The 144,179-nt window shown below is 39.6% G+C and overlaps 1 protein-coding gene across 1 annotated transcript; it reads left to right on the forward strand.

Moving 5' to 3' along the window:
* The first annotated feature begins 107,525 nt into the window (after positions 1-107,525).
* Positions 107,526-108,461, forward strand: LOC149144579 (uncharacterized). Its single transcript, XM_089452194.1, has 2 exons — positions 107,526-107,857; positions 108,128-108,461. The coding sequence occupies exons 1-2, from the start codon at positions 107,526-107,528 to the stop codon at positions 108,459-108,461; spliced, it is 666 nt and encodes a 221-aa protein (XP_089308320.1).
* The last annotated feature ends 35,718 nt before the right edge of the window (positions 108,462-144,179 follow it).

Here is a 144,179-nt window from a genome sequence, read left to right on the forward strand (position 1 = left end):
AACCTTTAAATATGTCAACTAGGTTAACTGATCCTATGCTTCAGGATTTGACATCTGATCAGTATATTAATATGATTTCCAACAACATAGGTAATCCTCCAACAAACCCAATAGACGATTTTTACCCGCTTGGGGGGAAACCTTCATATCCTCCTCTAGGAGGACAACTTTTAGTTGGAACTTATCCTATAGGTGGAGCGCAACCTCCTTCTGGAAATTATCCTAATTATGGTTAGATGCCTCAAACTGGTTTCAGTGAACTTGTTATGCATCAACCCACCATGAAAATGTCGTACCGCGGGGTCAATACAATCTGGAATCCTTCGTTTAATCAACAACAATTCCAGTTTCTCCTCAAGTACATATTGTTACACAACATTTTGTCACTATCCCTGTTTTCCTCGTCTACGATCTTGAAGGACCTCTATAGTGTACCCGACATAGTTTCACATCATGAAGAAACTCCCAGTATGTCCCTCTTCATGAGCAGAATAATTCCCCTTTGCATAATTTCCCAAGAATCTTCCTTCTATCCTAGTTTACAAGACCGACGCTATTGACCAGTTTTCTCCTTGCACCGATTTACAGATGTTAAAATTAGCACTTGCACCGATCGGATCGACTGAGCCCTTTTCTAGTCATGCCAATCCTCTTTTGAAAGGTTTTTTAAGTAAGGAGTCCAAGCTTCCATGTCTAGAAGCTTCATAACAGAAGTCTGGTAGATGGTTGGGCCGGATAGAGTCGAGGAAATCAGTTTGGACTCCTTTCCCCTATTCGGATGGAACAACCTAAAGAGATAATACCTTCTCCCATGATAAGAGGAACCATCTCCCATCCATCCAAGCTATATACGCCTCTCTTTTTCCCAAGCAAAAGCTAGTTGGAGTTTTGGAGCGAGTGTGAATAACTAGCAAGTCATTTATAGCTTGTAGCTTTCTAGTGTGTGTTTGAGGAATAATAGTGTGATTTTGGTTTGGATTGAGACTAGAGGGAAAGAGGCCTTAAACTTCCATTTTTTGGGGCTATCCATGAAGTGATAGCAGAAGTGTGGGAACCCAGATGCGTCGGAAGAGACCAGCAACATCAGAGCATCAGTTGTAATCTCTTTCTAATTTATATTAATGCAACTATCGATTGATTTCCTACATGAAGTGTCATTTTACATCTTTATGGCTTAATGTTCCTTAACCTATTAAGTAGGTTGAATACAATATTGTATGTTATCATGTTTTTTGTTGTTGTTGTCTGCTTGTTTCAGGTATTCGAAGGATGGAAAAAGAAGATCGCTGGAGTGAGGAAGCAGGATCATCACCAAGTGGAATAACGTTCTAAGAGGTAGGCCTTATTAATTGATTCTAGCTTAAGGAGATTTTTCATAGATTGTTTGTTTGTGGCTAGACCCGCTCTCTCAGGCTAGAGGAATTGTTTGTGTCCGCACTAAGAATTTACCTGCATCACAAATTGGTGACTCCACTGGGGATCCAATCCTTCTGTTTGATTGATTGTCATTTTATGGTTTTGTGTGAACTTTTATAGTATCACCATTTCCCTTTAGTGTTCTCTTGTTTACTGCTTTGAGCCTGAAATTTATAGTGGCAAGTCTAGACTTAGCCTTTGAATTATTTTTATTTTTTTCCTTGAATCTTCGGTCAACGCGTTTATTTTTCTGACATTTGCGCCAACCCCCTTTTTCCGTGTGTTTTCAGTTAGGAAGTCGCGTCGATTCCTGTAGGTGAAGATCAAGGTTTACCCTAGATCATAGCCAGTGTGTCTTGCCCTTCTGATTTCTGTCTCTCAGCTTGTTTTGACTATGTTCTCCTTGGCTGGAAAGCTCTTTTAGCTTGGTTTGTATGATTGGCTGATTTGCGTTACCTCAACTTGGTTTCTTGAGTTCTTGGATAGTGTATAACCCTATGGCGTCTAGGTCATCACCCATTCACTTGTTTGCCGGCTCAAAAAGTCAAGTCCATAGTCAATTTTTCTCCTTGCATTTCATTTGATTAGTTCTTTTGTTGCTTTGATTTCCATTTGACAAGTTTGAAAAGTTTCGTTTAGTGTTCGAGCGTCTCTTTTCGGGCATAGATCACATTGTCCATCTTGTTTTTGGTTCAATCTTTGCTTCATTAGTTTTGAAAGGAATTCTCTTTTGTGCTCACTTATGATTGATTGTATTGCAAATGTTTCAATGAAGTGTGAAGTGTTTGTGAAAGATTCATTCCGTCATTTCATTGAAAAATACATAATTCTAGTTTGTTGCATCAATATGTTACGTTAGTTAGCATCATTGAAGGATAGAGTTGCATCGTCACTTGCATTGGAAAAGAAATGAATTCTCTTTACTAGTGAAAGAGCTACTTGAAGTGCATTTGATAGGAAAGTTAGGAATTGGAAAAAGTTTTTCATCATTTTGTTTTCAAAAGGCGAAATAGTGAAAAATCATTTTGCTTTCAATTTCTTGTTTTGTTGCATTTGAGTGTGATTTCTACTCTCATTAGCGTAGAAAATTTGTCGAATTGAAAGGGTTCTGTGTCATTTAGTTGCATATATGTGTTTTTGAGTCACATCGATAAGGCCTGAAAGCCGAGACATAATTTCAAGATAAACTCTAAAATGTACTCAATTAAGCTAAGGTGCATTTGAAATCTAACGTTCACATCTTATAAGGTCTAGGCTAGAGATGTGTTTCAGCATCTTAAAACCTAGCAGTTGTCGTTCGCTTCGGCACTAGACAACACTAGTACGGACTTGTGCTCCCCATACCATCAAGTATATAAAGGGATACCCCACTAGGTTGCAATCCTTTATCCATAGGAAGCTGAGTCTTACGCCTTATAAAAGTGATACACTGAACACAGCATTCGGGGAGATTGCCTACTCATACTTCTTGGTTCATCGGGAGGTATTCTACAATTCATGGTTACCTGGTAATCCTTTCTACCTAGATCATCCTGAGTATTCATTTTGATCTTTTTAACTCCCTAAATATAAAAGATCACCCAACGCTTGTTTCAAGCTCATTTCAAACTGAAAGTGATAGATTCACCTTTGCTTTTTTCTCGACTCTTAAAACATGAAAGAGCACTAGTTTGTTTTTGTGTCTTAAAAAATTGTTGCCCACGATCTTATAACATCCCTGTTAGTCTTTTTTAGACCACATCGGGAGCATACTTTTAAATACATTTTAAATCCCTTGAAATCAATCTCTCTTTTGGTTATTTGAGACAATATCATCGTGGTTGAACCAACCGGTTCGCCTAGTTCCTCTTCCTCTCCTCTCTCTGAAGGATTGTCTGAGACTTTTCCTGAATTGCCACAGTCGCTTGAGTACCAAGATGTTGAGCTTGGAATTATTCTGAGTATTCTGTTAGGCCCCTATAGTACTAGTGTAACCCCTTATTGTTATTAGCACAACCCACTTATTATATTGATGTACCCATGTAGTTCCCATATTGTTACTAATGTGCCCCATAGAAGCCCACTATTGTTATTATTGTGCCCTTACATTATTATTGTTATGTCGGCTCTGATTATGTTATGACCCCTTAGACTCCTATATATAGAAAGAAGGTCTTTTCATTTGTATCATCCAAGAATTGTTCATTTATGTAATGTAAAGGAGGTTGCCCCCTTGAAGAGGCTGAATTCTAAGGCGTTGATCTATCTTTTCTATCTTTTCTTGAGCTGGTTTCATAACATTTGGTATCAGAGCTTTGGATTCTAGGGTTTCGCTGCTCCAAACAGGTCATCGTGGAATTTTCGCTATAACTTTTTTTCTGTGACGTTTCAGAAGTCGCAAAACAAACCCATTTGAGAAGAATTGACGCTGAACCTTGGGTCCGAATTTCAGAGCTTTTCGCACGATATTTTCGGAGATATGATCTGAGGAAGTTGGTCTTTTTGCAGACTCCTGAATTACACTCAAAACAGGTGACCTGGGGAAAATCGTCATAACTTTCTTTCTGAGCATCGGATTGAAATTTCGTAAGAAGTTACAGAAAGAGGACGGACTATAGTTTTCTTTTATATACTTTTCAGAGTCAAAGGTTGAAACAATGACACGTGGTACTTCATACAAGTTCGCTCTTCTGGAAAGGTCTATAATTAGGTCATCTTGGGAGATTGTGCATAACTCTTTTTTGGAGAATCCAATTTGGATCAGACTAGTGGCATTGGAAAGAGGACACAGAGGGCTACTACAGGTAGCAATTTCAGAACTTAAATATCCACAAGTACAGAGTTACAGTCGTTTCAAGTTTGAGGTCCTAAAATCAAGAAAAAGCAAGATGAGGAAGTTTGATGGCAAGGATCCAGTAAATTGGATACTTCAGATGGAACAATATTTTGATCTACATGGTGTACAACTGTTACAAAAGGTATGTATTGCATCTTCATATTTAGAACCAGATCAATTTTTATGGTATGAAGGGCTTTGTTCTCGTAAAAAACTTGTTACATGGTCAATTTTCACGGAGGAAATGATAGCACATTATGAGGATACAAAGAGCAACAACTTCTTTAGAGCAACACCACAACAATTGGAAAGAGTAAAAGGGCTTTGTGACATATTTGAAAGTAAAATTATGGCAACAAGGAAGTCTACCCCTCACAACTATAAATATGGATGTGTTGTTCCTCCTAGCCTTCCACAACCTACAAGGGTTACACCACAACAATTGGAAGAAAAAAGAGAAAAAGGGCTTTGTTACAATTGTGATAGCAAATGCACTAAAGGTCATAAGTGTGCTGAGAAGAAAATATTTTACATAGAGTATGAAGAGGAGGAAGAAAAGGATCAAGAAACATCAAAAGAAGAGGATATATGCCAGGCCCTGACCCCAGATAAAGAAGAAATGAATCCGAACATATCTTGTAAACTATTGGCAAGATTGACCACTCCTCAAACTCTCAGGATAGAAGGAAATATCAAGAAGAAAAAGGTGCAAGAAGTGAAAGATCACATCAATAAAGAAGAAATGAATCCAACCATTTCTTGTAATTCACTGGTCGGAATTACCACTCCTCAAACTAGCAAGACAGAAGGACATATCAAGAAGAAAAATGTTCAAGAAGTGAAAGATCACATCAAGCGTCAAGAAATGAATCCGACCATATCTTGTAAAGGATTGGAAGAAATTACCACTCCTCAAACTCTAAAGATAGTAGGACAAATCAAGAAGAAAAAGGTTCAAGCAGTGAAAGATCACATCGAGCGTCAACAACAAGTTCTCCAACTTTTAAAGGATAGCGCCACTTCAGTGCAAAATCAAATGAAACAACAGGTAGATCAACATCATAGTGAAAAATGTTTTGATGTAGGCGATTGGGTATTTTTACTGCTACATCTAAAGCAAGCTATTTATGAGAAGGAAATTTTGGCAATACTACATGCACTTAAAAAATGGCGACCTTACCGAATGGGAAGACTCTTCAAGGATGAGGATGTGGAACCATTGTTTTGTGCTATTTCTATTATCCAACCAGATTGGATAAATGAAGCAAGGGATGAATGGAAGGACAAAGAAGCATGGCCACTTATTCAAAAGTTGCAAAAGATCGCAATTCAAACAATATTGCCAGATATTGAAAAGGAAGGAAAAATCATATTGGAACCTGGAGCAGTCACAGAAACAAGAACCCGACAACTACGAAATCGATCAATTTCAGAGTATCTCATCAAGTGGAAGAACTTACCCGCTGAAGATTCCACATGGGAGGACAAGAATTTTATACAGAAGCATCAAGAACTACTCAAGCGTTGAGGACAACACTTTTTGAAGGAGAGGGGCATGTTAGGCCCCTATAGTACTAGTGTAACCCCTTATTGTTATTAGCACAACCCACTTATTATATTGATGTACCCATGTAGTGCCCATATTGTTACTAATGTGCCCCATAGAAGCCCACTATTGTTATTATTGTGCCCTTACATTATTATTGTTATGTCGGCTCTGATTATGTTATGACCCCTTAGACTCCTATATATAGAAAGGAGGTCTTTTCATTTGTATCATCCAAGAATTGTTCATTTATGTAATGTAAAGGAGGTTTCCCCATCGAAGAGGCTAAATTCTAAGGCGTTGATCTATCTTTTCTATCTTTTCTTGAGCTGGTTTCATAACATATTCAACCTTTGTCATCTCGTCCTCTCCCTTCAAATACTGGGTCACTTTCTAACATTGACCCAGAATCTTCGAATAATCCTATCTAGACTCCCGAGAGTCTACCGACTTCTGAAGGTCAGCTTGGATTAGTTGTTTATCCTCTGAATCCTTTGTTCGATCCCATTGTGATATCACCGCAACATCCATACAGTTTGTATGATCATTCGGGTATTCCTTTGGAATTATCCCCTTGAACATCTTCGGTAGTCAGTCGTTGTTTGTTTTCACCCATGGAATCAGAAGGCGAAATCCTAGTCTCCTCTCCGGGTCACTCAAAGGTTTGCACTCCGCGTACAGTCGAGAAGCAGGAATATCCTTTCCCTCCTGAAGGTTTCCCTTACACTGGAAACATTCTGACTAGTGTTCATCCCGAGTTACTGTGTAATTACGTGACTTTAGCTCAATTGGTTTTAGGCATACCTACTCCCTCATTATTGTATCACAACCCTATTTGGACATCTGGTGCTATGCCTACCACAGGTTCGTTCATTCAGAACCTGACCACCCAACAAATGGTGATTTCTGCAATTACTTCAGTCCCGGTGCAACCCGCCATTCCCAATCCTCTTTTTTCGTCTGTCCAAGTGACCCATCTGGTTCAACTGGCGATCTCGAGTCATGTCGTTGTCAGTTTTTCGATCCCTCCAGTGAGTGGATAGACTGTTCCATTGCTTTGGGGGCAGAGTCAGAACGTTTCTATGATGTCTGGCACAACCAATGTGAGTGGATCACAACCTCACATGGTTGGGATGAACCAACCCTCTTCGGGTGCCATTTCAAATCCTGCTGGATCAAGTAATGTCCAGTACCAATAGCCCAATGTTGGTCCATCTAGGTCAAGTCACGTCCAGTACCAACAGCCCAATATGGCTCAAGGTCAGTACCAACCTCCTTATGTTCCATATGGTTCACAAGCAATGGCTAATCCATCATACATCCCTCAGCCTGGACCCTATGTCCAGCCTGGTCCATCCGTCGTGCCCAGTGGGTATGGCCAGATACAGTTCATGAACTTTCAAGCTATCATTCCAGGAACTATTCAAGTACCTTTGCTGTAGCAAGGACAGCTCCTGCAGCAGCAAGGGAAACCTTCGTTACAGTAAGGGCCAGCCATGCAATAGCAAGGGCAACCTTTGTTGCAGCACGGGCCATCCATTTAGTAGCAAGGCTAGATCATGCTACAACAAGGACAACTACAACAACCATAGGAGCAACCCTCACAACCGTTGCAACAAACCATGCAGCCGCAGATGCCATATGCACCACAATCCTTCCAGCCTATGCCTTCGCAAGGTCAACCTCTGCAGCTGCAGGGACAACCTTTATAGCCGCAAGGTCAACCCTTGTAGCCCCAAGGTCAACCCGGGTAGCAATAACCCTTATAATCATATCAATAGGGTCAACCCTTGCAAGGGAAGGGCCAGGGTCACATCCTGCAGCAACAGGCACAAAATCCTTCTGTCCAAGGGCAACATGATCAACCTCCTTTTGTCCAAGGACAACAAGTCCAAAATCCTTATGTCCAAGGATAGCAAGTGCAAAATCCTTATGTCTAAGGGCAGCAGGTCCAAAACCCATTCGTTCAGGGGCAGCAGGTCCAAAACCCTTATGCTCAGGGACATCAGGTGCAAAATCCATATGTCCAAGGTCAGTAGGCTCAACAACCTTTTAACCATTATGTTTCTTATCAACAACCTCTGGCCAGATAGTTTCAAGGCTTTCAAGGTTAGAATCCTCCCTACGGGCAAGGTAACCTATAGTGGGGGAAAAATCAAATGCCTTATGGACAAAACTCTCCACTTTGGGGACAAAATCCTTACCAGTAGGGATGGGCCCCGCCAGTTGGACCCCCTTATCGACCTCAAATGCCTTTGAATACTCAATTTCCACTCTTGTCTACGCTGGAATTGCCATTCAAGCCCACGTGACGACATATCACCTCTGGTGCTCCTCAAATTCATGCGTTGATGATTCCATTCGTCTTCATATTTTCCAACAAACTCTTACAGGCGCTACAGCCAAGTGGTATATCGATCTCTGTCGGAATACTTATCATGACTTTAACACTCTCGCCATAGCCTTCCTCACACACTTCCAGCTGTCAGTTCGCTATGAAACTGGCGCCCATCTATTAACGTCACTCAAGCAGGACATAATGACTCACATCTCCGATCACATCCATGAATGGAGACGTAGGTGTTGTCTGATTAAGTTTGAAATTGCTGATCAGTTGTTGACAGAGTGGTTCACCAAATCATTTGTCAACAAAATTGCTGAGGACATTGCTATGGGCGGATGTGTCACTAAGGAACAAGTCATTGCGCGTGCCGAGTATCTAGACCTTGTCTATCACAGTCCGACACGTTATATGATGTGTTACCCTATGCGCCCAAACCATCATCTGATATGACGACATCTAAGTCTCCCAATAACCCTCCTATTGATGGAGTAATTGGTTCAGTGACTCATACCCTTGCAAAATCTTCTTCCAAACAGAAGTTGGTCTCCAACACTGCTCCCAATGATTCCTCTCGCAATGCATCTGACCCTGGCAAAACCTCAAAGGTTCATGTTGTCCAGTCTACCGCAGCGGATAAATCCTCTAAAGGTAAGAAGAAAGGCAAATGCAAGGGTAAAGCCGATGCCCCAAAATAGGGTCCTCCTAAACCATCTGCTGGTGATGCTTCCCAACGGAAACCTAAGCATCCATGCCTCATCTGTGAGGAGGATCACTATACTAAGGACTGTCCCCAACGATCCGAAGTTAGTCATTTTCTCAAAGGGACCCCCGCAGTCGTAAAAGTGTTGGAAATACTGAGAGGGGGGGTGAATCAGTATTTCTTTTCAATTGTTATTTTTTCCAGTCAAAACATTTATATTCAGAACACAAGATGAGGAACAAGAATAAATGCTTTTATTAATATAATCTTTGCAATAAAATAGATACAATATATATATATATATATATATATATATATATATATATATATATATCTATATATCTATATATATATATATATATATATATATATATATATATATATATATATATATCTATATATATTTATATATATATATATGGTTCCAATCTGTTGCTAAGCACCAACTTGGACTTTTGTGAGGCTCCAACCTCCAGAGCACCAACTCTGTTTTGTCAAGGAACCAACCTTGGACTTAGGAGCACCAACTCCCAGGACACCAATCCTTCCAGTTCTAAGGCACCAACCTCAAGGACACCAATCCTTCCAATTCTGAGGCTCCAACCCCAAGGGCTCCGACCCAATCTTGTCAAGGCATGTTTGATAGTGATTCTCTACTCCCAAAACTCTTCTTTACTGAATTCTATCTGTTTATAGCTTCACTGTAGTCTACATGATACAACATCAATGGCTACCAGTCTTCATATGAAGAAGTCTTTACAACTCTTCATACTGTCCACACATGGTCTGCAAAATTTATCTCATGATGACATCAAATAGCCATCATGATCTCCAATAATGTCTCCACACAGCTTCACTGTGTCTACAATTAACTGCACTAAGCTCTGATTAACCCGACATTGGTCTGAGCTTTTCAAAGGTGAATCCAATCAACAGAGTTTCTCATCCTTCGGCTTCCTCCTGTCCTGCTGGACCTACTGCTTCTTCCTTTCTTCCAATTTTCCAACTTTTTCCACTTTTTTTTTCTCTGTTATATAAGCTTGATATGCTAACCTTTGGCTTCCTCCTTGCTTCTTGAGCTTCGGCTTCCTCAACGCTTGCTTGACCTTCGGCTTCCTCAACTCTCGCTCGTCCATCTACACTCTGTTGATTCTTCGGCTTCCCGGTCCATGGCTTCCTCTATCTATTCAAGTGTTCCAATACTCACAGGACACGTAAATTCAGAAAAGAGGCCGAATTACAAAGAAATGTTGCATATTAAACAATATTAGAGAGGCCCTTTTTTCTTTAATATTTATACAATAGACTCAATCATTATTTATGGGGGATTTCATTGGAGAGGCTGTACCAACAGAGAGGTCCCACATGCCACGTCACTATCCAATCGTAATCGCAACTTTCTGGAGCTATTTTATAATTCGGGCCTATACCATTGCCGATGGTCGATTGCTCCTACTGGATGCAATACTATATACAACTTTATCGCAATCGGAGGTTTGCACATAACATGGCCAATTCCCCTTCTGCCGATGGAGCGGATGCGATTATGTTATTAACCAGTTGATAATAACTCTGTTGGGTCCATTGCCTTATCGCAATCAACAGTTTATATCATTACACTCCTTTAAGACTTGCGATTGAATCGGATCTGATATTACATTAAACAGAAGTTAATACACCCATCGGGTTTGTGTATATATATATAGCAATCGCAATTGGTGGTTCAGGGGTGACAACCCTTTATAACTTGCGCTATGAGAGTTTCGATAGGCGGATGCGATATAACAATAAGGCAGTTTATAATGGTGCAACGGGTTCACATATATATATAACCTTCCCACTCTATAACATTGGTTATATAGAATTTAACCACATGAAATCCTTATATCCGCGCTATTTCTATTATAATGTATATATAATAGAAATACACAATAATCATGCGTAACTTACCTTTTCTGCCTTTTTACAGCCTTTGCACATTTTCCGATGTTTGCCTTTTTCGGATCAATCCTCCACCGTAGATCTTACCATCCCATCCGACGGTTGATATTACACCCAACCAACAAAGCTGCTCGGTGATCCTGCACTGTAGATCACAACCGCATTTGATCCAATGCTTGACAACTATATCGGGTGAGCTACATGCACGAGGATTACCCGCCCCATAAAGCAGTTTCCTCTCTCCTCCGACGTGCGACATGTCAATCGATAAGTGGAATCAGGTGCTCACCCTTCAATACCACTTACCACTTCTACCTCGCCTAAAATACCACTCCTTGTTGCAAAACTGCTTTCCTCACGAGTTAATGCCCTCACATCTATGCCATACGATGACCGTTAGATCTGTCGATCTATCGATTGGACGGTTCTCGCTTAATTCGGGTTTAGCTCAAGTTTTATCGGGTTTCCCTCTATTCCTTAGCGGCTTGATCTGGACCATTGATCTCTGAGATCCAATGGCCCTTGTGCATTCAATCTTCATCTGTCTCCTTACTTTGATTCATTTCTTGAGTGTTTTTCCTATGGTACTTAATAGAACCCGCCGATGTGATTTATCCGATATATATATATATATACTGCTCCGCTCTTATCTGCTCTTGGCTTGTTGCTCCTATGGCTTCCGATACACTACTCCAATAGCTCTTCTCTGATATTCCTCTGATATCTCATGATATGGTTCCTCTGTTAACTGCTCTTCTGTTGGCTTCTCCTCCTGATGCGTGTTCCTCTTTGTTCCTTCTCTTTTGATGACTTCTTCCTCTTTGCGGGACTTCTTGGGCATATAATACATGCAATACTCCCGATATGGCTCCTCTTACTCCAATAGGTCTTCCTTTGGCTTTGCAATGTCTTTAAATGAACTTCTTTGATACCTTCATACCTTGATGGCTTCTGATATCTTTTCTGATATGCCTCTCTTGCTTTGATATCTGTAATACTCCTTTGATGTGTTAAATCCTCTGATACTCTGCAATACTCTTAAGCATAACCGATAGCATTGATATGCTTCCTTTGTTAACTCCTCCGTTAACAAACTCTTACTCATGGCTTAGATTTCCTGATGGCCTTGCTCCTTGGCTTCCTACTCCCATTTCTTCATAGATCTACTCTGCTTCTCCTTGGCTTATATCATCATTTAGTATCCTAGAATATTGCCATATTGACATCAATGACAATCTAGGTCAACAATCTCCCCCTTTGTTATTGATGGCAATATTCTTCTTCTCTCCCCCTTTAACATCAATGGCAAAGGAGTGCTCTGGGACTTCCCCTATCAAACTGCTCTTGTTCTTTAAGAATAGTAGATCTTCATAGGTATGTTACTCCCCCTGTAATAGTGCTCTTCTTTTTACTCAAGATAGAAGGATTGCTGCAACTAGCACATTATCCCCTCTTCATGTCTCAGAACTACTTTATCATGGCTTCAACAATGCTTCGGTCTTGTTAGATGCTGCCAACTGCTCTTGCTTCATGCTTCATTCCCAGATGCATCTGTTTGTTTGAAGGTTGCCTTTATTTGTGTCCATAATTTACCTGTTCTCACATTCAATTCCCGAGTTGAGACATAAACTTATGTAATAACAGGAACATGGTTATTTGCCCTATTTCTCTAGTATTAGATGACATTCTCTGTTGTTCAAATTTCTACTTAGTGATCAAGTGGAAAACATCTTCAACACCAATCCAAAGAATAGTTAAAAGATCAAGTTCTTCAATGGAGTGCTCCTGAGAAATGATCTTTATCAATGAATGATTGTTAATATAGCTCAACAAGGACCCTTTCACTAATAGCTTCTGCAATAATGATCAAGAATCACAGGCTCCCCCTAACTGTATGCATCATCTCTTTTGGAAAAATCTTCCTATCAAATGCTTAGATTGTCGAAGATCAGGTCAACAACATGTGTTGTTGGTTGGAGAGTTCGAGGGACTTTCAGATTGTATTTTCCTCCTTCTCCATAGTTGTGTAACTTTCTTCTTTTGAATGGTTCTAGCTTGTGTAAGAGACCAAGTTAAGTTACAATCACGTGCCATATGACCAATGTTATGACACTTGAAGCATTCTACATTGTTCATGAATAAGAATTCATGATTTCTTCCTGCAAAATTGTTCCTTGGAGATTGTTGGGGACCATAATATCTATCTTTATGATATGGTTGGGGACCATAACATCTATCTTTATGATATGCTTTACAATATTTTGCCATGTGACCAAAGTTTGTACAAGAATAACAATAACCAAGAAATAAACTTTGGTACCTGGGAGATGGAGATTTCCTTGATGTACTTCTGAAGTCTTTCTGTCTTGAGATCCTTTGATGATAACCATTGCTTCTAGCATCCTTGGCATTATCTACATTTCTTCTTGGAGCAGTATTTCTTCCATTGTTGCCTTGATTTTTCTCCTTGCCTTTGCTGGAACTTGGAGCATCACCATTTCTTTCTAGCTTCTTCATATCCCTTTTGTTTGAAGCATTATCATTCTTGTTTGAGGATTCACCTGCATACCCAAGACCTGATTTATCAAATGGACATATTTGATGGCTGAGCATGTCATCCAAGGATTGAGAGATCTTCAAGGTTTTGTTCATCCCTTCAATCTTTTTCCCGAGGAAGACAATCTCTTCTTCTAATCTTTCACACTCATTATTCTTCTTAACAAGTTGTTTCTTAGTTTCTTCCTTGATATGAGCAACTTCATTTGCTTCTATTTTAAGGGAGATGATATCTGACTTCATTTTCCTTTGCTAGACTACTCTCCATTTCTTCCTTGATCCTTGTAGCTTTACATGTTTTGGCCTTGATATGTTTGATGTTAGATTTTAATTTGAAAATTTCTTCATCCTTTGCTTTCAGTTGACATATCATGGTATTTCTCTCCTTTTCTGCGTTATCAAACTGTTCTTCTATGATTTCTAATGCTTCCATTGTCTTCTCAACTCCTTGTGCTAACTTTCTTGCTTCTTGTAGTTGAGATTTGAGAGAGGAGACCTCTACCTTGTACTGACCAATCTCTTCTTCAAGTTTGTTCAAGCTATTGTGCCTTTGTTCAAGTTGACTTGACAAGGTATCTTCCCGTTTCTTTGCTTTATCCAATTGATTTTTCATGGATATGACTTCTTCATGATGCTTTCTTTTGCTTTGATGAAATTCCTTCTTAAGCTTGACAAGCTCTTCATCCCTTTCCTGTATTTGAAGCTGGACAAGGTCAACTTTCTTCCTTGTTTGGTCTTGGTCACCAGCTAGTGCTTTCTTCTTAAGTTCCTTGTTTTCCTTTTTCAAATTGATAATCTCTTCCATGGCAGCTGTAAGTTGAGCGAGGAGATCTTCTACAAAATATTTTTCATTCTCTTCATCTTCTAGGTCTTCTTTAGCCTTGATGTCATCATTCTCATTTTCAGCTTCTATGATGGGTTCTGGATTTTCTTCTTGATTTCCATCATCTTCTTGATTGATGGTCATGGTCAATGCTCCTTTTGAGTGAAGGTCATGAAGTTTGTCCCATATACCTTTTGCTGACAAACATTTTCCTAAATTGTTCTTTATAGAACTAGGTAGCCCATTCAAGATTGCCTTCATTGCTTTTGCATTGTACTCCTTGGATTCTCCATCCATCATGCTATCAACAATCATTGGTTTCTAGATTTCAATGCCTTGGGTCTTTAAGAATTCTTCATTCTTGCTTTCCATATATTAAAGTTCCCATTGAACCATGGAGCCTTCTCAAATTGATTGTCTTCTATTTCAGTGGTAGAGGGAGACACATCTTTAGGAGGATTGGAGACTTTCTTCCTTGGCTTCACCATTTGTGTTCTAAAGATCAACCTTCAAGTTGTTAGGCTTTGAGTGAACATACTGGCTTCGATACCAATTTTTGGAAATACTGGGGGGGTGAATCAATATTTCTTTTCAATTGTTATTTTTTCCAATCAAAACATTTATATTCAGAACACAAGATGAACAACAAGAATAAATGCTTTTATTAATATAATCTTTGCAATAAAATAGATACAATATATATATGGTTCCAATCTGTTACCAAGCACCAACTTGGACTTTTGTGAGGCTCCAACCTCCAGAGCACCGACTCTGTTTTGTCAAGGCACCAACCTTGGACTTAGGAGCACCAACTCCCAGGACACCAATCCTTCCAGTTCTAAGGCACCAACCTCAAGGACACCAATCCTTCCAATTCTAAGGCTCCAACCATAAGGGCTCTAACCCAATCTTGTTAAGGCATGTTTGATAGTGATTCTCTGCTCCCAAAACTCTTATTTACTGAATTCTATCTATTTACAGTGTCACTGTAGTCTCCATGCTATAGCATCAATGGAAACCAGTCTTCATATGAAGAAGTCTTTACAACTCTTCATACTGTCCACACAGGGTCTGCAAAATTTATCTCATGATGATATCAAATAGCCATCATGATCTCCAATAATGTCTCCACACAGCTTCAGTGTGTCTACAATTAATTGTACTAAGCTCTGATTAACCCAGCACTAGTCTGAGCTTTTCAAAGGTGAATCCAATCAACAGAGTTTCTCGTCCTTCAGATTCCTCCTATCCTACTGGACCTTCGGCTTCCTCCTATCCTATTGGACCTTCGACTTCCTCTTGTCCTGCTAGAACTACCGCTTCTTCCTTTCTTCTAGTTCTCCAACTTTTTCCACTTTTTTTTCTCTGTTATATAAGCTTGATATGCTAACCTTTGGCTTCCTCGTTGCTCGCTTGAGCTTCAGCTTCCTCAACCCTCGCTTGACCTTCGGCTTCCTCAACACTCGCTCGACCTTTTGGCTTCCCTCCTCCAGTTGCTTTAGCTTCCTCTGTGCTTGCTCGTCCATCTATGCTCGCTTGATTCTTCAGCTTCCCGGTTCATGGCTTCCTCTATCTATTCGAGTGTTCCAATACTCACAGGACACGTAAATTCAGAAGAGAGGCTGAATTACAAAGAAATGTTGCATATTAAACAATATCAGAGAGGCCCTTTTTTCTTTAATATTTATACGATAGTATCAATCATTATTTACGTAGGATTTCATTGGAGAGGTTGTACCAACAGAGAGGTCCCACATGCCACGTCACTCTCCAATCGCAATCGCAACTTTATGGAAGTATTTTATAAGTCGTGCCTATACCATCGCCGATGGCCGATTGCTCCTACTGGATGTAATACTATATACAACTCTATCGCAATCAGAGATTTGCACATAACATGGCCAATTCCCCTTCTGCCGACGGAGCGGATGCGATTATGTTATTAATTAGTTGTTAATAATTCGTCGGGTCCATCGCCTTATTGCAATCAGTAGTATATATCGTTACAGTCCTTCAAGACTTGTGATTGAATTGGATGCGATATTACATTAAACAAAAGTTAATACACTCGTCGGGTCCGTATATATATAAAAATCACAATTGACGGTTTGACATCCCTTAGAGACCAGCGATACAATGGATGCGATATTACATTTAGTCATGTTAAATGGTGCATTCGAGTCTGTAATATATATTGCAATCGGTGGTTCAGGGGTGATAGCCCTTTATAACTTTCACTATGAGAGTTCTGATAGGCGGATGCGATATAACAATAGGGCAGTTTATAATGGTGCAGCGGGTTCGCATATATATATAACCTTCCCACTCTATAACATTGGTTATATAGAATTTAACCACATGAAATCCTTATATCCGCGCTATTTCTATTATAATGTATATATAATAGAAATATACAATAATCATGTGTAACTTACCTTTTCCGCCTTTTTATAGCCTTTGCACATTTTCCGATGTTTTCCTTTTTTGGATCAATCCTCCATCGTAGATCTTACCATCCCATCCAATGGTTGATATTACACCCAACCAACAAAGCTACTTGGTGATCCTGCCCCGTGGATCACAACCACATTTGATCCAATGCTCGACAACTATATCAAGTGAGCTACATGCACAAGGATTACTCGCCCGATAAAGCGGTTTCCTCTCTCCTCCGACATGCGATGTGTCAATCGATAAGTGGAATCAGGTGCTCACCCTTCAATACCACTTACCACTTCTACCTCGCCCGAAATACCACTCCCTGTTGCAAAACTTCTTTCCTCGTGAGTTAAGGCCCTCACATCTATGCCATGCGATGACTGTTAGATCTATTGATCTATCGATCAGACGGTTCTCGCTTACTTTCGGTTTAGCTCAAGTTTTATCATGTTTCCCTCTGTTCCTCAGCGGCTTGATCTAGACCATTGATCTTTAAGATCCAACAGCCCTTGTGCATTCAATCTTCATCTATCTCCTTACTTTGATTCATTTCTTGAGTGTTTTTCCTGTGGTACTTAATAGAACCCACCGATGTGATTTCATACTGCTCCGCTCTTATCTAATCTTGGCTTGTCGCTCCTATGGCTTCCAATACACTGCTCCAATAGCTCTTCTTTGATATTCCTCCGATATCTCATGATATGGTTCCTCTGTTAATTACTCTTCCGCTGGCTTCTCCTCCTGATGCGTGTTCCTCTTTGTTCCTTCTCTTTTGATGACTTCTTCCTCTTTGCAAGACTTCTTGGGTATATAATACATGCAATACTCCTGATATGGCTCCTCTTGCTCCAATAGGTCTTCTTTGGCTTTGAAATGTCTTTCAATGAACTTCTCTGATACCTTCATACCTTGATGGCTTCTGATATCTTTTCCGATATGCCTCTCTTGCTATGATATTTTGCAATACTCCTCTTATGTGTTAACTCCTCTGATACTCTGAAATACTCTTAAGCATAAGCGATAACTTTGATATGCCTCCTTTGTTAACTCATCCGTTAATAGACTCTTACTCATGGCTTAGCTTTCCTGATGGCCTTGCTCCTTGGATTCTTGCTCTTGTTTCTTCATAGATCTACTCTGCGTCTCGTTGGCTTCATATCATCATTTAGTATCCTAGAATATTGCCATATTGACATCAATGACAATACAGGTCAACAAAAAGAGCCCTTTTCGTCACAACAGACTCAAATGGTAGACCAGCCTCAGTCATCTGCTTCCTCGGGTTCACAAGTGTTCATGATCAGTACGCTGATCAACGTGGCTACCAGGTCAATAGATTATCAAACTCTTATCCCGTCTGTAGGGAAAGAGAAATAAGGTACCCCTTCTTCTTCTGCCCCATCTATTTATGGTCCTATCCATATCGAGTGACCTAATCCTGATTCCGCCCTTTGACCACCTTCTCGGGGTGTGCTTTGAAAGTTCTCGTACAATCCCAACGCTCGAGGCGCTCAACATTATAACATTGTTGAAGATTTGGCTTAAGCGTCGTCAGCTATGTCTACTCTTGAGGTCCTTCAAAGATGTCCTTCTCAGCGGAAATCATTACTGTCGGCTATTGGGGTATTGATCCAGCTGACTCTAATCTCATATGTTTTGACCTGGAAAACCACGTTCCACATTTACCTCACCAAAGTGCCTTTCTCATTCAGGTAATCATAAATGAGAAAACCATTCATAGGACCGTCATTGATGAAGGTGCTTCTACCTACATCATGTCTGTCGATTGCTGGAAGGCAATTGGTTCTCCTACTCTGAACTAGTCCCTTAACACTCTGGAAGCTTTTGACAGGCACGATTCGTGACCATTCGATGTCCTTCCATACCTTGCCATTACCTTGGAGGGCAAGACGCTACATGTCGAGGTAGAGATAGTTGATGCTAATCTTCACTACTATCTTCTACTTAGACGGAGCTGGACCCATGCTATGCATTCTGTAGCCTCCTCCCTCGTCTGCTAGATTCGTTTTCCCCATCAAGGGAAGATAGTCACAGTAGACCAACTTTCCTTCTTTGCCTCTTCCTTCTCGGATGGCAATGTTCTATATGTCAAGCACAATGGTGCTCCTTATGAGGGTGTGGGTGCAGGACATTTCAAAGATCCTACCTTGATGGGCATATTTCTACTCCCACCTCCTCATTTTGCCTCTGTCAACATGATTTTGGTAAATTCTGATCCTTGGGTCATTCCTTCACCGAATCTTGTTGATACATGGGACGAGGTTATGCCCTTAAGTCCAGCCGAAACTAATTATGTGGAAATTGTTTTGGCTTCACCTTCGGTATCCTCTGATCATCCTATTTCGAGAACATCTATCGATGCCTATTCTCAATCCTCGTGGCTTGGCTCTTCGAAATCCCCCGATCCCTTAGCCAAGAATCTTGTCTTTTTTTTTGACAATAGTATCATGGAAGTAATGTCTCTAGAGGAAGTACCTTGGAACCACAATCATCATCGTTCCTTGTTCTTACCTAGCCCGACGGTCATGTCTATGTGTCTTGAGAAGTTCTCTTCTTTGCTGCCTATTGACATGTCAGTTTCTCCTACCATTGTCAAGATCTTTCAACTGAGGGCACCTTTATCTCTTCATGGATTTAGGTTTTTTCTCCCTCCCCAAGTTTTTACCGATTTCCCATTATTGCAATGGGGTTGTCATCTGACTCGTAACCCTCCCTCGCCCAGGGGGCATGGGGGCACAACCTTATATGAGTTCTACTCTATTATTTGGCCGAGTCGATGCTTACTCATCTTGTCAATGGTAAAACTCTGGTTTTCATCTGTGTTGATTGATTACTAGAGTCCGAGCATGGACTCTCTCAAAAAGTACTATGCTTAGGTCATCTGGCATGGTTACTTTTGTACAATAGTGTGTCATTCATTTTTGTACAATGTGGTTTGGTGTGTTTTTTTTCAAGTAACTTTCCTGCTTATTATGTTTTTGCCTACTTTGCAGATGTTGGTGTCTCCTCACATCATTTTCGCTGATGGTGTTTGCCGTAGTACCCAGAATCTATCATCTGCAACATGGGCCATTTATGACCCCCGTGATGAGTTGATTGATCTTCAAGGTATATATATAGGTCAAACAACTAATAACATCACTGATTATAGCACAATTATCGAATTATTATCAAAAGTTATTGCTCTTGGCATCCGGGAAGTGGTTGGCAACCTTGATTCGCAGCTTGTTGTTCTTCAACTTTACGGGCAATATTCTATCAGAAACCCTTAGATATTGAGAATGTATCTGTGTATTTGTGTGCTAGAGAGAAATTTTGATTACATTACATATCATCATATTCCTAGACACATGAATACATTAACAGATGCATTAGCTAATTATGTGCTGGATAGACATTTACGAAACATGTAAAAACTCAAAACAAAACATTTGTACCATAGTAAACAAGGAAGTACAACATATATATATGTGTGTGTGTGTGTGTGTGACGGTAATGTTTGTCATACATCAAAACCTCAAAAAATAATATGTGTGTTCGATATACATCCGTGGCTCGCAAGCCTAAAAAATATGGAATGCTAGACCTATGCACTAAACAACATGATACTCATGATAGCATGTAACTACTCGGACTACGCGAGTCAGCATTCGGCGGATCCGATCTGACACCCCCATCGTATGCCTCTGGTACTGGTGTGGGACATCACCCATTTGAGCATACTCCAAGATCCCATGGGTCAAACCCTCGAGATTTCACGCAATTTCCTCCTCGTTGTCGCTTCCCTCCTAATAAGGAGCGAAATCAAACTACTGAGCGACGCGCCTGGCGATCGGGGACATCTGGTAGGGCGTTCTGGTACATCATCTGCATTCATAAAATTGAAGTGTCATGAACACATATATATTGAAAGCAATAAAAAACATCAAAAAATTAAAAATTGTTTGTTTTTACCTCCATCATCAAAATCCTCCCCTTTTGGGAGCGGCATATCCGGATCTCCGTGGAAGTCGGTACTGCTGTAGGGCCAATCCTCCACTATGATCAGTTGTTGTCGTAGCCACGAGAAAATGGTGGGCTTATAGGACATATGTTGGCCCCCCATAACCCTGGGCATCAACTCGCTCCAACGGACCATCCGTGGGTCTCGTGGCATCGGCAGATCTACCTCAGTCAGCTGGTATTGAAACAATGGAACCTGTTCTAGGAAGAAGGTCACTAGCACAGAGCCAAAGCAAAACTGCTTTAGGTTTCTGGCCTTAACTTTTGATAGTTGGCGCTTCATGTTGGTTTTCATAGCTTCCGCCCAGTTAAAGATGGTGCGCGATGTGCAATCGATAGCATAATAAAACTTCGACTTGTTGGTCTCATGCAGCGCTTGGGACCCAGCCACTCTGTTGATGGTCAATAGTAGCACTCTCAACATAAGATCCCAAACAGTCATAATCTCGATCTTGCCACTTTTGGATTTGAGAGCTTCTGGGCAATGCTCGATAAGTAGCATGGTCACGCTTGCCCCAATCAGCCTCGACCCATATAGGTTGATTGGTTCCCCTCTCCAGGGAAGTCCTGTGATGAAATAAATGTCTGAAGTTTCCAACTCCAGCTCTTGGTCACCGATGATGAAAATTTTTTGATTCACATCCCAGAGATTGATAAGGTACCATAGCAACTCGGGTTGGACCTGTAGACCTGGTGTAAGAAAGAATTTGAGGATCCCATAGTTCCTCAAAGCCTCCAAGAAATTTGGCTAAGCTATTTCTTGAGTATCAATATCCTCATGCTCGCATTCTTTCCAATCCACCATTTTTCATGATTTCTTCTGGAAAAAACCATGTAATCAAGTCAATGATCATCCTTGGCCGGAAAAATTTCGGTTCAAATAGTCAAATTGAGCAAAAAACATGCAAATTATTTTCTCACAACGCCAGCGTGACTGTTTTAAAAAAAATGGCACTGACGACACGGTTGGTAGTTTTAGCAACCCTTGACTAGCATGATTCTGTGCCCGGAAATCTCGCTGATCGAGGGAAAGTTTTTTTTGCCGAAAGCTCCACATGAAACCCAAAAAATGGATAAAATAGAAAAAATTAGTATGAAAATGGAGTCTTGGATCTTACTTGCAATTGGTGGGTCGACAAATGACCTCCGAGATCTCCCACAATATACTTCGAAAAAATTAAGGCACAAATGGGTAAAAAGCTCTTCACACAAAGGTAAAATGGTAAATGGTAAAAAATAATTACTTTTGCCCCTTTTATTCATTTTTCATGAAATATTAGTGTTTTGAGTATTTTTTGACCTGTTTTTCCTCGGAACTGGATAATGCATTTACCTTTCTTATGTAGCGACAGGTGACGGATTGTCGATGATGGTACTAGAGTCGTGTTTCAACTCTTTTCTCGACTCATAAAACTCAAATGAAAAGATCGCTGAGTATTTTTCCCTTCCTGACTTGTAAAAGAGAATAAAATGGGGGGTCTTCTTTCAAGCTCTTTTCTGACACTTTAAACATGAAAAGATTGCCGAGCTCTATCGTTTTTAACTCGTAAAAGGCTGCGAAATGTCGTGCACCCAGTATACATTTACCCCTTTTTCGAGCTGGGATGCATTATTTATGAAAAAGTTACTCCTTGACTGAAATGGTCAAGCGGTTCTCTTGGGTATCATTTTCTACCAGTTTGGGCTCGAGAGACACAAATGTACGAAAAATGACCATGTGGAGTTTTCTTTTTTGTGTCTTTTTCAAACTCTCTAAACATGAAAAAATATACCGAGTTACACCTTTGTCGGACTCGTTAAAACATTAAACGACATTGGATTCATCGCCATTACGAACTTGAGCTTCTCCTACCTAGGGCTCATTAAACTTACTAGGTCAGATTTGTTCGGAGGATGAACTTACAGTGCAAGCATATGCTATCCCCTTCAAGCTTGCGAAAAAAAACAATTGGGGTACCTGCCAAAAATGGTGGGGGAAATTTTGGAAATTCGATTAGTCGTGTCAGTAGCTCACTCTTGAACATGAAACTTTTTGCTTCGTGTCAGGTTGGGATATCCTCATTTTCATTTGACCTTCCTGGGTTGGGCCACTCATTTTTGCCTTCCATTTGATCTCTGCCACATCCTAATGATCACCGATCCTATGGATCCAATAACTGCCAAACTCCGGAATCATGTCGCTGAAATGTACAAGAGTCAGTCCTTCTGCAGTTACTTACTCATGATTCTCTGAATCATCTAAAATCATTTTCATCCCTTTGTCTCATGTCGATGATGTGGGATACATCATGGCCCTCCTTTGACATAGCCACTTCCTATCAACTTCAGCTCATCATCCAGGAAGCTGGCCGAGAGACTCCCTTCCAGTACCTTAGAGCTTGCATGCACTAATGGCAAGTTCTTCGCACTCAACAACAAGTTCACATCATTAGCTTTCGATTAGGTGATTTCACAGGTGTTCGACATTAGTTCCTTTATTCACATTCCGTGAATTGTGCTGCCTGTACCTTGAGAGCCATTGTCATTATTGGTGGTTTCTCTCGCGCTTGTTAATGGTTCACATCATTGATCGGTAATCAAGCGACTTCCTAGCATGTTCAACTTCAACACATTTAATCACATGTTAGGATTTGTACTTTGATCGGGTTGTTTGGAGCGCAAGACCTTGGGCTAAGATTACACAAGTCCAGGTTGCGAGGCGATGTGACATGGTCATGTTGATATACATGTATCTTTCAGATGGATGGCTATGACCATACCATGAGTTGATATATGTGATCCTTCCCATTATTGGATGGATGCAAGCATACCTTAGTTTCATTACGATCCTTTCTGTTGGATGGTTGCACCCATACCTTGGATCCATTTACATGATCATTCTCTGGATGGTTGCGTCCATACCATGATTCATGTATCATTATTCAGATTTTTCAGTGATGTATATGTATCTATGCTTGCTTGCAGGTTTTCTGATGACGGACTCTGGTTCCCCGCTTCCACTTATAAAGCATTCACCGCTCACTCTAGTTCTTCGGCCTTCACGCTTTAGGGGGCATCTGTTACACAACATTTTGTCACTGTTCCTGTACTCCTCGTCTACGATCTTGGAGGACCTCTACAGTGTACCTGCCATACTTTCCTATCATGAAGAAACCCCCAGTATGTCCGTCTTCATGAACAAAATAATCCCCCTTTCATCATTTCCCAAGAATCTTCCTTCTATCCAAGTTTACAAGACTAACACTACTGACCAGTTTTCTCCTCCTGTCGATTTACAGATGTTAAAACCAGCCCTCGCACCGATCGGATCGACTGAGCCCTTTTCCAATCACATCAATCCTCTTTTGGAAGGTTTTTTAAATAAGGAGCCGAAGCTTCCATGTCTAGAAGGTTCGTAATAGAATTCTGGTAGATGGTTGGGCCGGATAGAGCCGAGGAAATCAGTTTGGGCTCCTTTCCCCTATTAGGATGGAAAAACGTCAAGAGATAAGACCTTATCCCATGATGAGAGGAACCATCTCCCATCCATCCAAGCTATATAAGCCTCTCTTTTTCCCAAGTAAAAGCTAGTTGGAGTTTTGGAGCAAGTGTGAATAACCAACAAGTCATTTATAGCTTGTAGCTTTCTAGTGTGTGTTTGATGGAGAATAGTGTGATTTTGGTTTGGTTTGAGACTAAAGGGAAAGAGGCCTTAAAAATCCATTTTTTGGGGCTATCCATGAAGTGCTAGTAGAAGTATGGGAACTCGGATACGTCGAAAGAGACTAGCAACGTCAAGGCACTGGTTGTAATCTATTTCTGATTTATATTAATGCAACTATCAATCGATTTCCCACATGAAGTGTCATTTTACATCTTTATGGCTTAATTTTCCTTGACCTATTAAGTAGGTTGAATACAATATTGTATGCTATCATGTTTGTTTTTGTTGTTGTTGTTTGCTTGTTTCAGGTATTCGAAGGAAGGAAATGAAAGATAGAAGGAGTGAGGAAGCAGGATGATCACCAAGCGGAATAGCGTTGTAAGGGGTAGGCCATCTTAATTGATTCTAGCTTAAGGATATTTTCCATAGATTGTTTATTTATTGCTAGACCCGCTCTCTCGTGCCAGAGGAATTGTTTGTGTCCGCACTGAGAATTTACCTGCACCACACCTATGTATCAACCTATTGAGCCTGTTGGACAACCTATCCATAAAATTCTTGTTCAAGGCATTCCTATTCAATTCCAACAACCTTTTTAGGCTAGCCCATCGACACCTGTTCAACAACCATTGCAACAACCTATTTCGAGTACTCCTCAAAACCTGGTTCAGTCTGATGTGCCTATGTCTGTACAAACTCCAGTCACGAGTTCACCATGAACTCCCATCCCAGGAGTATCACAGGTAACTGTTCCTTTTACTTCTCAAGTAACAATGCAATCAACTACTCAGGCTATGCCTTAGGTATCTGCTTATCAAACTGCTTCTACCATTCAGTCTATTCCCTAAATACATGTCATACATTCATACATTCAAACATTGTTTCAAGGGAAAAATTTGCAAGGCCAACCCCAGAGTTAATTTGTTCAAGTCCAACCTTTTCAAACCTAGTTTCTCCAAGGTCAACCTTTGCAGAGTCAACCCTTTCGGGGATAGTTCCTCAAAGGTCAAATGGGTCAAGGTCCTCTTTTCCAGAATCAACCATACCCGATCATACTTTTCAAGTGCCTATTCAACCACAATTTGGTATGGCTCATCTTGGATATCCAGTAGGTATGCAAATTCCAACTGCTCAGGCTATTCCAGGATATCCTCCTCCAGGTACAGGACTTGTCCCTCAGGGTTATCAGTACACACAATAGGTTCCTAACCGTTAGTTACCGTTTATTGCAACTTTGGATTTACCAGACCTATCATGGTTAACCAATGATCCTATTTACTACCTACCATATTGGCCCGCTATTCCTACAAAGTTGCCCAGTGACATTCCTAAGTTTGAAGGTAAATCAGGAGAAGACCCGTCAAATCATGTTATGACTTATCATCTTTGGTGTGCATCAAATTCATTAATTGATGATTCTATTAGATTACGACTTTTTCAATGAACCTTAATCGGTTCGGCAACCAAATGGTATGTATAATTTCCATGAGCTTCCTTCAATACATTCAACGCCCTTGCTACTGCCTTTTTGACACACTTTCAGTTACCCATTCGATACGATAATCGAACTGAACTTTTAACCTCTTTAAAACAGTCAACGTCGACCCATATCTCAAATCACATTCACAAATGGAGATGAAGACGTCATTTGGTTAAATTTTATATCCCGGACCAAATTCTGGCCAAATGGTTCATAAAATTTCTTTTGCTGGTGATTACTAAAGATGTTGCCAAAGGTGGCGTAGTAACTAAGGAGCAAGTTATTTCTCTTTCTCAATACCCAAATCTTGTTTATACTTAGTCTGGTACTTTGTATGAAAAGATCCTAGATTTACCCCGTCTTGGTCAAACTAATCCATCCCTTACAAGATCACATGCCGCAAATGGTATGATTGGTTCTATTAGCCAAAAATCTAAGAATAAAAAGAAAGAATCTAAATAAACTCAGATTTTGGCTTTACCTGATTCACTCAAAGAAGATCCTTCTCCTGAAATTAATTCTGAAATAAATGCTGTGGAATCATTTACTGACAAAAGTAAGCAATCTGGAGGTAAGAAAAAGGGAAAATGAAAAGCTAAACAAGACACTCCTTCTAAGGATAAATAAAGAAAGAACGAACCGTCTGATGAAAAGAAGAAACCTCAATATCCTTGTTTAATTTGTGATGAAGATAATTACACTAAGGAGTGCCCTCATCACACCGAAGTTTCTAAATTTATCAAAAGTTCACCCACTCCGTTGTTTTGAAGGATCCTTTCCCTCCTCAAGACAAAAAAATGGTTTCTCATAACCAATCTTCCTCTTCCACATCAACAGATATCATGATGATGTGTTCGAAAGTTATGGTAGCAACGAGATCTTAAGACTATGGATCAAAGAGTCCTATTGAAGATGGAGATGATTCCAATTCACCTGGTAAAACTTCCACATCTACCCTTGCGTCTTTTGAATCATTACACATTGAAAAACCAAACCCTGATATGATAATTTGACCGCATCCTAAGGGTGTTCTTTGAAAGTCAGCCTTTAACCCTCATGATAGGGCTGCTCAGAATTACAACATTGTCGAATATTTGGCTATGTTACCTACGACAATGTTGGCTCTTGAAGTGTTGCAGACTTGTCCAACACAAAGGAAATTACTATTATCATCTATTGGAACACTAGATCCTTAGGACTCCAATTTAATTGTTTTTTATCTCAAGAATCATGTCCCACGTCTCTCATATCAACTGGATTTTCAGATACCAATCCATGTCAAAACTCGATGAGTTTTTCGAATAATGATTGACGAAGGAGCATCGACATGTATTATGTGCATTTCCTATTGGAAAGATTTAGGATCTCCAACAATCAATCAATCTCCCACAACTTTGAAAGCCTTTGATGGAAGAGGTTTTCGTCCTTATGGTTTTTAAATGATTTACTAATAAAATTAGAGGGTAAAATAGTTATAGTTGAAGTTGAGGTTGTTGATGCTCAACTTGACTACAACCTTTTACTTGGTCGGAGCTGGACTTATGCCATGGCGATAGTAGTCTCGTCATATTTTCAGATGATCATGTTTCTGCACAAAGCAATAATTATGAAGGTAGACCAATTTTGCTATTATACCTCAGACCCTAATTCCACTGGTAGTGTGCCTTTTGTTGGAAAATCAACTACTCCATATGAAGAAGTTGGTGTTGGCCTTCTCAAAGACTCATCTTTGATGGGAACTTTCACATTCCCTCCACCCAATTTCCCTCATAATGTTGCCTAGATTAATATGATTACATCAAGTACTTTTGAATCAGAAGATCCGTGGAAAGTACCTTTAGAGTCAGAATTAGTCTTATATGGCAGTGAGATGCCTCTTAGTCCTTTTGAGTTGGCTTATGAGGAAATTCAGTCTTTTTCCAACCTATCAACATCTAAAAACAATCGAATGAATACGATTATCAATGAATATTCTCATTTGTCACGCTTGGAACCAATTTCTATGCCTGATCCTTTTGACAAAGAATTTTTAACTGATGAAGGGATTATGGAAGTTATGACTTTGGACGAAATTCCATGGGATGATTCTCATCATCGTTCATCTTTCTTACCATCTTTTGACAAAATTGAGAATAATTTCTCATCTATGTTTTCATCTGAGATTATTAGTGATCCTCAATGTCCAATATCTATCCTTTCTTCTGATTCTGAAAATAATTTGGGAAACATATCGACAACGATACCCATAAACATCTCGGTGAAACCAGGGATAACTAAAAATATTCATATAGGAGCTTCTTGTTCTTTAGAATAAATTCAGACTTATAAAGCCCTATTTTAGGAATTTCACGACATTTTTGCCTGGTCTTATGAAGAAATGCCAGGAATCGACCCTAGTATAGTTGTACATGAGATAAAAAATTATTGGGATGTTAAGCATGTCAGACAATGATTACGTCCCATACATCCATGAAAAGTTGCCGCTATCAAAACTGAGGTTGAAAAACTATTGAAATCAGGATTCATTTACCCGGTCCCTTTAACTGATTAGGTATCAAATATTCTATCGGTTAATAAGAAACAAAGAACGATTCGAGTATGTGTCGATTACAGAGATATTAATAAAGCTTGTCCCAAAGACAATTATCCAACTCTGTATATCGACCAGATTGTTGATGACTGTGCTGGGAATGGAATTTTCTCTTTTATGGATGGATTTTCCAGCTACAATCAGATAAACATACTCCCTATCGATCAGCGTAAAATTGCGTTTATTTTCTCGTGGGGAATTTTTGCTTATCGCAAACTCCCATTTGGCCTAAAAAAAGTTGGCACAAATTTTCAGCGAGAAATGTCTCATGCATTCCATGATATCAAGCATATTGTTGAACCCTATTTAGATGACTTGCCATCTCATTTAATTAAAAGGCAAGATCACCCATTGCACTTGAAATAAATTTTCATTACGTTCATGCATTACAATATTCGTTTGAATTCGTACAAATGTGTTTTTTGTGTGCAATCAGGTTGGTTTCTAGGATTCATCATTTCAAAATAAGGCATTCGTGTTGACCCCCTTAAGGTAGAGGCAATTTTGCATTTTCCTACTTCTAGTCTTCGACAACTCCAGAGTTTGCAAGGGAAAGAAAACTTTTTGTGTAGATTCATCCATAATTATGCTGAACTAACCTAGGGTTTTACTCTATTGTTGAAAAAGGGCATTCCATTTTTCTGGGACGAGCTTGTTGAATTTTTTTGATGCATTTACTAATGCGTCGTTACTACATCCACCTTATTATCATCGAGATTACCTTCTATACCTAGTTGCATCTGATGCCACTATTGACATGGTATTAGTCCAAGAATATGACTCTATCAGTGAACATGTGATTTATTATTTAAGTAGAAATCTCACTAAAATTGAGATTAAATACACACATGTGGAGAAGCTAGCTTTAGTGGCTATTCACGATGTTCAACAATTCTGTCACTACATACTTTTGCGAAAAACAACTGTGATTTCGGATTGCAACCCTATGATGTACATTCTTACCAAGAAATTGCTAAGGGGAAATACTCCAAATGGATAGTTATATTGCAAGAATTTGATTTAGAATTCGAAAGATCTAAATCAAAGAAATCTTTTTTTCACCGAATTATTGTGTGACTTTCCCCATACTAATACAAAAACTGTAGTAGAAGATTCCTTTGCTGATGAATCTCTCTTTCTTATTAGTACGTCAGATCCATGGTATGGAGATATCATTATATATCTTCAAACCCAAACTTTTAGGCCTGAGTTATCTAGAACTGATCGTCGTCGAATCCAATACCAATCCCAACAATATAATATTGTTGGTGATACTCTTTAGTGTCGTGGTACCAATTCTATCTTTCGGTGTTGTCCGATTCTTCAAGAGGCTGAAAAAGCATTAAATGATTGCCATTATAGAGCATGTGGTGGTCATATGTCTGGGTATGCTACTTCCCAAAATATATTTTGTTCCGATTATTTTTTTCCTTCAATTTTTAAAGATTGCATTATTGCAGTCTGAAAATGCCATAATTCCTAAGTCTACGATCGCAAAATGCGATCACCTCCAACTCCTCTTCACCCTATTATAGTTGTCGATCCTTTTGCAAAATGGGGCATAGATTTCGTCACCTGTAACAGTCACTCGGCTAGGGGGCATGGGTATATTACCCTTGCAGTCAATTACTTTAAAAAATGGGTTGAGGTGATGCCTACATATAGAGACGACAATGAAATTGCAACAATTTTCATTTTTAATCATGTTATTTCTCAGTTTAGTGTCCCACAATCTATTGTTACAGACCATGGTAGCCATTTTCATAACTTTATGATCACTGAACTATCAGAACAACTTGTCTTATGCCATGATAGTTCTACTTCTTATTATCCACAAGCTAATGGTAAAGTCGAAGTTGTGAATAAGGTTTTAACAAATATGATTAAACAAATAATTCGTATTCATAAAGGAAAATTGCATACTATGATTTTCTCAGCACTATGGGCTTACCGTACTACTGCAAAAACATCGGCAGGTTTTACTCCTTTTCAACTTGTTTATGGTTTGGAAGCATTATTGCCCATTGAATGTGAAATCCCATCTCTAAAACTAGCCATTAAATTACTACTTGCTACCTTAGTAGACGAAGAATGTTTTGTATACTTAACACATTTAGATGAAACTCTCTGTGATGCCACACTGGCCAGAAAGGGTCATAAAAAATGAGTCAAAGCTCAATTTGATCAAAACATGAATCCTCGTTCATATACAGAAGGTGACCTAGTCTTGGTTTATGATCAAGCTCATGACAAGTTAGTTGTAGGAAAATTTGAGCCCATGTGGCATGGCCTTTACATCATAAAATGCGTATTAGCTAAATGAGCATATGAGCTGGTTGATTTCAATGGTATTCCTTTAAGAAAACCCATAAATGTTCTTTTCCTAAAGAAATATTATGCATAAAATTTTCATGGAGATTTGTACATTATTACCGTTTTTAGGTGTGTGCGATAGTTAATATTTTTTACATTTATTACTACTTCTGCTTATCTTGTTTTGTACTTGATTTGCAGATGGCGACGCTCCCTCAAACTTACAATGGCTTTGCTGATGGCACTAGTCGTAGTACTCAGACTTTATCTTCCACAGCATGGGTTATATATTCACCCAATGATGAGCTAGTCTCTATTCATGGAATATGCCTCGGTCAAACAACAAACAATATAGCAGAATATAACACAGTCATTGAGCTATTATCTGATGCCATCACATTTGGTACTCAACATTTGATCGTTAGGTTAGATTCACAACTCGTAGTATTACATTTAAACAATGTCTATACAGTAAGAAGTCCTTCAATGCTAAGAATGTTTTTACTAGTTCGTCTATTGGAAAGGCAATTTGATTATATTGAATATCAACACATTCCAAGAAATTTAAACACATTAACATATGCATTAGCTAACCATGTGTTAAATAGAAATTTGCGACATTTGTAAATTAAAACAATATTCATCCACATATTGATCAATATAAACTGAAAGTAAAAGTAGTATTTTTCATATATAGAGTTTGTATAAAAGTGTGCCTACAAAAATATGTCATTTGAGGACATAAGGCCTTGTGGCTGTTATTTTCTGTATATGCCAGCACCAAAAATCAAAATGTGATCCTAGAAACTAGAACAACTAAGCATGAAGATGCTCATGACAACAAACTATAGCACGGGCAACTCGATGCAGTAATCACCTAAGTGGTTATGGAACCCCAACCACATGTCTCTGATATAGGAGAGGGATATCATCCATCCCAGTCTCTGGGATATCTAAAGTCAACCTCTCTTGGTTGTGTTCCAGCTCTGTCAAAGTCTTTACTGCATCTCGGTTAGCTGCCACAGCTGCTATAGGCTACTTGCCTCGTCTTTCAAAATGCCTCCGTACTGTTGCCCAGTTTAGGCCCACATCTGCACATGCATTTTAGATAGTTAGCCTTTGAAGACAAAAAGTAAATAAAAAATTAAAACATGTCGAAATTAGAAATTCTCACCGAGGTCACCCCACTGAGCTCCGGATGGAAGTGGGATATCAGGGTCACCTCTGTAATCCATCTCTGCTTATGGGAAGTCCTCGATCTAAATGATATGTTGGCATAACCAGTAAAAAAACTCAGGAGTATATCTCACCACCAGTCCATCGCCTCCATGATGTGCCATAAGTGCAACCCATATCAGCATACATGGATCCTTGGGACCTCCCTCATCTACTAAGATCTGTTGTGGCTGGAGAAGTGGAATCCTTTCTAAGGCGAAAGCAATAAGAATGGCGCCATAACCAAAGTTCTTTAGTTTCCCATTCTTGCATCTATTCAGTTGTCCCTTCATGTTTATAACCACTGCCTCGCACCAATTTAACACCGTGGATTCCCAGCATTCCACGACAGTCTACATCTGTGCCTGTGCGGTGAAATGAAGGGCAGCGCTGCCACATAGCTTGCTAACAGTGAAATCAATGGTCATCAGGGGCGAGAGTCTAGTGGTCAATATATCAATCCTGCCATCTTTAGCTGGTGCACCCCCACAAAAACATTTTATACCCATCTGTAGTATCTCCTCCTGTCCTATGACCAAATAATAAAATATTAGCTCTCTGAAGAGAAAGCCCAATCAGGAAATAGAGGTCATCAATGTTAATGATAACACGATGATCTCCAATCACGAAAGACTGTTCTTGGACATTCCAGGTCCTTACCAACCATGTCATCAAATCTACCTGAGCTTTCATCCCAGGTATGAGACAATATTTCAAGAGGCCACAAGTTCTCAGAGCGTGCATGGTAGATGAATCTACCAAATCTTCCAAATAATTGGCCTCGTGTTCTCTTTCACTCCATTCCATTTTGAGTAATCAATAAACCTAAAATGACCATTTAAAAGAGTTTAGAGTATTTTTTAAAGTCAATCTCATAATTTTTGGGGTTTAAATATTTTATTTTTAAAACTCTCGGCACCTGCGCTACCACTGTTTTACAAACAGGGCACAGTTGCACGGATTTTCTGGAGGATATCCACGCAGGCTGCGATTTTCTGCATGTAAAAATTTACTGGCTTGTTTGGGCCCAATAAAAGAACATCCACATAGGGTCGAGGGAAAAATTTTCAACAAAAACTTACCCCAAAAAAATGATTGAAAGCTTAAAACTAAAATTTAAACAGATGAAAAGGTTAATTAGGAAGAGATCTTCTACCTAGAGGAAGCGGTTTGCGATTTCGTCCACCGGTTAGCTCGTAATTAGTCCCAGAAGTCTGGTGGTAAAAAGCTCATTTTTCTGCTCTAAAATGGTAAAAATGCAAATGGTGAGAAATAATTTACTTTTTCCACTTTTATAGGGTTTTTGAGCTAATAATAATATCATTTTCATGATTAAGACCTTTTAGGAGGGATTTTTTTTATTTTATATTTTTGAGCAGTTATAATAATTTATTGAGTTTAAATGGGCAGAACTGGTTATAGAGCGAGAATAAGTCATTTTGAATATTAGCAGACTTTGATCACTTTTCATGCTCTTGAAAAATTACGAAAAGCGAAAATCACAGAGTCCTGTTTTAAGCCCTTTTAAAACTCTTAAAAAGTGAAAATGTTGTCGAGTACTTGTTTGTTTGAACTCATAAAAGTAAATGAACAACCGTCCACTCAGTATAAGTTTACCCCTTTTACGGACCGAGTCAGGATTATTTACGAAAAAAGTATACGTTGATCAAACATGGTCAATAGAGTTCTCTTTTGTATTATTTTATCCTTTTTTCGGACCTGAGGGACTAAACTTACGAAAAAAAACTCGATGGAGTTTACTTATGTTTTTCTTCTAACTCCCTAAAATTTTATGGTAAAAGAACTTAATGAGTTTCCTTTTTGTGTCTTTTTCAAACTCTTCAAAGAAAATGACATCGAGTTACTCCTTTACTGGACTCATAAAAACTAAACAGTATAGGACTCGTTAAGCATAACGGGACCGAACCATTCCTTCTTAGGGCTCGTTAAAAATACTTCGATGGGCTCATCCGAAGGATGAGCTTACAATACAACCATATGTTATCCTCCTCAAGCTTATAAAAAAATAAGAGGTAATTTCCAGTAATGGTGGGGGGGAATTAGGGAAAGGTGTCCATTTTACATTTTATTATAAAGGTGACATGTCGCTCTTGAACACAACACTCCGTCACATTTCTTGTTTGGTTTGGGAATTCCATTTGTCTTATAGTTAATCAAGCCTCATTGAATGTCTTCATCGTTTTGGGTATTATCGTTAAGTCAAATGCTTCCAAGTCAATTGTTGTGTCGTTATGTGTTCAAGAGAAGTTCAACCTCAGTTCATGTTCCTTGGCAAATTTTAGCCTTCAACTACGTCGGCCATCCCTGAGTCAGTCCTTGCAAACTATTTTCAAAAACTTGACATTGTGTTTCGTGTCATAGGCTTTCTTGTGACGGGTCACTTCCTATTGACTTCAACTGATTATCTAGGAATTTGATCTAGAAACATTTAGTACCTTGAGGCCTGCATGCCTTAATGACAGGTTTCTTGCCTTTGATGATAGGTTCTCATTATTGGCCTTCGATCGAACGATTCTATGAGTGTTTGACTCCAGATCACTTATTTGCACTTCATAGATTGTACTAGAAGTTCCTTGAGGACCATTGTCATTATTGGTGGTTTCTCTCGTGCTTGTTAACGATTCACATCATTGACTGATAATCAAGTGGTTTCTGCCATGTTCAACTTCAAAACATTCACTCGCATGGTTAGATTCGTACTATGGATCCGGAGATGAAGATCAAGACCCTGGATCTAGTTTCATCAATCCAAGTTGCAAGGAGATTTATATTCATGATTATATAGAAAAATCATGACAGATGGCTACGCCCATACTGTGTCTACTGTCTATATGATTTTGTTTTTTCTGTACTTATTCATTGAGTGAGCTTTACTTTGAGTATGGGAATTCCTACCTCAACGATGATTATTTAAATAAATTTTCATTGTAATCCTTGAATGTTCCCTACAAGTTTCCAACCATTGTCTCTAATCCATTCCTTGGTATGATAAAGTGCTTATATCTTTTAAAATTCAATTCACAGTCTTCGCATTTTAGGGGGAAATCTGTCACACATCAATTTGTCACCATGACACTTGATCAGTTTATGGTTCTTTTTACCATCCGTGAACATGTTTGATTGAACTCCCTTAGAAGTAAAACAACCAAAAATATCTTGAAGAAGATGGGAAATTTGGGAAAAATAGTTGTCACACCTTGTCAAGTATCACATGCGCTGATTATCCTAGATATTCCCAGACATTCATTGGAATTAACTTTGAGAACAATGAAAAATTGCGCTCTGTCTGCCACAATGGACCGTGCAGGTGAATCAAAGAAAATAAAAAAAAAAGTACATTCTAGAAACATAGTTGGTCGAATATTTCCCAACTGAAAGCTTCCAGTTGATGACTATTCAAGTTATAATCCTCAAATGATGCATCTTAATCCCTTTCCTCATGGAAACCTAATCCCTCATTTAGAGGATCTCACCCTCCTCTTTTGGATCTGAAACTTGTTCCTCTTGGCCTATAAAATGACTAGAGGGTAGAGGGATTGAGGAGGTCAGACCTGAAAGAATATAAACTTATGTTGGTAGTTTGATATTAGAAAGCTTATCATCTAAGGAGGATATTGAAGGCATTTGGGGAGAACCTCACGGCATCAAGGCGAAGGTTGTAAGGCTCTTCTTTATCTTTAATTAATACAAATGAACGCTTTCCCCATTGAATTATCTTATTGGAATGATGAATTATCTTAAGGCAAATTCAATTCCTAATCTCCTTGATCATTAGGTTAAGTTTGCTTGAACTATTATATCGCATATGCTTTTGATCCTTTTCTTATTTATGGTTGCAGATCTTATCAAGCATTGAGGAACTGCATCAAGTCACAACAAGGGATCTTAATCGAGCATTTCGTGAAATAGGCAAGAGGCTCATTTATTAGCTTCAATACTTATAATTCAAACAAGTCCAACTTAGGGAAACAATTAGTTCAATTGTTTGTTTGTTTCTAGTTTCCATCAAGGATCTAGGGATATCGCTCTTGTTCGCAAGAGGGATTTGTCCATTGTAATAGAAGGCTAGCACCTTGACTCTAGTAGATGATACTATTGATACTTGTCATGCATAAGACATGATGGATTTCACATAGAAGGTTCGCTCATTAATTCTTATACTTGATATTATTGATAATGCTTGTGATAAGTGTAGGTTCTAACCCCGTACAAAAATTACTTGCATACGAATTCTAAAAACAGAAAATAAAGAATGGCGAGAGCATAAAACATAAAACAAATATACACAGAGATTTCCCCCTGGATCCCAAAAATGGGACTACCAGATTGATTTGCATTATTTTCCTTTCAATGTTACACTACATATATATACATGTCGAAGCATCCATAAACCCCAATCCATTAACCCTGGATTAGAGCATAACTACAGTTCCCTTGACCAGATCTACAAAATACCATAGGCAGAAAACCATGATGCCAAAAATCATGTGAGGAAACCAGACACAAAAGCATAGGTAGGTCTGCCCACCTACTATAGGGTCAAAAAAAAAAATTCCCCCGGGGCGTTGCCCTGGACCCCATAGAGGGGGGATATTACCCCCATCAAACCCCCCGATGGGGGGGCTGTCACCCCCCTATGACCCCCTGCTCCACCTAGCACAACGAACAAGGGGGACTATCACCCCCAATGTGACCCCCCCCCGGCGCTTGGGGCTAGTCGTGGAAAGAATATAACACACACTCAACATTCTCCCACTTGTTGTTTTCTTTCCACAGGAGAGCTTAGTCATTGGTCCAACCCTGCAACGCCCATTATTTCTCTGCACCAAGAGAACTTCTCAGTGCTCACAGACTTTGTCAATGCATTTGTAGTATTCTTCAAAGTGTCCACCTTTTCCAGTGACACCTTTTTTAGTAACACCTTTTTGTCCTCAACCATATCCCTTACAAAGTGATACTATACATCAACGTGCTCTATCTTTGAATTATAAGCAAGGTTATTTGCTGATAAAATTTGTACTTTTCCTGTCATAGTCTATCTTTATAGCTCATTGTAATAATCCCATACTTGAACATAGTCTTTGCAACCAAACTGCTTCCTTGCTTGCATGAGTGGCTACCATGTATTATGCCTCTGTAGTTGAAAGTGCCACTGTAGACTTTCTCTTGCTCATCCAAATGGCTACACCTACAAACAGTTTAAACACATACCCACTTGTAGATCTTCTCTGATCCAGATCTTCAGCGCAATTTGCATCAACAAAGCCATGGATGTCTAAAAATCTGTCCAATCCTAGTCTTCCTTGGTAGCACAGACCATAATCACTAGTGCCACACAAATACCTGAAACCCTATTTCATTGTTGTCCAATGCCCCTTCCCTAGTTTTGACATAAACCTGCTCAATACTCCCACTGCTTGTGAAATGTCTGGTCTAGTACAGACCATTTAATACATCAGGCTACCGATTGCACTTACGTATGGAACATAGGACATGTTCTCTTCCTCTTCTTGTGTCTTGGGACATTGTTCAACAGATAGCTTTACATCAACATGAATAAGAACCTTCACCGGTTTACTATCCTGCATATTAAACCTCTGCAATATTGTCTCGACATACTTCCTCTGGTTTAACCAGAGCTTCCTTTTTGCCAGATCTCGTTTAATTTCCATGCCCAAAATATAGTTTTCAGCACCAAGATCTTTCATGTTGAATTTGGAGGACAATTGGGTCTTTAATCCCTGAATAATTTATTTGTTATTTCTAATCACCAACATATCATCCACATACAAGATTGATGAGCCTAGGTATTGCAACAATAATTCTGCAACTCCCAGGGTTACCAACTTTACTTATCAACTCGGTGTTCGTACAAACTTGGAGGTGACAATGATATATGCCCAAGTAGAAGTGAAGGTCCTGCCTGTTGTCACTATTTATTTGGCAAGAGACCCCAGGGGTTCGAAGCCAAACTTCTATAGGGCCAGAAGAAGCTTAATTCTTTGATGGAAGGAGTGCAAACCTTATTCTAAGAGAGAGCTACTTCTACTACAATAATGAAGAAAATAGCATGAAATGCTAAACTGACACCATAACCTAACTAATCAATTAAACAATTATGCTAAGTAGAATTGCTAAATTAACATTAACCTAATGCTAATTATCTAAGTTGTAGAAGTAAAAATATTAAAACTAGACTAAGGTGTAGCAAATAAACTTAGGCTAAATCGGGTTTCAGGTGGAAAAAGCAATCAAAGGTCGAAATCAGTGAGAGGAGGATGTGAGGGAGCAACAGTGCATAAGAACCGTTGGATCAATTGGGTGACAGGCGAATGAACGACATAGATTTGATCGTAGGAGGTTACGTAGGTAGACGGGTGAACAGGGTTAACTAATGGGATGAATGGTTAAGATCTTATCGTGAAGGTTTAAGTGAATGGATGGATGAACAAGGGAACAAAGGAGATGAATGGCCAAGATTTCATCGTGCGGGTGAGGTCAAGAGATGGATAGGCAAGGCTAATAGGAGTGATGAACGGCTAAGATCTTATCACGCGGGTGAAGGCAAGAGATGGACGGCAGAGATCATATCACGGGGAAAACAATGTGCAAAAATGAGGGAGCAGGTTTCTAAGGCGGTAAGTAGTTTCTCACGCGCCCTTTAGGCTGTAAGTAGTATTTAGAATTTTCACGCGATTATCCTTACTACATGACACGTAGCACTAGAAAACCACTTTTCTCGCATGCTCTTGGACGGATAACGTTCGTGCACTAATCAGCGCGAGATTGCGTGATAGTTGTTGGATCAGGCAGGGCTGATCAACAGTGGAGATCAACCAAGCTAGTTGGAGATCGGGTGAAGCGACAACTGTCAGATCAGGTAAGGTAGATCGACGGTGGGGTCTTAAAGCGCCTAAAGTGATCGGGTGAAGCGACAATCGTCGGATCAGGCAAGGCAGATCAATGGTGGGGACTTAAAGTTCATAAAGTAAATGGTGGACTCCATGCAAGGTAGTGGTTGGAGAAAAAAGTGAATCAGATGGTGATTGTGAAGGTTTGTTGGTGATCGGACAATGTGGAAGCGATGTAGGGGGGACGTGCAGGAGGCGGTTTCAAAGGAAAGTCATAGAGAAAACCAGTGCAGGTAAACATATAATTGCATTCAAACAACGAACTCCATAGCCCATGTGAGAACGAGAGACTGTTTTTTGGGGTTGCTGGAGGGTCTCTGCCTCAAGTCATGGTCCCTGAGGGAGGAGATGAGGCCGAGACACCAGTGCAGAACCTGATAGTAATCTTTTCCTCTAACTAACCCGTGAATTAAAAACACAAATGAAAGTAAACTACAACAAATATAGCTACTGTAACAGATGAACAGAAACATGAAACTATTCAAATAAATGAACATAACCAGAAAGCTGCTTAATCAAATGAATCAGAACCAGAAAACTTCTTAAGAAAATGCACAGAAAACCATGAAACTACTTAAGCAAATAAACAGAACAAAACCCTATATTAGCATAATAGTACAATAAAGAGGAGCTGTGGCTGCTTGGGTTGAGCCCTAACCCAAGAGCTTCAACCCTCGGAGTTTAACTCAAAACTAGCTTAAACATAACTCATCTTTATTATAGAAACCATGGATTACAGAGAAAATTCACAAGTCTTTGTAGCTCAGAAATAAAACAGAGTTTTAAAAATGAAGTTCCCTGCCCCTAGTGAGGTCCTAAGCCTCTCTATTTATACATCCGAAGTCTCTAACGACTTCCTTCCCATTAGGGATGCTTGGCTCCCAACTTAAGATAAACTGTTTTCTGTCCTTTTCACATGCTTGGCTGTCTTTTAGTCTTCAAAGTGATGGCTATGTGCACTCGAGTTGATGGTGGAATATTCAAATGGAGGGGTAGTAAATGAGGAGGATCTACCTCCTATAGTTACTCTCCCTTGTCCCATTCAAGTCTTTTTCAAGGCCTTTGCCATAGTTCTTTGCTTTTATCCTTTATGCCTGCATTTTCCCTTGCTTTTACCCCTTTATTCCTGCATTACATGCACATTAGACCACAAAGCCAAATATCCAACTCTAATTCATTTAATAAAATATAATCAAAAGTATGCAATAAGTTGTGAGAATAGTTGGTTTGACTAAGCTAGGAGGCGAATTAAGGCCAATTAAGGTCCATATAATTGTAGAGATTTGAAATTACAGCTCTCCTACACATTTTCCCAGACTTTTCTCCCTTACCAGCACTCCATAAGCTATCAGAGATCATTGCATATTTATTTTAAAAGAGCATTTAAGTGGTTTTTTGACTATGTTTTTGTGTTTGCTGTTTGAACTAGATTTTGCTCATTAGCTGCGGAATCCAGTCACTTTCTGCAGCTGATTCAACTTTCCGTAGCTGTTTTTGTTAAACTCTATGTTGCAGGTGTCATCAGGCAAAACAAGCCACATGAGCAAGTTAGAAATGACCTGGACATGGATCAGGTCCTATTGGTTCAACCAGATTCATCAAGGGAAGCTGTGGTCAATGGTGGTCAAACGGTGGTCCAACGTAAGAGTCCTACGGCAACCAGACTCTGTTTTCCAACACGTGAAGGATTCTGAAGGATGCATGGCCATTCCTAAATCTCTGGGGTCTGTTGCCACCTGTAGACTGACCCATGATGAGAATCTAACAACCACAGTTGATAGATTTAATATTCTCGGCAACCATTATGCTAAATCCATGGACGCTGTCTTTTACGTGTCCCCTGTTCATGCAGTTTTACAAGAAAACAGTTATGTCACCTTTGTTATAAATAACGCGTTTCTATAACGCATAGAGTTAGTCTTTGGTTAATGTAATTTTGTTGTTCAAAGTCCACTGTGCCGTAACACTAGTTTTATTGCTGTAACTGTGTTTTGAAATATATGAGAAGACTCTGTTTCTACATGATTGCATGAACATAATCTTGGATTGATAGCCTGTTGACCGAGGTTGTGCAGAGGGCCCCTATACGCTAAGGTTTCGTTTCCCTTGTTGCTGTAAAGTTTTATGCATCGTTTTCTTATTTCCATTGCATATATTCCATAGTTATCCACCTGTATGTATTTCAATTGTTATGGTATTTCACTTCTGTTCATGATTTTACAAGTTTGTATGACAATGATCAGTGCATGTATGTTTCAGGATAAAGTAGGTAGCCCAGGCATCTGCATATAATTTTCGCAATGACTAATGACATGGGATTAATTCTCTGCTGACTTTGCTTTTCTTAGTATTTTTCTAGTTTTGTTTTGTTGATTTCTGTCTTGATCATTTGCTTTGTTAGTTAGTTTAGAAATCAACTTGCTCATGTCATTGACGATTACCTCCGAAATCCATAGCTAGACTAACTGGCGAGGGATCAGATTATGAATGTTGTGAATTGATTTTAGTTTTACTTTTCTGCAAGTAGATATCAGATTTCTCATGTCATTGATGATTATTTCGAAAGCCATAGCTAGACTAACTGGCGAGGAATCAGATTATGAATGTTGTGATTTGATTTTAGTTTTACTTTCTGCAATTAGATATTAAATTGCTCATATCATTGACGATTACCTCTGAAAGCCATAGCTAGACTAACTGGCGAGGAATCAGATTATGAATGTTGTGATTTGATTTTAGTTTTACTTTTTTGCAACTAGATATTAAATTGCTCATATCATTGACGATTACCTTCGAAAGCCATAGCTAGACTAACTGGCGAGGGATCGAATTATGAATGTGTGATTTGATTTTAGTTTTACTTTTCTGTAATTAGATATCAGATTGCTTATGTTATTGACGATTATCTCCGAAAGCCATAGCTAGACTAATTAGCGAGAGATCGAACTATGAATGATGTAATTTGATTTTAGTTTTACTTTCTTTGCAATTTTTGATTTCTTTGAGTGCAGTAGCTTGAATCATTTTTCTGTATTTAGACAGCATCAGAGACGATAGTTTTATGATCAGTAGTTCATTACTTACTTGTTTTAGATAGCAGCACATCTTTCATTCTTGTTCAAGTATTAATGTCATCACTAGTATATTCTAAGATCTTCTAAAGTTTTAAGTACTGGAAACCATTATAGAGGACATAATTGCCTAAAATCTATATCCATACTTTCATTCTAAAGACTTAGGAATAGGATTTCCATTCATATTAGAAGATAAACGAAGATAAAAACCCCCAAAACAAAATAAAAATTGAAAAACGACAAAAATATAAGAAAGAGGCTGTCTTGCACATATAGTGCGCCACATTTCATCAGTTTACGACTCTAGGATTGATAATTAATGTACCAATTTAGGACACACTAAATTGACCAAACATTTTGGCGCCGTTGCCGGGGAAGTGTAACTAGGTAGCCAATCTCTTAAAAAAAAAAAGGAAGGGACAATTGATAACTTCTTGAAGTATGCTCTCCTCTTGCACTTAGTGTGATCTGGAGGATCAGAAAAGAGAGTTGTTAGTTTAATAATTTCTTGATTATGCTCTCTTCTTGCACCTAGAGTGACCTGGAAGATCAGAAAGAGAATTATTAGCCCGACTTGAAAAATAAAAAAAATAAAAAAATGACATGCATAAAGCAAGAGATTCTAGGGGAAGGTTTATAGCTAGGGACAAAAGTTCGATTTTTACAACTCCAGCTACTTCAAGGCATAGACAAGATACACCTCCATCATCTCCAACTCACACTCCCAGCCTTAGGATTCCTCAAATTCAAGGGGCATCAGCTGAATTGGGAGACTCTCTCACACTATCCATCAAATCTGACCTAGGAGAAGAACCTTTCTTCACTTCTACAGGAGAACATATTGTAATCAAAGAAGTAGAATCACCTGAAGAAGAGGAGGGAGAAATTTTTCCTCGCTTGCCATTAATAGAAGAACCAGAGGACTCTGAGAACTCAACGACAATCATGACAGAGGAAGTAGTGAATGGATTTGGAGGAGGGGGTAGAGGTAGAGGTAAAGGAGGAGGAAACAATGGAGGAGGTAGAGGTAACAATGGGGGAAATAGGGATGGAGATAACTCATTTGGATTCCCTATAGCCAATGAGGAGACCCATACAACAATGAAAAAATTTCGCCATCTGTCCTCCAAAACTTTTATGGGTTGCGAAGTGATGATCCTGAAACATTTCTATTTGAATTTGAAGTCTTGTGCCGAACCTATGACTATATGGAAGACTCTCAAAAACCCAAACTGTTTCCTTCAACATTGAAAGGAGCTGCTTTGAAATGGTTCATGGGATTAGTCACCCAATCTATTAGGACTTGGATGATATGAAACAAACATTTTTGGATAGATACTTGGATTATTGTACGCCCACCAATCATAAGGATGAGGTATTCAAGATGATGCAAAAAGAAGATGAAAACCTGGAGGATTTACTTGAAAGATTTCAATACAATTTAAAGAGAGAAAAAATGAGTAATTTAGATGAGGAAACCTTGAAAGCCCTTCTATTAAAAGCCGTTAGAGATGAATGGATAGATATTTTAAACATGATGGGGAAGGGAGATATTTCTCAACTTCCACTCCATGACATAGCAGAACTATGTGTCCATCTCTCAAGGGGAAAATATAAAACTGGAAAAGGGCCTAGAGATCCTTCTCTTATTAGAGCAAAAAAATCTGCAACTGGATCAGTAAGTAGAGCAGAGATTGGCAATATGCTTGATGAGTTCAAAACTGATATTCTAGGGAGCCTTAGTCAACAACTAGACACCCTTAAAATACAAAACAAGCAAAAAGCAGAAGTCGAAGCCTTAGCCATCTTTTGTCCAAAATGTAGAAAGAAACATGCTTTAAGGGAATGTCCCTTGGATGCAAAAGTTGTAGAGACATGTTTGATTTGCTCAGAAAGCCATGAGACTAAGGATTGCCCTTCAATTCCTGGGCTCAAAGTTGTCTTTCAAGAAGATCCAAATTTAGTAGAATCCCTTTGTTTTGTTTCAAGAAGACCATGGCAGGGGCCAAAAAATCAAGGATTAACAATCCTATGAACTTTCAGCTCCCACCAAATTGGAATTCTTGGCAAAAACCTTGGCCCCAATCTCAAAATCCATACCAATCATGGGCACAAGGGATGCAAAATCCTTATGGGAGATTTTCTCAATTTTATCAATATCCTCCATCTTTTCAAAATCAACAAAATCCACAACTTCAAAATCAAAACCCACAACTTTCATTACCATTTCCACAACAACAACCTTCTCAACAAAATCCAAATTCTCAACTCTTGCTTCCATTTCAACAAAAGACGAATCAACTACCAGCCCAGCCATTGCCAAATCCCAACAACAAAAATCCTCAGAATGCTTACATGGTAGAAGGACAACAATTTCCTACCAATATGATTGTTCCTCTAAATGATGTACAACTCAGGTCTGGTAGAGTTTTAGAAAAACCTTCTATAGATGTTCAAGAGCAGGATACCTTTGAGGAGGATTCTCTTAAAGCCAATAAAGGTTCTAAAGAAGCATCTCTTCAAAACCGAACCATTCAAAAAGAAAAAGAAAAAGAGTCAACCCCCACAACTCCTGTAGTTGAGCAACCTGCATCTTCATCCACACCTCCTTTCCCTGAAAGATTACAAATTGACAAAGGGGTGGAAAAACAAATCTTGTTGCCTGACTATGATTTCCTAGATGAATTAAAGAATGTCTGTATCAAGATTCCCTTGCTACAAGCCATTAGAGAGATTCCTATTCTAGCAAAAACAATAAAGGAGTTGAGTCTTAAAAGACCAGGAAGGAAACCAAGAGATACAAGAAGAATCCACTTGGTAGGAAAAATTGCAGATATTATGATGGAAAAAATTACCATGCAGAAATATCTAGGTCCAGGTAGTCTAATTGTCAAGACATATATAAATGGGATAGAAATTCCAAATACTTTAATTGACTTAGGGGCTGCTATCAACATTATGAGTAGACAGACTATGGAACAACTTAAACTTCCTAATCTTCTCTTTACACCCACCTTACCGCAACTTGCAGATAGATCAATAATCAAACCAGATGGTGTATTAGAAGATATTTCAGTCTCCTTAGATTCTTGGGAATATCTAATAGATTTCATGATTTAGACTCCCAAGAGTAATTTAGGAGGGCACCCACTCATCTTAGGAAGACCTTGGCTAGCCACAGCTGATCCTTTCATTAGTTGTAGATATGGGGATATGTACATTTTTTATGGTAGTTCGACAAAGAAATTCAATCTGTATCCTCCAGCAAAAGCAATTACAGAAGTAAGAGACAATGAATGGGTCGATGATGAGGACATTATACAACCTGTCCTTACCATTTATGAAATCAGTGAAGATAGTCAAATTATGAACACATTAGAAAATTTTGAAACATCTTCAGAATATAACCACACACAATTTCAGTTAGATTCTGACATTGAGTATTTATCATCAAGACAAATGTCTCTTTACTCTATGGAAGAGTTTGGTAGTTCTACCATTGAGATTTTTCCAAGTAAAACACTGAATATCAACAAAAATTTGGAAAAATCACAACAGGGAGAGCTAACCAAAATCTTGCAAAAACATTCTACTACATTTGCATGGGAGTATACTGATATGAAAGGTATTGACCCTAAGACTTGCATCCATCATATCTATATTGAGGAAAACAGTAGACCAATCAGACAACCTCAGAGAAGGATGAATCCAAATTTTAGGGAGATAGTGAAAGAAGAGCTCCAAAAACTACTCAATGTAAACTTCATTTATCCAATTTCAGATAGCCGATGGGTTTCTCCTTTGGTTATAGTACCCAAAAAGAATGGTAAATGGAGGGTATGCATTGATTACAAGGAATTGAACAAAGCAACTTTGAAGGATCACTTTCCTTTACCCTTTATCGATCAAGTATTAGATACATTAGCAGGTAAAAAGTACTTTTCATTTATGGATGGTTTTAGTGGTTATAATCAAATTCAGGTAGCACCTGAGGATCATGACAAGACCACATTTACCTGTCCATGGGGAACTTTTGATTATCGAGTGCTTCCTTTTGGATTATGTAATGCACCCGCAACATTCCAAAAAGCAGTACTAGGAATCTTTTCTGATCTAATCCATGATTGTGTAGAGGTTTATATGGATGATTTTACAGTTTATGGTAATTCGTTTGAAGAGGCATTAGAAAATTTGGAAAAAGTCCTTATAAGATGTAAAGAGACAAATCTTTCATTAAGCCATGAAAAATGCTTTATGATGTTTACTGAAGGTATTGTTTTAGGACATCATATTTCAAGGGATGGGATTAAAGTTGATAGATCAAAAGTTGAAGTCATCTCCAAATTGCCTATTCCAAATTGTCAAAATGATGTTAGAAGTTTTCTAGGATTTACTGGATATTATAGAAGATTTATAGAAAACTTCACTAAAATAGCATCTCCACTCTTCAAACTACTTACAAAAGACTATGAATTCAAATGGGATCCTGATTGTCACTCAGCATTTGAAACTTTGAAAACAAGAATATCTGAAGCACCTATCTTGAGAGGACCAAATTGGAAACTCCCTTTCCATATTTCTACAGATGCTTTAGATACAGCTCTAGGAGCTGTGTTGGGTCAAAAAGATTTAGTTCCTTATGCCATTTACTATACCAGTAAAAATTTGACTCCCACTGAGTTGAACTATACTGTAACTGAAAAATTGTTCTTAGCTGTTGTTCATGCAATCAATAAGTTTAGACACTATATAACAGGCTATGAAACTTTTATTCATATTGATCATTCTGCAATTAGATATCTAATGAACAAACCTGTTACTAATGGCAGAGTTACAAGGTGGCTCCTACTTTTACAGGAATTCAATATTACTGTGTTGGATAGATTAGAGAAACAAAATACAGTAGCTGATTTCTTGTCTAGGATTCAGAATACTAAAGAAGATTCTCCTGTAGAGGATAAGTTTCCTGATGAATATTTATTTGCAGTAACTACTAAGACTCCTTGGTATGCAGATATAACTAACTATTTGGTTACAGGGAAACTACCTCCACATTTATTTCCTAGTGAAAGAAGAAAGATTATTCAGGAGAGTTCAAAATATTCATGTATTTCTAACGAATTGTTTAAAACAGGGCCAGATCTTGTGATCAGAAGATGTGTTAGGGAAGATGAAATGTCTGATATCCTCAAAGCATGTCATGATGAACCATGCGGCAGACACTTTGCTGACAAAAGGACAACCTATAAAATCCTCTCTTTAGGATATCATTGGCCATCCCTTTTCAAGGATGCAAAACAATATGTCAAAAGGTGTGACAGCTGCCAAAGAGTAGGGAAACCTACCCTTTCAAATGAAATGTCGTTGCAGCCACAGGTACTCATCGAATTCTTTGAAAAATGGGCTTTAGATTTCATTGGACCTATTAACCCACCATCTAAACAAAGAAAGTATATATTGGTATGTACTGATTATGTTACTAAATGGGTAGAAGCCAAAGTATTATTTTATGCTACTGAGAATTCAGTTGTTAGTTTTCTTTATGAGGATATTTTTACCGGCTTTGGTGTTCCAAGAGAAATTGTGACAGATCAGGGAAGTCAATTCACATCCAATCTGGTGGAGAAGCTGATGGAAGAATACAAAATCAAGCACAGAAAATCTACTCCTTACCATCCGCAAGCAAATGGTCAAGTGGAGTCTACAAACAAAGTTATTGAAGCCATCATCACCAAAACTGTTCATCTACACAAAAGAGATTGGGCAGAAAGGCTTCCTAAATCCTTGTGGGCCTACAGAACTACATGGAGAAATACAACAGGACATTCTCCCTATGAACTTGTTTATGGGAAAGAAGTCCTGCTCCCCATTGAGTTCCAAGTCAAAACTTTCAAGATGGAAGTTCAGTTGGGAATGGATATATCAGAAGCCCAAAATCATAGAATGGAGCAGTTGAATGAGCTAGATGATATTAGACAAGAGCCAATTCTAATAACTGATCTAGTTCAATATCAAAGAGCTAAGTGGCATGACAAATACATCAAGGAGAAAAAGTTTCAAGAAGGAGATTGGGCATTGTTATTTGATTCCAAGTTTAAAGATTTTAAAGGAAAATTTCAGACTCATTGGCTTGGGCCATATGAGATTGACAAAATCTTCAGCAATGGAGCAGTGAGAATCAAAACCATTGATGAACATCAAACTCCTCTTATTGTGAATGGCCACAGATTAAAGATCTATCATAAGCCACCCTCAAAAGAGGAATTTGTCAAAATATTTCAAGATAGTTCTGCAATAAGGCTGGTGAAGAAGAATCCTTCTTCTCCACCAGCCTAGCCTTTGTTCTTTTCTGTTTCTAAAAAAAAAAAATGTATAAGCCTGAAAACCAATCACTGATTGGCAGTCTTATACAGAAAATACAGGGCGAAAATTAGGAACTCATGATGCCCTATATTTTCCAAAAAAAATCTCTCTCTCATTTCACAGTTTTGTGACACTCCACTTCATTTCATTCCACTTCATTTCATTCCAGTTCATTTCATTCCACTTCATTCCACTCCACTTCATTTCATTCCACTCCATTTCATCCATTTCATTTCATTCTGCCAACAAAAGTTTTTTCTATGACCATTTTCATTCATTCAGTCATCATTTATCCATCTCCATTCAGTCACATGATTGCTGTGTCAGTTTCTACAGATGAACCTAGTTTCTGCAGCCAGAAGCAGTTTCCACAGCCATCACTCTGTTTTTCAAAACTGACAGTCATATGTTAGTTAAATGATCATGAAAATCAAATGCAGGTATGACCAAGGACCTATTTTGAAGATATGAGGCACCTAAGAGCATCAATAAGGAGTAGCTGATCAAAGTTTAATGGACGAAAAGTGGCAAAAATTCCAAGGTATGGGTAAGATTTATTTCAAATAGAATTTAGAGCACATTTTATATAGTTTTAAAACCACGGCTCCATTATATGCAATGATTGGCGTTGATAGCTCCATAACCGTTCCACGACCTTTATATGATTCCTCCACAAACCTTGCATTTATTTTCAAACGACCTCATGATCAAGCCTCCGGATTTAACTTGTGTTCGGCTGTACTTTGACACTCCACCTGTAATTATGGGACGTGGTTGATTTGATCACGACTTTTCTCCACCGCACAAATTATGCAGCCATTTCTTGAGCATGTTTACATCTACTTCGTATACATTCAGTTTAAAACTCTGTCGGGCTCACTTTACTCCCCTACCATTCTATTGAAGTCGCGTTTGCATTCCTACCCTGTTCACATAAGCCTCCGCCCCGCTCCATAAACTCACTCCCGCTACCTGTTCTCTGTTTTCCATTTACAGTCACTGGTTTTTTTTTCCATAAATCCTGTCCATTTTCTGCTAACCCAGCCGTCTCACCTCCGTTCATCCAATACCCACGCAGACGTGTTTAAGACACGAGGAAAGAATGGGTCCTCTGTTGAGAGTAGAACCGGAAGGGCCCAAATTTATGGAAGGGTATCTGCAAGTGAAAAGCATGCTAAGAAAGGCTCGGTGGTTACAATTTATTCAGAAATTCAGAGGCTACAAAAAGGAAGTTATGAAGACTTTTGCGAGGTCCTTTGAAGGTGTAGAAGCAGAGATTGGAGACCTTAAATTCACAGTCATGGAGGCATCCATAACAGCTGCAACCGAACTTCCACAGGAGGGAGAACGGTGGTTCAAAAATAAGAGCTTTGACAAGAGAGCATGGAGGGTTATCCTACGAAATCCAAGTATGGATGTAACCATCTTTAATAAAGGAATCCCTGTCTCTGCTTTACAAGAAAAATGGGCTAGTTTACTATTAATAATCCAGAAATTCATTACCTGTGAGGGACGATTCGGGTCAATGTACATGTATCACACCCGGTTGCTGATGAATTTTCTAGAGAACCAAACTCTTAATTTTCCCTATTTCTTGTTAAATAGCCTGAAGAAAATGTCCACCACAGTCCAAAAGAATCTAGGGGATGTAGAACCCCACTTGTATCACCACGACCTTGTGAAAATCTTGATAGAAAAACAATTAAAAGAAAAGAAGGACACATGGGAGCAGTTTTTGGTAAGAAATTTCTTTAAAGATCCATAAGAAACCCCTGAAAGTAGCACATCAAGGAGAAGCAGACGAAAGAGAACAAGTGATAAAATTCAAGATACTCATACTAACATAGTTGAAGAAACTAGTAGGGAAGAAAAACTGTCTGAAAGTAGGAAGGAAAACACTAAGGGTAAGAAGCCAAGAAAGTCAAAAGGGAAAAGAAATATTGAGGTTGTCCATCAAACCCCAGAACCTTCCTCAGAAGAGGACCATCAAGTATTGTCTGAAAGACTATTTTACCTTCAGGAACAATCAGCTGCAGCAAAGAAGAAAGGGAAAGAAAAACAGAGTGGGGAGAAAGAGGATACTAGCCCAGGAGAAGTTCTAGACTTAAAGGGAAGTTGAGAAAAATACAAACTAAAGGGCCCCATTTTATTGATTTAGGAGGGGAAACACCGGAACAACCTTCAGTAATTCCTCATGGCCGTGGTCCCCACCATGCTCCTATTTCTCAACCAGATTTTTACATGAGTCCTTCTCGGCCAGATTTTGAAATCAGTCATTCTCAACAGGATTTTTGGGTCAGCCCAAGAAAGACCACACCTGAGATAGACTCGAACCAGCAAGAAATGTATGATTATATAGAATCCTTGGAGAAAACAGCCACAAATCTAGGCAATTCATCTTCCCAGCCTAATACAGCTCAAGAAGCTCAAATCCAATCACTAAAACAGGAAGTTTTTGAGCTGAAGGTCTTAAATAGACACATCAAAAGAGAAAATGAAACATTGAAGGAACAGGGCAGATTAGATAATATTATTCATGACAACACCATGTTGCATCTTGGGCTATGGCAAAAGAAAAATAGAAAATTAAAGAAAAATAACAGAAGGTTGAACAGGGCTCTCATCAACCTCAAGTTTAGGTGTCTAATGAGGAAGCCGAGGATGGTAGTGGTCCCAAGAAAGAAGAAAAGAAGGCTGGATGTATTGGCAGAGGTCTCAGAACACATGAGCTAAAAGGAGGGTGATCAAAGTTTTGGTTGCATGGGGACATGCAACACCTTCACAGTGGGGGTATGTAGAGCTTTGAAATTACACCTCTCCTACACATTTTCCCAGACTTTTCTCCCTTACCAGCACTCCATAAGCTATCAGAGATCATTGCATATTGATTTTAAAAGAGCATTTAAGTGGTTTTCTAAATATGTTTTTGTGTTTGCTGTTTGAACTAGATTTTGCTCATTAGCTGCGGAATCCAGTCACTTTCCGCAGCTGTTTTTGTTACACTCTATGTTGCAGGTGTCATCAGGCAAAACAAGCCACATGGGAAAGCTAGAAATGACCTGGACATGGATCAGGTCCTATTGGTTCAGCTGAATTCATCAAGGGAAGCTGTGGTCAACGGTGGTCAAACGGTGGTCCAACTTAAGAGTCCTACTGCAGCCAGACTCTGTTTTCCAACACGTGAAGAATTATGAAGGATGCATGGCCATTCCTAAATCTCTGGGGTCTGTTTCCACCTGTAGACTGACCCATGACGAGAATCTAACAACCACAGTTGATAGATTTAATATTCTCGGCAACCATTATGCTAAATCCATGGACGTTGTCTTTTATGTGTCCCCTGTTCACGTAGTTTTACAGGAAAACAGTTATGTCACCTTTGTTATAAATAACGCATTTCTATAACGCATAGAGTTAGTCTTTGGTTAATGTAATTTTGCTGTTCAAAGTCCACTGTGCCGTAACACTAGTTTTATTGCTGTAACTGTGTTTTGAAATATATGAGAAGACTCTGTTTCTACATAATTGCGTGAACACAATCTTGGATTGATAGCCTGTTGACCGAGGCTGTGCAGAGGGCCCCTGTACGCTGAGGTTTCGTTTCCCTTGTTGCTGTAAAGTTTTATGCATCGTTTTCTTATTTCCATTACATATATTCCATAGTTATCCACCTGTATGTATTTCAATTGTTATGGTATTTCACTTTTGTTCATGATTTTACAAGTTTGTATGACACTGATCAGTGCATGTATGTTTCAGGATAGAGTAGGCAGCCCGGGAATCTACATATAATTTTCGCAATGACTAATGACATGGGATTAATTCTTTGCTAACTTTGCTTTTCTTAGTATTTTTCCAGTTCTGTTTTGTTGATTTCAGTCTTGATCATTTGCTTTGTTAGTTAGTTTAGAAATCAACTTGCTCATGTCATTGACGATTACCTCCGAAAGCCATAACTAGACTAATTGGCGAGGGATCAGATTATGAATGTTGTGAATTGATTTTATTTTTACTTTTCTGCAAGTAGATATCAGATTTCTCATGTCATTGATGATTATCTCCGAAAGCCATAGCTAGACTAACTGGTGAGGAATCAGATTATGAATGTTGTGATTTGATTTTAGTTTTACTTTTCTGCAATTAGATATTAAATTGTTCATATAATTGATGGTTACCTATGAAAGCCATAGCTAGACTAACTGGCGAGGAATCAAATTATGAATGTTGTGATTTGATTTTAGTTTTACTTTTCTGCAATTAGATATTAAATTGCTCATATCATTGACGGTTACCTCCGAAAGCCATAGCTAGACTAACTGGCAAGGGATCAAATTATGAATGTGTGATTTGATTTTAGTTTTACTTTTCTGCAATTAGATATCAGATTGCTCATGTTATTGATGATTATCTCCGAAAGCCATAGCTAGACTAACTGGCGAGAGATCGAACTATGAATGATGTAATTTGATTTTAGTTTTACTTTCTTTGCAATTTTTTATTTCTTTGAGTGCAGTAGCTTGAATCATTTTTCTGTATTTAGACAGCAGCAGAGATGATAGTTTCATGATCAGTAGTTCATTACTTACTTGTTTTAGATAGCAGCACATCTTTCATTCTTGTTCAAGTATTACTGTCATCACTAGTATATTCTAAGATCTTCTGAAGTTTTAAGTGCTGGAAACCATTATAGAGGACATAATTGCCTAAAATCTATATCCATACTTGCCTTCTAAAGACTTAGGAATAGGATTTCCATTCATATTAGGAGATAAATGCAGATAAAAACCCCCAAAACAAAATAAAAATTGGAAAACGACAAAAATATAAGAAAGAGGCTGTCTTGCACATATAGTGCGCCACACTTCATCAGTTTACGACTCCTGAATTGATAATTAATGTAGAAATTTAGGACACACTAAATTGACCAAACAATAATTACTCAATAATGAGGCTCATCATCACCCCCTACTGAAAGTGTTGCTCATCCTCTGAGCAATTTAGCCAATGTCCATTTCCTTCATGGCTCTGGTAGCCTCTCTGACATCCCATTCTTCTGCTGTGGTCTCTTCTTCTTGTTTATAGAAGCTTGCTTTCCTTTCTACTTCTTCCCATTGCCTCTTTTGTTCTTCTTCTATTATCCCTTCTAGCATCCTTAGGAGTAGTGATGGATTGAGTTTCAGGCCTATCCAATTGACCTTCAACCTTTGCATTGATTGCTCATAAATAGGTGCCCTATTGAGTGCTTTTCTCAACCTTTGAGGGGAGTGATATTATCAGATCTTCAATCTGTGTGGAGTGTGTTCCAACTCCTTTAGTAGGCATGTATATTATCATCTTAGTAGCCTAAACATATCCTCAAAATGTAAAATTGCTTGCTCTTGGAAAACAAGCTATCTAAGTGCTAGCTGAGGATTATTTGCAATTAGATTATGGGTGTTGATTAGGGCAATGGGATTGGATTGTTCAACTCTGATGAAAAGAGGTTCATTTTGCTCTCTAGCCAATATTATTTTCATCTCTGCAGCCCTTGAATCCTCATGGTTCATCCATGAAGCCAAAGCCATTAATTGTATATCTCCTAGCTCTACATTAGGATCCCAAATATTCATGTCTGTGAGGGCCATGTTGTGCAAGTAAAACTCAGCCATTTTGGCCCTATCTTCTAGTGCACTTTGATCATGAAGATCAATAAACTGTCTATAGTTTTGAAATGACATGGTGCTCCTTTGTGCTAGTTTTTTAATCTGAAATTGCATCCATTGTTTTATAAGGTAAAAACATAGGATTTAGCTGGCATCCTACACTGGACGGCCTCCAAGGAGAGGCTGGCCATACATGATAGCTGGTTTTCCTCTTCCTGCAGCTGTCCTTTCTGTTTTTCTTATCTTCTTCCTTTTGTTGTTCTTTCTCATCTCCATCAGTTTCTTCTTCTGTTTCAGCATCATCCTCCTTGTGTTTCAGCATGTTCCTATGTATTAGTTTCTTCTTTATTCATCTCATCCCATCTAGCTCTATATATTCTTCTTGTTTTTCCTCCTCCTTACTGACAGAAGGACTAGCATCATAGATGAGGGTTTTGATGTCAGCCTCTGCTGGTAAACCTCTGAAGACTGACCATTTTATAGGGATCTTGAGGTTTTCGAGGGCATCCTCAATGAGGATCTTGATCTAACCATTGTGAGCTAATTGTTGGGAATTCCCTTCCTTTACTTTGCTGCTGGAGTCTATGAGTGATTGCATAAAGAAATAGGGTATGTTGAGTCTTTGGTGAACTCGTGTTTCTACCCCAAATCTTAATTCTTCAAGCATTCTCAAATGGTTGCCATAACAATACTATATCTATGGACTCTTGCATTCTGTTTTGCCTTATTAAAGAATTTCCTTTTTCCCACCTTTTCGCTTATAAACCGACTACCTCTTAACCTTTACAATTTTTGATCAAATGACGCATATGAGTGAGTGAGTGGGATACTTACCTGTGGTCTTGATGCCATGCTGCAGTTGTCAAAGATCAGAGGTGTTGCTGATGGTCATTCTTCTTCCTCCTATGCTATCAGCTGATGGTTTATTAGCTTTTGCAGGTGTCTGTGACTGAAGATCTGATGTTGTTGCTGTTGCTGTGGAGCTCTTGGATCTGATGTTGTTGCTGCTGTGGAGCTCCTGGATTTGATGTTGCTGCTATTGTGGAGCTCCTGGATTACCACTTGGCAATGTTTTTGGTGTCTCCCTTAGAATTTCTTGATCATGTTGCTGGTTGGTGCTGTAATGAATGGACATAGGGAGTAGGAGTGTGTTTTGGATGTAGGGATGATGGTGATGGTTGAGGTGATTCTATTAGAAAACATAATCTTCACCTGAATTGAAGCAATGAAGTGAAAAACAATGGAATTGATGGATGGATGCATGGTAAGGAGTAGAGGAGATGAATATATGTGATTTAGGGTTCCCTTTGGATCTTCTCTTTGCTCCCTGATTGTCTTTCTCACCCACCTGCAAAGAACAATTATGTTATTATTATTATTATTTTTTGAAAAACACCTAGGCTTCCTCAGAGAGGTTTTCACCCTAGATATTTGCTTTGGGCGCCTAAAGGGAGGTTTTCACCCAGGGATCTTCTTGTTCTTTTTTTTTTTCTTTTCTACCCTACCCTACTTAAAAAATAAAATAACTTTCAAGTATAAGAATACTTCCAATGGAGCCAGGTGTACATCAAGATGACATACAAGATGATGTGGAGGCTTGAAATGTATGCTTTGACATGTACCTGGATTTCAGAGACCAAATGATTTGACTTTGAAAGGATCAAGAATATTTGAGGAAGAGAGTGATGCTGCAACTTAGTGACTGTCTGGAACCATATTTCAATGTAGTTATGATATTCCTGGTTCGCTTATTGATTTGGATCATCTTGGATGTCTTTTTCATTCACGACCTTCAAATATTCCTCTTTTTGCTGAGTGTTCTCTTGAACATATGGAGGCTTTGATGGTAACCATGAGGGAGCTTTCTCAATCTCTGATTTTGCTGTTTGCTCTTCATAAAATGCAGCCCATGGTTCTTTGATCTTCTCTTTTGAATCTTCTTCTTCTGTATGTTGTCCTTCAATAATATCAGGAGAATCTCTTTTTTGCAATACTCTTCCTGAGCTATGGTGAATACTATTGACCTCAATAGGATATGTTTGGAAGTGTTGTATCTCAACATTGTAAGTGGGCTAATCTACTTCAATGTGTGGGTTTGGAAATGGTGGTACAGGTAGATGAGTGGGAGTGTATATTTGAGATGGATGTGGATGGGGTTGTGGTTGTGGTGGAGGTGAATGGTAAGGATAACATGGAGTTTGGTATGGAGGATATTGAGGAAAATACTGAGTATATTAAGGATATTGTGGTTGGATCCCATAAGTTCCTTGCCAACCTTGTTGCCAAGATTGGTTTTGGGGTTGTGATGGCCAATGTTGCTAAGGAAAAGGTTTGTTCCAACTACTTGGAGGGGGATGTGGATAAGCCTGAAATTCTGAATTAGGATTTTGCATCATATCAGGTTGAATAAGTTGCCATGGTCCTCTTGGAGCTACATAACATTGCTGCATTGGTAATGGACTTGGTCCATTGTCCTCCTAGTGAAATTTCTTCAACCTTGGTAATGATGGACAATGTCTAACATCCTGTGATTCTGCAACACAAATATCAACATTTTCTTTTCCTTCATCTTGAATTCTTAACATTTCTACTTGTTTTGTTAGATTGCTAAGAATCTCTGCTTTAAAATCATTAAACAAATTTACAAGTTTAGCTTGACTTACTGATCTTGATGTTGATTTACCTACTCTTGCTTTTCCTCTTGATATGTGTTTGCATGTTTCACATATTTCCTCAAATGATAATTGGTATATATCACCTTTACTCATGATATTAAGGAAATCAATCCATTCATCCCTAATTGTTCCAAGTAAGAGGGTTTTTAGTGTGTCAAACCCTAAACTATGTATTTTTTCCCTCTTAACATTGTCCATGAACCTCTCTATTAGATCCTCTAGACTCTCATCTTCTCTTTGATTCATTCTAAATATTTCTTCTTTAAGATCATGATCTTTATATTTGTCTAGAAATATCTTTTGCATATCATTCAATGACCTTATTGAACTAGTCCCTAAACTCATGAACCATCTAAGAACTCTATCCTTTAAAGTTGTTGGAAACAATCTCAGGTTTTGAGTTTTTGATAGGTAACCACAAGATCTACAAATAATTATAAATTCAAAGAGAAAGGTTTCTAGATCCTTTGTCCTTAGACCATGCAATTTTGGAAGAAAATATGGAGGGATGTTCTTCATGTGCACACTACCATCGTTATCTTGAATGGGAAATCCAAGAGGATCTTCCTCATTGTCATCATCTCCATCCATTTCTTCTACATTCTTTGCCATTTTATTCTTCTGCCTGCAAGAGTGAATGGTGATGTGGCTCTTACTGCACTGCATGATTAAATGGGGGGATGGGTTGGTATTTGGAGAATTTTTTGTTTTTGTTTTTATGATTGAAATCCTACTTGCGGAATGGAAAGGAAAGCAGAGATTGACAACTGAAAGAAAGGAAGAAACTAGATTACTTTTGCAGAAATAAACTAATGGAAGAAAGTTGGAAACTAGAAAATAGAAGAAAAGAGCAGTAATCACTTCTACTCTGACACCTCCCCGACAACAGCGCCAAAAAGTGATGAGCCTAGGTATTTCATGTTGGGTTGTGTTATATTCTTTCCACAACTAGCCCACGTAGTTAATCGGGGGGTTAGAGGTGGGGCAGAGCCCCCCCTTCATTGCGCTGATTGCATAGTGGGTGGGTCACAGTGGGTTTGAGGGGTGCAGGCAACCCCCCTATATGGGGTCGGGGCAGCGCCCCAGAAAATTTTGTTTTTTGGACCCTATATTAGGTTGGGCAAACCTACCTATGTTTTTGTGCATGTTTTTCGCACATGGTTTTGGACGCAATGTTTTTTGGTCCATGGTTTTGGACACTATGGTTTTCGGTCCATGGTATTGGATGCTTAAGCATGTACAAATATGTATTGTAACATTGAAAGGAACATAATGGAAAATCAACTGGTAGTCCCGGTTTTGGGATCCAGGGGAAAATCTCGATGTATATGTGTTTTATGTGTTATGCTCTCGCATTGTTTATTTTCTGTGTTTTAGAATTAGTATGCAGGTAATTTATGTACCAGGTTAAAACCTACATTTGGTGTCAGAGCTATTTTGGATTCAAGGGGACGTCTTTGTTGCTGAGGGGTTTTGCTCGGGCCTATGGTAGACCCTGTTCAGTGGGAGATCTGCGGGATCATTTCTGGTGGTGAAAGAAGATGGCGAGCAGTGGAAAGATAGAGATCAAGAAATTTAATGGTTAGAGTTTTGAGTTATGGAAACTCAAGATGGAGGATCTATTGGTGGATAAAGATCAGTGGGTCACGATAGATCCAGGTACTAAACCAACAGGAGTGTCTGATGAAGAATGGAAGAAGTTGGATCGGAAGGCAAAGAGCACAATATGATTGTGTGTCTCAGATTCATTATTGCTTAATGTATTAGGGGAAGCTACGACGAAGGCTTTGTGGGACAAGTTAGGGACTTTGTACCAATCTAAGTCTCTGGTGAATAAACTGTTCCTACAGAAAAAGCTGTATAACCCAAGGATGAAATATGGAGACTTGGTGACAGAGCATCTAAACACATTTAATACTGTGGTAAGTAAGTTATTATCTGTTGATATTAAAATTTTAGATGAAGATAAGTGCATTAGTTTGTTGTGTTCTCTACTAGATTCGTGGGATATTCTGGTTATTACAATAGGTAGCAATGCAACTACCTTGCAGTTTGATGAAATAGTCTCATCCTTGCTGACGGAGGAAATGAGACGGAAAAATATGGAGAGCCAGAATGGTGATGCCTTGTCTGTATAAGGATGGTCCCAGAACAGAAACAAAAATAAGTCATCGAGTGGGGGGTCTAAATATAGAGGGAGATCTAAATCTCCAGGAAACCCTGTAAAGGTGGTGTGTTGGAAATGTGGAAAGGAAGGGCACTACAAAAGGAACTATAAATCAAATCTCCTGATAAAGGAAAGGGATCTAATGATGCTCCTTTTGTAGAGGCGAAAACCACCTCAGATGAAGGTGGGGATGTGTACTTGGCTTCCTCAAGTACACATGTAGATCATGAGGCATGGTTGATTGACTCAGGTGCATCCTTTCACTTCACTCCCCATAGAGAGTGGTTCTGCGAGTATGAGAAATATGATGGTGGTGGTGTCTTCTTGGGGGATGACAGGAAGGCTAGAATTGTTGGTTGTGGAAAAGTAAAGTTGAAGTTGCAAGGTGGAAAGGTTAGAACACTTCCAGGTGTTTTTCATATTCCCACATTAGCCAGAAATTTGATTTCTGTAAGAAAGCTGGATGATTCAGGTGTAAAAACAGTGTTCAAGAAGGATACCTGCAAGATGGTCTAGGGGGCACTGGTATTGATGCAGAGAGTTCAAATTGGAATTCTGTACAAGCTGCAAGGTAGCACTATTGCTGATGGATGCAACAATTATGTGGTTCTTGAAAGTGGAGTAGAAAATCTAGTGGTCTCTAGAGAGAAGACCATGCTATGGCATCAAAGGCTTAGACATATTGGAGAGAAGGGCCTTCGAATACTTCGCGGTAAAGATATGGTAGAAGGTATGAGTAATATCTCTCTAGATTTTGGTTTTTGTGAAAATTGTGTATATGAGAAGCAGAATCGGGTCATTTTCCCTCTGGTGGTAAAAGGGTGAAACATATATTAGAACTTATGCACAGTGATCTGTTTGGACCTATGAAGGTTCCATCAGTGGGTAATTCTGTGTACTATGTATCATTTATAGATGACTTCTCAAGGAATGCATGGATATATTTCCTTAAGAAGAAATCTGAAGTCTTTGACAAGTTTAAAGAATTTAAGGCTCTGGTGGAAAGCTAGACAGAGAAGAAGATAAAGGTTTTGAGGATAAATAACAATGGAGAGTTTTGCAGTAAGGGATTTGAAGAATTTTGTAAGAAATGTGGTATAGCACGGAAGAAGACTACTCCATACACACCTTAGAAAAATGGAGTTGTAGAAAGCATGAACAAGACGTTGATGGAAAGGGTAAGAAGCATGCTCAGTGGTGCTAGGTTAGGACAAGAATTCTAGGCAGAGGTGGTGGAGACAACATGTTACCTGGTCAATAGATCACCTTCATCAGCGTTGGAGGATAAGACTCCACAAAAGGTATGGACTGGTAAGAAACCCTCTCTTTCACATCTGAAGGTATTTGGATGTGATGCATATGTACATGTTCCAAAAGAGAAAAGAACCAAGTTTGATACTAAATTTGAAAAGTGAATCTTTATTGGGTATAAGGATGATTTAAAGGGTTATAAGCTTTGGAACCAGTAACAAGGAAGGTTGTGTACAACTGAGATGTGGTGTTCAGAGAGGTAAAAGATGTTATTAAACATGAAGTCCAACTAAAGGAACCTGAGAAGATAGAGTTTGAGCTTAAGGAGGAAGAATCAGACTCTACAATAGAGGAGGAATCAGAAGATGAAGAGCCACAAAATTCGGGTGTGAGAATATCAGTTCAAGAAATAAGGCAACCTAAAGGTATAGTCCATCTACTTTCTGTTCAAATTTTGCTTTATCTGTTACTGATGATGATCCCAAAACTGTGAAGGAAGTGGTAGATTCAGAGGATGGAAAACTCTAGAAAGAGGCCATGGTTGATGAAATGACATCTTTGCACAAAAATGAGGCATGGAATATGGTGGAGTTGCCGGCTGGAAGGAAACCCATTGGCAGCAAATGGGTGTTCAAGAAGAAGACAAATGCAGAAGGAAAGGTGGAGAAATACAAAGCTCGGTTGGTAGCAAAAGGTTATTCCCAAGTGCCAGGAATTGATTTTGGTGATATTTTTTCTCCTGTTGCCAAGTTAGCTTCTATCAGATTACTTTTATATGTTGCTGCTGCTTTTGATTTTGAAGTAGAATAGATGGATGTGAAGACAACATTTCTTTATGGGGATCTGGAAGAGGAGATCTACATGAAGCAACCTGAAGGTTTTGCAGTGAAGGGTAAGAAAGAAATGGTATGCAAGTTAAAGAAGTCTCTGTATGGGTTAAATCAATCGCCAAGGATGTGGTATCAGAAATTTGATACATTTATACGGGGACTTGGCTTCACCAGAAGCAAAGCAGATCATTTTGTGTATTTTAAATTAATTGGTGACCGTGTTATTTATCTAGTCTTGTATGTGGATGATATGTTGTTGGTTGGAAATGACAAAGAAATTATCCAGGATTTAAAGACCAAATTGTCCTCCAAATTCGACATGAAAGATCTTGGTGCTGCAAACTATATTTTGGGCATAGAAATTAACAGAGACCAGGAAAAGAAGAAGCTCTGGTTAAACCGGAGGAAGTATGTCGAGACAATACTGCAGAGGTTTAATATGCAAGATAGTAAATCGGTGAAGGTTCCTATTCGTGTAGGTGTGAGGTTATCTGTTGAATAGTGTCCCAAGACATAAGAAGAGGAAGAGGACATGTCCCGTGTTCCATATGCAAGTGCAGTCAGTAACCTGATGTATGCAATGGTCTGTACTAGACCAAACATTTCACATGCAGTGGAAGTATTGAGCAGGTTTATGTCAAAACCAGGGAAGGAGCACTAGACAGCAGTGAAGCGGGTTTTTAGGTATTTGTGTGGTACTAGTGATTATGGTTTGTGCTACCAAGGAATACTAGGATTGGATAGAGTGTTGGATATTCATGGCTTTGTTGATGCAGACTGGGCTGGAGATCTGGATCAGAGAAGATCTACAAGTGGGTATGTGCTTAACCTATTTGGAGGTGCAGTCAGTTGGATGAGTAAGAAACAACCTGTAGTGGCACTATCAACTCCAAAGGCAGAATACATGGTAGCCACTCATGCAAGCAAGGAAGCAGTTTGGTTGCAGAGATTGTGTTCAAGTATGGGGTTAGTACAGGTAGCTATAAGGATAGATTGTGATAGCCATAATACATATCATTCAAAGATAAAGCACATTGATGTTCAGTATCACTTTGTGAGGGATATGATAGAAGACAAAAAGGTGTTTCTGGTAAAGGTGGACACTTTGAAGAATACTGCAGATGCATTGACAAAATCTGTGAGCTTTGAGAAGTTCTCTTGGTGTAGAGAAACAATGGGTGTTGCAGGGCTGGATAAATGACTAAGCTCTCTTGTGGCCTCCTGTGAAAAGAAAACAACAAGTGGGAGAATGTTGGGTTGTGTTATATTCTTTCCACAACTAGCCCACATAGTTAACTGGGGGGTTAGAGGGGGGGGTGGAGCACCCCCTTCATTTCACTGATTGTGTAGCGGGGGGGTCACAAGGGGTTTGAGAGGTGCAGGTAAGGAAAATTTTGTTTTTTGGACCCTATATTAGGTTGGGCGGAACTACCTATGGTTTTGTGCATGTTTTTCACACATGGTTTTGGACGCGATGGTTTTGGACATGATGGTTTTCGGTCCATGGTATTGGATGCTTCGGCGTGTATAAATATGTATTGTAATATTGAAAGGAACATAATGAAAAATCAAGCTGGTAATCCCGGTTTTGGGATCCAGGAGAAAATCTCTGTGTATATATGTTTTATGTGTTATGCTCTCGCATTGTTTATTTTTTGTGTTTTAGAATTCATATGCAGGTAATTTTTGTATGGGGTTAAAACCTACATTGCAACAATAATGCTGCAACTCCCAGGGCTACCAACTTTACTTATTAACCCGGGGTTCATACAAACTTGGAGGTGACAGTGCTATATGCACAAGTAGAAGTGAAGGTTCTATCTGTTATCAATGTTTATCTGGCAAGAGACCCCAAGGGTTCCAGGCCAAACTTCTATAGGGTCAGAAGAAGATTAATTCTTTGATGGAAGAAGAACAAACCTTATTCTAAGAGAGAGCTACTTCTACTGCAGTAATGAAGAAAATAACATGAAATGCTAAACTGAAAATGATTCTGGTATGGCTTTATGATACATATGTTGTACTTGATGGCAACCCACTCATCTCAGATGATAAATTATAGTGCAGAAAATTTCACGCACTTATATGCAGAGAAAAGCTTATTCTATGTAGAGAAAAGTTCACACACTTATATGCAGAGAAAAGTTTATTTCATGTAGAGAAAAGTTTATGCACTTTTATGCAGAGAAAAGTTTATTTCATGTAGAGAAAATTTTATTTCATGTAGAGAAAAAGTTCATGCACTTTCATGTTGGAGAACTTACCTTTGGTCCATGGTAGTTAGTCCTTGGTATTTGAACCTATGGTTTTGGACCATGGTACCTCGTCAAAAGTGTGTATATGTTGGAGAACTTACCTTCATGGTGGTTAGTCCTTGGTATTATTGAGCCCCATGTTTTTGGGCCCCTTGTATTGGTTATCTATGGTATTGATCCATGATTTTAGGAAGAAGCTTGCCTATATAAAGCAAAGGAGATCACTTGGCTAATTCATTCTTGCAAATCGAATATCTTAAGATCTGAAATATTGGGTTATTGTTTTAAAAGTTTGATCTATGAAAGGGAAGTTGAAAGCGAATCTGTGAAGGGTGATCTCTCGAGCGCTGCAGCTGCAGAAGTGCAGAGGCGCCATAGAAGGCGCAGTGCGGAGGCGCCACAGAAGGCGCAGTGCGGAGACGCCACAGAAGGCGCAGTGCGGAGACGCCACAGAGGCGCCACAGAAGGCGCAGTGCGGAGACGCCACAGAGGCACCACAGAAGGCGCAGTGCGGAGGCGCCACAGAAGGCGCAGTGCGGAGGTGCCACAGAAGGCGCAGTGCGGAGACGCCACAGAGGCGCCACAGAAGGCGCAGTGTGGAGGTGCCACAGAAGGCGCAGTGCAGAGGCGCCACAGAAGGCGCAGTGCGGAGGCGCCATAGAAGGCGCAGTGCAGAGGCGCCACAGAAGGTCCAGTGCGGAGGTGCCATAGAAGGCGCAGTGCAGAGGCTTCATAGAAGGCGCAGTGCAGAGGCACCACAGAAGGCGCAGTGCGGAGACGCCACAGAGGCGCCACAGAAGGCGCAGTGCGGAGGCGCCACAGAAGGCGCAATGCGGAGACGCCACAGAGGCGCCACAGAAGTCGCAGTGCGGAGGCGCCACAGAAGGCGCAGGTGCGGTGGTCGCAGTGCCAGAGAAGGCGTAGGTGCGGAGGTAGTACAGATATCCGCAGATCTATACCAGTGAAGTTGCGATCCCTGCTTAAAATTTGTTTTAACTGCCTTTGACTATTCTGCAGGGTTTTGGGTGCATAACTGATGTTTGGTTACTGGTATTGAGTTCAGATAACAACATGATTAATGACTTATCTTTATGTACTAGATCTGGTTGATAGCTCTCATAATATCATTGTATATGTATGGATCTGGTGATTGGGTGATTCAGAAGGTTGTTTGACTATGAGCTTCAATGTTGTTGTTGGGTCCAGTATGAAAATTGGATGAAAAGTGGCCTTTCAGATTATGTGTTGTGCTTCAGTGTATCCAGTCTGAAAATTGATGAAACGTGGTACCTGGAGGAGAGAAGATTGTAGGCCAGCGCCTATGTACTAGTATCTAAGCTAGTACAAAAGCTAAGGGAGATCTTTGGAGCATTGTAGCAGGTAGCAACCTGCGTACTAGTAAATGGATCGGCTAGTACAAGAGCAAAGGGGGTTGTAGCTCCTGTACTGGTATAAGACTGCACCAGTACAAATATTGTAAAAGGATTTTCTTATTAAGAAAAAGATTGAGATGACTTGCAGCAGGTGGTTTTTCTCCCGCATTGGGTTTCCACCTTATATCATGGTGTTCATGTGTGTGCCTTATGTGTGATGATCTATTCTCTATTACGGCATCTGTTATCTGATAATATGGTTGATAATGTTCTAATGCACTCATTGAAGATCAATTAACTTAATCATAAGAAGTTGTGGAAGTAGCATATATGAATCTGATTATGGAAATGAAAAAGTTTTATTAATGTGATAATACTGATTCAACCCCCCTCTCAGTATTATTTCCAACAATTGGTATCAGAGCAGGTCCTTTGATAGAAGCTTGATCGCTTGAAGGAGATCCGTGGAACAATGGGAAAGAAGCTTAAGAAGAAAGCACCTAAGAAAAAGAAGTCATGAAGTCATCTCAGAAGAACTATGACAGTGGGAGAATCGATTGGGGATTAGGTATAAGAAGCTCTTCAGATTCAGAATCAGATTCAGAATCATTATCAGGTATGAATATATTGTCCTCTGATGTTCCAGCTATCTTTCCTTTTGGAAGAGATGAAAGTGATAGCGAAACTACTGAATTTGCTCTTATGGGTGAAGAAGAAAGATATCAAATAGAGGCAGAATTTAAAAGGCTGACAGACAAAATTAGAGATCAACAAGATCTATTGAAAAAAAGGGAATGTGATTTCAAAGAAGAAGCTACCAAATTAAAGGCCCAACTAGAAGAAGGAAACAAGGTAAGAAAGCTACTCAAGGACAAGGAAGACCAATGTCAAAAATTGCAGCATGAAGTGACATCATTAATAAAAGAAGTCAACGAAAGAAGCACAACCATCAAGAAACTCAAAGATAGATCCAGCTACTATGAAAATCTTGAAGCTACAATCCTCTCACTAAAATGAGATCTTGAAGAATCAAAGAAGCAGAATACAGATCTACTCCAAGCTATTGCAAAACAAGAAAACAAAGTCACCAGCTTAAAATCTCAACTAGAATGTGCCTTCCGAGTTCGTCAAATGCAGCAGGATCTGAATGAAGAACAAGAAAAGGAGATTCTCAAACTAAGGGAACAAATGGAAGAAGGAAGGAAAGCTGAAGAAGATTTGAAAAAGCAATCTCTTGAAAAGGAAGAACAGCTTTAGGTTGAGGTAAATATCTTGAAAGGTAAACTAGAAGAAAAGGATAAGCTTTTACGATTTCAAGATAGTTCTAAAGTCTTGGATGATATTATTAGTAGTCAAAGGTCTCCTGCTATAAAGACTGGTCTTGGTTTCCATGAATCTGTTGAAGGTGAATCTAGTTCACAAGGTGAGGCAAGGAACTCTAAAGAGAAATCTAAAGTGATCAACGAAGAAATGAAAGATCAATCTCATCATCAACCAAGAAAAGAGATTCCTCAAAGAAAATCCTTTACTCCTCCTATGAATAATGTTGAATGTTATGTATGTCATAATCTTGGACATGTTGCAGCTAGATGTAGAAGAAGAAGGGTTCAAGACCATTATGCAGAAAGATCATCACATTCAAGATACTTTTATGGATATTGCTTTGCTTGCAATATGTTTGGTCACAAAGCTGCTGATTGTTACAGGAGGAATATGAAACATGTAAGATGTTATGCATGTAACAAGCTTGGACATATAGCTAAGGAATGCAGGAACAAAGTGTGGGCACCATATCAAAAGGAGAAAATGTCATCATCACGCTTGAAGATATGGAGGAAAAAGGAAGTACAGTCAGAAAAAGGCGGCACTACACAACGTACAGACATACCAAAATTAGAGGGAGCTGAAAGTACAAAACTTCAGTGTCCTGAATCTCATATGCAAACTCCATAAAGGAAAGTTGCATATATACGCGAGTTAGTTACTGCACATTCGTGTATATGATTGTTTGAAGAAAGGCAGTAGGGACAGATTCAAGAGAAGGATCAGTTTTGCTCTAGTTAATAATAATGATGTGTGGATATGATGGTTAGAAGTGTTTTGGTTCTAACTTGATATTGATGATGTCTTGATACTTCTTATTGATATGCATGATCAGACAGATGGCACAGGTTTAGTGGGAGCATATGGAATTAATGCATTATTGGCATTATGGTTAATAGTCCTTGGTGATGATACTTATATGGATAAATGATTCATCTTGCTATGGTTATGAGTTGTTCACATGGTTCTTGGATCAGATTTATGGTTGATTCTCTAATGATGCTTGCATGGGAAGCACTTAGCTTGAATTCACATCTTCTTGATGTTGAGTCACTCATATGCTGCTGTCGTCATATGCATAAAGATCATATATTACAGTTATGATTCCTTTCATTCTTGGCACAAATGGATGAGGATTGTTGGCTGGATACAGGGATGATTATTCAAAGTTGCATTGTTGGAGACATGATGATAATGAGCTCTTATCTATATGATGATAGGATTGTTTCATACATATGTTGATTAATGCAGATATTCCCAATTGATGATACTTGATTCATGTAGATCTGGATGGCTATGATGTTTCTCACATAGAATGTGAAATTCTGTTGATGCGGACATACCTTGATGATTCATGCACTAATACAAGTTGCTGGTCTAGTTGCTATTGACAGATACTATGGAGCAGATCATAAAGTGTTGTTGATGATGTTCATCTTATTTAGGTGATGTCATATCAAGACTCATGATGTAATAGTGTCATCTCTTCACGTCATGTAACGACCTATGTTGGTTTCCCCACTATGCCCGGGATGAAGATGTAATGTATTTGGTTTTCATTGTTTTGATATATCCCCACTTGGTTGGGTGATGGATGTATGTATTGAATCTTTTAGGAAGGTCATTTGTGATGTAGAACATCCTTTTGCAGACCTTGCTTACAGTCAGGGGGAGCCTGAGCATGAACAACACTATATAGCAGAGCAGACATTTCAGCTTGTTCTCAGAAAGAGCATGATTAGATTGGTGCACCATGACATATACAAAGGGGGAGCTCATTCAGAGATTTCAACAGGTACTCAGGGGGAGCTTATAATGCATTGTTGGCATTATGGAGGACGTACAGAAGGAGATCTTGGATGCTGGTCTGATTATTGCTGCAATCTATCTCTTTCATGGTCATTTATGGTGTTTGGTGGATTATGTTTCTTCTTTACAGATCTGGTTCATATTCAGGGGGAGCATGCTCTTAGGGGGAGCATAACCCTTTGCCCTTGATGTCAAAGGGGGAGAATGAGCTGAAGATTTTGAGGTTGCCATCAAGTACAAAGGGGGAGATTGTTGGCATTATGATTCTGGTATGGCTTTATGATACATATGTTGTACTTGATGGCAACCCACTCATCTCAGATGATAAATTATAGTGAAGAAAAGTTCACGCACTTATATGCAGAGAAAAGCTTATTCTATGTAGAGAAAAGTTCACGCACTTATATGCAGAGAAAAGTTTATTTCATGTAGAGAAAAGTTCACGCACTTTTATGCAGAGAAAAGTTTATTTCATGTAGAGAAAAGTTTATTTCATGTAGGGAAAAAGTTCACGCACTTTCATGTTGGAGAACTTACCTTTGGTCCATGGTAGTTAGTCCTTGGTATTTGAACCTATAGTTTTGGACCATGGTACCTCGTCAAAAGTGTGTATATGTTGGAGAACTTACCTTTGGTCCATGGTGGTTAGTCCTTGGTATTATTGAGCCCCATGTTTTTGGGCCCCTTGTATTGGTTATCTATGGTATTGATCCATGATTTTAGGAAGAAGCTTGCCTATATAAAGCAAAGGACATCACTTGGCTAATTCATTCTTGCAAATCGAATATCTTAAGATCTGAAATATTGGGTTATTGTTTTAAAAGTTTGATCTATGAAAGGGAAGTTGAAAGCGAATCTGTGAAGGGTGATCTCTCGAGCGTTGCAGCTGCGGAAGTGTGGAGGTGCCATAGAAGGCGCAGTGCGGAGGCACCACAGAAGGCGCAGTGCGGAGACGCCACAGAAGGCGTAGTGTGGAGACGCCACAGAGGCGCCACAGAAGGCGCAGTGCGGAGACGCCACAGAAGGCGTAGTGCGGAGGCGCCACAGAAGGCGCAGTGCGAAGACGCCACAGAAGGCGCAGTGCGGAGGCGCCACAGAAGGCGCAGTGCGGAGACGCCACAGAGGCGCCACAGAAGGCGCAGTGCGGAGGCGCCACAGAAGGCACAGTGTAGAGGTGCCACAGAAGGCGCAGTGCGGAGGCGCCACAGAAGGCGCAGTGCAGAGGCGCCACAGAAGGCGTAGTGCGGAGGCGCCACAGAAGGCGCAGTGCAGAGGCGCCACAGAAGGCGCAGTGCGGAGACGCCACAGAGGCGCCATAGAAGGCGTAGTGCGGAGGCGCCACAGAAGGCGCAGTGCGGAGGCACCACAGAGGCGCCACAGAAGGCGCAGTGCGGAGGCGCCACAGAAGGCGTAGGTGCGGTGGTCGCGGCGCCACAGAAGGCGCAGGTGCGGAGGTAGTACAGATATCCGCAGATCTATACCAGTGAAGTTGCGATCCCTGCTTAAAATTTGTTTTAACTGCCTTTGACTATTCTGCAGGGTTTTGGGTGCATAACTGATGTTTGGTTACTGGTATTGAGTTCAGATAACAGCATGATTAATGACTTATCTTTATGTACTAGATCTGGTTGATAACTCTCATAATATCATTGTATATGTATGGATCTGGTGATTGGGTGATTCAGAAGGTTGTTTGACTATGAGCTTCAATGTTGTTGTTGGGTCCAGTATGAAAATTGGATGAAAAGTGGCCTTTCAGATTATGTGTTGTGCTTCAGTGTATCCAGTCTGAAAATTGATGAAACGTGGTACCTGGAGGAGAGAAGATTGTAGGCCAGTGCCTATGTACTAGTATCTAAGCTAGTACAAAAGCTAAGGGAGATATTTGGAGCATTGTAGCAGGTAGCAGCCTACGTACTAGTAAATGGATTGGCTAGTACAAGAGCAAAGGGGGTTGTAGCTCCCGTACTGGTATAAGACTACACCAGTACAAATATTGTAAAAGGATTTTCTTATTAAGAAGAAGATTGAGATGACTTGCAGCAGGTGGTTTTTCTCCCGCATTGGGTTTCCACCTTATATCATGGTGTTCATGTGTGTGCCTTATGTGTGATGATCTATTCTCTATTACGGCATCTGTTATCTGATAATATGGTTGATAATGTTCTAATGCACTCATTGAAGATCAATTAACTTAATCATAAGAAGTTGTGGAAGTAGCATATATGAATCTGATTATGGAAATGAAAAAGTTTTATTAATGTGATAATACTGATTCAACCCCCCCTCTCAGTATTATTTCCAACAATTGGTATCAGAGCAGGTCCTTTGATAGAAGCTTGATCGCTTGAAGGAGATCCGTGGAACAATGGGAAAGAAGCTTAAGAAGAAAGCACCTAAGAAAAAGAAGTCATGAAGTCATCTCAGAAGAACTATGACAGTGGGAGAATCGATTGGGGATTAGGTATAAGAAGCTCTTCAGATTCAGAATCAGATTCAGAATCATTATCAGGTATGAATATATTGTCCTCTGATGTTCCAGCTATCTTTCCTTTTGGAAGAGATGAAAGTGATAGCGAAACTACTGAATTTGCTCTTATGGGTGAAGAAGAAAGATATCAAATAGAGGCAGAATTTAAAAGGCTGACAGACAAAATTAGAGATCAACAAGATCTATTGAAAAAAAGGGAATGTGATTTCAAAGAAGAAGCTACCAAATTAAAGGCCCAACTAGAAGAAGGAAACAAGGTAAGAAAGCTACTCAAGGACAAGGAAGACCAATGTCAAAAATTGCAGCATGAAGTGACATCATTAATAAAAGAAGTCAACGAAAGAAGCACAACCATCAAGAAACTCAAAGATAGATCCAGCTACTATGAAAATCTTGAAGCTACAATCCTCTCACTAAAATGAGATCTTGAAGAATCAAAGAAGCAGAATACAGATCTACTCCAAGCTATTGCAAAACAAGAAAACAAAGTCACCAGCTTAAAATCTCAACTAGAATGTGTCTTCCGAGTTCGTCAAATGCAGCAGGATCTGAATGAAGAACAAGAAAAGGAGATTCTCAAACTAAACAAATGGAAGAAGGAAGGAAAGCTGAAGAAGATTTGAAAAAGCAATCTCTTGAAAAGGAAGAACAGCTTTAGGTTGAGGTAAATATCTTGAAAGGTAAACTAGAAGAAAAGGATAAGCTTTTACGATTTCAAGATAGTTCTAAAGTCTTGGATGATATTATTAGTAGTCAAAGGTCTCCTGCTATAAAGACTGGTCTTGGTTTCCATGAATCTGTTGAAGGTGAATCTAGTTCACAAGGTGAGGCAAGGAACTCTAAAGAGAAATCTAAAGTGATCAATGAAGAAATGAAAGATCAATCTCATCATCAACCAAGAAAAGAGATTCCTCAAAGAAAATCCTTTACTCCTCCTATGAATAATGTTGAATGTTATGTATGTCATAATCTTGGACATGTTGCAGCTAGATGTAGAAGAAGAAGGGTTCAAGACCATTATGCAGAAAGATCATCACATTCAAGATACTTTTATGGATATTGCTTTGCTTGCAATATGTTTGGTCACAAAGCTGCTGATTGTTACAGGAGGAATATGAAACATGTAAGATGTTATGCATGTAACAAGCTTGGACATATAGCTAAGGAATGCAGGAACAAAGTGTGGGCACCATATCAAAAGGAGAAAATGTCATCATCACGCTTGAAGATATGGAGGAAAAAGGAAGTACAGTCAGAAAAAGGCGGCACTACACAACGTACAGACATACCAAAATTAGAGGGAGCTGAAAGTACAAAACTTCAGTGTCCTGAATCTCATATGCAAACTCCATAAAGGAAAGTTGCATATATACGCGAGTTAGTTACTGCACATTCGTGTATATGATTGTTTGAAGAAAGGCAGTAGGGACAGATTCAAGAGAAGGATCAGTTTTGCTCTAGTTAATAATAATGATGTGTGGATATGATGGTTAGAAGTGTTTTGGTTCTAACTTGATATTGATGATGTCTTGATACTTCTTATTGATATGCATGATCAGACAGATGGCACATGTTTAGTGGGAGCATATGGAATTAATGCATTATTGGCATTATGGTTAATAGTCCTTGGTGATGATACTTATATGGATAAATGATTCATCTTGCTATGGTTATGAGTTGTTCACATGGTTCTTGGATCAGATTTATGGTTGATTCTCTAATGATGCTTGCATGGGAAGCACTTAGCTTGAATTCACATCTTCTTGATGTTGAGTCACTCATATGCTGCTGTCGTCATATGCATAAAGATCATATATTACAGTTATGATTCCTTTCATTCTTGGCACAAATGGATGAGGATTGTTGGCTGGATACAGGGATGATTATTCAAAGTTGCATTGTTGGAGACATGATGATAATGAGCTCTTATCTATATGATGATAGGATTGTTTCATACATATGTTGATTAATGCAGATATTCCCAATTGATGATACTTGATTCATGTAGATCTGGATGGCTATGATGTTTCTCACATAGAATGTGAAATTCTGTTGATGCGGACATACCTTGATGATTCATGCACTAATACAAGTTGCTGGTCTAGTTGCTATTGACAGATACTATGGAGCAGATCATAAAGTGTTGTTGATGATGTTCATCTTATTTAGGTGATGTCATATCAAGACTCATGATGTAATAGTGTCATCTCTTCACGTCATGTAACGACCTATGTTGGTTTCCCCACTATGCCTGGGATGAAGATGTAATGTATTTGGTTTTCATTTTTTTGATATATCCCCACTTGGTTGGGTGATGGATGTATGTATTGAATCTTTTAGGAAGGTCATTTGTGATGTAGAACATCCTTTTGCAGACCTTGCTTACAGTCAGGGGGAGCCTGAGCATGAACAACACTATATAGCAGAGCAGACATTTCAGCTTGTTCTCAGAAAGAGCATGATTAGATTGGTGCACCATGACATATACAAAGGGGGAGCTCATTCAGAGATTTCAACAGGTACTCAGGGGGAGCTTATAATGCATTGTTGGCATTATGGAGGACGTACAGAAGGAGATCTTGGATGCTGGTCTGATTATTGCTGCAATCTATCTCTTTCATGGTCATTTATGGTGTTTGGTGGATTATGTTTCTTCTTTACAGATCTGGTTCATATTCAGGGGGAGCATGCTCTTAGGGGGAGCATAACCCTTTGCCCCTTGATGTCAAAGGGGAGAATGAGCTGAAGATTTTGAGGTTGCCATCAAGTACAAAGGGGGAGATTGTTGGCATTATGATTCTGGTATGGCTTTATGATACATATGTTGTACTTGATGGCAACCCACTCATCTCAGATGATAAATTATAGTGAAGAAAAGTTCACGCACTTATATGCAGAGAAAAGCTTATTCTATGTAGAGAAATTTCACGCACTTATATGCAGAGAAAAGTTTATTTCATGTAGAGAAAAGTTCACGCACTTTTATGCAGAGAAAAGTTTATTTCATGTAGAGAAAAGTTTATTTCATGTAGGGAAAAAGTTCACGCACTTTCATGTTGGAGAACTTACCTTTGGTCCATGGTAGTTAGTCCTTGGTATTTGAACCTATAGTTTTGGACCATGGTACCTCGTCAAAAGTGTGTATATGTTGGAGAACTTACCTTTGGTCCATGGTGGTTAGTCCTTGGTATTATTGAGCCCCATGTTTTTGGGCCCCTTGTATTGGTTATCTATGGTATTGATCCATGATTTTAGGAAGAAGCTTGCCTATATAAAGCAAAGGACATCACTTGGCTAATTCATTCTTGCAAATCGAATATCTTAAGATCTGAAATATTGGGTTATTGTTTTAAAAGTTTGATCTATGAAAGGGAAGTTGAAAGCGAATCTGTGAAGGGTGATCTATCGAGCGTTGCAGCTGCGGAAGTGTGGAGGTGCCATAGAAGGCGCAGTACGGAGGCGCCACAGAAGGCGCAGTGCGGAGACGCCACAGAAGGCGCAGTGTGGAGACGCCACAGAGGCGCCACAGAAGGCGCAGTGCGGAGACGCCACAGAAGGCGCAGTGCGGAGGCGCCACAGAAGGCGCAGTGCGAAGACGCCACAGAAGGCGCAGTGCGGAGGCGCCACAGAAGGCGCAGTGCGGAGACGCCACAGAGGCGCCACAGAAGGCGCAGTGCGGAGGCGCCACAGAAGGCGCAATGTAGAGGTGCCACAGAAGGCGCAGTGCGGAGGCGCCACAGAAGGCGCAGTGCAGAGGCGCCACAGAAGGCGTAGTGCGGAGGCGCCACAGAAGGCGCAGTGCAGAGGTGCCACAGAAGGCGCAGTGCGGAGACGCCACAGAGGCGCCATAGAAGGCGTAGTGCGGAGGCGCCACAGAAGGCGTAGTGCGGAGGCACCACAGAGGCGCCACAGAAGGCGCAGTGTGGAGGCGCCACAGAAGGCGCAGGTGCGGTGGTCGCGGCGCCATAGAAGGCGCAGGTGCGGAGGTAGTACAGATATCCGCAGATCTATACCAGTGAAGTTGCGATCCCTGCTTAAAATTTGTTTTAACTGCCTTTGCCTATTCTGCAGGGTTTTGGGTGCATAACTCATGTTTGGTTACTGGTATTGAGTTCAGATAACAGCATGATTAATGACTTATCTTTATGTACTAGATCTGGTTGATAACTCTCATAATATCATTGTATATGTATGGATCTGGTGATTGGGTGATTCAGAAGGTTGTTTGACTATGAGCTTCAATGTTGTTGTTGGGTCCAGTGTGAAAATTGGATGAAAAGTGGCCTTTCAGATTATGTGTTGTGCTTCAGTGTATCCAGTCTGAAAATTGATGAAACGTGGTACCTGGAGGAGAGAAGATTGTAGGCCAGTGCCTATGTACTAGTATCTAAGCTAGTACAAAAGCTAAGGGAGATATTTGGAGCATTGTAGCAGATAGCAGCCTGCGTACTAGTAAATGGATTGGCTAGTACAAGAGCAAAGGGGATTGTAGCTCCCGTACTAGTATAAGACTGCACCAGTACAAATATTGTAAAAGGATTTTCTTATTAAGAAGAAGATTGAGATGACTTGCAGCAGGTGGTTTTTCTCCCGCATTGGGTTTCCACCTTATATCATGGTGTTCATGTGTGTGCCTTATGTGTGATGATCTATTCTCTATTACGGCATCTGTTATCTGATAATATGGTTGATAATGTTCTAATGCACTCATTGAAGATCAATTAACTTAATCATAAGAAGTTGTGGAAGTAGCATATATGAATCTGATTATGGGAATGAAAAAGTTTTATTAATGTGATAATACTGATTCAACCCCCCCTCTCAGTATTATTTCCAACAAACAACATGAAATGCTAAACTGACACCATAACCTAACTGATCAATTAAACAACTATGCTAAGCAGAATTGCTAAATTAACATTAACCTAATGCTAATTATCTAAGTTGTAGAAGTAAAAATATTAAAACTAGACTAGAGTGTAACAAAGAAACTTAGGCTAAATCAGGTTTCAAGCAGAAAAAGCAATCAGAGGTCGAAATCAGTGAGAGGAGGACGTGAGGGAGCAACAATGCATAAGAACCATTGGATCAATTAGGTGAAAGGCGAATGAACGGTGGAGATTTGATCATAGGAGGTTACGTAGGTAGATGGGAAAATAGGGTTAAATAACGGGATGAACGGTTAAGATATTATCACGAAGGTTTAAGTGAATGGATGGACAAACAAGGGAACAAAGGAGATGAATGACCGAGAATTAATCACGAGGGTGAGGTCAAGATATGGAAGGGCGAGGTTAACAAGAGCGATGATCGACTAAGATCTTATCATGTGGGTGAAGGCAAGAGATGGACGACGGAGATCATATCACGGGGAAAAGCAACGTGCGGAAATGAGGGAGCGGGTTTCTAAGGCAGTAAGTAGTTTCTCGCGCGCCCTTCATGCTATAAGCAGTATTTAGAACTTTCACGCGATTAGCCTTACTGCGTGACACGTAGCACAAGAAAACCACTTTTCTCGTGTGCTCTCGGGTCGATAATGTTCGTAAACTAATCCGTCGGAGATTGCTTGATAGCCGTTGGATCAGGTGGGGCTGCCCAACGGTGGAGATCGACCAACCTAGTTAGTGGTCGAGTGAAGCAACAACCGTCAGATTAGGCAAGGTAGATCGACGGTGGGGACTTAAAGCGAACAAAGTGATCAGGTGAAGAAATAGCCATAAGATCAGGCATGGTAGATCAACGGTGGGGACATAAAGTTCATAAAGTAAATGGTGGACTCCACGCAAGGCAACGGTTGGAGAAAATAGTGAATCATATGGTGATTGTGAAGGTTTTTTGCTGATTGGATGGCGAGGACGTGATGTAGGGGGAACGTGCTGGAGGCGGTTTCAAAGGAAAATGACAGAGAAAACCAGTGCGGGTAAACAGATAATTGCATTCAAAAAATGAACTCCATAGCTCATGCGAGAACCAGAGACTGTGTTTTTTGGGTTGCTAGAGGGTCTCTGCCTCAAGTCATGGTCCCCTAGGGAGGAAATGAGGTTGAGACAACTGCACACAACCTGATACTAATCTTTTCCTCTAACTAACCTGTGAATTAAAAACACAAATAAAAGTAAACTACATCAAATGCAACTACTGTAACAGATGAACAGAAACATGAAACTATTCAAATAAATGAATAGAACCAGAAAGCTTCTTAATCAAATGAATTAGAACCAGAAAACTTCTTGAGAAAATGCACCAAAAACCATGAAACTACTTAAGCAAATAAATAGAACAGAACTCTATGCTAGCATAAAAGTACAGTAAAGAGGAGCTATGGCTGCTTGGGTCAGGCCCTAACCCAAGAGCTTCAGCCCTCAAAGTTTAATTCACAACTAGCTTAAACAAAACTCATATTTATTATAGAAACCATGGATTACAAAGCAAATTCACAAGTCTTTGCAGCTTAGAAATAAAACATAGTTTTACAAATGAAGTCCCCCCCCCCCCCCCCAATGAGGTCCTAAGCCTCTCTATTTATACATCTGAAGTCTCTAATGACTTCCTTCCCATTAGAGAGGCTTGGCTCCCAACTTAAGATAAACTGTTTTTTGTCCTTTTCACATGCTTGGCTGTCTTTAGTCTTCAAAGTGATGGCTATGTGCACTCCGAGCTGATGGTGGAATATTCGAATGGAGGGGTAATAAATGAGGAGGATTTACCTCCTATAGTTACTCTCCCTTGTTCCATTTGAGTCTTTTTCAAGGTCTTTGCCATAGTTCTTTGCTTTTATCCTTTATACCTACATTTTTCCTTGCTTTTACCCCTTTATTCCTGCATTACATGCATCTTAGACCACAAATCCAAATATCCTACTCTAACTCATTTCATAAACAAAATATAATCAAAAGTATGCAATAAGTTGTGAGAATAGTTGGTTTGACTAAACTAGGAGGTGAATTAAGGCCAATTAAGGCCCATATAATTACTCAATAATGAGGCTCATCAAAGACCAAATAAATAACATGGTCACTAATTAATTTAAAATACATACAATTATCTATTTTGCTTCTCGTGAAGCCAAGTCCTCGTATATATGTATCAAATTTCTGATACCACATCCTTGGTGACTGTTTTAACCCATCAGACACTTTTTTAACCTACATACTAATTTTTTCTTACCCTTCACCGCAAAGCCTTCAAGTTACTTCATGTAGATCTCTTCTTCCAAATCCTCATGAAGAAATGATGTCTTCACATCCATCTATTCTACCTCAAAACCAAAAGCAACAACAACAGATAAAAGTAATATAATAGAAGCTACCTTCACAATAGGAGAAAAAATATCACCAAAATAAATTCCTAACACTTGGGAATAACCTTTTGCTACCAACCGAGCTTTGTTTTTCTCCACCTTGCCTTATGCATTCATCTTCTTCTTAAATACCCATTTGCTACCAATGGTTTTCCTTCTAGCCGGCAACTCCACCAGATCCCAAGGCTCATTTTTGTGCAAAATTGCCATTTCATCAACCATGGCCTCTTTCCAGAATTTTCCATCCTTTGAATCTACTACTTCCATGATAGTTCCGAGATCATCATCAGTAATATATAAAGCAAAGTTTGAATAGAAAGTAGTTGGACTATACCTTTCTGGCTACCTTCTTTCCCGAACTGATCTTCTCACAGCTGGAGTTTGTGGCTCTTCATCTTTTGATTCCTCTTCTATTGTAGAGTCTGATTCCTCCTTCTTTAGCTCAAACTCTATCTTCTTAGGTTCCTTTGATAGGACTTCATGTTTAATAACATCTTTCACCTCTCTAAACACCACATTGCAATTGTACACAACCTTCCTTGTTTCTGGGTTCCAAAGCTTATAACCTTTTAAACCACCCTAATACGCAGTAAAGATGCCCCTTTCAGATATACTATCCAACTTGGTTCTTTTCTCCTTTGGAACATGTACATATGCATCACATCCAAATACCCTCAGATGTGAAAGAGAGGGTTTCCTACCAGTCCATACCTCTTGTGGAGTCTTATCCTCCAATGCTAATGAAGGTGATCTGTTAACGAGGTAACATGCAGTCTCCACCGCCTCTACCCAGAATTCCTGTCCTAACCCGGCACCACTGAGCATGATTCTTTCCTTTTCCATCAACGTCTTGTCCATTCTTTCTGTAACTTCATTTTGTTGAGGTGTGTGTGGAGTAGTCTTCTGTCGTGCTATACCTCACTTCTTACAAAACTATTCAAATTCCTTCTTGCAAAACTCTCCACCGTTATTTTTCCTCAACACATTTATGTTCTTCTCTATCTTGCTTTCCATCAGAGCCTTAAATTCTTTAAACCTGTCAAAGACTTCAGATTTATTCTTGAGGAAATATATCCATGTATTTCTTGAGAAGTCATTTATAAATTATACATAGTACATAGACTTACACAATGATGGAATTGATATATGTGCAAAGACATCACTGTGCACAAGCTCTAATATTTGTTTCGCCTTCTTAGCACCAGAGGGGAAACTCACTTGATTCTGCTTCCCATATACACAATTTTCACAGAAATAAAAATCCAGAGAGAAGTTAGACATACCTTCTACTATACCATTACCATGAAGTATTCAAAGGCCCTTCTCTCCAATATTTCCAAGCCTTTGATGCCATAACACGGTCTTTTCTCCAGATACCACTAGATTTCTACTCCACTTTCAGGAACCACAAAATTGTTTCACCCATAAAAAAGAGTGCTACCCTAAAGCTTGTACAAAGTTCCAATCCGAATTCCCCACATCAATACCAGTGCTCCCCAAACCATCTTGCAGGTATATTTCTCGAACACTGTTTTTACACCTGCATCATGCAACTTGCTTACAGAAATAAGATTTCTGGCCAATATAGGAATATGTAGAACAGCTGGAAGTTTTCTAATCCTTCTACCTTGCAACTTCAACTTGACTTTTCCATGACCGATGATTCTAGCCTTCCTATCATCCCCTAAGAAGACATCACCACCATCATATTTATCATACTCACAAAACCACTCCCTGTGGGGAGTGAAGTGAAAGGTTTCACCTGAGTCAATCAACCATGCCTTATGATCTACGTGTGTACTTGAAGAAGAAGCCAAGTACACATCCCCACCTTCATCTGAGGTGGTTTTCTCCTCTACAGAAGGAGCATCATCAAATCCCTTTCCTTTCTCAGGAGCTTTAAATATACAGTCCTATTTGAAGTGCCCTTCCTTTCCGCATTTCCAGCACACCTTTACAGGTTTTCCTAGAGATTTAGATCTTCCTCTAGATTTAGATCTCCCACTCAAGGATTTATTTTTGTTTTTGTTTTGGGACCGTCCTCGTATAAACAAGGCATCACCATTCTGGCCCTTCGTCTTTTCCCATCTCATCTCCTCCGATAGCAGGGATGAGACTATTTCATCAAACTGCAAGGCAGTCGAATTGCTATCTATTGCAACAAACAAACTATCCCACAAATCTGGTAGAGAACACAACAAATTGATGCAATTATCTTCATCTAAATTTTTTATATAAACAGATAACATTTGGCTTACCATAATATTAAAGGCGTTAAGATGCTCTGTTACCAAGTATCCATCCTTCATCCTCAGGTTATATAGCTTTTGCCACAGGAACAGTTTATTCACCACAGACAAATTGGTACAAAGTCCCTAACTTGTCCCAAAATCCTTCGCCAAAGCTTCCCCTGATACATTCAACAATATTGAATCTGATATACACAACCGTATTGTGGTCTTTTCTGTCTAATCCAACTTCGCTCAGTCTTCAACTAACGTTTTCTTTGGTTTAGTACCGGGATCTACCACGATCCATTGATCTTTTTCCACCAGCAGATCCTCCATCTTGAGTTTCCACAACTCAAAATTTGACCATTAAATTTCTCTATCTCTATCTTTCCACTTCTCACCATCTCCTTTCACCATAAGAATCGATCCCACAGATCTTCCACTGAACAGGGTCCACCACAGGCCTGAGCAACACCCCTCAATAGCAAAGGCGTCCCCTTGAAGCCAAAACAACTCTGATACCAAATGTAAGTTTTAACCCCTTATAGAAATTACCTGCATACAAATTCTTAAAACAGAAAGTAAACAATCGCGAGAGCATAAACATAAAATAACTATACACATAGATTTCCCCTGGATCCCAAAACTGGGACTATGAGATTGATTTTTCATTATTTTCCTTTCAATGTTATGATACATAGATATACATGCTAAAGCATCCATAAATCCAAATCCATTAACCGCGGATTAGAACATAATCATAGTTCCCTTGACCGGATCTACAAAATACCATGGGCAAAAAACCATCATGCCCAAAACCATATGCGAAAACCACTCACAAAACCATAGGTAGGTCTGCCCACCTAATATAGGGTCCAAAAAAAGTATTCTTCGGGGTGTTGTCCTGAACTCCATAGAGGGGGGCTATTTCCCCCCTCAAAACCCTCGATAGGGGGGCATGCCGCCCCCTTGTGACCCCCCTATTGCACCCGACACAACGATCAGGTGGGGCTATTGCCCCCCCCATGATCCTCTCGTGCGTGGGGCTAGTCGTGGAAAGAATATAACACACACCCAAAAATAAGCATGATGAAATCTAATGGAAAGAGAAATTGACACTCTTGTTGCTTTGGTAAAGTTTTATTGAATGACATAACTTGATCCTATTGATCATGATATGAATGGTAACCTTGATGTTAAAGGTATAACTATGAGATTGACATTCTAGATCTCTTACTACATGTGGTCATGTCTTGATGGCATATGGTAAATCTAAATGTCCTAACTTGATGGATTGTCTTGATACAATGTGTTATTGTGCTCATATGATGTCACATCTCTCTATTGCCCTAATCATTCTAGTCCAACCTTTGATGAAATATTGATTTCATGATGTTGATAACCATGATAGATATATGGTTATGATCTAACTGATCTGTTATTTCATGACTCTTGTAGAGACAGGTTGATGACATGAATGAAGTAGATTCCTGGTTAGAGGGAGAATCTTTTCTCAAGATTCTTACTTACATTACTATTTTCATTTTGTACTATTGAAGTATGATTGATGTGCATCTAACATTATTGAACTACAATTAGTCAGATTGGAAGCCCGTACAAAATTAGGGTTTTTGAGGCAGATAAGGTAGTGTTAGTCCCTGGACGCTCACACAGAGTGGTCAAGGGAGCATCCAGACAGTCCCATATGTAGGCATTGGAAGAGAGTGTCTGGGGTTTTGGAGCGGTTCTGGGTAAGTTTGACCCCGAACGCCAGCATGCAGTCTTCCCGGGAGAATTTGGGTTAGACGCAAACGCCCTCACATGGTGGCTTAGAGAGCGTCCATGATGCTAAAGACGCTCCCATGCTAACCTGAAGGGAGCGTCTAGGGGTTTGACTATAATTGACCATCATATGAAGTTTTCTGAAGTTGTCTGAACTTTGAATCTAGGTGCCTTTGACATATTCTGCCACTATAAACTGATTTCTAAAGTTGTTGGGTTAAATTGTTGATCACATAAAAATGAGGTATTGTGGATGAAATACGATGTTCACCTAGAAGATGTTAGTAATATAGATGTGTTGCAGATAACTGCAAGATCTGAAAGCATGAAAAACTTGAATGTTTTCCATATTATGAACATGAAGACTGAACTTGTGTTTGTAGGTGACTGAGACATACATATAGATATGCCAGTATGTTTAAGGTTTGTGCTACAAGAGTTTGGAATGATTTGGCTGATTGATATAGATGGTATGTGTTTGGAGCATTGACATGATGCTTGGCAATGACTTAGAATTTTGAATTAATGATATGCTTTTGGACTACATATCTCTCTACGATAACAAATTTGGACTTGACCTGACTAATGACTTGACTTGACGATTATTTATCTGCCTTGATATCAATGCTATTTTGGCATAGTAATGAATCATGTGAGTATTCAAAATAATGGTTTCGTATTTGCCTCCATATTCCTAGCACAATGGTTGAAGTCTTGACAGTTGTGATTCAATATGAAAATGAAACCTGCATGAATTATCGCTAGTGTATGCATTTTCATCTAGACTTGTATTATGATTATGAGAATGACTTGATGAAGTTTGGATTGGTATTGCATGATAGGTGACAGAGTTGTTGACATGATAATAAATGAAGTCAAGAATTGATATGAGCTCTACCTGTCACCTGGTTGAAAGAATTGATACTGTAATATTGATGACTTTGATAACCGTTTTGATACGACTTCTAAACTCTGATGAGTTGACTTTGTTGATACAACCTTAATTTATGTAAGGCTGATTATGTTGGCTTAGTAAGGCATTATGCTTGCAGAGAGAGTTGCATTAAGCAAGCTCCCCGATCTAGATATGTCCATATTTGACAGTTATCTGATGAAGTCAGGATGAAGAGTACCAAGGTATGGCTTTGATTTTGATTATGTTTTGGTTTTACATACTGATGGTCTAATCTTGATAGGTGATGAGCCTCTGATGATCTAAGTAAGAGGGAGATGTCTTCTCAAGCTTGAAATGATCTTCATGGCATGATGAATCAATTTATGGAATTTTGGAAAGAAATTCTATATTGCAAGGTTGTGGAAAAATGTTTTTGAATAATGGAAATGTAAATCCTTGGATACTCTGATTTGAAGTGCAAGATGTTGTTGAAATTGACATGGCATCCAATAGTTGATTGAAGCATTGATGTTCCACTTTGAACATCTCTCTCTCTCTCTCGCTATATATATATATATATATATATATATATATAGAGAGAGAGAGAGAGAGAGAGAGAGAGAGAGAGAATAAATTTATGATTGAGCCACTTCATGCACATAGAGTTGCCTCTGAACATCCTTTGAAATGTTTACATGAGATGTTCTATTTTTGAGGCTGAGATATTTCTCTTATGATATGTGACTGCATGGATGTATTGTTGTTAATATAGATTATTTTTTATGAGCACATATGAGTTCTATCTTAATGTGAGATATGCCATGATATTATTGGCAGGTCCATAGTTTTATATTCGACCAAGATTGAGTATGAAGTTTTCTAGCATGGCTAGATACGAGACAAGATGTAGAATCTCCATAGAAATCCATATGATCAGGATCTGAATATAACAAGGATACATTTCAATGACAGAGAATCCCATATATATAGTTGGGAATGAGATACTTCCATATATTGAGACACTGAAACTGTTTGAGACAAGCTTAGGCTTGTGACTGACACCTCCTTGAGAGGGAGGATGATTGTGGTATCCTTTTGTGATTTATATGATTATTTATGATCTAACATGATATTTGATTTGGCGTCCTACATGAATAGGAAACATCTACCATTGACACAAAAAGATACCAGATTTGAGTATGATGAGAGTAGCGCTGATCGAGGACACTGAGCCAACTCTTCCTCCCTGTTTGAGCTCCCAAGGTGAGGAATTGAAATAGAGGGCTCCTGGGGTTGAGGGAATTATGGACAATAGGGTATGACCTCTATATGCTACCAATAGGGTTAGAGATGTTGCTCCCTTATCTTCATAGGGTCAGAAAATGTTTCTCCCTTGTCTTGTCTTTGCAAAGTATACCCCAGTTGGCATCATACCCACAAGAAGGGATTGTGAGGAATACCGCTCCTTATTTGGCCAACAAATTGAGAGTGTACTTGGGGTGTACAACCCAAGTCGATTATGATGCAGGTGTTCTACAACATGACTATTCATGGTCATCTATGGGAAGATCATTAGGCAATAAGATGGGTTGAGATAACCCTATGCAGTTCCAGGCTTAGATTGAGCTCCCTGATGTAATCCCAGGGTCGAGACGTGCTCCCTTGTGTGTTTTGAAATCCTATTGCTTGATATGGGGTTGTATATGCATAGATCCCCCATGAGATTCCAAGTCAAGATGTGCTCTTCGATGTGGTTACAGGTTGAGATGTGCTCCTTGGTAATATGCTCTCTCATGATGATTGATGATGATATTCTAGGTAGTAGCCCGCTTGAAGAGATTCCAGGTAGTAGCCTGATGGATAGAAGGTGGTAGATTAAGTTCCCCTCTGGTAACCAATTCTTCTTCTTCTATATTCGAGAATGTTCAGCATACGAGCTTAAACAATCAAGAGATAAGCAAGAATAAGAAAGGGATAGATCGAGATGTACATTAATGATCTGTGATGATGATATTCCTGAGATGGTCATGGCATGACGATTACATGACATAGATGATCAGTGATGATACATGATGAAACTTGAAGATACCATAATGGCATATTGATCGATGGACAAATATTGGCAGGTGGAATTCTCCCTAGTTGAGAGGGACAGGTTAAAATTATGAAACTACGTCAAATTCCACTTTGGACAACTCATATGATGAAGATAATAATTGCAATAGATTCCTCTTTTTGAGAGGATCAAAATCGACCTAAAGATCACCTTATTTGGATAAGAAGAAGTTGGTTTTTGAATTTATTTATTTACTCCTGCCTATTGGTTTAGGTTGGCACTAAGCACATGTACAATTAGACAGGTCGGTCTCAACATAAGTGGACCCTCATGAATGTCTATAAATAGAAGATAACCCAAGCTCATTTGAATGCAAAATTCAAGCACTCTCTTCTCTCTTCTATTGTTTGGTTCGCACATGTATGACGAAGGAAAGCTCGCGTAAAGGGTATGGAACTACAAGGTTGAAGCTCACACATGTCTAGGGTTTCTGAGCCATGGACGCTCGCACGTTGTTATCACTCAGGTTGTTCCCCAAAAGCAGTGGAAAAGGGAATACGGCCGAGGTAACCACTAACCAGTCCTTTAGCTGCAGATTCTAGCCAATCTGCAACCAGAGAGGGCTCTCTCTTTATGATTTAGTTTTGTTTTGCTATATGTTAGGCTAGTTATGAGGCACAAGTATTTGTTTGATGTTGGGAAGGTGAAATTCAATAAAACAGAGCTGCAAAGTATGAGAAGTTTAGACCATTGGGTTAATGGAGTCAGTGAGAATGAATTTCTGGGTATGGTTTCTTAGGCAAAAGGAGGAACTACAGAGCAAGATAATTAAACATAGAACAGTTTTCAAGATGGAATAGGATGAAATGAGGTCAGGGAATGAAAGGCAATTAAGAATCCTTCATTATGCTAACAGAGGGAAAATGAATAAATATTACCAAGGAGTGGTTAAGAATTCCTTAATTATATTTAGAGTGTAAGAACCAGGGATACAGGAGCAGTCAAGAAGTCCTGCCTATGCTGGTCCTGTAGAAAACATAAAAAATGACAGGAATTGAACATAGAGTACAACAAAGTAAATTCTGGGCTGTTCTTTTTTTCCTGCAATTTAGAACATGATATATAGATGATATATAAAACACAGGTACAGTAAAACATGACTTAAAAAGACTTATTGATCCATGAGGTAATACGAGAATTCTGTAACATATTCTTCTGCCATTAATTCCACAACCAACAAGTTATCAACAAAGCATTCCAGCAATCTTTATTCAGAAGGGTTCTCAAAATTTACAGCGCAGGTCCAGAATGATATTCACCAGCCAACAATAATACATCTCTAGAGGAGGTATTTATACAAAAAGAGTTACAAAATATCCCATAGAGAAAATTTCAAGCATTAACTTTATCCATCTACTTCTTCAAATGCAGTAAATGACATTGAAAACAGAGCGCAATGAATGTAGGAGTAACTTCGTTGTATTGGCTGCCTTAGGTGGTCTGATATATTTGACTTTTTAAACTCAACAAGTTGGTTGGTAGCTGTCTCTTTAATTTGCGTTCCTGCGTTGCTGTCCCGGCCTTTTCATCTGCGCCTGATTCCGCTTTAATGCGTTCTAGCGTGCCTTCCTTTTTCTGTTGTTTTCATTCTCATGATGTGTGGCACGTCATTGAATTTGATTAAATGCAGACAATCAAAAAAGATTTAGCACCAACACTACCTTGGTAAAACCTCCAACATGCCCTGCCACCATTGGTCTGTTGGCAACTGGTGTCTTTGTAGTTTTATTAATGTTTCATCAGCTTCAGTATACCTATAGTAATTGGGCTGGACTTCAAAAAGATGTGTTATTTCATGCTCAATGTAGAACATATTTTCCAACTTGTCATATAAGCTTTTTCCAGTGGGAGGTACTATGTCTTCTGAAATGCTTGAGGATGCTGTGATCTGATTGGTAACATAGGTATTCACCCTGTGTGCATATTGTTCATGTGTCAACAGTCTTTGATTGCTGGTTAACAAACTGGGAAGACCCTTCTGTTGCAAGACTGTAAACTTTGCTATAAAAGCATTTATCTCTACCTGCATTTCTTTACACTTTCTCTCCAGATTTTGTTTAAAATTCCTCATAGTCAGCACCCTTTTAACTGTCAAAGTGGTGCCTGTTCTGTCCCTGATATCTAGAGCTGCCAGTTCTTCTTTAGTGTGAGTTTTGAAAAAATTGATTAATCTGTTGGCCTGCTCGGGCATGTTTCCCAATAATGTCTTGGCCTTTTGAATCTCTATTTGGGCCATTTCTATCAGTTCAATTTGCTCATGGATTGTTTGAATTGATCTCCATTGATCAGTGATGGATTGACCAATTTTAGTCCACAAAATTGTCTTGATTTCTGACAGAGTTTTATGAAGAGTAAGTTCTTTTTCCAAGGATTTTACCTTATTTTCCAAGGCCTTTACCTCTCTTGTTTTCTCAGCCACAGTTATTTTGGATTTATCATAACTTACCTCTAACTTGGCCAGCTTTTCTTTGGCTTCCTTCAGTTTTGCCATTTGGAGTTCTAAGGCCTGTATTTCATCCATCATCTTTTCCATGCTCATGCTGCTATCTGGTATTGTTGCTGTTGCTGATGTAGTGCTTGGTGTTGTTGATGCCGGATCAGTAGGAGGGACTGCTGTTGTGACTGTACAAGGAGTAGTTGTAACAATTGGAGCTGTTTGAGATGGCTGAGAGGCCAACTCTCCCTGTTTTCCTTGTAGTGCTTCCTCCAATGCCTTCTCTGTTTCTGCTAGTCTCTCATTCATCCTCATCAGCAAACCCACCATGTCCTCCTCTTCTTTCTGCTGTGCAACTTCTGTGGTTTGAGGGTGCATTGTAATTGGCAGCTTGAGCTGCTTCCTGAGAGCTGCAATGTCTTCTTCTTTCTTTCTTATTAAGGCCTGTATGCCCTTGGGATCCTTGGGATCGTGTCCCAGCTCAATAATCATTTCCTCCAAGTATTTGATCCTGTTATCCTTGGCTAATGAGTAGGCCTTCTCCAAATCTAATTGGGTAGAGGTATTGTGCAATGAATTCTGTAATTTGTGAGCTAATAATGCCTTGTCTCCACCATTTCTCCGGTTTGTTTATGTAATTCAATCTGGTCCATTGGGCGGATGTCTTTAGAGAGAACTTTCAGATTGGTCCTGATATAATCAGCGGCTGACTGTGGTTGCTGCATTGTGGGCCTGAAGTGACTAAGAGTCATTTTTCCTTCTTGAATATCATAGGCTGCCATTAGCCTTTGTTGATTTGTGGGGGCTATTCTCAGCAATTGATTATAAAGTTGGATCCTTACTGCCTCATTTCTAGTCTTTATTTCAGTAAAGGCTTTCTTGATATCCGAGCCTTGTTTTCTCTATGGCTTGGTGGATGTAACCTCCACACCATTCTTCCTCTCTAGCTCTTGCTGATATGAGCTAGTTGATGTTTCCAAAATTGGAGGAGCCTGTTGTTCAGTTCTTTCCTCACCGCTCAGGTTTCCTGTTGTCTCTCCCAAGAGTTCCTCTTCAGAGTAAGGATTTAACCTTTGCCTCTTTTCCCCTTGTTGTTCTGCTAATCCACTTATAAGTGTGTCTTCCTGCCTGTCTCTTTTCTTGGCTCTTTCCTCATTGAGAGGAGTTTGTAACACAGGGATTTCAGGTACCTTTGTTTGTGTTGAAGGGCCTTGCCCCTTTGATGCATCTGGCTGGTCTGCCATTGTTTCCTGCTCTGAATGCAACACTTCTTTGCCTTTGGATGTCCCTGCAGGTGGAGTGCTTTCTTGGGCAGGCTGTTGTGAAGTTGTAGCAGATGATGTGCCCACTCCAATGTGTTGAGGCAATTTGAAAGGGACATGTCCAAAAGAGTCCAGGTCAAGCGTTTTCTCTCTTTCATTTCTTTTTCTAATCTTTCTTCTTCAGTGATCTCTTCAACTAATGTGCCTTCTACCCATTCTTGTTGGTTAGAATATTGTTGGATTTGAGGGATTTTGTGGTGAACATATCCTGTAAGCTTGTTTTTGACTCTTCTATAACTTATGAAATGTTCAGGGTCATATGGTGACCAATGAAAACTTTGTTTCAGCATAAGTTGATCCCTTAAAATTTCATCTGCCTCCTCCTAGGATTCCCTTTTATTGAAGATGAAAGGGCCCAATTGATTTCTTATCTTTAGCTGTGCCTTTTTCCTAGCTCCATAGAAATGAGTCAAATCTGAACTAATAAATTGCCTAAAGTATTCCAGGGCAAATAGTCTCATAGGGACATACTTTGGCAGCTTGTAGGGGGATAGTTCACAACCATAAATTCTGATCACTGTGTGATTTTGGTAAAAATACCAGTCACCAATACTGTATTCCTTTGAGAGATGCAAAATTTTCTGCATTTCAGCAGAGAGCCTGGCAGGAGGAGTTATCATCAACAAAGAAGTGGCTGGATATATGAATAGGTCAATGAACTCACAATATGTATAAGGGGAGTTATGGACTTCATGGAATACTGAGGTCCAGAATACCACAGACCTCTTTTCTCCCTTGAGGTCCAACTTTCTAAGGGGAATTTGGAAACTATCAGGTTGATAGTACAACAACAAATGATATATGTAGGATGTGTATTTGAACAATCTTTCTCTGTCCAAGTTCATGAATTGCTCATGGACTTTACTGGATATGAAGGTGGCATAATCATAGTGGACAGCAGGGGGCTGTCCTGGAGTGAATATGGACATCAATACTAAGACAATTTCATCAATATGCTCACTGGTTTTGAATCCCAAGATATATGAAATCATATCAGTAATGACTACACCAACTTCATTGAACCAGACCTGATTAAGAGGAGGTGGATGTGTGGGCTGGCTTTCTGGTCTCATGAATAATTTAGCTATTCTGGTTATTTCTGAGCTGCGCAGCTTGGTCAAGCAAGAATTTCATGGTGAGAGGAGCCAGAGGCTGAGTTGGCTTAAAATGTAGCATGTCATTTATGGATTGAGGAGTAATATAGAAGAGGACAGTCCTAGATGGAGCCATAACTGCTCTTTTTATGGGGTCATAATTTGCACATCACAAATGGATGAGATCAGGCAGCACATTTACTGAAGGGAGGTAGTAGATGGGCATGTTGGACTCCCAAATTCCAAAGACATCAGTATTGCTTCTGTAGCTATTCCTAATTTCACAAAAGGCCTACAGGTGAGGCTTGTCACCCATCATATCCTTGATTTGGAAATCCCTATCAGCAAGGGGTATCCACTCCAACTCTTTATGTGGTGCATTCAAGGGGGCAACATTCAGGGCCACTGGAGCCTCCATTTTCAACAAATTTTATGACTTTTTCCACTTGTAATTAGGGCTTTTGCAGCAACAATATGATAAAATGATAGTTTATGGGCTTTTCTATGGAAATTGCAGGCCGAACAGGATCAAATTTTAGCTAAACGGGCGATTTTGCAGAGGAGAATGGAATTCACAAGATTTCTTTGGAAAAATGTGTAAAACAGTGATTTATGATGCAGAGGTTTGTAGGTCGCAGCGCATTTTAACTTGAATTTTAGTTCTTCGGGCGATTTTTACAGAAAAACTCGGAAAAACAGGGTTTATGATCGAATTTCGGGTAAATACCTATTTTATGGGCGCCTGGTGCGAAATGCAGGTAGAAGACTGAGCTAAGGGGCCGAGCTGCGGAGTGAATTCCCCTGGGTGGTGGACTGTGCAGTGAAAATGGTGTTTTGAACATAAATAACCATGCAGAGCTTTGCACAAAAAAACAAAGAGAAATGGACAAAACGATGTTTAAACAACTTTTTAACAAAATTTTGATTTTGGCGGGTTTTTGGCGCGCTTTGGTCAGGTGACGTCAGCATGATGTCATCTTTGTTTAGTAGCAGGGGGTACGGAAGGTGACTTGGCGCTGACGTGGCGAACATGGCAGATGAAATAGTGGCGAGGTGGCAGCTGACGTGGGCGATGACGTGAGCAATGACGTGGGCGCTGATGTGAGCAATGATGTCATCGGCGGGAAGGGAGAGTGGTTTATGGTTTTATCGCACCGCTTTATGTACAACGGCGGTTTTTGGCAGAACGGACACGATACAACATGGTGGAGACACGCGTCCCGCAGTACGGCGGGAATACCGCTTTTTATCGGAGCCTATCGTTCGGTCATCGGGGCGCCTCCGATATTGACATGGATCGTCCGGTGGGAAAGCCCGAATCGGATGGGTGACGGAGGGGTAAGTTGGCGGAGGTTTATGACACGGGGCCCACCCGATATATTTATTGTTTTATATGTGTTGCGGGGTATAAAACCTTTGGTTTATTGTGTTTTTTCGAGCGCGGTTGTTTATTTAACCGGGTGTTAAATAAACTCCAAACTTTATGTATGCGGAGGGGTTATTATAAGGTTCCAAATGAACCTATAATTCCATAAATGCCATGTTTTATGGCTATAATTGCTGGGGCGGGGAATATTTAAGTATTTTGGGGTTTTTTTATATATTTTTACATAGTATGGGAAGGGAAATATACATGGGAGTTATATAAATAGAGTTAGGATGTTAATATTGGTTTTGAGAGGAAACGCTAAGTTGTAGAGTTAAGAACTTAGGCTTAGGGAAATGACAGGGTTTTTAAGCAGCAAAGTTGGATAACTTAGGCTTAAGAGAAGATAAATGTTTTACAGAAGAAATGTGGATTTATTCTTTAAGCAAAATGCCATTTTACTTAAATCTTTACATGAAGATGAAGGGTACTTAAGAGTATTGAGCAGATCTCAATCTCTTTAGGGGAGGTTAGGGAATAATTGTTGTGAGAGGAATGAGGGGAAGTTAGACATGCAACATCTGATTTGTCACCATATTTTGTCAAGGTAGATATGATACCTTTGAGATGAATCATCTTTAAAAGACAATATTATTCATGAACCTGCTTCTGCAACACCAAACTACCTACCCAGCCTAATACACCTAACATTTTTTCTTCTTTCTCCTTGGGTGCATTTGAGTTAGCAAACCCTTTCTCTCTTTTTTTTTCTTTTAGCTGTCCTGCTATCCAAGTCTGCCCTTATCTCTTCCAGGGGCTCAGATTCAACTGTTGAGCTCCCTTTGCTTCTCTACCTAACTATTTGTCTACCAGGCTTGAACTGTTTGGACAGACTTTATTCTGTAATGCTAAAAAAGAAATTTAAACATGGACTGGCCAAGATTGAGCTTTTGGGCCATCCATCAAGTGTGACAGAAGTCACTGATTGCATAATCTGAACTTGTTTGCAAAAAATAGGACAGTGGTGGCATTTTGACTAGCAAACTTTCGTGGTCTTTTCTTTGGTGTTCATTTTCTTTCTTTCTTGACCAATTCATTCTTCTTGCCCTTTGATTTTTCTTTTAGGGCATACCCTCTTTACATTTTTTAAATTTTTTGGTTTTTTGAAAATATGGAACCTTTGCAGCATGGAAAGAATGATCATATTTGGCATTTCCACAGTCAATCATGAAATATGACACCTATTGGTATAGGAACCTAACAGTGGCTTCACTTGGGGATGTCTTTTCCAGGTGAAAAGCAGGTCAGATGGCCTTATATTCAACTTTAGCTGTAATCTGAAATTTCCTTTGCTGAAGACAAACAAACTGTGTCTTTGTGGCATGTATACATTTCTCATGAGCTGATCTGAACAGAATTACAGCTCTATCTTTGGTAGTTTGTCTGAGTATTTGTCATCATTTTTATAGCTCCCAAGTTTCCTTCTTGATTTCTTTTGATAAACTCAAAATATATAACACAGAAAGGTGGCACAATTCCTTCCTTTTTCCTCAAAATTTGCTGCATCTTATTCACTATCTTATTTCTGTAATAAACTGCTGAACATAGACATTATTATGTACAAAATACAGTGTTGTCATGTTAACAAAGAGGATCAAAATAATGCTTGAGCATTCGCCCATTGACTGGCCCATCCTTTGCTTCTGTACCATCCAAACTTCTCAAAAAGTAAGTGTTATTTCCTTGTACAACCTGAATAGCAAAAGGTCCTTTCCATAGGAAATCAAATTTGCCATGTTTTCCTTTGTCTTCCCTCCTAGAATCCCACTTCAGCACTTTGTCACCTATGAAAAAATCCTCTGCCTTTGTCCTTTTGTCAAAAATGTTTTTCAGTTTCTCTTGTAGAACCCGAGTTCTCTGATACACTTCTTCTCTAGTCTGCTGTAAGTCAATTGTTTGATTGATTCTTCTTTGAATATCATTGGGTTCTGCTTGTATTTCTTGCAGCAATTTTATCACAAGGATTCCCAAAGATGAAGGAAACATAGCCTCCATGCCATAAACCAACTCATAGGGACTTGTTCCAATAGATCTCTTTGTGGTTAACCTGTCTGCCCATAGTGCATTAACAAGCTTTTTGTGCCAATTCTTCTTGTTTTCCTCCAATACTTTCTTTATGATGTTGATCAAGCTTTTGTTGGATGATTCATCTAGACCATTATCTTGAGGGTAATAGGCTGTGGAATGACCTAAGGTAATGTGGTACTTGTGACAAAATTGATCATTCTTTTGGATTTAAAGGCAGCAACATCGTCTGTTATGATCTTTTCCGGACAGCCAAATCTAGAAAGAATATTGGTTTCTAAGAATTGCATGATGATTGAGTCATTGGCTTGCCTACAATGGATGGCCTCTATCCATTTGGCGAAGTAATCTGTGGCAGTTAAAATCCACTTATGCTAGCCAGAAGAGGAAGGGTGAATTTCTCCAATGAAATCTAAACCCCATTGTTGAAATGATCTCTCAGTGGAAATGGGTTTCAGGGGTAAAGGTAAAAGCTTTCTCTTGCCTTCAAAGATTTGATATTTATGGCAAGAAACTATAAATTTCTTTACATCAACAAACAGGGAAGGCCAATAAAAACCAGCTCTTAATATTTTATTAGCTGTTGACTTCCAATATAAATGTCCACCACAGTCCCCTGCATGAAATTCCTTGAGTACTTTGTCAGTTTCATCCTGTGTTAGGCAATTTAGAAAAATACCTTCATGATTTTTCCAAAATAAAACATTGTCTACAATACAAAACTTTGAAGTTTTCATTTTCAAGAATCTCTTTTTAGTTCTGGATAACCCTGGAGGAGCTTGCAGGTTTAACAATACATAAATTATATCAACATACCAAGGTGATTGTAAGAAGGCTTGATTGATCTGTGGAGTTGCCATCTCCTGCTCGTTATCCAGTTCATTGATGTCAAGGGCTTGAAAATTGGTTTCAGTCATTAATTTGGCTAATCCTTGTCCTTTTATCAGTTTTGTTGGCTTGATTTCAATGTCATATTTCAAAATGTTAGCTATCCATTTGCCTCTTTTTCCTTCAATGCCTTCTTGAGTTAGAATGTCTTTGACCATGGCATTTGGGACATAAGCTATCACATGAGAGTACAAGATATAAACTCTGAAATCCTTGATGGCCTTTACAAGGGCATAGGCTTGCTTCTCCATGATTTGATATTTGAGTGGAGCATCTCTAAGTGATTTGCTGAAAAGAGCAATGGGCTTCTCACATCCTTGATCATCCTTTTGCAATAGGACAACAACAATAGTATGCTCAGATGCAAAGGAAAAAATATTATGAAGTCTCTATCAAACTTTAGGCTTGTGAGGACCAGTGTTTTGGTTAAGGATATTTTGATTTCCTCAAAGGCCTGCTTAGCTTCTATTGTCCATTTGACTTTGGAATCTTTCTTCTGCATGTTATTCAACAATCTTATTAGTTCAGTCAAGTTGGGTATGAATCTTCATAGGAAATTGATCTTTCCTAGGAAGGCTTGCAGTTCTTTGATATTTCTTGGGTGAGGCACTTGGAGAATAGATTGTATTCTTTCTGGGTCGATTCTAATGCCATCTTTTGAAATTTTGTGACCTAAGAGTTTGCCCTATTCTAGGCCAAACAATGATTTTTTTGGGTTCAATGATATGCCATATTTTCTGCAAATTAGGAACACTTGTCTGAGATGTTCTAAATGTTCTTGATCTGATTTGGAAAAAGCAGTGAGATCATCAAGATATATGACTAAAAAATCATGAATCTCTTTTGCAAAGGCTATGTCCATTGCTCGTTGAAATGTGGCCCCTGCATTTTTAAGTCCAAAAGGCATTTTTACATATTTGAAGGTTCCCCAAGGTGTTGTAAAGGCAGTTTTATCTTGATCATCCGGGTGAACTAAGATCTGGTTAAATCCTGAGAAGCCATCTAACAGTGAAATCCTAGAAGCTCCCACTACCCTTTGTAGAATGTGATCCATTTTTGGTAAGGGGTAGTGGTCTTTGAGAGAGAATTTATTCAGATTTCTTAAGTCAACACACAGTCTTATCTCTCCCGTTTTCTTCCTAGTGGGCACTAGATTTGAAATCCATTCTAAGAATCTAATAGGTGCAATTATTCCATCTTGGTACATTCTTTTGACTTCCTTTTCAATGAGAGGAAGGAGGACTAGATTAACCCTTCTAAGTTGTTGTTTAAAAGATTTTTGATTTTCCTTTAAGGGTATTGTGTGTTGGATGACCGAAGTATCATAGGACTTGAGGTCTTCATAGCTCCATGCAAAGACATCTTGAAACTCTTTAAACAACTCAATGTATTTCAGTTTTTGGTTTGGAGGCAAGGCTTTGGACAATTTTACCATCTTAGGATTTTGTGCAGTCCCTATATTACAGTCCTCAATTTCTGCATTTAAAGGCTGCATTTTTGGCTTTCTTGGTATATCATTTGAATAAAAAATATCTTCCAAAGGAGTCAAGCCTGTGGGCAAAAAATTATCCTTCAACTCAATTACTTCAGATTCTCCCTCAGCAATTTCATCAAGGTCCATTTGTTTCAGCTCTTGTAAATTTTTGCTGGTAAAGATTGTTGGATGCAAAATGTGATTTGCTATTTCAGCTGATATATTTTTCTCAATTTTGTCTATTTGTTGTTGATCACAAAAGGTGCTTGTGTCTATGTTTGTGCTTGAGAATTCCTCTTTCAAAGTCAAGAAATTATTGATTTGTGTATCATTTTCAAACACTTGCCAATTTTTGACATTATCTGGAACAACAGGTCTGTGTTTAATTTCAGCAGTGAAGTGATGGTTAGGCTCGAATGGCAGCTTACAAGTGCTGGCAAAAGTTGCCAACTGTGAGCATGTAAATTGTGGTTTCTCGAAATTTTGGTTAGCTGGGATTCTAGAAAGCTATTGAGTATTTCAATTGCGACCCCTCTGTAAGATCTAAGCCTGAGATCACTTGTGACAAAGTTTCCCTTCATCTGTTGGATAATCAAATCTGAGTCCCCTAGAATTGAAACTTTAGTTGCCCCTAGACTTCTAATCAATTTGAGACCTAGCAACAGAGCCTCATATTCGGCCATATTGTTTGTACATCTAAAATTCAGTCTATATGCATGTCCTTCAGCATGGTCATTCTTCATGTTGTGTATCCAAATGCCTACCCCTGCTCCCAATTTATTCACTGACCCGTCAAACTCTAAGTACCACAAGATTTCTTGATTACCACTAGGATGAGGAGTTTTAGAAACTGTCTTAGTGGACAAATTTGGATTTTGTGAGTCATATGGTTTGGCTTGTTTGTTTGTTGCATCAATTATTTCAACAATTTTTTGATCTTGAGCAGTAGATTCTTCATTTATGTCTCTTGCTTGTGCTAATTGTAGAAGTTTGTCATCAGTTTTGGGGCACATTTCAGCATTATATAAGATAAACGAATCCATATCATAATGCATGAAATAAATGGGGAAGTTTTGGGGTTTTTATTGACTGCTGACCAAATACTTCATCAATGTTTCCCGGTATAATCTCTTTGGTTGGCCAAAGACTGAAATGGTGGCATAAGACACGTCTAGGTGCAAAGATCCTTGAAGTTTTGGACCCCAAGATCTGGACAAAAGCATTCCATACTTTGGTGGGATATCAGCTACCACTAAATCCATTAGAATAGTCTTGGCAGGGTATTGCACTAGAGATACACACAAATATTTGATTAGGCCTAGACACCTGACCTGGCTAGAATCGAATGAGAACAAATCCTTGTATGGCCTTGTGATATCTAGGTCCAATATTTCCATCACAGACTTAGGCATTAGGTTATGGGAAGCTCCCGAATCAAACATTGCATTATGTAGCACTTTGTCATGAATGTTTAGGCTTACATAGAATGGAGGAACTCCTCCATCTACTGTTTTACCATTTACCTCAGGACCAAAAATTAGTTTTGGTTGATCATCTAAAACATTGACTGCATCTCTATTCTCTGATATTTGAAGTGACCTGTTGATTTGTTCCCTATAAACCTCATGTTTAGCCAATTCGGACAGTGGAATGGCTATTTTTAATTTGCATATTTCTGTTTCTAGGTTGAAAGGTTTTTCCACTTGCATTTTTGTATTCCAGGCAGCAAGGTTTTCCTTTTCTGCTGCGTTTTCAGTGATCCTTTCTCTATCAGGATTGCTATTTGAAACTAGATCTGCTTTGAAAATATTTTCAGGAGGGCTGTTTACATTTTCTTTTGGAGGAAAGGAGGTGGATGGCTGGTCACTTGATGGCTGCAAGTCTGATATATCCTCAACCATAGGTTCTTTTGGGTTGAGGTCTATTTTAGCAGGGAGTTCTGTCAGAGAGGTTTTATCCTTTGCTTTCTTAGGCTGCTTGGTATCTTTCAGCTTGCTAGGTTCAGGCACATCTACTGTTCTGGTTCTTAATTTGTATTGTTTATGGACCTCATAGACAGCTGCATCATACCCTTCTCTGAAATCAAATGATTCTCCAGATTTGGTTTGAAATTGGTTGAAATTATGAGCTTATTGGTCATCTTGTGTTAAAAAAATTTGTTGTTCACTGTTTAGACCCATTAGGTTGATTTGAGTATCCTCTGTTGGCTCACTAGAGGTTGAAGCATCAACGTAGTTTTCTTGAAATGGAGGTCTGATATTCTAATTAGGGCCAACCTTCCCGATGTTAGGATTTTGATTTTTTCTAAAGTTTGCATTTCTAGTGGTGTTACTTGGCTGACCTTCCCAAGAAGATTTCCTTTCAATGGTTTCCACTCCATCACCCAGCCTATCCATTCCTTTAATGATTGCATCTAGTTTTTGCTCAAATGCAGAAGGCTCCTCTTTGAAGGGAGTTCTTCTTTCGGCTCTAGCTCGGGCTCTTTTAGAGATCAGATTGGCTTCTACACTAACTGCTATGCTTTGCATGTATTCTAGGCTTGGAGGGGCTCTTTCCCTTAGCTGGTAGGCCATGTCAGAGTCAAATCCATCAGGGAATTTGATTAAGGCTAAATCAGGTGGAGGTCTGAGATTCTGAGGAATAACATTGTAGACATTATTGAATCTAGCACAATAGTCTTGGACAATTTCTTGTGGGCCTCTTTTTAAGCTTTCATATTCAGATAGGATATGCAATGGGTCCTTCTTCTTTTCCCATCCGTTCAAAAAGGTTTGGTACATGGTATCCAGATCAGCAATTGTGTTTGCAGCAAGTGCCTTAAACCAGGTCCTTACATCACCGGTTAAACTTTGAACAAAAATTTTCATTCTGACATCATTATCATCAATTTCATAGTTCTCAAAATAGTCCATCATTTTCTTAGTGTGTTGTTGGGCTGTATAGGAGCCAGTACCATCAAAATATGTAATTTTTCTCTGATAATCTTGAGGCATGGCACCTGGGTTTGCAAGCAACTGCAAAGGAGCATATCGGTTTGCCATATTTACAGGTATAAATGGGATAGCTGGAAGCACAGGGATAACATCTGAGATAAACAGAGTGGATGGAGGAGTGGAAGAAGTGCTTTGAAGTGATGATGATGAACTAGAAGAAGCTGCAACAACAGTAGGAAGGACAAATGCTTTTCCAAGAGGAGATTGGGAAAGGTTTTGCTGAAGTATGTCAAGATTTAAATCAACAGAATTTTCTAGACTTTCTTGTCTTTTAAGGTTTTTAGAGATCAAATTAGGGTTTTCAGAAATAGCTGGAGGATTGGGATCTGGATTTGATCTAGTGTACCGAGTTTTCTTCTTTGGAGCCAGCTTCTAAATTTGTTTTTGGTATTTTCTAAAGATATTTGAAGAATGATGCTTTTGACAATATCTTTCTAGGAAAATATAAATTGTAAGAGCGTTGAATTTTCCTAAAGATTTTTTGGAAACAAGAGGAAACTGATCAAATTTTGAGACAACTGTATAAAGCCTAATGCTAGACTGGAGATTGACTGAAGCAGCTTTTATTTACTCCTGTAAATGCACAGCAAAAACAGTTTCAAAGGCTACCTGGCTAACTTCAGGCTCCATCTGTAGCTTTAGAAAATAGACAACAGTAACAAACACAGTCATTCAGATCCCCAGTGGAGTCGCCAATGATGTTATCACTCAGGTTGTTCCCCAAAAGCAGTGGAAAAGGGAATACGGCCGAGGTAACCACTAACCAGTCTTTTAGCTACAGATTCTAGCCAATCTGCAACCAGAGAGGGCTCTCTCTTTATGATTTAGCTTTGTTTTGCTATATGTTAGGCTAGTTATGAGGCACAAGTATTTGTTTGATGTTTGGAAGGTGACATTCAATAAAACAGAGCTGCAAAGTATGAGAAGTTCAGACCATTAGGTTAATGGAGTCAGTGAGAATGAATTTTGGGTATGGTTTCTTAGGCAAATGGAGGAACTACAGAGCAAGATAATTAAACATAGAACAATTTTCAAGCTAGAATAAGATGAAATGAAGTTAGGGAATGAAAGGCAATTAAGAATCTTTCATTATGCTAACAGAGGGAAAATGAATAAATATTACCAAGGAGCAGTTAAGAATTCCTTAATTATATTTAGAGTGTAAGAACCAGGGAGACAGGAGCAGTCAAGAAGTCCTGCTTATGCTGGTCCTGTAGAAAACATAAAAAATGACAGGAATTGAACACAGAGTACAACAAAGTAAATTTTGGGCTATTCTTTTTTTCCTGCAATTTAGAACATGATATATAGATGATATATAAAACACAGGTACAGTAAAACATGAGTTAAAAAGACTTATTGATCCATGAGGTAATACGAGAATTCTGTAACATATTCTTCTGCCATTAATTCCACAACCAGCAAGTTCATCAACAAAGCATTCCAGCAATCTCTATTCAGAAGGGTTCTCAAAATTTACAGCATAGGTCCAAAATGATATTCACCAGCCAACAACAATACATCTCTAGAGGAGGTATTTATACAAAAAGAGCTACAAAATATCTCATAGAGAAAATATCAAGCATTAACTTTATCCATCTACTTCTTCAAAGGCAGTAAATGACATTGAAAACAGAGCGCAATGAATGTAGGAGTAACTCCGTTGTACTGGCTGCCTTAGGTAGTCTGATATATTTTACTTTTTAAACTCAATAGGTTGGCTGGTAGCTGTCTCTTTAATTTTCGTTCCTGCGTTGCTGTCCCAGCCTTTTCATCAGCGCCTGATTCCGCTTTAATGCGTTCTAGCGTGGCTTCCTTTTTCTATTGTTTTCATTCTCATGATGTGTGGCACGTTAATTGAATTTGATTAAATGTAGACAATCAAAAAAGAATTAGCGCCAACACTACCTTGGGAAAACCTCCAACATGCCCTGCCACCATTGGTCTGTTGGCAACTGGTGTCTTTGTAGTTTTATTAATGTTTCATCAGCTTCAGTATATCTGTAGTAATTGGGCTAGACTTCAAAAAGATGTGTTATTTCATGCTCAATGTAGAACAGATTTTCCAACTTGTCATATAAGTTTTGTCCAGTGGGAGGTACTATGTCTTCTGAAGTGCTTGAGGATGCTGTGATCTGATTAGTAACATAGGTATTCACCCTATGTGCATATTGTTCATGTGTCAACAGTCTTTGATTACTGGTTAACAAACTGGGAAGACCTTTCTGTTGCAAGACTGTAAACTTTGCTGTAAAAGCATTTATCTCTACCTGCATTTCTTGACACTTTCTCTCCAGATTTTGTATAAAATTCCTCATAGTCAACACCCTTTTAACTGTCAAAATGGTGTATGTTCTATCCCTGATATCTAGAGCTGCCAGTTCTTCTTTGGTGTGAGTGTTCAAAAAATTGATTAATCTATTGGCCTGCTTGGGCATGTTTCCCAATAATGTCTTGGCCTTTTGAATCTCTATTTGGGCCATTTCTATCAGTTCAATTTACTCATGGATTGTTTGAATTTATCTCCATTGGTCAGTGATGGACTGGCCAATTTTAGTCCACCAAATTGTCTTGATTATGATAGAGTTTTATGAAGAGTAAGCTCTTTTTCCAAGGATTTTACCTTATTTTCCAAGGCCTTTACCTCTCTTGTTTTCTCAGCCACAGTTATTTTGGATTTATCATAGCTTACCTCTAACTTGGCCAGCTTTTATTTGGACTCCTTCAGTTCTGCCATTTGGAGTTCTAAGGCCTTTATTTCCTCCATCATCTTTTCCATGCTCAGGCTGCTATCTGGTACTATTGTTGTTGCTTATGTAGTGCTTGGTGTTGTTGATGCCGGATCAGTAGGAGGGACTGCTGTTGTGACTGTAGAAGGAGCAGTTGTAACAATTGGATTTGTTTGAGATGGCTGAGAGGCCAAATCTCCCTGTTTTTCTTGTAGTGCTTCCTCCAATGCCTTCTCTGTTTCTGCCAGTCTCTCATTCATCCTCATTAGCAAACCCACCATGTCCTCCTCTTCTTTCTGCTATGCAACTTCTGTGGTTTGAGGGTGCATTGTAATTGGCAGCTTGAGCTGCTTCCTGAGAGTTGCAATGTCTTCTTCTTTCTTTCTTATTAAGGCTTGTATGCCCTTGGGATCCCTAGGATCGCGTCCCAACTCAATAATAATTTCCTCCAAGGATTTGATCCTGTTATCCTTGGATAATGAGGAGGCCTTCTCCAACTCTAATTGGGTAGAGGTATTGTGCAATGAATTCTGCAATTTGTGAGCTAATAATGCCTTGTCTGCCAAGGTGGAGTACACCATTTCTCCGGTTTGTTTATGTAATTCAATATGGTCCATTGGGTTGATGTCTTTAGAGAGAACTTCCAGATTGGTCCTGATATAGTCAGCAGCTGACTGTGGCTGCTGCATTATGGGCCTGAAGTGACTAAGAGTCATTTTTCCTTCTTGAATATCATAGGCTGTCATTAGCCTTTGTTGATTCGTGGGGGCTATTCTCAGCAATTGATTATAAAGTTGGATCCTTACTAGCTCATTTCTAGTCTTTATTTCAGTAAAGGCTTTCTTGATATCCGAGCCTTGTTTGCTCTGTGGCTTGGTGGATGTAACCTTCACACCATGCTACCTCTCTAGCTCTTGCTGATATGAGCTAGTTGATGTTTCCAAAATTGGAGGAGCCTGCTATTCAGTTCTTTCCTCACCACTCAGGTTTCCTATTGTCTCTCCCAAGAGTTCCACTTCAGAGTAAGGATTTAACCTTTGCCTCTTTTCCCCTTGCTGTTCTGCTGATCTACTTATCGGTGTGTCTTCCTGCCTGTCTCTTTTCTTGGCTGTTTCCTCATTGAGAGGAGTTTGTAACACAGGGATTTCAGGTACCTTTGTTTGTGTTGAAGGGCCTTGCCCCTTTGATGCATCTGGCTGGTCTGCCATTGTTTCCTGCTCTGAATGCAGCACTTCTTTGCCTTTGGATGTCCCTGCAGGTGGAGTGCTTTCTTGGGTAGGCTGTTGTGAAGTTGTAGCAGATGATGTGCCCGCTCCAATGTGTTGAGGCAATTTGAAAGGGACCTGTCCAAAAGAGTCCAGGTCAAGTGTTTTCTCAAGCTCTTTCATTTCTTTTTCCAATCTTTCTTCTTCAGTGATCTCTTCAACTAATGTGCCTTCTACCCATTCTTGTTGGTTAGCATATTGTTGAATTTGAGGGATTTTGTGGTGAACATATCCTGTAAGCTTGTTTTTTACTCTTCTATAACTTATGAAATGTTCAGGGTCATATGGTGACCAATGAAAACTTTGTTTCAACATAAGTTGATCCCTTAAAATTTTATCTGCCTCCTCCCAGGCTTCCCTTTTATTGAAGATGAAAGGGCCCAATTGATTTCTTATCTTGAGCCGTGCCTTTTTCCTAGCTCCATAGAAATGAGTCAAATCTGAACTAATAAATTGCCTAAAGTACTCCAGGGCAAATAGTCTCATAGGGACATACTTTGGCAGCTTGTAGGGGGATAGTTCATAGCCATAAATTCTGATCACTGTGTGATTTTGGTAAAAATACTAGTCACCAATACTGTATTCCTTTGAGAGATGCAAAATTTTCTGCATTTCAGCAGAGAGCTTGGCAGGAGGAGTTATCATCAACAAAGAAGTGGCTAGATATATGAACAGGTCAATGAACTCACAATATGTATAAGGGGAGTTATGGACTTCATGGAATACTGAGGTCCAGAATACCACAAACCTCTTTTCTCCCTTGAGGTCCAACTTTCTAAGGGGAATTTGGAAACTATCAGGTTGATAGTACAGCAACAAATGATATATGTAGGATGTGTATTTGAACACTCTTTCTCTGTCCAAGTTCATGAATTGCTCATGGATTTTATTGGCTATGAAGGTGGCATAATCATAGTGGACAGCAGGGGGCTGTCCTGGAGTGAATATGGACATCAATACTAAGACAGTTTCATCAATATGCTCACTGGTTTTGAATCCCAAGATATATGAAATCATATCAGTAATGAATACACCAGCTTCATTGAACCAGACCTGATTAAAAGGAGGTGGATGTGTGGGCTGGCTTTCTGGTCTCATGAATAATTTAGCTATTCTGGTTATTTCTGAGCTGGGCAGCTTGGCAGCTTGGTCAAGCAAGAATTTCATGGTGAGAGGAGCCAGAGGCTGAGTTGGCTTAAAATGCAGCATCTCATTTATGGATTGAGGAGTAATATAGAAGAGGACAGTCCCAGATGGAGCCATAACTGCTCTTTGTATGGGGTCATAATTTGCACAGCACAAATGGATGAGATCAGGCAGCACATTTACTGAAGGGAGGTAGTAGATGGGCATGTTGGACTCCCAAATTCCAAAGACATCAGTATTGCTTCTGTAGCTATTCCTAATTTCACAAAAGGCCTGCAGGTGAGGCTTGTCACCCATCATATCCTTGATTTGGAAATCCCTATCAGCAAGGGGTATCCACTCCAACTCTTTATGTGGTGCATTTAAGGGGGCAACATTCAGGGCCACTAGAGCCTCCATTTTCAACAAATTTTATGACTTTTTCAACTTGTAATTAGGGATTTTGCAGGCAACAATATGATAAAATGATAGTTTATTGGCTTTTCTATGGAAATTGCAGGCCGAACAGGATCGAATTTTAGCTAAACGGGCGATTTTGCAGAGGAGAACGGAATTCACAAGATTTCTTTGGAAAAATGGGTAAAACTATGATTTATAATGCAGAGGTTTGTAGGCCGCAGCGCATTTTAACTTGAATTTTAGTTCTTCGGGCAATTTTTACAGAAAAACTTGGAAAAACAGGGTTTATGATTGAATTTCGGGTAAATACCTGTTTTATGGGCGCCTAGTGCGAAATGCAGGTAGAAGACTGAGCTGAGGGGCCGAGCTGTGGAGTGAATTCCCCTGGGTGGCAGACTGTGCAGCGAAAATGATGTTTTGAACGTAAATAACCATGCAGAGCTTTGTGCAGAAAAACAAAGAGAAATGGACAAAAATGACGTTTAAACAACTTTTTATCAACATTTTGATTTTGGCGGGTTTTTGGCACGCTTTGGTCGGGTGACGTTAGCATGACATCATCTTTGTCGGGTAGCGGGGGGTATAGAAGGTGACTTGGTGCTGACATGGCGAACACGGTGGATGAAACAATGGCGAGGTGGCAGCTGACGTGGGCGATGACGTGAGCGCTGACGTGAGTGCTGACGTGGGCGCTGACGTGAGCAATGATGTCATCGGCAGGAAGGGAGAGTGGTTTATGATTTTATCGCACCGCTTTATGTACGACGACGATTTTTGGCAGAACGGATGCGATACAACATGGTGGAAACACGCGTCCCACAGTACGGCGGGAATACCGCTTTTTATCAGAGTCTATCGTTCGGTCATCGGGGCACCTTCTATATTGACCTGGATCGTTCGGTGGGAAAGCCGGAATCGGACGGGTGACAGAGGGGTAAGTTGGCGGAGGTTTATGACACGGGGCCCACCCGATATATTTATTGTTTTATATGTGTTGCGAGGTATAAAACCTTTGGTTATTGTGTTTTTTCGGGCGCAGTTGTTTATTTAACAGGGTGTTAAATAAACTCCAAACTTTATGTATGCGAAGGGGTTATTATAAGGTTCCAAATGAACCTATAATTCCCGAAATGCCATGTTTTATGGCTATAATTGCTGGGGCGGGGAATATTTAAGTATTTTGGGGTTTTTTTATATATTTTTACATAGTATGGGAAGGGAAAAATACATAGGAGTTATATAAATAGAGTTAGGATGTTAATATGGGTTTTGAGAGGAAGCGCTAAGTTGTAGAGTTAAGAACTTAGGCTTAGGGAAATGAGAGGGTTTTTAAGCAACAAAGTTGGATAACTTAGGCGTAAGAGAAGATAAATGTTTTACACAAGAAATGTGGCTTTATTCTTTAAGCAAAATGCCATTTTACTTAAATCTTTACATGAAGATGAAGGGTACTTAAGAGTATTGAGCAGATCTGAATCTCTTTAGGGGAGGTTAGGGAATAATTGCTGTGAGAGGAATGAGGGGAAGTTAGAGATGCAACATCTGATTTGTCACCATATTTTGTCAAGGTAGATATGATACCTTTGAGATGAATCATCTTTAAAAGACAATATTATTCATGAACCTGCTTCTGCAACACCAAACTGCCTACCCAGCCTAATACACCTAACATTTTTTCTTCTTTCTCCTTGGGTGCATTTGAGTTAGCAAACCCTTTCTCTCTTTTGTTTTCTTTTAGTTTTGCTACTATCCAAGTCTGCCCTTTTCTCCTCCAGGGGCTCAGATTCAGCAGTTGAGCTCCCTTTGCTTCTCTACCTAACTATTTTTCTGCCAAGCTTGAACTGTTTGGATAGACTTTATTCTCTAATGCTAAACAAGAAATTTAAACATGGACTGGCCAAGATTGAGCTGTTGGGCCATCCATCAAGTGTGACAGAAGTCACTGATTGCATAATCTGAACTTGTTTGCAAAAAATAGGACAGTAGTGGCATTTTGACTAGCACACTTTCTTGGTCTTTTCTTTGGGGTTCATTTTCTTTCTTTCTTGACCAATTCATTCTTCTTGCCCTTTGATTTTTCTTTTAGGGCATACCCTCTTTAAATTTTTTAAATTTTTTGGTTTTTTGAAAATATGGAACCTTTGCAGCATGGAAAGGATGATCATATTTGGCATTTCCACAGTGAATCATGAAATATGAAACCTATTGGTATAGGAACCTAACACACGTAGCTAAGGTTTTTTGTCCTTGGATGCTGGAACATTATGGTCCTGAGAGCGTCTAGGAAGTCTAGGAGGCTCACACAAGGTGTCTAAGGGAGTGTCTGAGAGGCTAGGGTTTCCACAGTTAGACCCCGGACGCCTACACACAGTTCACTTGGGAGCGTCTAGATCAGTCCCAGACACACTCATCCAGTTATCCAAAGAGCATCTAGATCAACCTTAGACGCTTGCACACAGTATCTCTATATGCGTCTGATGAGCACAATACGAGTTATCAATATGCAATAGTGTTCAACACAATGACAGTTGTATCCAACAGTTTCTACAGTCAGTGACAATGCATTACAATCCTCAGAATCAAGATCTTTGAGTATAAGTATGTTTAAGGTCATGTTATGGATGTTCTAGTTGTTTTTTTACATTGATAAAGATATGGATCATTGTACTCTCTTTTTTTGAACCATTTGATAATGATCTAAGAAGAAGAATAATTTCCAAGGGTTTTCCCCATAGTGGGGTTTTCCATGGTCTTTAACCAATCTTAGTGTCTCTATGTGTGTATGCTTTTCTTCTATTATTCCTTTATATTCCGCTACATAGATGATGATGATATTGTTCTTTCTACATAGTTGCATATGCTGATGAATAATAATTTAAATCTGAATAATGTTATAATGTTATGGGGTGAAGTCAATGTGTTAATGATGAAATGAAATTATCAAAGAAAATAACAATGTAGCCCTGTTAGAGTTGGTATTTTCATCCCTCCATCAGTGATCAAAATCTCTTTTGTTGCATGTCATTTTTAGGTGTCTCATTTAGTCTAGTCAGTTGCATTCCACTAGGAAGCATAGATTATCTAATGGAAGGGTTTCTTCACTCATTTCCCTCATGTTTGTACCAGCTGGTTTGGTCAAAATTCATGAAAATTGATTTCAGTCCTTTACAGTCATGGATGGTCCCTTCGTCAAACAAGAGTCATTTCAGTCATTAGGTCTAGGGTTTGGTCTTCAGAATGTCAAATAATGCCAGCAGGCCATGACGATGTCTCCAATAAGTTTTCATTTCAGAATTTTCATCATCAATAATGCTCGAGAATGATTCTTCTTCAAAACTCTGTTTTGAAGGAGAAATCATCAAATTTCTTTTTGTAATGAATATGTACTTTTTAAAGTTTTCAAACATGAAATGTTTCAGGCGCAGCCCTGGTCATCCTTTGCTGAGTTCCAATGCCAAACATCCCTGAAAAGAAATTGGAAAAGTTTCATCATTCAGTCAAAAATCAGAGTTTCTATTAAAAGTGCCAAAGTCTTCAAACAATGGGTTTGCCAAATGAAGAATCAAAGTCCATGTCATAGGAGATATTATTGTGCTTCAATAGTTCATTTACACGCAAGAGAGCAAAGAGAACCAAAGCTAAACGGTTTGGGTGAATGAGTGTGAAGCTTGGGTAAAAAATTGTTGTAAGTTGCCGGCGCGGCGCACTGGACAGGAGGCGTGGCGCACTGGGCCTCAACATTCAGTGCATTTTTACAAGGGTGCGGCGCATTGGTGAGGCACGGTGCATTAGGCATGCTGCGCAGTGCATACAGCTAGAGGCCCGAAAATGGTCAAAACTTGCTCAAATCGCTCAACAACACACGGATTTGCCTCGTTTCAAGTTAACCAGATGGGTTGAGAGGTAAAAGGAGATGGCAATGAGACGGTGGGTACTGGGCATCTGAGCTGGGTTGGATTCTTGGTTTTTAGACAATCATGGGAGAATCAAGTGCAGCAGCATCTACTATCATGCCCAAAATCGATACCCTTGTTAAACTTCTTGGTAGGGATGATGCCAGCGTGGACTGGTACAACATTGAGAAATCCAAGCCAATGAAAGCCTTTCGTTGTGGTGAGTATGATGATTGTATAGAGAAGGCAAAAGCTTATGCGAACCTGCTAGCAAAAAAAGTTGTAAAATATGCTCGCAGAGAAGATGCTATTCTTCATGCTCTTGAGCTTGAGAAGAAACAACTCATGCCAAAACAACATTCCTCTATCCTGGAAGCAGTTGGTTATGATGAAAAGAAACGTGGTAATGAGACGAAGTAGTCTAGATTACATGTTCCTGGTTTGAAAAAAGATAGAAGTGAGCATAAATCTGTGGAGCACAATGACATTTTGGAACCTGATTCACCTTTGGATGCCATGCAGTCAGTTGTATCATTTCAGCAAACAAACCCTTTAAGTGATGTTGCATCACTATCTGTTCAAAATTTCAAACAAACGAGCGAGGCAGAATTGGAGGATGATAGCACTTAAGGCACAAATCGAATGAAAGGGCTACACGACTTTGGATTGAGGATTGCTCCCAAAAGGAAGCCACCTAATCTGCCTGCATCACGTGAAGGTATTCCAAAAGTAGTTCTTCCCGAGAATATTGTTCGTATTCCATCTTATGTTGCTCGTAGCATAGGTTGTGGAAGCCCTGTGAACTGTAGTAAAGGATCTCCTTTAACATTAAAAAAGAAAAGACCTCAAGTGGGACCTATGCAAGAGAACTTTGCTAAAAGACGTGATCGACGTCGTCCTCTTACAAAGGTTTTAGAGAACAACACAAAATTACCAGTTTCCAGTGTCTCTGATTATGATTATAGTGTAATTGAATCAGTTCATAAAGGGGCAATGGAGAGCAAAGTTGGTATTTTGTAATCAAAGCAAATGAAAGAATCAAGTTTATCAGCATTGCCTAGAAAAAGTTCAGACTATACAAGAATCTCTTTGGAAAGATAGATATCATGCCGACTTCTCCACATGTCTTTGAAACCATAAATGGAGACTTCTGTTCTATTTCTATGATCACTGACAATGCATGCTCTAACTTGTCAGAGTATATAGATGGATCAATTGCTGCAATAATTATTGGCGCCCTGCTGCTAGGTATCCCCACAGCTATTCTGTTGTCAGCGTTGGTTTTCATTTCAGTTGCTATTATTATGGGTGTGTTTTTGCAATACAAGGAAGTTGATCAAGAAATTCAGAAAGATCATTGGTATCAAAACATAGTTAAAATGTTAATTGGACCCAACAAAAGAGCAGAATGGATCCTAAGGAATAATTTGAGATCATTATTTATAATTAGATTTGGTCTGTTATTTGAGGATTTGCATGTTACCTCAGATAGAAAGTGTAGGGCTAAAAATGGCAGGGATAGAATATTAACTTCTGATGATGGAGAGTGTTACGAATCTTGTTGGATATGTGTTCTACGGTATTAAAGGAGAAATTGCAACTGGAATTGGCGGACTCTGTTTCCCTTCATTAAAGGTAGAATCTTCCTTCAAAGCTATTTTTATTAAAACATTGGTTGTTATTCAAACGGAAAAAGGGAAGGTGAAAATTCAAAGACCAAAAGCCAAAATTAGAATGAAGAATATCTACCACAACAGAGAGATAGGAACGGATTGCCTATTTTTTCCTCAGTCACGATTTCATGGGATCCACGCTACAGTTTTTGCCTTTTAATTGGTCATCAGAGAAATTCAAGTGGAACGCTGTTCTGTCTTTAGAACGGATGAATGGCTCTTTTTCTATCTTCATAATTTCTGTTGAAACAACTCCCTATTTTCATCGATCTATTTTCCCACCTCTGAAATTATTTATTGTATTGTAAATCATTTATAAAGGGTCTGAGTTCTGGGAGAAGTGTGGAAGAAAAACTCAGCGCTTCATTGTACAGTTTGGCAAGGAAATTAATGAAATGATGCAGCTCTGATTCATGAGATCCACGTGGTATGAGTTTAGCATATGTCTCTTCTTTTTGTTTCATATGTATTTCGTTATGTTTTACCGTTCATTCACAAAATTTTCCAGTTGAATGTTTTTAAGTAAGAAAGGTAAAATACAGTTTATATGCTCTGCCTTGTAAAGCATTCATACTTTGTGTGTCTTCTTCTATTTGAAAAAGATTCATGTGTATTCCCTTTTCAGCTTCTCAACAGTCTTTCCACTCCATATTATTTCAACTTGATTGCTAAAATTCCTCCCTATATTGCCCCATGAAATACTCTGTGTCTTCGAGTTAATTTCTCCGCTCATGCTGTCCTTTGTCCCATACATCCCTGAAAATTCAGTCATTCATTAAATTATCTCTTTCATATTTATTTACTAGCCTAAAATCAATATTCATTTTGAGTCATCTCAGACCCTATTGTTTATTTTTACTGAGTGTGACCCAGAGATAGCCCTCTCTTGTCCTCGTAGGGCTAGCTACGAGGCTGAGCGTGGTTTGATGTGGACCTAGAAGCTTACCTTTTCAGCCTAAGGTAAATATAGGCTCTAACATAGTGGTGACCATACTGGGGAAGAAAGTTTATTTTCATTGTTTGGATTTATAGACTATAGACGGAGCCTGAAGTTAGCTAGGTAGCCTTCGAAACGCTTTTGGTTTGCATTAGCGTAAGTAGATAAAAGCTGCTTCAGTGAATCTCCAGTCTAGTCTTATAAGCTGAACATCTGATATAAACGATCACCCCAGTACATGTATCAAGTTCAGATCTGATGGTTGATGGTGGACAACGATCAGACATAAGAAGGCTGAAATCATTCACCTGGTGACTCCTGTAAATACTCCACTGGAGGACTAACTCTTTCTTTGAGAAAATGGAAGGATCTTACACAAAGTTTGGGTATCCAAAGTGGAATGGTATTCAGGATCTAGTTCGCTTTCTTATGAATTATGTCTTTTCTGTTCTTGAAGTTGTCCTGAAAGTTTTTCAGAATTTGTTGTATGATAAAGGTGATCAAAATCTTCAATCGACCTATTCAAAAAGTGTAAATACTGAGTTTCCCTTTGATCCTGGCCTCCTTACATTTCCCACATCTTATGATGACTCTCTTCAGAGTGATGAACCTAAATAAAACAAAATTGATCCCATAGCTCTTGTATATACTCCTACACCTTTTATAGTCCCAGATAGGTATAGACCTCTTGTTTTACCTTCTGTCCTCCATGATTTCCCTGCAAATTATTACCTATATTTGCCGAGATTTGACGGTGAATGTAAGAATGTCAACGCTGAGCAACATGTGCAGAATGTTGAGACTTTTCTAGACCTTTTTGAAGTTGATAACGAAGATGTTAGTATTAGGATTTTTGCTCTTTCTTTGCAAGGCAAAGTCAAGAGTTGGTTCAAAACCCTGCCTGATGCGAGCATCTCAGATTTCCAGCAGTTCGCCAAAGCTTTTCTCGACAGGTGGATGATCGAACATAACCTTTTCTTGATTATAGAGGAGTATAACCAGCTGAAAAGACTGCCAGGGGAGACAGTACAACAATTTTTTGCTAGATTTAACCAAGTTTATTATTCGATCCCAATTGATATAAGACCTCCTCCTAGATCTGCTCTCTTGCACTACCCGGGTGCCTTTGATCCGGAAATGGAGTTTCAGCTGAGAGAAAGGAATGTTGCAACACTTGAAGAGATGCAGAACAATGCAGTAAATGTAGAGGCTCATCTGCTGATCTGAAGGGCAAGGTTGAAAAAAGAAGAGACAAAAAACATAGATCCGGTGGAATCAACATCTCTAGAGGTAAAGCTTGACACTATGGTAAGTGCAGTGGAAGAGATGATGCAAAGGATCATCACAAGGAATGAGTATAATGTTCAAGCCCATGGCTCACTGATTGAAGAAGAACAAGTTGTTGATCCAAGACATCTTCTTTCTTATCCCAGTTTTCATAGATCTGATAATGATTGTTTTGTAGATCATCTTGGAGAAGAGAGATCTGTTGATATGACATGTATGCTTGATGATGTATTTTATACTGATGATTTGCCTCAGTTAGATCAATATGAAGATGATTATGTTCCCCAAACAGAAGCTAATCTTGCAGACAAATCAGCAGCTAGTTTGTGGGAGGAAGAAGTTCACTTACAATAGCTCGAATATAGTGATCGACCGATGCATATCAGCTATGACAATGACGAGGAAAGTGCGGCAAATTTTGAAGTAAGTGAAGGATCTTTGCCTTTTTGTTTTGCTTCGTTTCATTTCATCAGAGACAACATTCATGCAATCAGAAATCAGCTGTCAACAAGTCTTGATTTGGATCATTTTGAGGGCGATGAAAACTTTGTTCCAAACTTCTCATATTCAAAGTTCCAGCCTGCGAAAGCCATTTCTTGTCAAGTTTCACATGAAGAGATGGAATTTGGCACATATGATCAAACAATACGAGAAGATTCCATACCATTTTGTTTTGAATCATTTCAATTTTTGAAGGGTAAATTGCATAATAAATCTTCAAATGAGCAGCCTGTAGGAAATCAGCAATCTCTTAGTTTTAATGTTGAGGATGAGACAGATAGCGAAATTCTTGAGCAAGTTGTTAATGAGAAATCTTCCCCTGAAATAATTGATGAAATTATTTTGGATACAAAACCCTCCCTAGCACCAAATTTGTAGCCACCAAACACAATTGAAGATCTGATTATAGATGAAGGCATGGAAGCTGAAATACATGATTTAACGATGCAAGAGGATTTTGTACCCTTTTGTTTCGAAGAATTTCATTTTATAAGGCAGAATATTCATAATATCTCTAAAGAAAAAGATGAACAGCCAATAGGATGTCATACAGTTTTAATGGATACATCGCAACAGTCTTCTCAAATTTTTGATGATCCTATTGCTCGTGTGTTGCATGATGTTTGCTATTTTTCATTGCATAGCCCATACCAAGGTTTGCAGTCATATGAGGAGATTGATAAAGGAGACTTCAGTTCTGTTTGGAATCAGCAACAGAGTTTGGTTATTCACGAAATTCAGGATCCTTTTGACAGCTTGCTGCAATCACCAAAGAAAGACAGTGCATATGTGAGGAAAAGTTTAATATCCAGCTATGAAGATTACTTGGACCAGAGCAGTAATGTGTTAATGGAAAGAAATAGCTATGCTTATGGAGATCCTTTTGCGGTATTCTTGAAGTCATCCAGCCAATTCATATTTTGCAAGTTTATCAGCAGTCAACTTGATTCTTAGTTTCCATGGGAGTTGCCTTTCGATTCTTCCCTTTTCCTGTGCATCAGAAAGCATTTGGGAAGAAATCAAATAGCAGCCAGGATGCTTACATGGTTGCATTGGTTGTTCCATTTCACTTGATCGAGTGGTGAAAAGAACACTTAGAGTAGATTTGTTAGTTGTGTTTTAGTCATGTTTGGTTTTATTATGGTTTTCAATTTTAGTTTTGAGTCAAATTTTCAGTCAATAAATGAGTCAAAAAATCTTGTGTGGTTTTGTCAAGTCATCGACTCCATAGCCCAATGGATGAAGGCATTGTCTGCTCACCCAAAGATCTGTAGTTCTTGGCACCTCCAAGGAGCTACCATCCCCATTGGAGCTAATGTTAGAGTCAGTTTTTTCATCCCTCCATTAGCGATCAAAATATCTTTTGTTGCATTTCATTTTTGGGTGTCTCATTTAGTCCAGTCAGTTGCATTCTGCTAGGAAGCATAGATTATCTGATGGAAGGGTTTCTTCACTCATTTCCCTCATGTTTGTACCTGCTGGTTTGGTCAAAATTCATCAAAATTGATTTCAGTCCTTTACAGTCATGGATGGTCCCTTGGTCAAACAAGAGTCATTTCAGTCATTAGGTCTAGGGTTTGGTCTTTAGAATGTCAAATAATGCCAGCAGGCCATGAGGATGTCTCCAATAAGTTTTCATTTCATAATTTTCATCATCAATAATGCTCGAGAATGATTCTTCTTCAAAACTCTGTTTTGAAGGAGAAATCGTCAAATTTGTTTTTGTAATGAATATGTAATTTTTAAAGTTTTCAAACATGAAATGTTTCGGACGCAGCCCTGGTCATCCTTTGATGAGTCCCAATGCCAAACATCCCTGCAAAGAAATAGGAAAAGTTTCATCATTCAGCTAAAAATCAGAGGAACCAAGAAAATCAGAGTTTCTATTAAAAGTGCCAAAGTCTTCAAACAGTGGGTTTTCCAAATGAAGAATCAAAGTCCATGCCATAGGAGATATTATTGTGCTTCAATAGTTCATTTACACGCAAGAGAGCAAAGAGAACCAAAGCTAAATGGTTTGGGTGAATGAGTGTGAAGCTTGGGTAAAAAATTGTTGTAAGTTGCCGGCGCGGCGCACTGGACAGGAGGCGCGGCGCACTGGACAGGAGGCGCGGCTCACTGGGCCTCAACATTCAGTGCATTTCTACAAGGGTGCGGCGCATTGGTGAGGCGCGGCGCATATAGCTAGAGGCCCAAAAACGGTCAAAACTCGCTCAAATCGCTCAACAACACACGGATTTGCCTTGTTTCAAGTTAACCAGATGGGTTGAGGGATAAAAGGAGATGGCAATGAGACGGTGGGTACTGGGCATTTGAGCTGGGTTGGATTCTTAGTTTTTAGACAATCATGGGAGAATCAAGTGCAACAACATCTACTATCACGCCCAAAATCGATACCCCTGTTAAACGTCTTGGTAGGGATGATGCCAGCGTGGACTGGTACAACATTGAGAAATCCAAGCCAATGAAAGTCTTTCGTTGTGGTGAGTATGATGATTGTATAGAGAAGGAAAAAGCTTATGCGAACCTGCCAGCAAAAAAAAGTTGTAAAATATGCTCCCAGAGAAGATGCTATTCTTCATGCTATTGAGCTTGAGAAGAAACAACTCATGCCAAAACAACATTCCTCTGTCCTGGAAGCAGTTGGTTCTGATGAAAAGAAACATGGTAATGAGACGAAGCAGTCCAGATTACATGTTCCTGGTTTGCAAAAAGATAGAAGTGAGCATAAATCTGTGGAGCACAATGACATTTTGGAACCTGATTCACCTTTGGATGCCATGCAGTCAGTTGTATCATTTCAGCAAACAAACCCTTTAAGTGCTGCTGCATCACTATCCGTTCAAAATTTCAAACAAATGAGCGAGGCAGATTTGGAGGATGATAGCACTGAAGGCACAACTCGAATGAGAGGGCTACAAGACTTTGGATTGAGGATTGCTCCCAAAAGGAAGCCGCCTAATATGCCTGCATCACGTGAAGGTATTCCAAAAGTAGTTCCTCCCGAGAATATTGTTCATAGTCCATCTTATGTTGCTCATAGCATAGGTTGTGGAAGCCCTGTGAACTGTAGTAAAGGATCTCCTTTAACATTAAAAAAGAAAAGACCTCAAGTGGGACCTATGCAAGAGAACTTTGCTAAAAGACGTGATCGATGTCGTCCTCTTACAAAGGTTTTAGAGAACAACACAAAATTACCAGTTTCTAGTGTCCCTGATTATGATTATAGTGTAATTGAATCAGTTCATAAAGGGGCAATGGAGAGTGAAGTTGGTATTTTGCAGTCAAAGCAAGTGAAAGAATCAAGTTTATCAGCACTGCCTAGAAAAAGTTCAGACTATACAGGAACCTCTTTGGAAAGAGAGATATCATTGCCGACTTCTCCACATGTCTTTGAAACCATAAATGGAGACTTCTGTTCTATTTCTATGATCACTAAGAATGCATGCTCTAACTTGTCAGAGTATATAGATGGATCAAATGCTGCAATAATTATTGGCGCCTTGCTGCTAGGTATCCCCACAACTATTCTGTTGTCAGCGTTGGTTTTCATTTCAGTTGCTATTATTATGGGTGTGTTTTTGCAATACAAGGAAGTTGATCAAGAAATTCAGAAAGATCATTGGTATCAAAACATAGTTAAAATGTTAATTGGACCCAACAAAAGAGAAAAATGGATCCCGAGGAATAATTTGAGATCATTATTTATAATTAGATTTGGTCTGTTGTTTGAGGATTTGCATGTTACCTCAGATAGAAAGTGTAGGGCTAAAAATGGCAGGGATAGAATATTAACTTCTAATGATGGAGAGTGTTGTGAATCTTGTTGGATATGTGTTCCGCGGTATTAAAGGAGAAATTGCAACTGGAATTGGTGGAACTCTGTTTCCCTTCATTAAAGGCGAAATCTTCCTTCAAAGCTATTTTTATTAAAAAATTGGTTTTTATTCAAACGGCAAAAGGGAAGGTGAAAAGTCAAAGACCAAAAGCCAAAATTAGAATGAAGAATATCTACCACAGTAGAGAGATAGGAACGGATTGCCTATTTTGTCCTCAGTCACGATTTCATGGGATCCACGCTACAGTTTTTTCCTTTTAATTGGTCATCAAAGAAATTCAAGTGGAACGCTGTTCTGTCTTTAGAACAAATGAATGGCTCTTTTTCTATCTTCATAATTTCAGTTGAAACAGCTCCCTATTTTTCTCAATCTATTTTCCCACCTCTGAAATTATTTATTGTATTGTAAATCATTTGTAAAGGGTCTGAGTTCTGGGAGAAGTGTGGAAGAAAAACTCAGCGCTTCACTGTACAGTTTGGCAAGGAAATTAATGAAATGATGCAGCTCTGATTCATGAGATCGACGTGGTATGAGTTTAGCATATGTCTCTTCTTTCTGTTTCATATGTATTTCATTATGTTTTACCGTTCATTCACAAACATTTCCAGTTGAATGTTTTTAAGTAAGAAAGGTAGAATACGGTTTATATGCTCTGCCTTGTAAAGCATTCATACTTTGTGTGTCTTCTTCTGTTTGAAAAAGATTCATGTGTATGCCCTTTTCAGCTTCTCAACAGTCTTTACACTCCATATTATTTCAACTTGATTGCTAAACTTCCTGCCTATCTTGCCCCATGAAATACTCTGTGTCTTTGATTTAATTTCTTCGCTCATGCTGTCCTTTGTCCCATACATCCCTAAAAATTCAGTTATTCATTAAATTATCTCTTTCATAATTATTTAATAGCCTAAAATCAGTATTCATTTTGAGTCATCTCAGACCCTATTGTTTATTTTTACTGAGTGTGACCCAGAGAGAGCCCTCTCCTGTCCTCGTAGGGCTATCTACGAGGCTGAGCGTGGTTTGATGTGGACCTGGAAGCTTACCTTTTCAGCCTGAGGTAATTCTAGGCTCTAACAAGCCCTATGAAAAATTAACAACAAACTTATCAATGAAAGAGACTATGAAGAAAGGACCATGGTATATCTCTATTGTACAAGTATATGAAGCAACCACACTACCAAAACTCCCTTCCTATACATTAACAACACCATGGAGCCAACCTACCTGATCCTAAAAGAAAGTAAATAAGATATCTCTCTTGGAGACTGAATTCCTCTCTGTAGGTTAGCTTGAAGAACAAAAAAGGACTTTGATAAAATGTTCAACCTCTTGAAAATTATATGAAGACCTGGTTGCAGTAGTATATAGATAGATTTGAATAAGAAATCTGAATTCAATGTACGAATGTCTCTTGAAACAACTATGTTATCTCACTTCTAATACATAAAAGAAGGAGCTACTACATTGATTAAGCCAATTGAATTATTCCTGTGGTTCGTACAATGGTTGAATAATTGAGACACCTCTGTTGGAAGAAAGTTGGTACATAACAACTGGATATAAGTCAAAGATCATATCTTTGCAAGAAGAAATAAAGTAAGGTCAAAAGAGGTATGTACTACTTTTGTGTGCATTTCATTTACTGGGTTATGATGATGATCATTTGATAGATACTCGAAGGGTTTGCATAAATATATATTAGAGACCATGACATATAAGTGATGGTCGATATGTTAGCACACCAAGTAGCTCATTGCATATGAAAGCTAGAATAAAAGGCATGCCAATAGTTAGATCCTTACAACGTACTTGTAGAATTTTGTAATTTCTGAATAATAGGTCTTGTTGACCGTGGAGGATCTAGGGTTTGCAAACCCTAGAAAAAATTTGAAATCCATAACCAATTTTTTTTATGTAAAAAGAAAAACCTAACTCTTTAGAATGACATCATGCTAATGTGATGATAAGGATGATGAAAATATCCAAGATTAAGAGGGATTTGACTCTATTCAAAAGGATAATTATTCTATATCTACTTTCTTTAATTATTATTATTGTTATTTTTCACTTTCTTTAATTTGAAGCTTGCATCAAAGAAGTTGATTAGATGAAGATTTCTAATGTTGTTGTACCATCCAATAATTGGTTAGTTCCAGGAACACATTGATTGATGATTGAAAAGAATGAAGCATAACTATGTTGCAATATAAAGATAGACCATGTGATGGAATGTTGACCTCAGAGTGAGCAAGCAACAAGAATTTGACATGAAGAATCCCACAACTTGACTAGTGTCTATTGTGATTTGGAAACTTTGATAATGATGGGATATGGTTTGGCTCCTTGAAAGGAGATATTACAAAAGTATGGGAAGAGGCTGGAAAGATGGCCATTGAGATAACTTGTTTGATGATATTGTACCAACAATTGTTTGATTCGATTTGAGAGCACATGGATTGAGTGGACAACACTAATGATGGATTGGAAGAGCATGAGGGCAAAATTATGTTATGTAAAGAAGCAGGCATGTGCTAGCAGTTGTAAGGAAGTTTGGCTCCTTGAAGATGATAGATGAACCATTTGATGACAAAGTTTCATGAATATTGTCAAGATCGAGCAAGGTCAAAATTCAATATGATGTGACAATGTTAGGAGCTGAGAAGCCCTACAAGCTACTACTAAGATCTCCCTGAAAGAATAAGTAGTTGATGAATGAGACAAGATGAATCTTGTGGTTATGTTTCCTTAGTTTATAGGGAGTAAGGATCTCCTCCGTGGTTGAGAGGTAGTGATGAGGGACAGCCACTACAAGGAAACTACCTTATAGCAAAGGTTAAAATGGAGGTTTTTAGTGTTATAAAATTGGAAAAATTTGTCAAAAAATATGCTAAAACATATGTTTGCAATAGCAGATGTTTTAATGGAGGGTTTAATAAAACTTCATCACAACTAAAAAAATATGGGTGGTTGGAGGTTTTAGTGGATGTTTTTTTTTGCAATGTGCTTCATGGAACAAGTAGCACCAGTGTGCTACATATATAAAAGCAATGGAAGTCATACATAACTAAAAGCACTGAGGCATTAAATGCAAAGAAAATTGATGCATAATACATACCACATTGGTGCTAATAGATAAAGAAGACCCAGGGTGTTCTTGTAAGGAACGACATCGGGGCACACAAAAAAATTGTTGATTTGGTACTTTTGTTTTTAAACTTGCAGCGCCAATGCGTATCATTTGTACAAACACCTCTGTGTGTTAGTTATATAAAAGGGTTGGTGTTGTTAGTTTTCATAATGCATCAGGATGGAATTAATATTTTGTAGGACCAAGGTGTTAGTTCTATGAAATCACTGGTGCGTTAAGAATTACAATGCACCAGGGTGTTAATCTCAAACTATACTAGTGCTTGAAGAAATAAATTTTCTGGTGATTACTTTTTCCAAAAATGCTTCGATCATGCAAAAATATGTCGTCACGGTGCTTGTATATAACATAACACAGCAATTTCTTATTTATGTTATAGACGCACCCGTTTTTTGTATGAGATTTTCTTTCTTTTTGGAAACATCGACCTATGACAGTGCAATAATTATAAATTTTTTAAGTTCGTTATTCGTTGAAAGTCGACATATATCTTATAACAATATTCATATAAATTAAAATTTGATTAGTGAATTTGTATATGTTGCTTGGATTAATTTGTTATATTATCAGATTGCGCATCTCTTCATTATAATATTTAATCAATGGTATAACATTTCATAACGATATTGGATAACACAATAGAATAAATTAAATTGTATTTTATTATATATCAATAAGATACTCTTTGTCATACAAAATGAGATTGTTATTGGTAAGCCCTTGTCTTCAAATTTGGACACTATGTCCATTACATTAAACAAAATGTATAATTTTCACAGAAAATTATTTTAAAAAATATAAGAGGTTGCATTGATATCCAAATAAATCATCATTCTTCGCTGGAACTACTGTCAGTGCTCGAGCTACTTCCATGACTTGGGTTATTTGGAGGAATGTTTTGTTGATTGCATTGATTGTTTTCATCTTCTCGATCTTGTTCCATCCACAAACATAAAATTAAAGTGTAATGGGTATATCTACATTCGTGAGAATACTGAAAATTGAAATAAATAATATACATCAATGTAAATCGAATAAAAATGTACCATAGGAAGAAGTGACTTATAAATTGTGCACATGGTTTCAAAACCAAGTCTCATGCCTTATTGCAACAAGTCTTCTACTAGCGTAGTTCCAAACTTTGTTTTATGCATGTTTTAAACCCCATTATAAATCATAGATTTAATATAAATGACTTTTTTGTTCTATTGATTATAAAATCAAAGAAGTAAAACAACATAGATACTTACAAATTCCACTTTTAATTTTTGATATGCCAACATATACTCACAACCCTTATTTAACCCAATGTCAATAAATTCTTCGGATGGTTCTTCTTTGTTATTAGCACCTATTTGAAGACATTCAAGAATGGTTGTCGTAAAACAACTTAAAATATACAAAAATGAAACCTTGAGTTGTTATAAGGAAATATTAACAATTACTCACAAACTTTAAAATCAACCCTTTTCTTCCTTGTCGTTATGTTTTATGTGCTGAATGAGTTCCATCTTGTTTTCTTTTCTGCAAGAAAATACTTGAAAATTAATATTTAATACTAAATTATTTTTTATATGTACAAATTCAATCATGATTACATAAATTTGAAGCACGTTGTTGTTCAGATGGCTCCTCCTATGATGCAATTATGTCCTTTTATTTGACGATCTCCTTAATACATGTTTTTGGACATTCCTACTGGCATGTTTCGCATATCGACGTGTTGATCATTTGATATTTTCATCATCTTCCTAAAAAAAGTAGTAAACTATTTTTATAATGTTATATGAGAACTAAATATAACAAAATCAATATTATAAAATGAATGGTTTGTAGTAATATATACATATAATTCTAGAAAATCATTTTATATAATTAGGAATATTACCTTCTAAATAATTCTTTTTTGTTGTTATATGTTTTTGCTATTGCAAGTCTAACATATATCATAGACCATTGATTTAGAAACACTTCCTATAGTTTATATATAATTTGGTTCTTAGAATCATTGGATTGATTTTTGTACTGTAAGTGGAAAGTACGTCTATACATTTGTTCCACTAGATCCCTCATTGTTTTGTAAAAAAAATTCCCCCTTTCATTAACCTCCAGCACCACTCTAGATGAGTTAAGGACTGATTCATCATCATTTATATGTTCTATAATTTTTCTTCTTTTAGAACGACGTTAATCTTTTCCTTCATTGTTACTCCTTGCAGAACATTAAACATATATGTTGGGTGTGTGTTATATTATTTCCACGACTAGCCCCACACACGAAGTCAGGGGTGGGGGGGTCGCATGGGGGTGCCCCCCTCTATGGGGTTTAGGCCAGTGCCCCGAGATATATATATTTTTGGAACCTATATTAGGTGGGTGGACCTACCTGTGGTTTTGTGCATGGTTTTTTCACATGGTTTTGGGCATGATGGTTTTCTACCCATGGTATCTTGTAGATTTGGTCAAGGGAACTACTATTATGTTATAATCTAGGGTTAATGGATGCTTTGATATGTATATATATGTATTATAACATTGAAATGAATATAATGAAAAATCAATATGGTAGTCCCAGTATTGGGATCCAGGAGAAAAAAATTGTGTGTTTGTTTTGTGTTTCTCGCTATTGTATATTTTTTTTTTTTTTTTTTTTTTTTTTTTTTTTTTTTTTTTTTTTTCAGAATTCGTTTGCAGGTAATTTCTGTATAGGGTTAAAACCTACAATATATGAATTAATAAATTGTTTAAAACATGTTATATAATATTCTTAAGCATTTTATTCATGAAAATTAAAAAAAAAAAAAAAAAAACTCATGTTGAATAGTATTTTTTCATTCACCTGATTCATTCTTCTGCAATTTTTCTATCAAACTTCTACGCTCTTCTGCACTTAGATTAGAAATAATCTTATCGACCTTGTTCATTTTATGGCTCTACATGACACACACCAACCAATACATATTAGTTAAACTTACATATAGTTCAAACATATTAATTTTGTAGAGAATTTACAAAGAACTTGCCTTCTCTACATTTTTTTATGTGTTATAATTGTGTCGATCAATATTTTTGTTACTTGAGACCTTTTGAGACATATTTTTTAATCAATATACAACACGTACCATTCAATACATGAGCCATTGAATATATTTTATAAATAAATCAAATAATTTTCAACCAAAAAAAGCTTTGGTAATCGATGCGTTTATCTGAATTAATGCACCAGTGTGTTTATCTGAATCAACACACCGATGTGTTTATGCCATTAAATGCATCAAACGTTTGATTGTTCAGCACCGTCATAGAAAAATGATTTTTAAAAATAATTTTAAATTTTGACAGTGCAATTTGTAAGGATAAACACACCGTAATGATTTTATGGTGCTATTTGGAAGAGGTGTGTTGGTGTGTTATATTACACTAGGAGAAATGATGAACAAACTGGACATAATCGACAATGTTATAATATATCGGTGCGTTGTATTACACAAGGAGCACCGGTGCATTGTATTACAGAGGGCACACCTCAGAAGATATAGTCGTTTTAAAAAAAACGGAGAGGGCCGACAAGGTTTGGATCTAATTCAATAAGTGATTCCCCTAATTTACTTGTCAAACACCCTATTTAAAGTAAGCACACAATCCCATTAAATCTAAAATGCCTAAATTGAAAAACCATAATTGTGAAGTCGTAGAGGAAGTTAAACCCTAAGGTGAGATTTCAAAGGAAGAAGAAGGGTTTAAGGTAAGTATTGAATTTTTTGTTTTTGTTTTTGTTTTGTTTTGTTTTTTTTTTTTTTGTTTGTTTGTTTTTTTTTTTTTTTTTTTTTTTTTTAGGTAAATTTAAATAGGAATAGAGATCATAACAATTTTTATTAGTGAAATATAGTAATTTATTTATTATACAAGTTTTTTTTTTTTTTCAATTGTGATAAATCTAACAGAAATTGTAAAAAAAATTAATAGTAATTTTTTTTTTATTATCCAGGGTTTTGAGTGAATCACCATACCTTTCAAATTCTGATCTTTCGACGAATCCAAAATATTTTGCAGTTCCACAGTGCTCCCAATATGTCTCTCTTGCAAATTATCTCTCTTTTAATTAAACCCTAACAGAAATTGTAAATTTTTTATTAGTAAATAAACAATAAAATTTAAATTTTTTACTATGCAGGTTTTTGAGTGAATCACCATGCCTTTCAACTTCTGATCTTTTGAATAATTCTACTGCTCCAAAGTATTTTGTTGTTGCACAATGCTCCTGGTATGTTTCTCTTGTAAATCACTTCCTTCAAATTTCGGGTAAAACAATAAAATGGTGAATAACTTTTTACTATTTAAAAGATTTTATGAAATTAAATTTTGAAAAATCAATCGTTGCTCATTTTTTAATTAATTAATTAATTAATTTCTTTTTCAATTTCTTTATACGTACCTTTTTCCTCACATTGGTGCATTCGACAGTCAAGCGCACTGGTGCGTTTATAAGCAAAGTGCACCGATATTTCCTAGGTGCCAAATTTTTTCAACACACCTACATGATACATTTTTTTAATTGAAATCCCAAAACGATGTGATTAATTTTTTTAACGCAACGGTTAAAAGCATTGATGCTCAAATTGTTATAAAATCATCGAGTTGGTTGAATTCTGTTGACGGTGCTGGACCTGCCAACATGTTAGGGGATCTCCCCGATAAGAAGTCCCAATTACACCTCAGACCGTTTGGTGTAGGAGGCCCAGCAGTGGGTCGTACAGTATTGCCTTGGCCGCGGTTTCACACAGAGGTAACTAAGATGTCCCTTTTGGTAGCAAGGGTGTGACAATTGCAGCGAGTCAAGGAAGGTGCATGAACGTTTCTACCACACAGAGAGTGGGATGAGTGCACCCCTCGAAAACCTATAATAGTATGCAGCTTGGAAGGGAACACACGAGCGAAGATGCATCACAAACTGGAAAGCAAGTTAGCAAGCAATCCAAATTGATGGTTAAACCAATCAACACATTTCAGTAAGATTCATACATACTTATATAGAATAATCCATAAATGCATGCGTAAGCAAACATATACATATATCATTTAGAGTAAACAAGAGTACAATACGGCATATGCATGAAACGTGCTGGCTCTATTATATTAAGAAGTGTAAGTTCCAGTCATACAATACATCCATGTCCAACCACTAGTTCCGATAGTAGAACATTACAGTCACAATCGCCTGCTCCTCCAAAGAGATATACTAACTTTGCATAGAGGAGAAGCTAAGGCTCGTTACAATACTGTCCAAGCTCTCTCTAAGATACTCCTATCGGAAGCTTAGCTGACCAAAAGACTCTACAATGAGTTATCGGGGGCTATTTATAGCAAAGGGTTGGGTGACCCTTGACATTCCCCTTTATGATCATTCATCTACCCTCATGACTCTTCAACTACTCTATGACTGTTACATTCAACTATCGACACTTGAAATTCCACTTGACAAGACATTACATACAATCTGTACATGTACCCATGTGATACAAAATGGCTTGAGAAAGCCATGCAAGACATCACTGACACTCAGATCGTTGTGGTGAGACCAAATATTTGACATCCTTGTGATGGCCAATGGTAGTGAACTGATGCCAAGCTTGGTCGTCTGTAATGGTGTCTGTGCGCTCAATGGTTACACCCTGTTGAAAGCAAACTCTTGCCTCTGTTGCAACTGGGTACACTGATATGGCCCCTCTATCCAACTCGTTTGATAGCACGTGCAACATTATCTTGAATGTGGTTGGAGCAGCAACATTCTGATGCATAGTGTTTGTGCTGATCTCCAAGTGTGTGTTGCTGGCCATGTGCATCAACTTCTTGAAGTACATGTTCAACTATAGTTGGAATTGGCTCTTGTCTTTGCCTCGGTAAGTGTGTCAAATGGGTGGGATCGCATGTGTGCGCAAAATTCCATGCATGTTATTGAATTCCCACACATCCGATCAATGATGTTGCTCACCTTGTCTACTCCGTGCCAGTTGCTGGGATGGATCTATAACTTGTATGGGTGTAGTTTCATTCATCTGTGCATGTTGTGCCCCCTGCTGTACCTGTTCCTACTACAACTCATTCTCTCATCTGTGCAACTCTTGTTCTTCCTTGAGTTGTTGCTTCAGCACATGCAACTCCTTCTCTATTTCTCTCTTTGCCTTCGCGCGATCCTCGTGTCGCGCCGTCACCTCATAGCTTCAATCTCCAAAGCTGCTTTCGTCATGAGTGGATCTGCTTTGAACTTGCAGCTTTGTTTCACCTCTATGCTATCAATAACCTTCCTCTTTCATTCGTCGTGTGTAGGTGTGTTGTCTTCAACTGCTGCTCGCTGTGATGCTGCTACCATCTTATCTTTATGTCCTTGTCTACAAACAACTTGATGTCTCCATAGGTAGGCAAGCTCATAGACACTTGCTTGGCTGCGACCCCCTTTGTGCTCTCAACGATGTCCTTTGACTCTGCTCTCCTGAAGGCCATTGTACTTGTGTTGTTGAGAGACAGACGAACACCTGTGATGTCTGGAGATAAATCAACACTCATGGCAAGCAATCTGTCAGTTGAAAACCAAAAGAAACTTGAGGACTCACTTGTAACATACTTGTGTGATTGATCGTGAAGGTTATGCAATTTCTGCTGGGAGGTCGGGAGACTGACTGCCAAAACTACGCAAGGCACAGTCCGGCTGTTAGGAGGCTCACTGACTGTTGGAACTGCATAATGCACAGTCCAGCCTCGCCTGCTGAGGAATAAAACTGCACAATTTCAGTAAGCAGTGACATGCAACCAATAAACTGCATTACACAATTTATGGGTTAAGCAGGACACTGCCTCTAAGAATTGCGTAATGCAGAGCCTTCACTTCCGGAAATGCGCAGTGCTATCCAGGCAAGGAACGGTTCGGGCCAAGGCAGTCCAGACTACCGATGGGTGACTGAAAACATGAGAAGTCTAAATGCATGATGAGATGAGTGCAAACAAGAGTGAATGATCATACATGCAAACAACAAGTGCAGGATTTAGAAAACGGGAAAGCATGCATGTGTGTGAAGTGAGTCGCCGCAATGACGACTGTTCATGCAAAAATAGTGTCATGCATGCGACAATAGTGAGATGCGAACAAAAACTAAAATGATGCTTCTACAAGCTAACATACATCAAAATGATAGCAAGCACTCACTGAAATCAAGAAGAAAGCACTCACACGAAGCGAAACACAAAAAGTGACAGAAATGCAGTGTGAGACATGTGAAGCATGCTTACCCCGAGACAACTGAGTTGAATGTGTCGACGAATCCTAAATGTAATGTGGGATATCAAAGCTAAAATTTTGATGTGAGGAATGAGCTCTACAGCATCCAGTTAATGAGTTTTTATAAAATCAAGGTTGTGACGCGCATGCCACAAATCTAGGAAAAACGACACTTGGCAGGAGGTTTATGAAATGATCCTTGCTTGTAACCTCCAGCTGCTAAAAATAGATCACTGAATCAATGGATGCCTTTGCATGCTGCCTTGGGAGAAGTAGTGCATGCATGAAAATCAATTTTACTTGGCTCCAGATGGAACCGGTCAACCTGAAGGCACATGCATCAGTCTGCGAGCCTGGGATGAAAAATCTACGCAGTTTCTAGGCTGAGTAGAGATGGTTGTCCCAAAGGGATTGTGCAATTTCTAAGAGGAACATGTGATTGTCTGCCAGGATTGCACAATTTCTGAGTTGAGCAGTTTCCTAGGTCAGACCTCACAATTTTCTCAAGGAAGCCTGTCTCACTATATCTCGAAATTTCTGAGCTGAGAAGCTGTCCTGGGTCAGACCTCGTAATTTTCTCAAGGAAGCCTCTCTCACTGTATTGCGCAATTTCTGAGCCCAACAGGCTGCTTGGATGGATTTATGCAATTTCTGCTAGCTACTGGGCTGGCTATCCCAGAGGGATTGTGCAATTTCTAGGAGCAACAGGTGACTGCTGTTTAGAAGTGTGCAATTTCTAGGCTGAGCAGCTGTCCTGAGATGAACTGTGCAATTTTTGAGAGGAATACTATGAGGAAGAATTGTGCAATTTTGGAGCCTAGCTGGGTGTTTAGCTGGGTTTGCACAATTTTTGGAGGGAAGGTTGGTTCCCCTCCAGAATCGCGCAATTCCAAGAGGGAGCTGCTCAACCAGCAACTAATACTAAGTCCAAAAGCAGCCTATGAAGGGGGGTGAAACAAACTTGCATGCATAAGCTAACAAGACTCTATGAAATAACTGAAGCTAATGTGCTTGACAGTGCAAAAAATGCTGCTAAGGATGGTCGAAAGGGAGGCTCCAAAACAAAGCTAAGGAAAAATTTTAGAGGGTGGTTGTAGCCGCTATAACACTTGGTGACACACTGGTAGAATTCTAGCTCTTCGAATGGACCTTGTTCATGAAAAGCAAGTTTAACACTTCCAGAAGTATTGTTCAGTTCTCTGTTCATCTTGGTTTCCACAGTTTCTTGATTGTAAGATGTATCATCTGCCAAGCTCTTGGTCGGTCGACACACATTCCGTCCAAGCCAGTCAACAAAGTTGTTTCAATTGGGGTCAGAGTCTTAGTTTCATCTCTAGTGTTGCTCCACTGCCAGCAGGCCTGGACAGTACCCCGATGAAGTCATGTAGGAGCACAAGCATGGCTCCGCTACTAGCAAGCTTGGTCAGTACCCCGACGGAGTTACTTGCATCACTTCTCTACGTAGGAAGCCTTTATCTTCTTTCGCCTTATTCATTTTTCATTTTACAGAATTTTTCACTTTTCATTTTTTTTTTCATTTTTTCATAACTGTGCATAGCACTTATTCGTTTTAGAGGTGGAAGAGGATCTTGACTTATTGATATCAGAAGAGTTTGTTCCTTCAGAGAAGTAGTTTATATATACCTTTGATGTGCTTCTTAAGGTTTTCCCCCTCACCTTACTCTACTTGACCGAGATGACAAGGATTAACCCAAAAACAACCAAATAGAGTAGGTGATACTATTTAGTGCGCAAGCATTGTGTTTTCACCAAGGTTCACTTCGAACAATACGTATTTTCCATTGATGTATCATGGATTGAAGACAACAAGTTCTTACATAAGAGAGAGGACAACAGATAACCAAATGTTGATAGATGTACAAGTCCTCTTGTACTTTACCCAACTTGTTTCAAGAGTCGCACATGGTCCATGTGAAACTAGCCTATGGACAATAACATGCAAACAAACCAAAAAAACAAAGCAAGAAGCAGAACAAAATGCTAAAGAAAATTGCGTAATCAAACAAACAAGCAAGCAAAGAAACACAAAGAAGGAAGAAAACATGCATGCAAGAAAACAACTAAAAAAAACGCTACTCCTACTCCTAAGCTAAGAGTGCATGGGTTGTGTCACGTGAAGTGATACTTGCAATGCAACCACCGACACATTGGTTGACCCATGTCAGTGAAGTCATGGTTCGCAAACAACATAGCTGTGTGAACCAGCAGATGTGAAAGATACAACAATGAAGATAGCACAGACACACTCCAAGCTTAAATGCATCCACAAAATAAAAACAAGTGTAAGTGCATGACCTGCAGTCCGTGGACATACCATGATGTTGTGTGACACTACATGTAGATGTTAAGCACATGGATACTCTTGAATGTGACATGCAAGCACACAGGACGAAGGTAGACCACTTACATTGTGCAAGTGTGCTTGTTGAGTAAGATTCCTCCAATGTATAAGCGATGGGATCATGTAGTTCGAGTGGAGGAAGTGAAATCTGAGTGTTAGATTTCTCTTGAGTACATAAAGCTGAGTGATGAGGAGCCTTGGGTGTTTAAACAATTTCCTGATGAGAAGTGAAACCAACCTCAGGATAGCAAGGGCCTAACATAACCATCAACTCGGGTTGAAGTGCCTTGATAATCTGGAGGGTTTCGACTTCGTTGACAGATGGATCATCGTAGACCAGTGGCTTAGATGGATTAACAACAAGTGAATCAACATCGTGATCAGATGATGAGGTAAAGAGATCACAACAACCAAGATCAAAAAATTTAGGATGTTGGTCGGCATCCTCATGATTCGATGAATAACACAGAGGGGTAGATGAGAAGCAAGAATGTTCATCCTCTGCATTTCTGGAAAAGATAGATGAAAAATCAAGTCGATGTTCAAAGAATGATTGGTCCTCTCCATTGTCAGATGATGGACTAACATCCAGTGTGTCCTGTGAATGATCAACAATGGGTGCTTCCGTTGACAAAGATACACACGAAAAATTCGGAATGGCAGGATCACCAAGGAGGTCAGGAAAAAATGGAGGACGTACGTACATACAAGGATGGTCCTCTGTTACCGATGGATGTTCAAGCTCCCAATCATACTCTTTATGAATGCTAGTGCATGTTGGTTGTGTAACACCAAATCCATCAATAAATCAATCCTCATTCAAAATAGGTGTAGAGTCTGGAACGGAAGAGCACAAGACAATGTAATCAGAGGATGATCAGAATACGAGGACAAAGGTTGTGGTACAAAATACATGTGACAAGGTATGGGACTCACAACCAAATCTGCGTGAAATTCGGAAGGAGCAATGTTGGGAGGACGTGATGGTTCAACAAATGTGTGTGCATGTTGTTCCACATCACTCTGCAGTGGTGGAGCTGCTTGATGAGGGGACGGCGGATAATCACTCGTGATAGTGACCATATCCGTCTGTGATTACAAAACTCCATCATTGAAGTATGTTAAGCAAGGCTTGGGCTCAAACTTCTTCTTGGGATTGACATATTTGATAAGGCAATACTCAAATCTATAAATGAGATATTGAAATTTCATCTGAATTTTCGAAGCTTCAAACATGAATAGACGGAAGTGCTCTGAAAACTCCATAGGTGATTTATGCGGGGCCTTCTGTTGTTTTAACAATTTTTCATCAAGTACTTCATGATCAAAATTACGGAAAATAGATTCGATTAGATCGATGAACTGATTGAATGAGTGCATAGAGTTATGAGGTAGTGTGCCACACCATTGTAGTGGGTGGTTGCAAAGTGTGTGTGCGAGCAGTGAACAGACCCCTGTTTCATTAAAATATTCCATGCCCTTCATGAGCGCATGGAAGTCATCTAAGTGATGAGGCTAGGCCACTTCACCTTCACCATCATATGTTATTTGTGACAAGTGATCCTAGAACTCCCTATCGACGTGAAAGATATGTCCGTTGGAAAAACATTTCAGAGGGCGAACTATAACAAACTCCATGATAGACTTGCGAAGATTAAAAACAGATGATGAGGACTCATCTTGTCATCTAGCCCTCCTTCCAGCGCCAAAAATGTTGACAGTGCTAGACCCAACAACATGTCAGGGGATCTCCCCAGAAAGAAGTCCCAATTAGACCTCAGACCATTTGGTGTAGGAGTCCCAGCAGTGTGTCATATAATATCGCCTTGACCTCAGTTTCACATAGAGGCAAGTAAGATGTCCCTGTTGGTAGCAAGGGTGTGACAACTGTAGAAAGTCAAGGAAGGTGCATGAACGGTTCTAACACACAGAGAGTGGGGTGAGTGCGCCCCTTGGAAACCTGTAATAGTACGTGGCTTGGAAGGGAACACAGGAGCAAAGATGCATCATAAACTAGAATGCAAGTTAGTGAGAAATCCAAAGTGATGGTTAAACCAATCAACACATTTCAGTAAGATTCATACATAATTATACATAATAGTCCATACATGCATGCGTAAGCAAACAAATACATATATAATTTAGAGTAAACAAGATAGTTGGAATACAATACGACATATGCATGAAACATGCTGGCTCTGTTATATTAAGAAGTGTAAGTTCTAGTCAGACAATACATCCATGTCCAACCACTAGTTCCGATAGCGGAACTTTACAATCACAACTTCCTGGTCCTCCAAAGAGATATACTAGCTGTGCATAGTGGAGAAGCCAAGGCTCGTTACAAAACTGTCTAAGCTCTCTCTAAGATACTCCTATCAGAAGCTTGGTTGACCAAAAGCCTCTACAATGAGTTATGAGGGACTATTTATAGCAAAGGCTGGGGTGACCCTTGACATCCCCCTTTATGACTGTTCATCTACCCTCATGACTCTTCAACTACTCTATGACTGTTACATTCAACTATTGACACTTGAACTTCCACTTGACAAGACGTTACATAAAATCTACACATGTACCCATGTGAGACAAAATGGCTTGAGCAATCCATGCAAGACATCAATGAAACTCATCTTGTTGTGGTGAGATCAACTCTTTGACATCCTTTTGATGGTTGATGGTGGCGACCTGATGCCAAGCTTGGTTGTCCATGATGGTTTTCGTGCGCTCAATGGTGATACCCTGCTGAAAGCGAACTCTTGCCTTTGTTGCATTTAGGTACGTTGATATGGTCCCTTTGTCCAACTCATTTGATAGCATGCACATCATCGTCTTGAGTGTGGCTAGACCAACAACATACTAATGCATAGTATCTGTGCTGATCTCCAAGTGTGTGCTGGTGATCATGAGCATCAACTTGTCGAAGTACATGTTTAGCTCTAGTTGGACTTGCTTCTTGTCTTCGCCTCGGTGAGTGTGCCAAATGGGCGGGATCGCAAGCATGCACACAATGGCATGCATGCTATAGAATTCCCTTGCATGCGATCAATGACAGTCCTCACCTTGTCTGCTCCATGCCAGCTGCTAGGATGGATCTATAACTTGTATGGGCACAATTTCATTCATCTGTGCATGTTTCACCCCCTGTTGTACCTATTCCTGCTGCAACTCATTCTCTCATATATGCAGTTCTTATTCTTCCTTGAGTTGCTTCTTCAGCACATGCAACTCCTTCTCTATTTCTCTCTTTGCCTTCACGCGATCCTCGTGTTGCGCCGTCACCTCATAGCTTCAATATCCAAAGCTACTTTCGTCATGAGTGGATCTGCTGTGAACTTGCAACTTTGTTCTACCTCTATGCTGTCAACAACCTTCCTCTTACATTTTTCACGTGTAGGTGTGATGCCTTCTATTGCATCTGATGGTGCTTCTCCTTGTGATGCTGCTGCCATCTTATCTTGATGTGCTTTTCTACAAACAACTTGATGTCTCCATAGGTAGGAAAGCTCATAGACACTTGCTTGGCTGCAACCCCCGTTGTGTTGTCAACGGTGTCCTTTGACTCTCCTCTCCTAAATTCCATTGTACTTGTGCTGCTGAGAGACAGACAGACACCTGTGATGCCTAGAGACATAGAAACACTCATGGCAAGCAATTCGTCAGTCGAAAACCAAAACAAAATTGACGACTGACTTGCAACATACCTTTGTGATTGATCATGAAGGTTGCACAATTTCTGCTGAGAGGTCGAGAGACTGACTGCCAAAACTACGTATGGCATAGTCCGGGTTGTTAGGAGGCTAACTGACTATTGGAACTGCGCAATTCACAATCTAGCCTGGCCTGTTGAGGACTGAAACTACGCAATGCACAATTTCAGTCAACAATGACATGTAACCAACAAATTGCATTGCAAAACTTTTGGGGTCAGCAGGACACTGCCTCCAAGAATTATGCAATGCAAGACTGGAGGTCGGTGTTGGGCCAGACTTGCACAATTTCTAGAGGGAAGGCATAGCCTTAGCTTCTAGAAATGCGTAGTGCTAGCCGGGCAAGGCACAGTCTAGGCCAAGGCAGCCCAAACCGGTCGACATGCGACTGAAAATATGAGAAGTCTGAATGCATGATGAGATGAGTGCAAACAATAATGAATGATCATACATGTAAGAAACAAGTGCAAAATTCAGAAAACGGGAAAGCATGCATGTTTGTGAAGCGAGTCGCCGCAACGGCGTCCGTCCATGCAAAAATAGTGTCATGCATGCGACAATAGTGAGATGCAAACGAAAACTGAAGCGATGCTTCTACCAGCTAACATACATCAAAACAATAGCAAGCACTCACTGAAATCAAGAAGATAAACTCACACAAAGCAAAACACAAAAAGCGATAGAAACACAACGCGAGACATGTGAAGCGGGCTTACCCCGAGACAACTGATTTGAATGTGCCGATGACTCTTAGATGCAATGTGGGATGTCAGAGTTGCAAGGTTGATGTGAGGAATGAGCTCTGTAGCGTTGGGTTGATGAGTTTTGATAAAATCAAGGTTCTGATGTGCATGCCATAAATCTAGAAAAAGAGAAACTTGGTGGGAGGTTTATGAAATGATCCTTGCATGTAACATCCAGTTGCTAAAAACATATCCCTGAATCAAGGGATGCCTTTGCAAGCTGCCTTGGGAGAAGCATTCCATGCATGCAAATCAGTTTTGCTTGTTCTCGGAGGGAACTGGTCAACTTGAAGGCACATGCATCAGTCTGTGAACCTGGGATGAATAATCTATGCAGTTTCTGGGTTGAACAAAGATGGTTGTCCCAGATGGATTGCATAATTTCTAAGAGGAACAGGTGACTGTCTCCCAAGATTGCACAATTTCTGGTCTGAGCAGCTGTCCTGGGTCAGACCTCTTAATTTTCTTAGGGAAGTCTGTCTGACTGTATCTCGCAATTTCTGAGCTGAGCAGCTGTCCTAGGTCATACCTTGCAATTTTCTCAAGGAAGCTTGTTTGACTATATCTCGCAATTTCTAAGCTGAGCAACTATCCTAGGTCAAACCTCACAAATTTCTCAAGGAAGCTTGTCTCACTATATTGCACAATTTCTGAGCCCAACAGGCTGCCTGGCTAGATTTGCGCAATTTCTGCTAGCTGTTGGGCTGGCTGTCCCAGAGGGATTGTGTAATTTCTAGGAGTAGCGGGTGACTTTTGTCCATAATTGTGTCATTTATGGGATGAGAAATTGCCTTGGGATGAATTGCGCAATTTTTGAGAGGAAGAATGTCAAGAAGAATTGTGAAATTCTGAAGCCCAACTGGGTGTCTAGTTGGGTTTGTGCTATTTTCGGAGGGAAGGATGGTTCCCCTCTAGAATCGTGTAATTCCGAGAGGGAGCTACTCAACCAGCAACTGATACTAAGTCTAAAAGCAACCTGTGAATGGGGGTGAAACAAACTTGCATACACAGGCTGACAAGACTTTATGAAACAACTAAAGTTTATGTGCTTGATAGTGCAATACATGCTGCTAAGGATGGTTGGTAGGGAGGTTCCAAAACGAAGTGTTGGCTTAGGGGGTCCTGACCCAGGTTCAGAGTTAGTTGCGCCAACCAACAAAACCATACACTACTAGCCCTTTCAACAACAACCCACGTAGTGCAAGCCGCAGTCTCACTCGAAGCAGTATGGGGGGATATTGGAACCAAGTTTTCGCATCCAGAGATCAATGTGATGTCTTTTACTGCACTAGATCTGCCTTCATGTAGATCTATAAGCCCTCAGGGCTCCGTACTACAACTCTACTGAAACAGCCTCTAGACCTTCGCGAAGGTATGCGATAGGCTTTTGTGGACCCTTATGAGTTGATTTATCCACTTATGCGCATCAAAGAACAACTCTAGATTAGGGCTCACGTAGATAAGCTTGTGTTATTACTAAACATTAGATAATTCATCAAGGTCTTTGCGGAACTACATAAACATGCTTGCATACATCATCTAACAATTATTCAATAGAATCACACATCATTAAATCAATATTCCATAAACATATTATTCATCAACAACATATGTCATAAATAGAATTAAAAAATAATACACAAGATTTCTCCAAAACAACTCTTTATTGATTTCTAGTTCAGAATACAGACTCAAAACTTCCATGCGCACTCAGTTGTAGGGGTCCACTCACTCAGCTGCGAACTCTACCTAGGCCTCTGCACACTTAGCTGCAAAGCCTCTCTCTCCTATCTAACCCACTTCTATGCACTAAGACTTCTCTCGACCCATCATTGACATCATTCTCATAGACATGCCTTAGAATCTCTAAGACACACCTATTTATAGTTTTTTACATGCAATCCCATGGTTCGCAGACCATGGGTGGATCTCAAAAATTACTCAACTTTTACATAAACAAGGGGCTAAAACCCCTTTGAATCCTAACCATCTATGCACTCCGCATCCACCAATCGCGGAGACTTTACAAAAATTACATCAAAACTTGGGTTATCTTAACCCCAGAACTGATCCAGGGCGGCCCATCCCAACAATCCCCCAACACAAAGATCGTGACTGGCCCTTGAGTCACTCGGCTGGCATGATGATTTTGCTATGAAGATCCCCCAACTCCACCTGAACTACAATAATTCGGCAGTGTTCTTCGTAGCTGTTTGCTTGACCTCTTCGACTAATTTGTCTGTAGCTGGTCCTTTTGTGGTCAAACTCATTGTTTGTTGTGTCTACTACAAGCCCTTGAGCTTATCTTGAACAATAGTCATGATCTGATAAGATTCTTCTAACCAAGGCTCCAGCCTGGCCTTAAGAAAGGCATCCTTCTTCTGTGCTGCTTCTACCTGCATGAGGAGCTATTTCCCCTCAAGTAATTTGGCTAAGCATTGTGCTAGTGCAATGGAGTGCACCGTTACCATAACCTCATCATACTACTGCTACAGCTCCCTGATCTTATTACTCAATATCTGCAGGTTTCGATCTTCCCACAAATTGGTTACCAACTCCATGGCATGTTCAAATACTGTTATCCAATCTGCAACTGTGGCATCCATGGTGGCCAATCCTTCCTTTATTGCATGTATGCGTTGCTCCCAGACCTCAGGTGGAGTCATGGGCTGCAACTATAATTGCAGCTAAGTTATTTTCATGTTGAGTTCAAATTGAACTCAGCCAACCTCTGCCTTTACTTCGCGCACACCAGCAGCTAACTTCATGATCTTCGCTTCTGGCTGTGTGTCCTTGGGATTATGAAGCTCAGGTACTATTTTGCATGCCTCCGCGACTGCTAACTCTAGTTGTGAACTGTGTGCCTGGAGTGCCTCCTTTTCCTACAGAACCTACGACTTCTCGACGAAACAACTGCTAATTATTAACCTTGATTTCACTAACAGCACTGAGTGCTTGATGTTCCCGGATGCAAAGTTCCTCCTCGACTCCCTGTAATAGCGCATGTTTCGACTCCAGTTGCACCGTGGCAAGGTTCAGTCCCATCTTCAGGATTCTATCAAGGAGGGTGTGTTGTTTCTCGGTGTTGGTGCAGACTGAACCTGTAGGCAAGGGGAAGACTATTACATCCTAAGACGGCCAGGGATTATCTCTGCACCTGTACTTTGACCTCGTGCTGAACTTCTTGCTGTGCCGCTCACTTTCCCGACATCTACTTGGAGCTACAAAACTCGAAGATTCTTTTGGACTCCTCCCAATGTTTGTATGTATTGCTGCTCCAACTGCTACAGTGCTTATGTGGTGACGTCCCTGACTTTATCACCGATCTCATCCAGATCACTTTCGGTGAGCACCAGGGGATCAACCTGTGTTTTCTAAGTCTTCCAATTCTTCCTCGATCCAGCTTGTTGTTCCAATTCTCATCTTTTCAAAATGAAGAGGGTGCACTACCCTTCCTGATCCAGGTGGATGTTGGTGGCCACCCGCCTATCCCATTTGGACCCCCACAACTTTCTCTTTTAGTTTTTCAGTTTCCTTAATTATAGCATAGTTTACTATTTTAGTAGTTTTTCGGGTCCTAAACTTCCGGAGCCGTTTTGAGGCCCTAAACGACATTTTTTGGGAAATACACCGCCAGCGATTTTCTTAATAAAAATCGTCTTTTCCGTCGTAGTCCTCGGAGAGATCTTTCCAACGGGCTATCATGCGCATCAAACGGAGATAGTACGACCAATTCGCGACCCCGGGAAGTTGATGTACCAACTTACCCAAAAATGGGGCCCACAATTTGGCGTTTCATCTTCTAGGGTTAGGTTTTGGAATGTGAAGGGTTTTCCATTGTTTCTCAACAATAAATAGGCCCTCGAGCCTCATTCTAACACAGTTCGAAACAGTTCAGAGGCATGTAGCCGACACATCTCTTCTCAGAGATAAGCTACCATCGCCCTAGCTGGGATATTTCTATTTGTAAGCATATTTCAGTATTCTCCATTAATGAAATGAAGTATTATTTCCACTGCATCTCTGTTTTTATGGTTATCGCATCTCTGTATTTATGGTTATATCTGTAATCTATTGCGTTCCTGCTTAAATCCGGATCAGTGGTATCAGAGCGGTCTGCTTTTTCTCTGTTTTTCTTTGCATGTCCCCAACGAGGTCGGGATATAAGGAGTTAGGGCTTGAATTGGTCGAACCTTTGCAAGACCAGCCTCGCAGATCTCGACGACCTCCCATGGCGGATGAGAAGAAAGACGAGGGGCTAGGAGATCCTATCAGAATATTGCTCGAAGAAGCCCTCGAGCGACAAAGGAACGCGATGATGGACAGCTTTGCCCAAATCCTTCAGCGGCTACCTAGAGGCGATGCATCGACTTCCAACAGTTACTCTGGAAATGCCACACCATTTAAGGTACAAGTAAATTTTGAAATCCCCATCTTCGAGGGTCAAATAGACGCAGATGCCATAGATAAATGGTTAAATCTGCTCGATGGGTATTTTTTTGTTCATGAATTTTCAAGTCGGGAAAAGATTGTTTTCGCTCTTCTCAAAGTAGCCCCCCACGTCAAGGACTGGTGGGAAACCTACTGCGAACAGAAGGATGAAAGTACAGGCTCACTGTTTTCAGCCGCACCCACTTGGAATGACTTCCGGGATGCCATCAAGGAGCAGTACTACCCTGTCAAAAGCTATGAGGACAAATACATCAAATGGACCACACTGCGGCAGGGACGAGACCAAGATGTACCGGAGTTCACAAACATTTTTCATACCCTTCGCACACAATTGGGTATCAAAGATTCTGAGTTGCATTTGGTACTCAAGTACCGTGGTTTCCTACATAGATACATCCAGGAAGAGATGGAGTTCTTGAACATCTCCTCACTCGGCACATCATACCGATACGTTGTCAAAATCGAGCAAAAGTTCAAACAAAAGAAGCGAGACTTTGGATCTGCAAATCCAAAGCCCAAAGGACAAAGCCAAGGCGGGGTGACCCAAGACAACCCGTCAGAAAAGAACAACACCACGAAGCCGAAGAAGGACACAGGAAAGTGGTGTGAGTTCCACAAGAGTCCCACTCATAACACAAGTGAGTGTCGGACCAAGCAGTCGCTAGTGGCCGAGTTGAAGGCTTCTGAATCAGATGCATGTTCTGACTCTGAGTCAGAACCCGACAAGGGGAATGACAAAGGGAAGCAGATCATTGATGCGGATCCCAGCGCCACTGTTGCTACTGCCAAGATCCAGAAAAATGAGCCCGAAGATCCAGAGGAGGGGGAACGTCTTTTCCACTCACAGATGTGGTTGAAGGGTTCACCGCTGCAATTCATTGTCGACAGTGGCAACCAAAAGAACCTCATTTCAGCAGAGGTCGTGAAGCGGTTGGGCCTACCAACTTCACCACACCCACAGCCGTACAGTATCGGTTGGCTTCACGAAGGACGAGATCTCAAAGTTCGCCAGCAGTGCCACCTTCCCTATAGCATCAAGCCATTCACAGATGAGGTATTGTGTGATGTTACACCTCTAGATGTTTGTGATGTACTATTAGGCCAGCCATACTTGTGGACGTGACATGCTGTGTATGAGTCAAGGCCTCGCGCTGTCATCATTTCTTTGGATAATTCATTATACAGGATACCGGAGGCAGCCCCACCTACCGCCACCTCTTTGATTACTGCTAAGAAAGGCAGCAAGCTCATCTCACAGACTAGGAAATTTATTTTTTGTCTGGTTCGCTCCCAAAGTAAGGGGAACATCGTTGCTACATCCATGACACTCGCGAAGGGTTCCTCCACACAGCAGCAGCAACAGAGGGATACAGTCGTGACAGAACACAGGAAAAACTTCTCCTTACCCGAAGGGGTACCACACAAGTTTCAGGTGGACGACAAAGTTTGGTTACATTTGCAGAGGGAGCGCCCTACCAGAACCCATCAGAAACTCAGACCACTTCGACATGGTCCTTACACCAGCAACAAGGCTACGGGAAACAATGCTTTGAAGCACATCATTCCTCCATTCCTTCGCTTGCACCGAGTGTTCAATGTGGACCATCGCCGACCATGCTCCCCACCATTTCTGGACACATCAGAGATTGCAGAACAGCTCACCAGAGACCCAGCTCAGCAGAAGCTTCCTCATCTCAGGGAGGAACTCAACGCAGTGGGGACCATTGCTTCCTAAGGGGGGAGGAATGATCCAGGTGGATGTTGGTGGCCACCCACCTATCCCATTTGGACCCCCACAACTGTCTCTTTCAGTTTTTCAGTTTCCTTAATTATAGCATAGTTTACTATTTTTAGTAGTTTTTCGGGTCCTAAACTTCTGGAGCCGTTTTGAGGCCCTAAACGACGTTTTTTTTGGAAATCCACCGCCAGTGATTTCTTTGATAAAAATCGCCTTTTTCGTCGTAGTCCTCGGAGAGATCTTTCCAACGGGCTATCATGCGCGTCAAACGAAGATAGTACGACCAATTCGCGACCCCGGGAAGTTGATGTACCAACTTACCCAAAAACGGGGCCCACAATTTGGCGTTTCATCTTCTAAGGTTAGGTTTTGAATGTGAAGGGTTTTCCATTGTTTCTCAACAATAAATAGGCCCTCGAGCCTCATTCTAACACAGTTCGAAACAGTTCAGAGGCATGTAGCCGACACATCTCTTCTCAGAGATAAGCTACCATCGCCCTAGCTGGGTTATTTCTATTTGTAAGCATATTTCAGTATTCTCCATTAATGAAATGAAGTATTATTTCCGCTGCATCTCTATTTTTATGGTTATCGCATCTCTGTATTTATGGTTATCTCTGTAATCTATTGCGTTCCTGCTTAAATCCGGATCAGTGGTATCAGAGCGGTCTGCTTTTTCTCTGTTTTTCTTTGCATGTCCCTAACGAGGTCGGGATATAAGGAGTTAGGGCTTGAATTGGTCGAACCTTTGCAAGACCAGCCTCGCAGATCTCGACGACCTCCCATGGCGGATGAGAAGAAAGACGAGGGGGCAGGAGATCCTATCAGAATATTGCTCGAAGAAGCCCTCGAGCGACAAAGGAACGCGATGATGGACAGCTTTGCCCAAATCCTTTAGCGGCTACCTAGAGGCGACGCATCGACTTCCAACAGTTACTCTGGAAATGCCACACCGTTTAAGGTACAAGTAAATTTTGAAATCCCCATCTTCGAGGGTCAAATAGACGCAGATGCCGTAGATAAATGGTTAAATCTGCTCGATGGGTATTTTCTGTTCATGAATTTTCAAGTCGGGAAAAGATTTTTTCGCTCTTCTCAAAGCAGCCCCCCACGTCAAGGACTGGTGGGAAACCTACTGCGAACAGAAGGATGAAAGTACAGGCTCACTGTTTTCAGCCGCACCCACTTGGAATGACTTCCGGGATGCCATCAAGGAGCAGTACTACCCTGTCAAAAGCTATGAGGACAAATACATCAAATGGACCACACTGCGGCAGGGACGAGACCAAGATGTGCCGGAGTTCACAAACATTTTTCATACCCTTCGCACACAATTGGGTATCAAAGATTCTGAGTTGCATCTGGTACTCAAATACCGTGGTTGCCTACACAGATACATCCAGGAAGAGATGGAGTTCTTGAACATCTCCTCACTCGGCACAGCATACCGATACGCTGTCAAAATCGAGCAAAAGTTCAAACAGAAGAAGCGAGACTTTGGATCTGCAAATCCAAAGCCCAAAGGACAAAGCCAAGGCGGGGTGACCCAAGACAACCCGTCAGAAAAGAACAACACCACGAAGCCGAAGAAGGACACAGGAAAGTGGTGTGAGTTCCACAAGAGTCCCACTCATAACACAAGTGAGTGTCGGACCAAGCAGTCGCTGGTGGCCGAGTTGAAGGCTTCTGAATCAGATGCATGTTCCGACTCTGAGTCAGAACCCGACAAGGGGAATGACAAAGGGAAGCAGATCATTGATGCGGATCCCAGCGCCACTGTTGCTACTACCAAGATCCAGAAAAATGAGCCCGAAGATCCAGAGGAGGGGGAACGTCTTTTCCACTCACAGATGTGGGTGAAGGGTTCACCGCTGCAATTCATTGTCGACAGTGGCAGCCAAAAGAACCTCATTTCAGCAGAGGTCGTGAAGCGGTTGGGCCTACCAACTACACCACACCCACAGCCGTACAGTATCGGTTGGCTTCACGAAGGACGAGATCTCAAAGTTCGCCAGCAGTGCCGCCTTCCCTATAGCATCAAGCCATTCACAGATGAGGTATTGTGTGATGTTACACCTCTGGATGTTTGTGATGTACTATTAGGCCAGCCATACTTGTGGAGGCGACATGCTGTGTATGAGTCAAGGCCTCGCGCTGTCATCATTTCTTTGGATAATTCATTATACAGGATACCGGAGGTAGCCCCACCTACCGCCACCTCTTTGATTACTGCTAAGAAAGGCAGCAAGCTCATCTCACAGACTAGGAAATTTATTTTTTGTCTGGTTCGCTCCCAAAGTAAGGGGAACATCGTTGCTACATCCATGACCCCTGCGAAGGGTTCCTCCACACAGCAGCAGCAACAGAGGGATACAGTCGTGACAGAACACAGGAACAACTTCTCCTTACTTTGAGGGGTACCACACAAGTTTCAGGTGGACGACAAAGTTTGGTTACATTTGCAGAGGGAGCGCCTTACCAGAACCCATCAGAAACTCAGACCACTTCGACATGGTCCTTACACCAGCAACAAGGCTACGGGAAACAATGCTTTGAAGCACAACATTCCTCCATTCCTTCGCTTGCACCGAGTGTTCAATGTGGACCGTCGCCGACCATGCTCCCCACCATTTCTGGACACATCAGAGATTGCAGAACAGCTCACCAGAGACCCAGCTCAGCAGAAGCTTCCTCATCTCAGGGAGGAACTCAACGCAATGGGGACCATTGCTTCCTAAGGGGGGAGGAATGATCCAGGTGGATGTTGGTGGCCACCCACCTATCCCATTTGGACCCCCACAACTGTCTCTTTCAGTTTTTCAGTTTCCTTAATTATAGCATAGTTTACTATTTTTAGTAGTTTTTCGGGTCCTAAACTTCCGGAGCCGTTTTGAGGCCCTAAACGACATTTTTTTTGGAAATCCACCGCCAGTGATTTTTCTAATAAAAATCGTCTTTTTCGTCGTAGTCCTCGAAGAGATCTTTCCAACGGGCTATCATGCGCGTCAAACGGAGATAGTACGACCAATTCACGACCCCGGGAAGTTGATGTACCAACTTACCCAAAAACGGGGCCCACAATTTGGCGTTTCATCTTCTAGGGTTAGGTTTTGGAATGTGAAGGGTTTTCCATTGTTTCTCAACAATAAATAGGCCCTCGAGCCTCATTCTAACACAGTTCGAAACAGTTCAGAGGCATGTAGCCGACACATCTCTTCTCAGAGATAAGCTACCATCGCCCTAGCTGGGTTATTTCTATTTGTAAGCATATTTCAGTATTCTCCATTAATGAAATGAAGTATTATTTCCGCTGCATCTCTGTTTTTATGGTTATCGCATCTCTGTATTTATGGTTATCTCTGTAATCTATTGCGTTCCTGCTTAAATCCGGATCAGTGGTATCAGAGCGGTCTGCTTTTTCTCTGTTTTTCTTTGCATGTCCCCAACGAGGTCGGGATATAAGGAGTTAGGGCTTGAATTGGTCGAACCTTTGCAAGACCAGCCTCGCAGATCTCGACGACCTCCCATGGCGGATGAGAAGAAAGACGAGGGGGCAGGAGATCCTATCAGAATATTGCTCGAAGAAGCCCTCGAGCGACAAAGGAACGCGATGATGGACAACTTTGCCCAAATCCTTCAGCGGCTACCTAGAGGCGACGCATCGACTTCCAACAGTTACTCTGGAAATGCCACACCATTTAAGGTACAAGTAAATTTTGAAATCCCCATCTTCGAGGGTCAAATAGACGCAGATGCCGTAGATAAATGGTTAAATCTGCTCGATGGGTATTTTTCGTTCATGAATTTTCAAGTCGGGAAAAGATTGTTTTCGCTCTTCTCAAAGCAGCCCCCACGTCAAGGACTGGTGGGAAACCTACTGCGAACAGAAGGATGAAAGTACAGGCTCACTGTTTTCAGCCGCACCCACTTGGAATGACTTCCGGGATGCCATCAAGGAGCAGTACTACCCTGTCAAAAGCTATGAGGACAAATACATCAAATGGACCACACTGCGGCAGGGACGAGACCAAGATGTGCCGGAGTTCACAAACATTTTTCATACCCTTCGCACACAATTGGGTATCAAAGATTCTGAGTTGCATCTGGTACTCAAATACCGTGGTTTCCTACACAGATACATCCAGGAAGAGATGGAGTTCTTGAACATCTCCTCACTCGGCACAGCATACCGATACGCTGTCAAAATCGAGCAAAAGTTCAAACAGAAGAAGCGAGACTTTGGATCTGCAAATCCAAAGCCCAAAGGACAAAGCCAAGGCGGGGTGACCCAAGACAACCCGTCAGAAAACAACAACACCATGAAGCCGAAGAAGGACACAGGAAAGTGGTGTGAGTTCCACAAGAGTCCCACTCATAACACAAGTGAGTGTCGGACCAAGCAGTCGCTGGTGGCCGAGTTGAAGGCTTCTGAATCAGATGCATGTTCCGACTCTGAGTCAGAACCCGACAAGGGGAATGACAAAGGGAAGCAGATCATTGATGCGGATCCCAGCGCCATTGTTGCTACTGCCAAGATCCAGAAAAATGAGCCCGAAGATCCAGAGGAGGGGGAACGTCTTTTCCACTCACAGATGTGGGTGAAGGGTTCACCGCTGCAATTCATTGTCGACAGTGGCAACCAAAAGAACCTCATTTCGGCAGAGGTCGTGAAGCGGTTGGGCCTACCAACTACACCACACCCACAGCCGTACAGTATCGGTTGGCTTCACGAAGGACGAGATCTCAAAGTTCGCCAGCAGTGCCGCCTTCCCTATAGCATCAAGCCATTCACAGATGAGGTATTGTGTGATGTTACACCTCTGGATGTTTGTGATGTACTATTAGGCCAGCCATACTTGTGGAGGCGACATGCTGTGTATGAGTCAAGGCCTCGCACTGTCATCATTTCTTTGGATAATTCATTATACAGGATACCGGAGGTAGCCCCACCTACCGCCACCTCTTTGATTACTGCTAAGAAAGGAAGCAAGCTCATCTCACAGACTAGGAAATTTATTTTCTGTCTGGTTCGCTCCCAAAGTAAGGGGAACATCGTTGCTACATCCATGACC

The sequence above is a fragment of the Pinus tabuliformis genome, chromosome X, assembly GCF_031772625.1.
Source record: "Pinus tabuliformis cultivar Carrire ecotype Pingquan chromosome X, CPIR1, whole genome shotgun sequence".
NCBI classification, from domain to species: Eukaryota; Viridiplantae; Streptophyta; class Pinopsida; order Pinales; family Pinaceae; genus Pinus; species Pinus tabuliformis.

What these genes read in the sequence shown, in the direction of transcription:
- LOC149144579 (XM_089452194.1), top strand. Translation starts at nt 107,526, where the DNA reads ATGGGAGAATCAAGTGCAGCAGCATCTACTATCATGCCCAAAATCGAT. An exon ending in AAACGTGGTAATGAGACGAA is followed by an intron (nt 107,858 to 108,127) that starts GTAGTCTAGATT and finishes TGCTCCCAAAAG; the next exon opens with GAAGCCACCTAATCTGCCTG.